General features: G+C 35.4%; 12 protein-coding genes and 1 long non-coding RNA gene across 27 annotated transcripts in view; 6 read left to right on the top strand and 7 right to left on the bottom strand.

Moving 5' to 3' along the window:
- The first annotated feature begins 317 nt into the window (after nt 1-317).
- Nucleotides 318-18,563, top strand: LOC143368615 (U2 snRNP-associated SURP motif-containing protein). Of its 2 annotated transcripts, XM_076811529.1 has the most exons (20): nt 318-673; nt 890-929; nt 1,021-1,137; nt 2,599-2,695; nt 2,871-3,185; nt 3,872-3,936; nt 5,520-5,685; nt 5,901-6,064; nt 9,134-9,193; nt 10,764-10,807; nt 10,926-11,030; nt 11,851-12,078; nt 12,186-12,428; nt 12,506-12,692; nt 12,771-12,957; nt 13,748-13,878; nt 13,965-14,053; nt 15,795-15,954; nt 16,028-16,179; nt 17,895-18,563. In XM_076811529.1, the coding sequence occupies exons 2-20, from the start codon at nt 906-908 to the stop codon at nt 18,172-18,174; spliced, it is 2,814 nt and encodes a 937-aa protein (XP_076667644.1). In that variant the 5' UTR covers nt 318-673; nt 890-905; the 3' UTR covers nt 18,175-18,563. The 2 variants fall into 2 exon arrangements, with proteins under 2 accessions (XP_076667644.1, XP_076667645.1); XM_076811530.1 differs by lacking the exon at nt 9,134-9,193.
- A 2,251-nt stretch (nt 18,564-20,814) lies between these two features.
- Nucleotides 20,815-26,848, bottom strand: LOC143368626 (uncharacterized). Its single transcript, XM_076811558.1, has 7 exons — nt 26,594-26,848; nt 24,827-25,024; nt 24,296-24,742; nt 23,917-24,215; nt 22,782-22,866; nt 22,496-22,570; nt 20,815-21,766 (listed from the first exon to the last, which is right to left on the bottom strand). The coding sequence occupies exons 1-7, from the start codon at nt 26,643-26,645 to the stop codon at nt 21,231-21,233; spliced, it is 1,692 nt and encodes a 563-aa protein (XP_076667673.1). The 5' UTR covers nt 26,646-26,848; the 3' UTR covers nt 20,815-21,230.
- On the top strand, nt 21,758-26,077 carry LOC143368638 (uncharacterized). Its single transcript, XR_013085270.1, has 2 exons — nt 21,758-22,941; nt 23,646-26,077. It is a non-coding gene; the product is annotated as an uncharacterized LOC143368638 (long non-coding RNA).
- Nucleotides 26,849-28,785: 1,937 nt separating the features above from the next.
- Rasgap1 (Ras GTPase activating protein 1) lies at nt 28,786-44,561 on the bottom strand. 6 transcript variants are annotated; one of them, XM_076809553.1, is made up of 16 exons: nt 44,433-44,561; nt 43,276-43,396; nt 40,720-40,989; nt 40,433-40,589; nt 38,923-39,110; nt 37,785-38,120; nt 37,495-37,696; nt 37,205-37,423; nt 37,015-37,139; nt 36,802-36,933; nt 33,638-33,679; nt 33,443-33,549; nt 33,127-33,370; nt 32,720-33,061; nt 31,925-32,170; nt 28,786-29,554 (listed from the first exon to the last, which is right to left on the bottom strand). In XM_076809553.1, exons 1-16 carry the CDS (start codon nt 44,485-44,487, stop codon nt 29,491-29,493), a joined length of 2,850 nt encoding a protein of 949 aa, XP_076665668.1. In that variant the 5' UTR covers nt 44,488-44,561; the 3' UTR covers nt 28,786-29,490. The 6 variants fall into 6 exon arrangements, with proteins under 6 accessions (XP_076665668.1, XP_076665666.1, XP_076665667.1 ...); XM_076809555.1 differs by lacking the exon at nt 28,786-29,554 and adding an exon at nt 31,659-31,838 and having other exon boundaries at nt 31,955-32,170; XM_076809554.1 differs by lacking the exon at nt 28,786-29,554 and adding an exon at nt 31,659-31,838.
- A 7,375-nt stretch (nt 44,562-51,936) lies between these two features.
- LOC143367676 (cyclin-dependent kinase 20) lies at nt 51,937-56,267 on the top strand. 2 transcript variants are annotated; one of them, XM_076809750.1, is made up of 6 exons: nt 51,937-52,416; nt 52,682-52,888; nt 53,026-53,214; nt 54,176-54,412; nt 54,861-55,088; nt 55,154-56,267. In XM_076809750.1, exons 1-6 carry the CDS (start codon nt 52,402-52,404, stop codon nt 55,307-55,309), a joined length of 1,032 nt encoding a protein of 343 aa, XP_076665865.1. In that variant the 5' UTR covers nt 51,937-52,401; the 3' UTR covers nt 55,310-56,267. The 2 variants fall into 2 exon arrangements, with proteins under 2 accessions (XP_076665865.1, XP_076665866.1); XM_076809751.1 differs by lacking the exon at nt 51,937-52,416 and adding an exon at nt 52,460-52,602.
- Nucleotides 56,265-60,926, bottom strand: Mrpl37 (mitochondrial ribosomal protein L37). Its single transcript, XM_076809749.1, has 7 exons — nt 60,669-60,926; nt 59,986-60,171; nt 59,635-59,841; nt 59,081-59,200; nt 58,892-58,998; nt 56,806-56,988; nt 56,265-56,733 (listed from the first exon to the last, which is right to left on the bottom strand). The coding sequence occupies exons 2-7, from the start codon at nt 60,159-60,161 to the stop codon at nt 56,312-56,314; spliced, it is 1,215 nt and encodes a 404-aa protein (XP_076665864.1). The 5' UTR covers nt 60,162-60,171; nt 60,669-60,926; the 3' UTR covers nt 56,265-56,311.
- Nucleotides 60,927-62,568: 1,642 nt separating this feature from the next.
- Nucleotides 62,569-67,593, bottom strand: Pp4-19c (protein phosphatase 19C). The gene is made up of 6 exons (XM_076809744.1): nt 67,295-67,593; nt 66,083-66,252; nt 65,859-66,011; nt 64,325-64,576; nt 63,957-64,195; nt 62,569-63,468 (listed from the first exon to the last, which is right to left on the bottom strand). The coding sequence occupies exons 2-6, from the start codon at nt 66,230-66,232 to the stop codon at nt 63,339-63,341; spliced, it is 924 nt and encodes a 307-aa protein (XP_076665859.1). The 5' UTR covers nt 66,233-66,252; nt 67,295-67,593; the 3' UTR covers nt 62,569-63,338.
- Nucleotides 67,594-70,398: 2,805 nt separating this feature from the next.
- On the bottom strand, nt 70,399-75,114 carry LOC143367624 (SCY1-like protein 2). Its single transcript, XM_076809619.1, has 3 exons — nt 72,990-75,114; nt 72,264-72,645; nt 70,399-72,180 (listed from the first exon to the last, which is right to left on the bottom strand). The coding sequence occupies exons 1-3, from the start codon at nt 74,677-74,679 to the stop codon at nt 71,748-71,750; spliced, it is 2,505 nt and encodes an 834-aa protein (XP_076665734.1). The 5' UTR covers nt 74,680-75,114; the 3' UTR covers nt 70,399-71,747.
- A 1,266-nt stretch (nt 75,115-76,380) lies between these two features.
- Nucleotides 76,381-82,477, top strand: Rnasez (ribonuclease Z). Of its 2 annotated transcripts, XM_076809613.1 has the most exons (7): nt 76,381-76,648; nt 76,860-77,075; nt 77,274-77,991; nt 79,380-79,699; nt 79,796-80,194; nt 81,583-81,926; nt 82,012-82,477. In XM_076809613.1, the coding sequence occupies exons 2-7, from the start codon at nt 76,902-76,904 to the stop codon at nt 82,385-82,387; spliced, it is 2,331 nt and encodes a 776-aa protein (XP_076665728.1). In that variant the 5' UTR covers nt 76,381-76,648; nt 76,860-76,901; the 3' UTR covers nt 82,388-82,477. The 2 variants fall into 2 exon arrangements, with proteins under 2 accessions (XP_076665728.1, XP_076665729.1); XM_076809614.1 differs by lacking the exons at nt 76,381-76,648; nt 76,860-77,075 and adding an exon at nt 77,130-77,156.
- Nucleotides 82,478-83,776: 1,299 nt separating this feature from the next.
- On the bottom strand, nt 83,777-95,779 carry Singed (fascin domain-containing protein singed). Its single transcript, XM_076809738.1, has 8 exons — nt 95,590-95,779; nt 93,867-93,989; nt 93,124-93,367; nt 87,675-87,808; nt 87,160-87,446; nt 86,270-86,430; nt 85,534-86,001; nt 83,777-84,645 (listed from the first exon to the last, which is right to left on the bottom strand). The coding sequence occupies exons 2-8, from the start codon at nt 93,927-93,929 to the stop codon at nt 84,440-84,442; spliced, it is 1,563 nt and encodes a 520-aa protein (XP_076665853.1). The 5' UTR covers nt 93,930-93,989; nt 95,590-95,779; the 3' UTR covers nt 83,777-84,439.
- A 4,705-nt stretch (nt 95,780-100,484) lies between these two features.
- On the top strand, nt 100,485-108,293 carry Fuctb (alpha-(1,3)-fucosyltransferase 10). Of its 2 annotated transcripts, none has more exons than XM_076809532.1 (7): nt 100,485-100,643; nt 104,592-104,631; nt 104,755-104,879; nt 105,353-105,572; nt 105,748-105,937; nt 106,023-106,200; nt 107,678-108,293. In XM_076809532.1, the coding sequence occupies exons 1-7, from the start codon at nt 100,620-100,622 to the stop codon at nt 108,161-108,163; spliced, it is 1,263 nt and encodes a 420-aa protein (XP_076665647.1). In that variant the 5' UTR covers nt 100,485-100,619; the 3' UTR covers nt 108,164-108,293. The 2 variants fall into 2 exon arrangements, with proteins under 2 accessions (XP_076665647.1, XP_076665646.1); XM_076809531.1 differs by lacking the exon at nt 100,485-100,643 and adding an exon at nt 102,853-103,865.
- On the bottom strand, nt 103,881-114,550 carry Tbcd (tubulin folding cofactor D). 4 transcript variants are annotated; one of them, XR_013085056.1, is made up of 11 exons: nt 114,095-114,550; nt 112,344-114,018; nt 110,683-110,886; nt 110,372-110,536; nt 109,735-109,859; nt 109,297-109,650; nt 108,919-109,221; nt 108,520-108,840; nt 106,039-106,171; nt 105,889-105,949; nt 103,881-105,551 (listed from the first exon to the last, which is right to left on the bottom strand). XR_013085056.1 is itself a non-coding variant. In XM_076809530.1 (9 exons), exons 1-8 carry the CDS (start codon nt 114,434-114,436, stop codon nt 108,559-108,561), a joined length of 3,450 nt encoding a protein of 1,149 aa, XP_076665645.1. In that variant the 5' UTR covers nt 114,437-114,550; the 3' UTR covers nt 103,881-105,551; nt 108,520-108,558. The 4 variants fall into 4 exon arrangements, 1 of the variants encoding a protein (XP_076665645.1); XR_013085055.1 differs by having other exon boundaries at nt 106,039-106,165; nt 108,516-108,840; XR_013085057.1 differs by lacking the exon at nt 105,889-105,949 and having other exon boundaries at nt 106,039-106,165; nt 108,516-108,840.
- A 7,622-nt stretch (nt 114,551-122,172) lies between these two features.
- LOC143367710 (zinc finger protein 800) overlaps nt 122,173-125,665 on the top strand; it is an 11,150-nt gene continuing 7,657 nt past the window's right edge. The window contains exons 1-2 of one of the 3 annotated variants that reach the window (XM_076809822.1): nt 122,173-122,357; nt 124,717-125,151. In XM_076809822.1, coding sequence (XP_076665937.1) covers nt 124,759-125,151 — 393 coding nt within the window. In that variant the 5' untranslated portion in view covers nt 122,173-122,357; nt 124,717-124,758. Of the gene's footprint in view, nt 122,358-123,934; nt 124,403-124,716; nt 125,152-125,665 lie in introns of those variants that run through there. The other 2 variants (XM_076809820.1, XM_076809821.1) reach the window with 2 other exon arrangements.

Genomic DNA, 125,665 nt, shown 5'->3' on the forward strand with positions numbered 1-125,665 from the left:
TTTCCGGTAAGGATTTGAGTAAATCCATAGAAATCTTTATATTCATTTATTTAATTTTTTTACTATGATTTAATTGTTTAAAAATGCAACCTTCTCGTTTGTAACACATACATTAATAGTTCAACTTACTTAAGAAAAATTCTTTCTCTATTTTTTTATGCAAATTTTTTTGTACAGCTTCTTTAAGTAAAAGGCACCGTAAGCGGGACACGTACCCTAGACTTTTTTACCGTTGAGAAATTGTTTGGAAGTCCCAAAATATTTCTTGCATCCGGGCCCCTTTATAGACATGGCCGGCCCTGTACCTACCTCCCATTCATTCACCACAACAAGACTTTCCGTTTATTACTCTAATTCATTACCTTGTAAAATTGTTGCTTCTTAGTTACTTAAACGTACAAAATTGAAGTGTAGAATTATACTTATTGAATTAAAGACCGACCGGTGTCCATAAAATATACATTCGACGTAGGAACACTATCTTCATCTTTCCGTAATACATGGCCATTCAATGTCACCAAATTGTGAACTAAAAAGATACCTACTATATTTTTAATTATTTATTTCTTTAATGCAAAATGTGTTAAAACACAAGTATTTCTGAAAGTATTAAAATGTGTGTTTTATTTTGTCGGATAATAAACATTCTTGAAAACATCTTCTGAGGAGTACTGTATGTATGATCTTTTATTGCCTCGATTACGATTTTCAAGTCCTGCTATAACCAACGCAGTTTCTGCGTACATATTAAAAAAATTTCAAACACTGCCCATTAAATTCAATCAAAGCACCATCCAGAAACAATCCGATCTTCATACGTAATATAGTTTACTGTCGGAATCTTTTTATCCGGCAAAATTGCATTATTTATTTTACGTCTGTGTTTTAGGTTACATTTTCTACAGATGGCAGACAAAGCTATTATGAAGGTATAATTACATAAATTACTCTTACAATTCAACAGATTTCAATATTATTAAACGACCATTGCATTAAATAATAACTCTTTTAAATATGTAGCAAATTGCTGAACAAAAACTGAAAGCATTTTCTATCGGCACAATGGGTAAGAGACCATTAAGTAAAAAGGAATTAGAAGAACAACGTAAAAAGGAGCAAGAACAAGCTGCAGCTCAAGTACGTGATGTGTGATATATTAGAACAATATGTATATTAAAGTAACAATTATTGGTAATTATTTAGAAGTTTTCCATCCTCACTGATTTCAGTGATTTTTAGATATGTTATCAAGATCAAGATTCTGAACAACTTTTTCCTATACATGTTACCACCGCACGACCTTCATTTTCGAGATATTTGTGAAAAACTTCTGTTGATTTATTCCGATGCAACGCATTCCACTTTCCAACTATTCCCGGGTATTAGTATTGGTTGGGGCTAGATTATTGCGGGGGGCGTGTAAAGCATGATAGCAAACTGATGTGAGTTTAGAGCAGGGGTGTCGAACTAGCGGCTCGTGAGCCGCAGTGGCTGCTTCTCTTCGCCTGTTCTGTAGAGCCGTAGGAGAACGGCCCCTTCCACACCTACTTCACTGTGATGAATTTCTCCTCTGGGTGCCGCACTGTCTTCCTGTCGGGTCTCATGCAACGCCTGGAGAAAAATAAGTGGGGGAACCAACTGACCGGGGGCCCGACTCGTGCGGCTCTTGGAGTGGGGAAGTTCTACACTCCTGGTTTAAAGATTTGAACCAGAAACTTGCGGATGCCCGTCAACACCCCAACTCATATCGGTTCGCCACCATGCCTTACGCGCCCGCAGGTAGGCGCGCGCCCCTCGCGCTAATCTAGCCCCAACCAATACTAATACCCAGGACAAGTTGGAAAGTGGAATGCGTTGCGTCGGAATAAGTCGAAAGAAGTTTTTCGCAAATATCTCGGAAACGAAGGTCAGCTTCGTCATTTGTTTTGTCCCATGCTGGCGCATACGCTGCCACGGACGCGTACTGTAGGTAGGTATACGGCAGAATACATTGTGTAGTAGCCAGGGCCGTACCTAGCGGAGGTGCAGAAGGTGCCCCCGCACCTGGGCGGCCAAACTTAAGGGCGGCCGCGGGCCGTTTATTATATGTAAAGTTTTGACTAATAACAATAATAACCGAAACTCTTTTGCACGATACTGTTTAAAATTATGTATGTAGGATCACGGAAAAAAGGGAAAAGCCTCCAGACGGGACACGAACCCACGATTTCTAGATTTGCGCGCTGGCCAGCCGACTTCCCCCGGTCTTCGTTACTCCGTGTCCCTTTTTTTGCTATGGGGGTTCCTGATCCCACATGTATATATGGATATAAAAGTAAACACTGAATATCAATTTCTTAATTGAAAAATATTAAGTTAATAAGGGCGGCAATATTGTTTTTGCACCTGGGCGGCCAAAACCCAGGAACGGCCCTGGTAGTAGCAGCAGTTTTTCGCGAATATCTCGGAAACGAAGGTCGAGCGGCGGTAACATGTATAGGAAAAAGTTATTCAGAACCGTGTCCCCGACAACATATCCAAAAGTCATTGAAATCGGTGAGGATGGAAAACTTTTAAATAATTACCCAATTATTATATTCTTCTCTAATTTACGTATAGGCATTTGAAGAGTTTGTGGCCACTTTTCAAGAAACGCCCAGTAAAACAACCAGTAAAGTTTGGGTAAAAGCAGGTACTTACGATGCAGGGAAACGGCGTAAGTTTGCTTTCATCATCATATTATTATTATACATATACATTCAATAATAAGTATTTCTATTAAAAATTGGTAATATTATTATGCGAGATGAACAAATGCTACGTGCATTTACATCCTTCATAAAAATTAATTAACAATTTTGGAGTAAATGCAATGAATGTTTCTTAAATAGAAGAGGATACAAGAGAAAAGGGGAAACTTTATAAACCTCAGTCAAAAATCTCTGAGCTCGTCGATAATAGATCGTCGGCTGAACAAGCACAAGAATATGCGAGATTACTAGGATCCAATGAAAGAAAATTAGATAGATTGGGAAAGAAGAAAAAAGAAGGTGAAAAGAAAAAGAGCAATCTAGAGCTATTTAAAGAAGAATTAAAGCTCATACAAGAAGAGCGGGAAGAGAGACATAAATATAAAGGTGTGGTGAAAACTGTTATTTCCGCTCAATCAGAAGATCCAATGTTGGCAGCTTTGAAATGCGTCGAAGGTAAGTTGACATAGAATTACAATCCGAATGTTGCTTTTATTAAGCTATATACTCGTAATAGTACATCATAAATCGACGATGAAGCAGAATTTTCTTGAGTTGCAATGGTTAACCCCTTGGTTTACCGTTTAAATTCCGATCGCCGGCACCAAATCAGCACCAGCGGTGAGCCATTTCATGATTCGGCTCAGCATCCAAAGTTGTCAATCGCACACGTCTTAGCACCGTTACGCAGTTGCAACAAAGTAAATACATGTGTATGCGGCCAGGAATAACTGAGATGAAAAGACATCGGCGAAAAGTTGAGTCGTAGTATCTACTAACCACGAGCCTGACCCTTGGTGTTTACGTTTCGCCCGTGCCACGAGTCTCACCCGTGCTTTCCGTCTTTGGCCTGATCGAGATACCACGAGTCTCACTCGATGTTGTAAGCCAAGGGGTTAAATCTATCGTTTGCAACAATTTCTTTTTTTACCCTTAAAGTAACAATTTCAATCTACCGAAACTCCTGATAGGTGGTATATCCCCTTACCCTGACCCACGAAAGGCCAACTTGCATAACCTTGTTGATGATCCACGACTCCTAGCCCTGATTTATGAGGGTAAAACATACCCGTTTAATTTGTTTCCTTTGCTTCCTTTATAAATAGTTTATGCTACAAATATAAAAAGATTGTCTTTTATAGATGGATCATTTGACAATGGCGATCCTAATACAACAAACTTATATCTGGGAAATTTAAATCCAAAGGTACAAATAACTGAAGTTTAAATATATTAAGGTAAACCACTGTAAACAATCGGAAAAATCGATTTTTCCTTTTCCACATTTTCTGAAAGAAACACGTTTCAAGAATGCTCTCTCCAAAATTTATGAAGAAATTCGTAAAATTGACGGAGATATAGTATTTTCCGTGAAGCGGTGTCAAGCGCGACTGACAAGAGAACATCCCGCATCCGGAAATTAAAAAAATTCTGAAACATCATGAATATGTAGGGAGTTTCTCCCTGATTACAAACGCAATTTTTATTTGCTGCCCAAATTCACTCTAAGGGGGTGTAATTGACCCCTGAAAATCCGGTTATTTAGCCGCATTTTCGGGGGGTTAATTTCACCCCCTTCTATTTACTTGCGTTGTTCGGTTGAAATAAATTCCCGAAAACACCCTTACATTTCGGACCGTTACAGTGGTCTGCCCCCTTAATATGAAATTATAATACATATACAGGATGTCATCTAATGTTATAACCTTGAGTATCTTTTTCATTCTTTATCTGAGAAAAATCATTCGTATTGAAAGTACTCAGGTCTGGAACATGTTATACAACAGCAAGGAATTTCTTATTTTCTTTGCCTTTTATGTGAAAATGCGAAAGTAACCTAATTTTTTTATGTATATATCCTTATTTAGTAACAATTAAGTTTCACAAATCAGTTACATTCGTACTTTATCTATTTAATGCTTTATTCTTAGATTTGTTACACAAACTATAGAAGCACAGAGAAATAACTGCGTCTATTACATATTTTCTTACTGTATATTAAAAGATGGGATATTATTCTGAAAGGGACCGGTGGCCGATCGAGATAAGGTTTGGGGGAGGGGGTGTGGGCCCTAAATCTAAAATTGTAGCTTCCGAGCTATTAAATAGCTTATATTCCGATTTATTAGTTTCCGAAAAATTATTGTTAATGTTTTTTAATTTTTTTTAACGTTGGTGCAGGCCCCCCTACCCAGGAACCTTCCCATTTTGCCATTTTTTATTTTTGAAATTTTGTAATCACACTCTCATTTTTAGCATCGCCAAACTCATATCTGTTCGCTACCATGCTTTAAGCGCCCCCCGCACTAATCTAGCCCCGACCAATACTAATAAAAGAGAAATATTGTTAAGAGGGGGGACCGTGGTAAAGTGATTAAAAATAATCGGTAAGGTGTACCCTTTTATGCACAATTACCCATGTATCTTTTGAACGCATTAATTGGCGAAGCTAAAATTGTATACTTGGGATCTTTCCACACCCCTTGTAGTACCCACCAAGTTTCATCTCGATCGGCCACCGGCCCCTTTCGGAAGTACAGCCAAAATATTTTTGCATTACAGTAAACAAATAAAAAATTAATACATTATATTAATACATGACACATAAAAAAGTCAGTATAAAGAAAGGAAAACACTGAAGAATCGTCTAATGTAACATGATCTTTTCTACTGCAAAAATTTTCGTTAAATACAACATAAAAAAGATATTCAAAGTAATAACACTAGCTGGGACATCCTGTATGCGAGAACATTAATGGAAATAATTTATTTCATTACCACGTATGAAAGATTACAGAGCAACAACTAATGGAAATATTTGGGAAGTATGGACCTCTAGCTAGTATTAAAATTATGTGGCCCCGCAGTGATGAAGAGAAAGCTAGGCAAAGGAATTGTGGTTTTGTTGCTTTCATGAGTCGCAAAGATGGGGAACGGGCTTTAAAAAACCTGAATGGTAAGGAAACATTGCTTTAGAAATTGTAGAAAATACTTATTAAAACGAGCGTTTATAAATATTCACAAGTGTTATTCGTTTTCGTATTTCATTCTGTCATGAAAGATCAAGGTGTTATGTTTAAGTGGCAGTACAATAACAGATCAGGTCATTATGTTAAAACATTATTTCATTGTCATATTATGGAAATATTTCATCACAATATTATGAGATAGGTCGTGACATAATGCAGTATGAGATGAAGTTAGGTTGGGGGAAAAGTGTACCAATTCCGCCTTATCCTATTTATATTCCACCCGCTTTGATGGAGATTACACAACCACCACCCCCATCTGGTCTTCCATTTAATGCTCAACCACATCGTCGTGACAGGCACAAGGTATGTAGAATTAATCGTTCCACTGTCCGTGCTCCAAACGTGAGTCACGCTTGAGTGCCTTAACACGCTCAAATGGCCATGTGTGGTACACTATTCGTTTCCCACTAATTTTCTATAAGGAACTCGAATTGAGTTGTTCAATATAGATGTATCATCTTTAAAGATCCATGCACACATGTCAGCTCTATGGCAGTTCAGTGCCATCATTGTCAGTGGTAAGAAATATCGTTTCCCTGTTCTGAAATGGAGTAGTTCACACTTGTCCGTAACAGTGACGTGCTTTTCCTGAAGTTAACATTCGTTGGCCACGCTATTCTAGCTTTTTTTTACTGGCGCTCTTGAAATCGGCTGAATGGGATCTTTTACGATCCTGATGGATTCTCAGCTCCAAACTCTCAAACGATGCCCATCGAGGGTCCTAAACACTAGAGCAGACGTGCCCAGTTGGAAGCCACATACCTCCTTGCGTTCTGGGACTCGGGTTAGAACCGAACGCAAAGCTGTTAAGGTGCGATCCCACGGCGCGTGACTCGGCGAGGTCCATAGGCTCGTCAAATCTGATTAGCGAGCCTGAGTTGGCATGCCCTGAGCGTTTCGACGAACGCGGCCAGCCCAAGCTGATCACGGCCAGAAACTCGCCGAGCCACGCGCCGTGGGATCGCACCTTAACAGTTTTGCGCTCGGTTCTGACTCAGATTCCAGAACGCAAGGAGGTATTCGGCTCCCAACTGGGCACGTCTACGCTAGAGTCATATCGACAGACTATGGCTTCTAATGAAAATGACACCAAACATGATATAATTCTGATTATTTTTAATGATTGTAATGGAAACGAGTACTTGAATTCTCCGCGGACCCGACACGGAGCTGGTATGTGTGCATAGACCTTAAGGGGTAAGAATTTATTGTCATCCATATTTTTGTTGCTTTCAAAACTACTTCTTCCATCACCGTTAATGGTGGTATGATAATTCTCCAACATTTCAAACGAATCTTTGCATGTATGTTATTCTTTAATCATTCTGATATCATTCAATTAATACTAAATGTACGTATGTAGAAAATGGTTTCACCTTATAGTTAGCTTATACAATAACATACTTTACATACAGAGTGTCGTGTAACTGCTAGTACAAGCGGGAATAGGGTGATTCTACATGAGAAAATGAATGAAGAATGAAGAATAAAATTTGTTTCATGCGAGACTGTGTCCGAGAAAAATATTTACAAATACATATTTATCGAGTACGTGTATATTGTGTCTCGATTCAACGGATTTCACTGCAATTAGCTTCCTTTCAAAATCAATATTAGCTTAAAAATTATTCAATATGTTGTCCATTTTGCATACATAATTGCGCTCTTCACAATGTTTCAAATGATCCAGTAATGGTTTGCCTTACAAGATTTTACAAGATCCCAAAAATAAAAATTGAACTGTGAAATTCGTTGAGTCGAGGCAGAATCAAGTACACACGTATTCAACATATTTTCTAACAAGGGAACATCCTGAACCCGGAAATTCAAAAAATTCTGAAACTTCGTGAATATGTAGGGAATTTCCCCCTGATTACAACGCAATTTTTGTTTGCTGCCCAAATTCACTCTAAGGGGGTGTAATTGACCCCTGAAAATCCGGTTATTTTCCAATTTTCTGTTATAACCCGTGAATTGTAAAATAATTTTTTTAGCAAATGATAGATCTAATTAAAAGAAGTAACTTTTGTCTTGAAACTTTTTTTCTATCTCTTACATTTCCCGAGTTATAACATAAAATCGGAAAATAGCCGAATTTTCGGGGGTTAATTCCACCCCCTTCTAGTGCATTTGGGTAGCAAACAAAAATTGCGTTGCAATCAGGAGGAAATCCCCTACATATTCACAAAGTTTCAGAATTTTTTGAATTTTCGGGTTCGGGATCTTCCCCTGTGAGTATGAAAAGATTTTATTCTTTTTTTTTCTTTTCACTTTCTCATGTAGAATCATCAGTTTTCCGCTTGTACCACCAGTTACATGGCACCCGGTATATCGAATGCGACAATAGCACTAACAATAACATATAAAACTACACGGTAGTTTTCAAAATAAAAATTAAAATCTGCTAACCGTATTTCTAAACTGTTCTCATGGAAAACTCTATAACAATTAACTGAAAGATACATTTCCGTTACACCTTCGCCACCCTAAAAGGTCATTGGCACTTATATAAAAGCAAACATTAGCCATCCGTAAGATTTCATTCGTGATTGTGAGAAAAATGTTTCTCTTACTTCCACGGTTACAGAGATATTGAAGGTGGTAATTCTTATTGGTCTACCCCACATTTAGGTATAATTACTTAGTGTTCATATTTACCGAAAAAGGGTACAGTAGTAGTAGAGTCACTGATTTGAATCAATGTTTTTTGGTAACTCTGGAATGAAAATAAGCTAACGCTTATAAGGCTTGATTTTAGTTTCGTAACTACTGAATTTAAATTGAAATTATAAATCCAATTTGAAAAATCATATTTTACTTAATAATCGAACTAACCAAATAAACTATCTTTGAACTTAATTCTTAGGATCTTAATGCTCTTCTTTATGTCAGTTGAAAAATACATGCTCAAGTCAATAGATGTTATAGAATTAATGAACTAATTTGTTTCCATTAAAGCACGCAATATTTCTTTAGGTTTTCATTTTTTGTACTCTTAATTCATTAAATATTTTAATGCTTTCATTTTCCGCGCTGGACCTTACATTCCCTTGCACCGATGCTGTTTGTAAATAAGTGATAAGCAGTAATGTTTTATTACTACTTGCTACTCTAATAAAGGTACGCCGTTAGTTTACTAAATCTAGAATTTTATGTTTTTCTGCTGTAACAGATGTTAACTACCTCATTGGTATAAACATTTACACATTCGTTTAGTCATTTTCATTTTAGATTTACCAGAAAAGAGGCGGTTGTAATTACTGTTTCAAATTCCTATGATCTTTGCCTGATTATAAATTACGATGATTCATAACAAAGATTTCTACGAAACTCTTCCGTTTACGTAAAACTGTTTCTAAAATATGATCTCAGGTGCCCCGCATTCGCAATCTTCAGACTGCAGACCCTCAAGAAAAGGAAAACTTTGAAAAGGTAAAATTACTTTCCTTTATCAAAATGTTTTTAATTTCAACGTATATATCTTTGCAAAGATGTCCTATCTTAAAGTCAGTAATCTGAAGTAATTAATTGATACGTATAAACAGGGTGTCACAGAAATAGGTGGCCAAACTTTGTTCTCGTATTCGGCTCTTCTAAAGAATGAAGGGAGGTCACAAACATAGGTCCAGAATCTCCCCCTTTACAAAATATAAACACCTTCTGTTTATAACGGACTAACTTTACTGCTCGGCTTTGTCCAACATTTAGATTCTGATTTTATAAAAAAAAATTATTTATTAATTTTCCTAATGAAAATAGTCACCTTCATCTGGATTATAATGAGCTGGGACACATTTTGTGAACCCAGAATTTACCGTTCGAAAGTGTTTAGGCAACAGACAAAGACACAAATACTTTCTGTTTTATATATTAAGATTATTGCAAGAATGCTTAAAACTTAAAGAAATTTCTAGAAATGATTTCCTTCTGCATCAATACATGTTTCTGGGTCTATTTCAAATTTTGCCATATGAGGTAATAACTCGGTTTTTGAGTGTTTTCAAACTAACAATAGTACTGTCATAAACGAACATTTTATGAGGTCCCTATAAATAAAAACCCAAAGAGTTTAAATATATTCTGTATTCTGCCAATCCATCGATTGATCAAACTGCCATACGTCTGATAGCGATTCGTGTGAAACTCCAATGTAAAGCAGAAGTGTACGTATCTGGAGAAGGAAGAATTTTCGGATCTACGTTTATATGACCTTTTTTCATGCTTAGGAAAAGTGGAATACGAGACCAAGGTTTGGCCATTTATTTTGGTGACATCCTGTATATATGTATATCAGGGTTATTTGTCCTTATTTATCTTATGTAGAAAGACCATATATGCCGACCACCTGATGGGGACCACCTTATTGCTCTTTTTATCAGCTATAGCATTACAGTACGCAAAAATGTGGGTGAAAAATTGACCTATATGTAGAAACAAATACTTTCTTCTTTACACACTCTTTCGTATCACTAAAACCAATAGGAATATTGTAGGTCCTAATCTAAGGTGTATATAAACACACGCCCTGTATGTAAACACTAAAATTTTATTAACCATTTATTAGATAATGTTCCATCACTATATTTATATCACATTCAAGCCACATAATAACGACGGAATTTTAGCAATTTCTTTAAAAGTAATAACTGCAGTGTAAATATATTAAATCAATAAATACTCACATTTTAATTTCTCTAAATAACGTGCAACTTTGAAATTATAAAGGAGCATACTATAAACTTTATTCCATGAGTTAATGAGTTGGAAAATTCCAATGATAGTTATATATTAATATACATAATCGCCTCCAAATAAAATACGAAAATAAACCAAAAATGTGTATTGTACATAATATCTTATGATTAATACTTGAACATTGACTATAATCTGTGTTTAAAATTACAATACATTAAACTGGTGGTAATCACATTGGGGATGGATTAATTTGGACTGGAATATCCAATCAACTGTAATTGTTACACTATAATGGGAATTGTCATAGGTTTTGCAGAATGCAGTTGTGAAAGTTGTTATTCCAACAGAAAGGTATGTTTTGCTATCAACAATATAACATTCAAACTCAGATATATACGTATTTACATTTTAGAATACTATATAATTGTGGAATTTAAAAATATATCGTTTACGAAATTTTCTGCTGTAGGAACCTAGTTATGTTAATACATAGAATGGTAGAATTTGTGATTCGGGAAGGTCCCATGTTTGAAGCAATGATAATGAATCGGGAACTGAATAATCCAATGTTTAGGTTTGTATAATTTTAGTCGTAGTGAATCGTATTTAGGGGTTGTACCTAGTCAGGCGGCCGAAAAGAGGCGAATATTTGTGAATTTTTTTTGAAGAAGCGGAAGCATATATTTTTACAAAACTTTTTGCGCTTAAAAGAGCAACATTTAAAGAACATTTGGTAATTTTTTCGTGGAAAAATATTTACGTTTATAATAAAATAACAACCGACATCTGAAATGCCTTTTTAAAAATTTGATTTTGTGGTGAGCACTGCCATTCGGACCCAGATTATCTAAACTCAAAAAATAAAAAACATTTCGTTAGAATAATAATGTATCTTTCGATTAACGGAGGGAATTTCCAAAATATTAATTTAAAACAAAATGGTGGCTATTTAAAGTTGAAATCATGCTTTTTTCGCGGGATTTTTGCACGATTTCAACTTTAAATAGCCGCCATTTTGTTTTAAATTAATATTTCGGAAATTCCCACCGTTAATCGGAAGGTACATTAATATACTAACGAAATCTTTTTTGTTTTTTGACTTCAGATAATCTGGTTCCGAATGGCAGTGCTCGCCACAAAACCAAATTTTTAAAAAGGCTTCTTGTATGTCGGTTGTTATTTTATTATAAGCGTAAATATTTTTCTACGAAAAAATTACCAAATGTTCTTTAAATGTTGCTCTTTTAAGCGCAAAAAGTTTTGTAAAAATACATGCTTCCACTTCTTCAAAAAAAAATCACAAATATTCGCCTCTTTTCGGCTGCCTGACTAGGTACAACCCCTTAGTGATGCTATTTGTATTACAAGCTCGTATAACGATTTTCAAATTTCAGATTTTTATTTGAAAATTATTCCCCCGCGCACACATATTACCGATGGAAGTTATACTCTATATTACAAGGAGATGGGCAAAAGGAATGGCACACAGAAGATTTTAGAATGTTTAAGGGTGGAAGTGTATGGAGGCCACCGCCGATCAATCCGTGGACACAGGGAATGCCTGACGAATTGATTGAAATGGAAGAAAGACAAGAACCTAGAAGAGGTAGCTTGTCAAATAGGTAACGAAGAAAATATTTGAAAGCGAAGATCGATACCATCAAATGCTTTTCATTCATTCCATTGATTGATTTTGACTTTCTTTTTTATCAATGTCTCATGTAAATAGTCAGCGAGATCGATTAGAGGATTTATTGCGAAACATATCACCCGAAAGGATAAAAGTTGCAGAAGCAATGGTATTTTGTATAGAACATGCTGAAGCAGCGGAAGAGATTTGTGATTGTATTTCGGAATCACTTTCAATACTACAAACTCCTGTAAATAAGAAAATCGCCAGATTATATCTTATATCGGATATATTACATAATTGTGGCGTTAAAGTAAATAATGCTACTATTTATCGGAAAGCGTAAGTTGCTTTATTTTAAAGTGAAACATACACGTGTGATTAAAGCGATTAATATTAAATGATGCACTACGATATAGGTTTGAAACCCGACTATTAGACATATTTAATGAAGTTCATCAAGCCTATAAGCAGTTTGATAGTAGATTAAAAGCAGAAGGCTTTAAAGTTCGTGTAATGAGAATGTTTAGAGCATGGGAAGATTGGGCTGTATATCCACGTGATTTTCTAGTTAAATTGCAGAACACGTTTCTTGGACTTGTTTTGGTAAATTTAATCATTTAAGATTATAATATTTCACAATTCGGCTACAGAGAAGAAATTAGAAATAATTGTATTGTTTAGGTGGATGAACCTGAACCAGAAAATGACGAAGATATTGATGGAGCACCACTGTCAGATGTGGATGGAGATGGTACAGAAGATTTGGACGGAGTACCGCTAGACGGTGCTGCTCTTCTTAAAGGTGCTATGAAACACGGTCTAACTCCACAAACAACAACTAACTATGACGACATTGATGGTGTTCCTAGTAAGAATGTTTTAAAAATATTTCATGCATTTACGGCCATAAAACTGTCCAACAAAATTAAATTTTTTTCTGTTCTGTGACATTCAATAGCCGTTTTTTGTTATAGATTTTTGTGCGCTGAAAACGAATCCGCAAACCTTTTATCGCCACCACCCCTCAGTTTTTGAGAAATTGGATTTTGTAAAAAAAATGCAAATTTTCAACTTTGAACATTAGGGCTGTTCGAGTATTCGGAAAAAGCGAGTCGGGATATACTCGGTTCTTTCAAGCGCTCGGTTCGGATCGGAAACCGAGTCCTGGCTCGACTCGAATTTCGAGCTACTCGAATATTCGAATACTCGAACAGCTCTATTGAACATCGTTTGTGCTCAAACAATAATAGTTATTCGGTTGCATGGTCTGTCAAGTTATTCTATGAACTCTCGCGAACACCACGATCAAAGGGAAAAGGACACCCGAAATGCACTCACTTTGGCAGATACCTTTAAATTTATTTTCAAAACTAAGGGTCCAGGAGAAAATCTGACTACTCTACGCTATTTAAATGTTCATAATGCACCAATAACTTATATCGCTGTATTCGGGAGGGTTTATAGAATATTTTAACGCAACAAGCAACCGAATTACTATTACTGTTTCGACACAAAAGATGTTCAAAGTTAAAAATTTGCAGCTTTTTTTTTCAAAATCGAATTTCTCAAAAACTGGCTATTGAATCTTACAGACCAAAATGGCTGTTGGATAGTGTAACTTTGCAGTGTATTCAAATTTTGTACATTTATGCTTTCAGTGGATGAAGATATTGATGGTGTACCTATGGACGAAGAAGATTCTTTAAATATGCGAAATAAAGATGATAAAAAGGCATCGATTCCAGCAGGTTTTGTGCCATCGCGTTGGGAAACGGTTGACCCTGATCAGGTTGAGACAATTGCTTAAGCTTACTATTATTTTGCGTACATACTTTTCTATTTCTTTATTTTATAAAATAAATCCTTTGACCTTAGGTTGAAGCGCAGGCTATGACAACCAGTAAATGGGAAGAATTAGGCCAGAATGATGATTCAAATTCTCAGGATACTAGTATGGATTCCAGGTAGCGTATGAACAATTATAGTATACCCTTTATTTGGAGAATTTTCCATTCTCTGAGAACGGAACGCGGAAGCCACAGTTCGGTTTAATCGTAATCCGTATTAGCAAGTCGCACAACTTAAGTTCTACGTTTTGAGATTGATCAAACTTTGCATAGCGGTATAGCATTCAATATCATCGAAACATACCTTTTTTATGGCTGCCAATATTTATGTTTAAGTGGCGAAAACAGCTCTCAACGTTGGGGGTGGAAGATCTGGTTCGCTAAATTTCTTAAGAAGATATGAAAATAGGCAAAAATGTCAACTATGAAATGTGTTCGCTTTTCTCTAAAAATCATAGGTGGCACCAATATAATTCTAGAGAATCATTTTTGTATAAATATTTGAGCAATGGTGTACTTTTTTGCTCACAATTGTCGATTTTATCTGTTTAAATGCCGCGAATCAACGCTGAAAACCGGTGGAAAAATACCAGGCGGGGCGATCGGATTTGTCTTGCAAGGGAAGATCCCGAACCCGAAAATTCAAAAAATTATAAAAATTGTGAATATGTAGGGGATTTACTAGAAGGGGGTGAAATTAACCCCTGAAAATTCGGCTATTTTCCGATTTTATGTTATAACTCGCGAAATGTAAGAGATAGAAAAAAGTTCCAAGACAAAAGTTACTTCTTTCAATTAGATCTATCATTTGGTAAGAAAATTATTTTACAGTTCGCGAGTTATAGCACAAATTCAGAAAATAACTTTAGAGTGAATTTTAGAGTGAATTTGGGCAGTAAACAAAAATTGCGTGATAATCGGGAGAAAATTCCCTACATATTCGCAAAGTTTCAGATTTTTTTAAATTTCCGGGTTCGGGATGTTCCCTTGTTAGTTTGTGTAGAAAAGGGCTAAGCAGAACAATCGCGATGTATCAAGTTTGAGAACTGCTTCCACCCCATAAACACGAACATGGGCAATTTTAAAATTACCTTTGTGTTCTAGATTTTCATTAAATATTATATCTAACTTCGTTGAATAAGTACTATTATTATTACGCGAAGTGTGAGCAGCAGGAAAATAAATGTATAAATTTTATTTACTTTTTGCAATATAAATATGATGTTTCGAATCTTTTTGTTTCTTTGAATCTGTTATAGCATTAATTACCTTTTTTCCTGTGGCTCCAATTACACGTGCGGTGTGTTTGTGAAATGTTATTTTTCTATTTTTAAATTCAATACTTCGACTTTCTACGTTATCATAAACTAATATTTTTGATAATTCTTCGAGGAGTAGGTTTCGCCGTAATTTTACTGAAGTGCGTTTTTATATCATTTAATCTTGACCCACTTTAATTTATCTTAAGATGTTATGCTACTCGTTAAAAAATTGTTCTTAAGTCGACGTGATGCGTGCAATACTCGGTGAACGGCTTGTGACAATTCATCGCTTATCGGTTTCGCGTTCTAAAAGCGTTCGACTGAGTGAAATTATTAATCGTAATGAGAAAAATAGGTGCCAGTGTCGATGCATTACATTATAACCGTCTATATCCGGCCTAAGACGATCATGATACTGCCCCCGATGTACTTACACAGTGCACCATTCGTTACAATACCGCTTTAAAGCATGCAGGTGTCCAGTAATCCTCTTTTCTTCGGGCGAGAGTTAAATATTACAATGAGAATAAATAAATAATGTTTGTGGAGTATTAATTATTACATTTAGTTAATTGCAATAATATATGATGTTATAGTGGCAGAGATTATAACGAAGAAAGAAGAACTAGACTACGTGAAATCGAAGTTAAAATAATGCAATATCAAGATGAATTGGAAAGCGGTAGGAGAACATTAAAATCCGGTATGACGATACAAGGACAAGTGGAACATTATAGAAAAAAACTCATAAGAAAGGTAATTTACTTTCCCTAGTACTGTTCCAAATTTTTCACAACTTACTCTATGAAACAAGACATTCTTATTGCAGAGCGAAAGGGAAATGAAAGACGTAAAAAGTGAGGAACGTGACGATGACAGGCGTAGAGAAAAAAAACGAAGTACAACTCCAGAGTCTCCAAATCATTACAGAGATCGAAGACGAACTTCGTCAAGCCCATCGTCTAAAAGCACTAGATATAGGTGAATATTTTTCTAAATTCTATATACAGTAACAGGAAAAACTATCCATAGATACACTTCTAAGTTTTTCAAGCAACAATATCTTTATACAAAACTGAAGTTAAAAATTATGCCCATCGGACTGTATCTAAAAGGTTCAATCTCTAGTAAATATGCAGGCTGTTTCGTAGCCAATAGTATAAGCAGAGAAATAGTGATTTTACGTGAAGAAATACGTAAAAAATGTGCAATAAAATTTTTCTGCAACTCGCTTTGTCTTCAAGAAATCTGAATTTGGATTTCGACCGGGTACGCATGCACCGAAGTCGTTTTATGGAATATTCTGAGGGAAAGGGAACGCGTTTTGTAGGCCTTCAGGCGGGATTTCCTAGTCGCGATCGGTCGCGGCGGCTGGCGGCGGTCCCACTAGTTACAATATTTAAGTATTCGAATACTATTCGAATACTATTCGAATATTTAGGTATTCGAATCCTATTCGAATATTTAGGTATTCGAATACTATTCGAATATTTAGGTATTCGAATACTATTCGAATATTTAGGTATTCGAATACTATTCGAATATTTAGGTATTCGAATACTGATGTATTCAAATAGTATGGTGTGAATTATAAATCAATTTCTTTAGGTTCATTTGTCAGGGTGAAATCTTGTAAGCTAATTTTGACCCACTTCACACCATACTATTCGAACTCATCAGTATTCGAATAGCATTCGAAAAATAACATTCGAATAGTATTCGAATACATTTGAATACTCAAATATTCGAAGTTTATTCGTAGCATTAGAATACTTGTAAAATATTTGAATATTAAATTATTCGAATAGTCCCAGCCCCAGTTAGAATCCACCATTTCCCCGAAAAAAAATTATGGAAGTCCCGTAAAAATAACATACCTAAAAAATTACAATTTTTTTAAAAAAAAACGCGACTTCTCAATCATTCGTCGGAGTTTTCGTCGACATCTTCAACACATCTGTGGTATGAAATTTGGAGGGATGAGTCTAGACGTCGAATGGTGACGAATTCTATAAATTATTTCGGACCAATACCCAATTTTTATAAACTACTAAAATCAGTACGTACCTAGCAGTTGGAAACGTTTAGAATGAAGTGTCTTAAGTAGTTCCGAATAGTGATTGCCTCATAAGCGGGAGGCCTGGGTTTGATTCCCGTCACGGTTACAATTTTTTTCCAATACCTATAAACGTCTTGATAAGTTCTTTTAAAGAGTTACATTGGACCTAATACAGACCTGATGAAGACGTCTCTTGTACGTCTTAAAGACGCGTGTGTGCGAATCAAGTATACATTGTTATGTATTTCCTGTAATTTTAATCCGATACTTATACATTTTACATTAATACTGATACTTTGTGAGAACAATAAATTCAATACACAATATAGGAACAAAAAATAAAACAATAAATTTTCTTACATTTCGTGATCCAAATACATGTTACTAAGATATTTAATATAATATATAATATCCTAAGTAACATATTTAATATAAAAGAAATGTTGAAATTTTCTTTAACAAATCAAGTTATCAAAAATTAACTTCTGTTATCGTATACATCTACTCAAAGGAAGGTAAATGCATTGGGAAAAAATTCTGGAAAAACAATTCACAGTCTATGGCTACACAGGCATATTTTTGAATGTTAGCATTAATATAGCTAGCATCCCAATAATTTTGGACCATGTATTTTTAGATCGCGCAGTAGATCACCACGTGGTAAACGCAGGTCACGGTCACCATATAAAAAGCGAGTACCAGTGACACCGTCACCGCCCCGTATTCGTCGTACGCCATCGCCTTCATTTTCGTCTAGACTGTCTCGTAGATCGCCGGGCAATGAACGAAACGACAGAAAAAGAAGAGCTAGATCACCGTCATTGTCACCTCCGCCTCCTCCACGTGCTTCGAAGCATAGAGCTAATAGTCCGCCTTCGCCATCTCCACGCAAACATAGGCATAAGCATAAATATTAAGTTATTGTAAGTTACATTTTTTATATTGTTAATAAAACAATTCATTTTTTAGTTATGTAATATGTAAAAGTTCGTAAAATTACAGAATGATAGTCCCTAATAAAAGGTTAGTTAAGGCATTGCTAATTATATATTCAATATTGTGAAATATTTTTATCTGATTTTAAATATTCAGATAGTTTTTCTCCTATGACTACCTTTAAACTGATTTATTTTATATGCATAATTATTTGTATTCGCGATAGTACGACAATTGTGTGAATGTGAAATATGATGATAGGATTTTTAATGATTGTACGAACTCTATTTATAAGTGTAAATTTTTGTGTATCTTCAGTATGTACGCGCATTAAGGGTTATTAAAAATATGTACAGATACAGAGAAAGAAGAGTCTCCTTATTTTCAGGAGTGTACGGATCGCCCCGAGGCTCGGGATTTCGAACGACACGAGAGTGTCGAGATCTCGCCCGATCCCGCCCAAATTTTTCCAACCACCCGTAATCTCGGGTATCCGCGCGCCCCTACTTATTTTCAATACGACCAAAATATTTGAGAATGGAATTACTTGCAATAGTAAATGCCAATCAGAATCAGAGGATTCTTTTATATTTAAGAATTTGCTAATAAATCGCTCTGTAGAAAAGTCCTGCTATTTATATTGTTTTATTTTCTAAACTAAATTCTGTTAAATCAACGTAACGTTTTTATACATCATGTGCCTATATCAATATTGTAGTTATGGAACAACGACATTAAATAAAATGCTATAATTAAGTTTAAAAAAATTTCCTAAACTACTCTATATTATGATTTACCATTTGTTACTTTACTCGCGGTGTGCGGAGCTAAATAACGTATATTCTTTTACATTAAGGCGTTTACTGTATGAGCTCGTAAATACATGTCAGAATCAATAATATCATGATCCACATACAAGTCAAGAGACTGAATTTCGTTTGCCATCGTTTCGTTCCGTTCTTAAATTAGATTAACAATTTTTTAGATAATGTAAAAGATCCATCGGAATTTTTACAAAATTTGTTGGATGGTCGAAATATTCTAGTCTGTTAATATTTATATAAATATAGTTTATATATTATAATTATTAAATATGAGTAAATATATCTTGGAAAAAATAATCCTTTAGCAAAATGCTATCATGCACATAATGTCGCAACAAAATGAAAGGATATACTATACATCATTATTTCGTTTCATACAGGAATAAATAAAATCTTTACATATTTGTACATACACTCATAGTATTGAACAGATGCTGTATATTAAAATAAGGTTTTCATTACAAGAGATATCACTAGAAAAAAGTGAAACGTATTATTATCAATAGCAGCAAGAAATATGAAGCAAGAGAAGGGTATAAACTATATATAGTAGTCCCTAAAAAGAAATGAAAAATATTGAATTTTTATAATACGGTGAAAGATATTGCAATGAGATAAATATTTAGAAAATCATTTTCATTTATCAAAATTATTTTGAAAAGTATGACTGACCTTTGTATGTACATGTAGCCTAAACATTTTCCTTTCGAGTCAAAATATTTTCAGCATCTGATACATTCAAATCACACATTTCTGCGTCGCTCTTGCTCCCCATAATATTACCTTTTGTCGTGATTGCAAATTCTGCTACTGTATCTACAGATGCTGTAATAATTTGCCCAAAACAAGTCACATGCAATTAGAAACATTCACATTATTATGCATTTAATTTACGTGGCTATAAATGAAGTACAGGGTGTCCCATTTGAAGTTTCGCGCGCAATTATCTCCTAAGCTTTTCGTGGTTGAAAAAAAAAATGTTTCAAGTAAAACTTACTTTGTTTCGGGGGGGATCTTGTAGTGGTCACAAAACTTATCTAGGTGGACGTGCCTTCGAGATTTCAAGGTGACCTTTGTTTTTTTAAATGGAACTACTGTATGTTTTCATTCACATGGATTTGTAAACATATACTATGTTGGCGTTCCAAGGTCATTCAAGGTCATTTATTGCCATTCAAAACTGATATCTTCGGCATTCGAAGTGATGACCTCGGAATCTATCCCTAAAAAATAATTGCACCCTTTCCAATGTTGCAAAAGTAATTTGTTGGCAAGCACCCCTAATACGATTTTTCATATTATTAGAGATAGTGGGTTTTTCTAGATAAACTCGATCTTTTATGAAACCCCAGAAGTAAAAGTCTACAGGTATCAAATCCAGAGATCTTGGTGGGAAGGGTATTCTGCTTCCTCTTCTATCATCATTTCGAATACCGAAGATAAGGAACAATTTCCTGACGTTCAACGAAGGTAAATTTTGAACGGCAATAGATGACCTTGGAATACCAACATATTATAATGAATTCGTCATGGAACGGGCTACATTTCGGATTCCATTTAAAAAAACCAAGGTAATCTTGAAATTTCGAAAGCACGTGCCCCTATATAGATAAGATTTGTGACCATCACAAGATGTCCCCCTCGAAACACAGTAAGTTTTACTTTGAAACATTTTTTTCAATAACGAATAGTTCAAGAGATAATTGCGTGCGAAACTTGAAATGGGACACCCTACATATACAAATGTAACTTTGAATAACGAAAGGATCCAAAGATTGCTTATTTTAATGAAAAATATTTCATTTCTTTATATATTCGTGTCTTGAACTTTATTTCATTAAATATTTGCCTGAGGTATATAACTCCTCAATGAGACCATGCGCGATTAAATACTCAATAACAGATCCTCCATGCTCGTTAAATATTACGAAATTATTGTATAATCGATATTAGTGATACCTTGTATACACATATATGTCATTTTTTAATTAATTAGTTTACATTCCTTGACTTTCTTGTAAGACAATGAAAACAAGAGAAATTATCATAATTGGCATATACTATTATATATTAAAATAACAAAAATGAAGAAACAACTACTCGACATAGTAAGTGAATAAATCAGAAAATAAATACCACAGAATGTTAAAATTTGTTCGTAAGCTTTATGCGTATGCTTCTCAGATCAATTGTGCATACGATTCTATAAAATATTAATTACGTTTCCATTTTGTTACTTTACTAATGTCTGTTCCCTTCTCTTGTTTGTTTTTTTCTTCACTATCTTGCATAGTTTGTAATTTTCCATATTTAGCTTCGAGTCTAGTCATCAGTTCAGTGTCATCGAAATCTTCAATGTCGTCTTCTCCCTGCTCCTCTTCTTGCCCTTGAGCCATTTTCTTCTGCCCCTTAGTTTCCCGTTCAACATTTACATCTACTTCGTCTTCACTTTCATTCTCTTCTTCCTCATTTACTTCCTCTTCCTCCATCTCCTCCTCCTCCACATCCTCCTCCTCCTCCTCCTCGTCCTTCTCCTGATCACCCTCCTCTTCATCGTCCTCATCCTCGTCCTCCTCCTCCTCCTCCTCGTTTTCATCCTCTTCCTCCTCCTGCTCGTCCTCTTCTCCTTTCGTGTCTTTGTCGTACTTCTCGGCTTTAAACGTCCTTTCTCTTTCCGCAGTTACTTTCTCTTCCCTGTCTCTTTTCTCAGACGAAATTACTTTAGATTGACTTTGAACAAAGGTAACTTCTAAACATCAAAGAAAGTATACCATTAATCAGTAATACTTGTGTTTGTTTCAATAATCATGAGCAATGAGTTCTACAAAGTATAATGTAAATTATATTTTATAATATCCTAGCTTCTGTAAATGTATGAATGCGAATTCTTTTCTTCGCTATCTTAGAAATATTTCCGTATTTCGTTTTCTCGAAATATTATTCTTTTCGCAATACACGTAACATAATAATGTAAATCTTTTTTTGTGGAATAAACAGTTTCACTAACTATATGTATTTGCATCTCATCAACATTGAAAATAATTTAAATACTCATTATCCGCGATACTTTCATTTTCTCCGCGAAAGTAGTTTTTTAAAAATATATTCTCAGGGCCTGGTCTTTGTCTCTTGAAACATGTTCGCGTTTTGCTCGAAATCATTTGCTCGATTGGAAGGAATGAAAATATTGTGTTATATGAAAAATAGAGATTGTACTTTTATTAGAATAATTGTAACAAATTAACACCAGTATACATATTATTTATCATATTTATGAAATGCAGTGATTAACACATATAGTAACGCTAGGCGTGATTTAATGCTAGATTACTAATTGTAATGATAGAGTTAATTTAATTAACGACTTTGCGATTCTCCTGTTTAGGCAATGAGAAGAGAAAGGGGATTTTTACTTGTCGCTTAAATGCGCAATGGTTATGATATTATATTTTTAAAACATAAGTATCACAACATTTACCATTGTTCCATCGTTTCACAAGGACAAAATGTGCAGCAACGACAAGTGCCACACCGACTCCAAACTTCATCGCCACTGCAATCATTAGACATTATTTCTCATTGATACTTTAAAGCCATAGCGAAATCTCAGAAATATTCGGTACCATGATGATTTATTACACTCGTGACTTTTCACGCTGAGATTTGTCTGACGATACAAGAGCATGGAGGATCACCGAACTCAATTTATGTTGTAGAAGTATTGGATAAATCAGATTTATTTTGTACATTCAGATTTCACTCACCGCTAGCAGATTCTTCTTCAACTTCTTCGGCTTCCGGCGTTTTATCTATTTCACTAATATATTCTTCAGGTTCTACAATTTCTACCTAATGCAAAAATCATCATGTGATGTGGCTGTTACTTAAAATACACATTTTAGAGACATAAAACTGAAACTATACGTTATAATTGAAACGAATATCAAGGGGAGGTTCCGGTCTAAAAATCGATTTTTTTTATTTCATTTTTCGAATGTTCAACCTTTTAGGAATACGTGTTTAAAAGGATTTGTTGAAATTCGTAAATTTCCCGAAGTTATAGTTTAATTTAAAACTTTAAACGCGTTTTTCTCGAAACAGAGTTCTCAAAACCGTGAGACCTGTATCTCCAAAAGTTATTATCCGATTCGACTGAAACTTTTTTTATTTCAAAGAATATACTTCTGGCTAGGGGGGATAACAGAAAAAAATACAAAAAATTGAAAATTCATAATTTTCTAAGGCGTTGAAAGGATGAAAACTGTAAAAAAGTGATTTCAAAATTCAAGTGTCGTTGTTTTCTAAAAAAAATGTTACTCTTGTAATTTGTTCTGGTTTTCCCTCTAGCTAGAAGTATATTCTTCAATATAAGAAAAGTTTCAATCGGATAGGATAATAACTTTCAAAGATGCAGGTCCCACCGGTTTGTATCAATTTTTTGACGCCTTGACTTTAACGACTCCCCAGTGCCGTCTGCAATGATAAATTACAAAACCAAAAATATATTTCAATAATGTAAGACATCCTTAATACAATGCAAAAAGTCCCATTAAATTAAATATAGTAGTTTTCCTTTAATTAATTCCTAAAGATCACCTATTTTTGGGGGGGGGGCTCTAGACCGGAAGGTCCCCTTAAGAAATAACTCCACTAATAATAATTATTCCAGCAAAACAAGCTAATTTCTTATTTCGAAACAAATTAAAATAACTTTCTAAAATTCCAAGTCGTTTGTCCTTATATGTTTAACAGAACTGAGAATATTCAAGAAATTATTATAAACGATTGGTTGTTTGCAAAGAAGAAATAACTTAATGCCGGGAAAGAATTTCATCAGAATTTCTTTAATTACTGTTCTCACATGTAATTATGTTTAATACGTAATTATACTAGCCTTACCTCTTCTAAAGGTTCTACATTGTCATCGTGAATTTCGTTAATACCAGGAATGTCTAAAAATCTTTCAAATACTTCTTCGTGCGTCGGTGTAATTAACATATCGTGAAATTGATTATCTTTTCCGTATAACATATTTTCTTTACTTTTCTCTTTACTAATACCATAAATCTCTTCTAATACATCAGTATCGTCTAAGTTCTGCGAACTAATATTTTCATCTTCCTGCATATCTTTCTCTTGCTCTTTATCTTCGTATTCTTCGTATTCTCTACGATGGTCTAACTCAACGCTGATATATTCTGTTAGAATTAAAGTGTATATAATATTATCTTCAGTTTACAGTTCCTTCTATTACAACGCTTTGCAACTTAATTAATACCTTCCTTGTCCTCAGAAACTGTGTTTTCTTCGTCTGATTCATTTTCAGTTGCTGTTACCTCCTCCTCTTCTTCTAGTGTATTTTCTTCTTCTTCTTCATTTGTATTTTCTTCTTCTTCTTCTTCTTCATTTGTATTTTCTTCTTCTTCTTCATGTGTATTTTCTTCCTCCTCCCCTTCTCCTTCTTCTTCTTCTTCTTCCTCTTCTTCTACTTCATCCGTATTTTCTTCTTCCCCTTCGTCTCCTTGTTCAATCTCTTCTTCTTCATTAGATGCTTCCGAAGATTCTATTTTTCTATCATAATTATCTTCCTTCTCATCTGTGCCTGCCTCCTCACTTTTGTCATGTTCTTCCTCATCGTGCGATTCTTCCTCGTGCAGGGATAGCGAGTCGTCCACCCACCCATCAAAAATAAAGGCCCATCGGGATGTTTCTAACGGTGTGCTGACTTACAATATCAAATCTTTTGTATAAGAAGTTTATACTGACCACAATGACGCCTTCGTTAGAAATATAGTTTAAATGTACTTACTATCTGTGGTACCTCTGTGCTCAAAGATAATTATACCAATTATGCCAACAAGAACTGCCAGCAGAACGAAGAATATAATTCGTGCGCACCAATGCCCACCTGTGCTGCTTTCTTTGTAAACATGTATAGTTACATTGTCTGCTGCACTCTCGCTTGAATTTGCCAAAGGAGGTGGAGGTGTGCTGCTATCTTCTTCGTCTGAGTATAATACAAAAAATTCGGTGAAAATAATTTCTTAACGAGTACAAAGGTATTACTCAATGTTAAGGGAATGTGTGTTCTACACAATCAAATTGTGTGGATTATCTACGTCCATGTGTCGCGTGTGTGTGGATGTATGCTATGGTGTATGTGATGTAACTTTGTGTACTATACTAATGGCTTTTTCTTTCACAAAGTAACGATCTACTTGACACAACATACTTTTGTGTTGGTTTAATCTAACTTAATTATACTTAAGTAAAAGTAAGTTGAAAATTCAATATTATTTTTTTTACTATTTTCGTAATCGACCTGTGAATATATAACATGTTCTGTATTTATGCGTGACAACGCTAGGAAAATATATAAATTAAAATATTTCCACTGGAAGTTGATAAATGGAAAAGGATGCAAATAAATATTTGAACGACACTATTCTTGCAATTTATTCGTATACATTCCCGTAAATACCATGTGTGAATGTGTAGCATTCGTATTTTCGCAGTAAAAAGTTTAAGTTAGATAACCTTTTTGTCATATGTTTATTATAGATCTCCGACGGACTTGATTCAATTGTTACATCGTTTCCTTGCGAATCAATTAAAATGCTGAATATAACTTTTGCGCTAATAGAATCGTGATATTTAAGAAAAATACGTGAAATATATAAATAAATTGGCGGAAAATGTTTTTGGATTGGGCATTACATGTTGGTCTATTTTTGAAAGCCAAAAGCTAGGCTCATCAAGCTCCTAAGACCCTGCATTTTCTAATTTGAGCAACTTTGCCAAATATGCTCCAAAATAACTGATATTTCACACTTCAAGTAGCACAATTGTTTCGTAAAAATAGTAGGTATTAAGTAAAAAAATGTATTCCTGTTTTAATAAATAATATGAAAGGCAGTTTTTAAGTATGACATATTTATTCTATTATTGGACATATGAACTTAAAGTGAAAAAATGTGTAATGGTATTATATTTCGAAGTAAAAATAAAAGCGGAAGAGCTCGTAATTGTAGAAAAATAAAATATTTTTAATAATACAGTATATGGATTAGTATATTAGTTACATAATAACACAAACCTTTCAAAACAAATTTTGTGACACTCAAGATTGATTTTTGGGAAATACACTCGTTCCAGTGCCACGAAAAGGATATTAGAAAATAGCAGGTAACGAAAATGTCATTGAATAAATTTTGTAAGTATAATATGTTGGTGAAAGTTAATGAAATTAAGAATTATAAAGTGTACTTACATATAAATAAATATTAAATGTTAGTTATATAATATTTAACCATTAGAATTTATAAAATTGGTAACCACAGTCGGCAGGGAATCGATTATTTAAATACGAAAGTTCAACAATGATTGTATGTTACCTTAATGTAGATTAGTTTCAAAGATGGAAAAGGTCAGTATTTATTTTTTATTAATTTAAAACATATAACGCAGATCACCGGGGATAAAAATAAGAAAGTAAACACTGTTAAAAATATTTTACGAGTATACAAAAATCGAACTTATAATAATTCTCTCACACTTTCATTAGTCTATCTTTTACCCTTTTTACGTCTCTTCTCTTTTCGTTTTCTTGCTTGTACGTCGCCAGACATCTTCCGCAAAAAAATGTATTTTGCGCTTTTTACGAACAACTGGACACGGGAATTAAATTTTTTAAAACGCTCAACACCGTACCGCGTCTGCAATTATTTGATTTGATCTTGACAAGTGTTGATATAATGTGAAAATCCCTAGTAACTTAAATTGGACATATCCTCGCCCAAGGCTTTCAATGTTTCCTAAATTTCTGAGAATCTCGATTAAAGTGTTTAATATATATCTATTCAAATTTGGACTTTGCAAAACTTCAATGATTCTGAAACCAAGAAATACAATAATTAGTTGTAAATGAACGAGTATTACGATGAAATAATAATAATAACAGTCCTTGCTAAAGTGCAATAGAGCTCAAGAATTACTAGTTAGGAACATAGGAGAGTATGAATTCCTCTATTAGTAACTTGCACGAAACTTTACTACCAAGAGTATATACTATATATATTACTGCATTACTAAATACGCAAGTTTTAACTTTTCAGAATAGAAGATTTATGAAGCGTTGAATAATGTTTTGTTCAAGGGAAAATATTTTTTTATACGACACTCGATCCATAATCATGATTTTATTAATGTTTGGAGACATGAAATTACAAAAGTGAATATATTATGAACATATATTGCAAATTGTACAAAACACAGAACATTGAAATATATAGCAATAGTTGATTAATTTTTAATATCAATAAGTAACTCATAAGACAACTAATTAACAACAGTTTGTAACATTTAATAGACTACGAAGCACAGGCACAGAAAAAAGAAAAATGAATACCAAAGTAGCTTATAATGAACACAATAAAAAAAGTGCAAAACTGTAACTATAATACGTGATTATTGGAACAAATTTAATAATTAAATACTACCATTTAGTAACAGAATTAGCATATATGTGCAACTACAAACAGTTCGCAAAAAACGGGGGGGGGGGATTTTTTCTTAGAATAAAACGTTTCACAGGAAGGTTTATGTACAAACTTTTCCTTCTATTTGCTAACAATACATTATGTACTGTATATATAAATAAATTTTGGGGCTTGGATATGTGGAATTCATATAAATTAGAATGTGTACATATCATCGACTATTTTACATATAAAAATAAATTTTTTTATTTTTGCCACAATTTGTCTCTACGAATACAAAATTCATTTCAGGCGTTAATATGAATTATAGTTATAGCGCCTTTTTATAAGATGACACTTTACAAGCCCTTTGTAATGTATCAACTTATATCAGTTGCATAATATTTCTATTTATTACAATTACTGTGCCCCGATGGAAAGAAGTCAGTCGAGAAACTCTTGGGTCCGAATAGTGTATCCCTATTGGCCGGCGCGGCAACGTCGACGAATACGAAGCAAGCAAACGGGACACGGGCGGCGGGAGCCAATGAGAACGAAGAACCCCTCTTGCCTCTGTGACATTTCAACAGACTTCTTTCCATCGGTATTTTCTTATAAATGTCAACAATTTCTGACATTCTATATTCTCTTAAAATAATGTTAGTATTTGTTGCTTTTTGTAAAATTTTATTGCATGCCAGTAATTGCAGGTCGATATTTATGCAATTTACTTATCTTGTTAATGTTTCGAATAATTCTCCTTAATCTCTTTCTGAAGCTTATATCGAGAGAGTTAATAAGAAATTTGTTTGTAATCTTACCCGTAAAAGCGTGAAGGTAAGTAATTGTGTACACTGTATAAATAAAAAATATGCAAATTGTATAATACTTATAACACATCATAAACTATATACATTTATTCGGTAATTTGGAAAAATATTTTAGTACGGCTTGGTCTCGTTAGACATATACAACTTTCGTTTTCAAGATACATAATTATCTATTAACATACGTGATACTGAAACATTACTGTAATATTACATATTTTATTGAAAATAAATATTACATGATACTTTCAGAATTTAATATATATATATATATGCTGTGTGTTTATATTCTAAAAATTCTATTACTATTAATGCTTAACTTAACGTTATATATTTTGCAGATCACTTTTATTTCCTAACAATTTGGTAAGGATATTTACTATTGTTATTTTATTTCCGTGAAGTTGTGTAAGACATATTTCAATCGTCTGAGGTAAAGAGACTATTAATGCAAGGACAATATACTATGATTTAAAAAAAATATTTTATTAAATAAACGACAAACATTATTGAGTTCGTATTCGCTCGCGGAGAGATTGCTCATATTGTACGTATCTATATGACCATTGAGTACAGCTTTAAATGTAATGTTATGTATTTATAAACGACAAAGTTTTTTTTCTCTAAACGTCAATTATGAGTTTCATGAGTTCGTAGGACTAATTATATAAAATTATCACAATTATGTGTATCAATGGATATTTCTTGTAATAATGAATTATTAAAAGTTTACAACATTTGACGAACAGAATAGAGTTTAAATATAGTCAATGTTCAAATAACAGTCTTATTTGTAGTAATAAAATAACTTCTGCGCTACAACATTTTCGATAAGTAATCGTAGATCTAATGTTATTGTAATCATTTACATTTTTAACTTCGTTAAATGTTCCAAGTATTAAAAGCGACTTATAATTAGATAACATAATACAAATTTATAGATATGTATTCCTATATACAAATTCGTCGCACAAAAAGTATAAGGCATCCACGTACACACGTAAACGCATTTACGAAAAAAAATTTAGACATTTCTTTAATCTGTAATCGCACTGATTTGGAGCAAAAATATTTCCGCAAAGATAAATGCACTAAAAGATCATGTTTTCGCCTCGCAAATAACTAAACACTTAAAATTATTTGTAAAAGAAGCAAGAGAAATTGAAAATTTAGAAAAGGTTCGCTTGAAAATTCCGCAGAATTTTAACAGATTGTACTGAATCATTGGAAAACCTAGAAAGTAGCTACATTTAAATATATTTATACTTCTTATACAATATTTGTCTTGTAAAAAATACTTTAAGATACAGAAAGAAATTTGAAAACCGTAAATTATAATAGCCTTCGTAAACACTCCTATGTACAAATTAAATTTTACTTAGTTTATTTGCATGACTGATATATTATATTTGAGCTGTTTGATTTTACTCTGTAAAAATAATCGCGACCAATTCTCTAATATTCGAGCACTACCATTAATATATATTATTTTTTGGTTGTGGTTTATAAGAATCTAAAAATGAGTGGCATATGAACAGTCCTGATCGTTAAAAATATATCGTTAAATACAAAATACTATAATTTGATGAAATCGTGAAGCATTAGTTTAATGAATATATTGTACATAAAAAGTGCAAGTGTCTTTATACATATTGATCATGATTCGAGTCTCTCAATAACGAGGTTGCAGACTTACAAGGGAAGATCCCGAACCCGGAAATTCAAAAAAATTCTGAAACTTTGTGAATATGTTGGGAATTTCCTACTGATTACAACCCAATTTTTGTTTGCTGCCCAAATTCGCTCTAAGGGGGTATATTTCACCCCTGAAAATCCGGATATTTTCCGATTTTGTGTTATAACTCGTGAACTGTAAAATAATTTGTTTACCAAATGCTAGATCTAATTAAAAGTAACTTTTGTCTTGAAACTTGTTTTCTATCTCTTGCAGTTTGCGACTTATAACAAAAAATCGGAAAATAGCCGAATTTTCAGGGGTTAATTTCACCCTTTTCGAGTAAATTTTGGCAGCAAACAAAAATTGCGTTGTGATCAGGAGGACATCCCCTACATATTCACAAAGTTTCAGAATTTTTTTAATCTTCGGGTTCGAGATCTTCCCTTGTTAGTTTATCGTTACACTCATGCACGCGTGCTTTCAATTTCTTACGATAAGATATAAATAAATAAATAGAGGAAATCTTTATTGTGACGAAATATATTATATGCAATATGATAAGTCAAGGAGTATATTCAACTATTTTCTGAAATATTATCCACAACAATTTATACGATGCAAAATATTAATATGATAAAGACACGTGCATATAAACGGGAATTATAACTCCTTATGAAAGGAGAGTCAACAGTATACGAAACAAATAATTTTACAGTATGTCTAGCTTAAGTGTAACTAAAAACTTGATAGTCATTGAAGATGCATACAAATTTGTCGATGTGAAAAATATTACACACCGAAATACAATAGCGGACTTTGAATCTCTTACTTTTAGTTTTCTAGTGCGTTCCAATATCTCTTTTTCCTTTCCACGAAGTCAGAAGGTATAAAATTATAACAGGGATTGAACTTCACATTCCGCCCCACTGTTTAATGTTCAATGCAATGTGAATTCATCTTGGAACATGTTTCATTGGTACGGTAAAGCAGAAGCCAGGGAATATCCTCTTGAAAAACCAAGAAGATATCACGCCTACTCAGTCGCTATTTTTCTTATGTAAAAAATTGTTTGCATCTTTAATAACTCTAAAAATAATGGATATACGTACCCTTAAACTAGATATACTGTAGATAATTGTGAAAAATACAATCCTATATTTGAATGAATGTAAGCGCTAAATTTCTTTTCGAATATGAAACGAAGATAATGCGAACGCATAAGGAAACTTTCTTTAAACGGTTAACTGGCACGGCTTTTTTTTACTATTCGTGCCCAAACTGGCAACATCGAAAAATTAAGTGAATCACACAAAATTTGGTATACCGGGGTTTTTTGAGTCGCTGAATCGATTCCAGGGGTTACTTTTTATTAGCGGCCATTTTGAGTGTGCCATATTGAATTTTACAATTTCAATGCCAAATTCAGATTCAGCGACCCCAAGAACCATTACATACCAAGTTTCATTCAAATCGTTTGAAAATCAAAAAAGTTATTCCATTTGATCATATATGATACATAAGCAGAATTGGCCAGATTGTTTTTTATCATAAATGATACATTGCCAGTAAACCGGTTAATGAATCGATAGGAAGGTATTATTCTTATCTGCAGATTTCAAATGAATTATTAGTTGGCATGTTCACTCAAAGAATTACAAGATATATCGTACGTGTTATCCCTCAATCTTGTCACAGTACAGTCACTTAATATCTTGGTGTGATCATAATTACTGAACTTTCTCGATAATGTACCAGACATATGAATCCCGTCAGACGCCAGTAAACTGCAGCTACCCAATCTTCTATTGTTCTCTAAATTTGCTTTTTTTTCGGTCTTGTCTGCTCTTAAGGTATTGTTTAAAGTATAGTCAAATTTTTTGAGATCATTTTGAATACTTCTTATGGTGTCAGTATTATTCTCATACCGTCGTAATAAATTGTTCTCGTTCTCGTACCTACGATGTATCGAATCGGGGTCTAAACAATTTCTAAATGTTTCGTTATATCGTTGATCTTCTATATGTCTAGAAAATCCACTGTCGTAACAGTGATCTGTTTCTATGTAATGTTGATTTAAGGTGTCTGCATCGTACACACGCTTTGTTAACTGATTCTCAAATCCAGCTCTGGCAGCTAAATGGAGGTAATTGTCATCGCCAATCGGAGCCTGCCTAAAATAAATAATAGTTGTCTAATTGCCCACAGTTAGGGTCGTTTTTCAAGTTAAAAAAAAAGTTATAGCTCGTTTTACTTCAGCCGCTTATGCACCTGTACATTCGCCCCGAATAAGCCATTTTCTCAAAATTTTGCTTCAACATACTGAATTCACCACCTTCAATTTCGAAAATCTGACTTTAAATTCAGAACAGGCGGCCAACAAGCCCACAGATACTGATCTTCGAAAAGCGCTGTATAATTCGCTAAATATAAAAGAACCAGCAACGAAATTCAAAATTTCGGCCGGACAGATCTATAGAGAATTTAATTGCGAAGAATTTAGAAAAAAATCGTCAAGTTTTCTGAAAAATTACGACCTGTAGGTTGATTTGAACAAAAAATGTTATTATGTACCACTGTGTGGCGAATTGGCACAGGTGAATACGCGGCTTTTCTAGAATCGCTTTGAATAGCGGCGGCAGAATGTCTTAAATTATGTTAGCATTGCAACTAGAAGCTATTTAATAGTCAGATGTAAAATTATTCTGTTCTACGAAACTTACTTGCTTCCATACTTAGTATCTCGCGCCAGTCTTCTAAAGTAGGCTCTGTGCTCGTGCTGCAGGGCGTATGCGGCTTCTTTTAGTGCGGTTAATGTTTTGAAACAGGAGGGCACATCTTCTATAGGAGATCCACCACCTGGTATAACGCACATATCACTAGCACCGTACACAGCTTGGCATTCGCATGCACTCATCAACGTTTCGAGCCTTGGCATGTTCGTAAATATTAGCGAATGTATTCTTTGTAAATCTCGATCTGGATCTAGAACCAATCGTAATCCAGCTTCTATACCTAACGACACCCCACTACACCCTGGAGCAACTTCGGCCACTGCTTTACAACTACAACCAATATTTATTAATGACCGAGAAACACAATTGCATTTAAACGATATTAAGTAACGTACCAAAGCCAATGCCCATTAATATACGCGCTTGGATGATACTTTTCTAAACGATTACTGTTCGTGCGGCAAATCTTCGTCAAAATGTCGATCCATTCTTTTTCCTCTACGCAATTACCAGCTTGAACGTACAACGCTCTTTGCGACTGAATGATTTGAAACATATTTTTCATTTTAAAGGAATCTTCTTGAAGCCTTTCGACGGCCAAAATTTCTTCAAGCGGTATTTTACACAAGGGCTCTTTACCTAAAACATATTTCGTCTTTAATACCTGTACTTTTCAAAATCAATGTGCTACTGGTGCGTACATATATTTACCTTTTGTCTTAGAATAAGAGAGGTCTAGCGTGGTAAGTCTAAAGTATCTTTGCTTGAAATTTTTACGACCAAATCGTTTTCTGCCTTGTGCTCGTTTAATCATCACTCTGGAAGTAAGCAATCGTTGTAAAACTATGTGGCTGTAAAAATGATGTGCCAACACGAATGTCGCGACCAATAATTATTCCTACTGACCTCTTATCACAATCGGTAGTATGCATGAAGAGAAAATATATTCTATTAGAAATACTTTCTATTAGTAATACTTGCTTATAAGTAGTATATAATTAGAGGTAACAGAATACGTTGGTAACGTTATGAAATCTTTTATAGCTTGATTCGTTAAAATTAGTAACAAACACGTAAGAGATATTACTTTTAATCTTCAGTGTACTCTCGCGAATATTCCGAAGTGTTCCAAGAAATAATATAGATTTCACATGGACATAGAACAGGCCTGCCCTTTAGGGCTAGGCTACACTGTAAGTCGTACGACAGTCGTGCGCAAATCCAACATTCTATCGTTGCTAATCATCCTTCTGGAGGGATTGCGAATTTCATTTCTATGTTTTGACAAGTAACATAGGGCCTTAACAAACTCAGAAGTTTCTCCTAAATTTGTACGCTCATTCTAAAGTGAACAAAGAATTTGTCTGAATATTTGTTTAATGTTTCGAACATAGTATAAAACTTTTCTTTTTGAAGTCTTTCACTGTATAATGGAATCCAGTATCTCCCGTTTTATTTGTTTCTTTCTTACGATTTTAAGTCGAATAGCAAGCGCACAAAACGCGACTAGGTAAACGTAATCCGTGTCTACTTCTCGTCAACGTCGCAGACCTACTGATTTTCAGAACGACACTTTTGCCGTTTGTGTGTCCACACCCATATACAATGCATTGACCACCGACAGACGGCCGACTTAAAAATCCGAAGCAGTCGCAGGTGCCCGCCGACTGAACGACCTGTCGTCTCTGGGGCCCTGGCATAAACGACACGACTGTCGTACGACTTACAGTCGTATGTGTAGCCTAGCCCTTAGGGCGCAAATACCTCCTCAAGTTCTGGGACCCGGGCAACAGCCGAGGGCTGAACTGTTACCTTGTTAACCGTTGCGTGGGTTTTGGGAGTACTGTAAGAGTGTGTGTGCGCCCACACGTGTGAGGCCCAGCTATACACACAGCGTTCCATATAAGAGCGTACCAACGCCCCTGCCGATTTGCGACCGATCTGCGCAGCTCCCACTGATCTGATACACGCGATTGGTCGTAGCACTTTCCCTGCCGGTTTACTACTAATCGACAGTGTATCCCTGCGCGAAACGAGTACGCTCTAATGTGGAAAGTGTAGACGCGTGGTACGAGCCAGTATGGACGCACGCACAGTCTTGCAGTCCTCCTGCAGCCCATGCTGTGGTTAGCAACGTAATAGTTCCGCGTTCGGCTGTTGCCCGGGTTTCATAACTTGAGGAGGTGTTTGCACCCTAAAGGGCAGGCCTGACGTAGAGCATGATAATTGAAAGGGAAAGAATTAGAATATGCTAATTTAATCAACATACATACCTAGTGAGGGGATCTAAAGCACTTTGTATCGCTTCGAACTTATGTATGAGGCATTGAGAGCAAAGGCGGACTAACCCATATTGAAAAAATAATAATTTTCCTATTTTATATGATTAGTACAGCTTATTGGGATACATTATTGTTATTAACTCAATGCCTTATATATGTATGACGAAAAGTTCGAATCATTTCGAACATGATTGGAAGGTTAAAATTCTTTAAAGTCTTCGGACGAATTCCACTTACGCCCAAATCGCCGGCGCCCACGACTGTAGGATTTTTCCGCTTTTGTAATAAAATGAATATCATAAATTATATGTTCCTGTTTTCGAGTCGTAATTTATAGTTAAAAACCTGTATTTTCCGATAATGCCTCTTTCGCAGATTTCTCTTCCATATTTCAAGAGACTTTCGTTAATTTTGGAATGTTAACCACGGGCGGCGCGGGCGATTTGGGTAAGTGGAATTCGCCCTTCATAGGTCTTGAATCTTGATCGTCTTGAAAGTCTTGATATGTTTGACGATCAATGTCTTCTAATTCTTTGGGCGAGTTTATCTTTTGTTTATATTCTAAGAAGATAAACTCTGCTTAAACATTATTTACACGCTCGAGCCGAGTATCCAATATATATATTCTATTACATTATACACAACACTATATTAACTTTAAATACGATTTCGTTATTGAATAAGTAATATGTATAAGCAATAAACTTATTTTTTCACAAATTTTATCTCAATCATTAGGAAACGATATTATGTTTTATTTCATTTCCTTTCTCTCATTCCCTGCATATCAACATCCGTAATATGTACTGCAAGCTATAATATATGCTGATACTACTTACAAGGGCAGATCCCGAACCCGGAAATTCAAAAAATTCTGAAACTTTGTGAATATGTAGGGAATATCCTCCTGATTATAATGTAACTTTTGTTTGCTACCCAAATTCACTCTAAGGGGCCGTCCTTAAATTACGTAAGGCTTTTTTTGGGGTGGGGGAGGGTCGTGAATTTCTTATGTTTTCTTACAGAAGGGGGAGAGGAGTCAAGTAGCGTCTTACGTAATATTTTTCAACCTAATTTTCAGTAAATACAAATTCTATCATTAATATTCCAGAAAAGTAGTTTCAGTTTAAATTTCAATGAATTATATAAACTTTTAACAGAATTTTAATAACTGAAAAAATTAAATATAAAAAATATTACGTAAGGAGGGAGTTGCAATATCAAATCTTACGAATTCTTATACTGGGAGAGGGAGGGAGTACGAAATCGCTAAAATTACTCTTACGTAATTTAAGGACGGCCACTAAGGGGGTGCAATTGACACCGGAAAAGACGGTTATTTTCCGATTTTGTGTTATAACTTGTGAACTGTAAAATATTTTTCTTACCAAATGATAGATCTAATTAAAAGAAGTAACTTTTGTGTTGAAACTTCCCTTCTATCTCTTACAGATTGCGAGTTACAAAATAAACTCGGAAAATAGCCGAATTTTCAAGGGTTAATTTCACCCCCTTCGAGAGAAATCCCCTACATATCCACAAAGTTTCAGAATGTTTTGAATTTTCGGGTTCGGGATCTTCCTTTATTCGACAAAGAATGACAGTAATCAAAAAGTTTGGAAGATATTGAATACTCATCAAGACAATCAAGACTTCCTAGACGATCAAGACTTTCAAGAGTTTTAGGTTTCGAATCATGTTCGAAGTGATTCGAATTTTTCGCCTGATACATATACGATACAGATTCGAAGCGATTCGAAGTGTTTGAGATCCCATCGCTATACATACCCCTCTTTTAGCACAACTGGCTGCTCTTGATGGGTACTTGGTCGTTGTTTTGCGGTACCGCTATTACTACTGGTGGATATCAGTTCCAAAAACTGTTTAACTGCCTGTATGTGCTTCTCCGTGTAAAATTCTCTACAATAATAACGCATGGATAATACATGAAATCTGTGCAATTATGAAGTAAACGCTGCTGTAATTTTTATCTCTGTATACCTATACACACACTCCATATATTCTTCTTTACAAACACTACCTGCTCCACCTCTACAACTTACTAAGTTTCCTAGGCTCTGAATTGTTTTCGAGATTAACGTTAACGTTCTATTAGTCTGCGTGTCCTAGAATACAAATGGTAATATAATTATTATAAATCAATGCTAGCTAATGATAAAGATTTTCTTACAATTTGCTCAGTAGTAATATCAAATAATCTTGGACCCAATATTGCAGGAGCAAAAAACCGTAGAAAAATAAATCCACTAATAACTGAATATCTCACTTCCTTATTTTGGGGGAAATGTGTTGTTGCAAGTTCTCTTAAGCACCAAAACATTTCACACATTAACGGCGGACACCGTACACCCGATGTCGTAATAGCAGTAAATACTCTTTCAACGTATTCCTGTTAAATTGCAGGGTATACAAATTAGTGTTCGCGCGAAATTAAAAAGTTTCCCCTCTAATTTTACGTACCTTTAGATTCGCTAGATTAGTTTGGATCGTATTTGCATCCTTCACTCTTGTTGGATCTATTTCACATGGCTTCTTTTCTAGAAACACTTGCTCCATAGCCGGTCTAAGAGTACTGTGCAAATAATGAAGGCCCGCTAATCTCATACCTTCGTCCATCATTTTACTTACTAAGGTGTTACCGCGAAATATTGTTGTCGGATCACTAGTGAAGAATTTTTATTAAATCCCACGCTACTCAGACAAATAATATATTCATTACAAACGAAACTATAAGCGATGTATTTACTCACGTTAATTTAGAAATTTCATGACTAGCTAAAGCACGCATTACAGAAACCAATTGTCCATGATGTACTAATACTCTAACCAACGGCTGCGCAGCTTCCATTTTGCTCGCCACAATTTCTCCCAAAATATAAACAGCGGAAGATGTTACTGGCTGAATATTTACACTTTGTAACAATAAATTCCTAAGTCTATCATACATCGCAGACGGAAAAACATGGTCTGCTGTGTAATGTATTTTTAATCGTAAAGATCCTAAAACTGGAAGGGCACCGGATGGTGTAGAATTGCTTGGAATTTTGCTTGGTCGATGCTTTGTTGCTCTAGGCTGCAGAAAGTACCTACCGACAGAAAGAACAATGTAGAAGTTAACGTAATTCCAATTTAATGGTATTCTATAAACCGTTGTGCCTGGCAGAGGATGATTAACATAATGTTGCGCCGGGGCGTTTCCTCGTTGGCCACCTCGACGCAAAGTAGTAGAGAATAGTTACACGGGCGTACACACTGCACACACTATATATCCGTATACAGGGCAACAGCCAGCGGCGGATTTAAGAAAAAAGGCGCAGGTGGCAAAAGTTTTGAGGAGTCCATTTTTCGGGGCAATGAAGAGGAAGTAGTTTACTAAAAACGGGCTAAGTATAATAGTACAGAAAAAAATATAGGCCTGTGCATGGCCTGCTGGTGCTCGCAGAGGAAGAGAAAGGAAGGTCGGCCCCTTCATGAGGACGATCAGGAGGCCGACCAGAAGACGGTCTTGTAACGAACGCCATAGCGTTCGGGCGTACGGGTTGAGCTTGTACTAGAGATGGGCGTGATACCGCTAGTGATCGAACCGATACCAAATCAATACTATCGATACCAGCCCGGAAATTATGATGCGGTATCAAATAGTATCTACAAGACGTAGGTATCAGAAATATTGATACCCGTTTGATACTTCTATGAAAGTATCGATACTTATTTGATTGAAACGCCCCGGCGCAACAATATGTACTGTCGTTTGCAGAAAAGAAGGCGCCCGGACGCTAAGCGGGTCAATGCGAACAAAGTGGCCTCCTTGCCCCGCTTAGCGTCCGGGCGCCTTCTTTTCTGCAAACGACAGTAGTTACCCCAAGAATAAATGTAAACAGCTCGTACCACGCAGTTGTTGTACTAGTCGGTTGCTTTTGTAGACCTCTTAACGTAACTCTAACTTCCCCAAGAAAAGCTGGATGTTCTCCCATGCCAGGAGATGCATGCCATAAACCAACAACTACTTCACCTACTTCTCCGCTTTCAATAGAGTAATGAGACACATCCTTCTCTTTGGATTCTGTTATTTCTGGCTATGAATAGATAAAAAAATGGTTTAGAGACGTAGCAGATTCATACTATAAATGAGAAATTAGGGCTGTACTACGGTATGACCCAATCACTGGAATGAACCGAAATTTTGAGGAATTGGGCGAGAGGGGGAGAGAACCTCTAATATAAAATTTTAGCTGCGGGTATTTGTTAATTTCTGAGATATTAATAAAAAACTTTCGGCATAATACATTGAAATCTACCTATACAGACGTTACTAACACAACCATCTTCGACTGTTTCACAGCGGACGATACAGTGTACGGTATCGGCCTCAAAATGTATGTATAGGGATACGATAACAAAAACTAGACGCGAACGGTCTTCACCAAGCCAAGTGCAATTGTTGTCGAGGCCTTTGCTCTTTTGTCATGTACTTAGTTTCAATATTTATTACAATGCATTCCAATTTGCAACTTCTCCCGGATATTAAAGGCCCTCCAGACGCTGATGCATGTTGCAGTGAAACGTTGATAAAATTTCGGTTCATTCCGGTGGTTGGGTCATACCGTAGTATATCCGAAATTAGCGATGCAAGAGATATCCTATATAATAAGACGCTTAAGGTAGATGTTCGTTTGTTAGCAAAATCTTTCCAGAGTTTTTTTTCGTACTTCCCGATGACGTACAAGGTTCAGATTCGGCATGAAGTTTCCTCGGCACCCAAAGATGCCGCAAAAAATCCAAAACCTGGAAAATTCGATAATGGGTAGTCCCTGTGGCCTAAAACAGGTGTTATGTACAATGTGGTAGCCGCTACTGCATTGTATGTAGGCCCGCACGCGGGTACAGCTCGAGCACGAGCTGAAAGACGAAGCTAGACAAAGTACCATGCTTTCTATCTTTCGTCCTCTTTCGCTCGCGCACGAGTTCGCTCACTCTCGACCGAAGGATTCCAAGAAGTGAAGAGATACAAACGCGCGCTCAACGCAGGGTCGAAATGTGCCCTTTATTTGGGCCCTCATGGAGGCAAACGATAAAGCGGTGTTGTAAGAGTGTATATGCTCCACAAATTTCTTGCATTTTAGAGAATTATTTCGTTTCTAGGGCGGAGGGAGGGGTCTCAAATGTCGCCGGCCAGTGAATCTGGGCATACACGTGACTCAGGCCCCTCCAAATTCCCTTTAGGAGACTAATTAGACAGGTAACCTTCTGGTACCCCAAAAGTTGCAAAATTTCGTATTTCGCAGTGAAAATTGTTTCTAGGGGGGTTTCCAAGAAAAATTGTGGTTATCTTAGGCGCCTTATTATATAGGATAGTAATGCCTGGCGAAGACAGGCTAGAAAACTAGTAATTAATCACCTCGAAGACAAATGTTTCATTAAAATATGGCGACACCGTTTTCTTTTTAATTTTCGTGCGTTTCGATATTTGTTTACCATTACTATAGATGACTGTAATAGTTGCGAATGGGTCGCAGCCACCATTTTTAATAGTTAATTCGCTACATTCTATCACTCTGCAAAAATAATTGCGATTAATGACGAAGCAACTTATCTCATTCCGAACGTAATTCTAAAAGTAAGATTTCATAAGGATAGCTGTAGATTTGTAATATTTGTCTAGTAACTTTGTGCAAAGTAATTTACCTCACTGTAAGTTTAGATTGAGCATGTCCAATTTGAGGTTGGAGAGCAAGCTCCAGATGTGCTTTACCTTGAACTTCAGAGTCGGCATCGACTGGTCTTAAAGGGAACCAATGCTCCTTATTATGATACGTCGCTAAATCTTCCCTCTTTATTGCTACTTTGCCCAGAATTTTATCCTGCTTTAAATGCCTATCTCGATCATAGACGTAAATGCCGAGATAGCGAAATTTCCTAGGTACCTCGAATTGAAATTCTTCTCCGAAAAACGGGCTGTGTTAAAGAAATAATCATTATAAACATCTCCTCGGAGTAGCGAGAACAGAAAGGTTGAAACTAGGGATGGGATCAAGTTCAATATGTACTCATGAATCCGAGTCAATTCCAATACAAAAGTTTCACTTCATGGGATTCGAATACTACTCATAAGAGCTGGCGCTTCATTCAATATACTTCAAAAGTACCTGGGTTATAGAAGCCGGTTTCGAACCTCAGAGAAAGTACCGGAAGGGATTCGAGAATGTACTTCTAAGTTCCTCGACGTTTGAAAGCATCGAATCTCGTCAAAGTAATATTCGAACCCTGGGAGACAAATATCTACATAGCTGAGAATAATTGCCCAAAGGATATTTTTCCTTCGAAATATCTTGTTGAAGCTGCAGTCGCAGAAGCTGTCACCGAATACAATGAAGGATGAACTAAAAAAATATTACATTCATTCAGGGACAACGAAATGCAAATGAGCGAACAATCAGTGAAAATTGTTCAACACCGTCACAAAAAACGAGTTCTCAGGTATAAGGATAAAGCCTCAGCAAGATACAATCTTGCAAGAAAAATGATACGAACTACATAATCACGAAGAGAACAGGCATGGCAAGAAGAAGAAGAAGAAGGTCCAATGTACGAAGCAGGAGCGTTGTAGTCACAACGCCAAAACAAAAAACTTTATAACTCGGACAAAAATGAAGTTTTCGAGCTAAAATATTTTTTGCAGCCTTTGTATACAATACTACAGAGATAAGGGTATGGATTATGCATTCGAATAATTCTTTCGAAATTTTTTTTCTTAAATTTTGAAGAAAAAAAATTGTCGCTGTATTAACTCTTATGTAATTCTTATCAGCGTAAGAAATAATATGGAAATACATATTTTCAAATTTTTATCTGTAAAATAACTGGTAGTTCATCTTCACCTGAGTCACACCCTTTAAGCATGCGGCATCTTCTACTAATAGCTAGTAAAGGATGCCGAATGCTTAAGCATTTGCTTAAGAATAAGTAGCGACTGAGAATACCGCCCTAAGTCTGCCCTAGGGCAGTCGGTGCGCCCGCGAGCTCGACCGTGGTACGCTCGCTCCCCACTCCACGGAATAAGGTCTCGTGGTGGGGAACTCTATAACTGCAAAGGCCACATTTTGTTTTCTCCAAGGAAAATATGGTATTGTCTCGAGCTTCCCATTGTTGTCCCAACACGATCACCGGAAAGGCCCAGTTTATGCTTTTATGACACCCCCGACAGCTAAACGATCGCTTCGCCGCGACTGACATACACAGCTCCGTCACTGCGTGCGTCAGCGATCTCAGGTGCTGAGTTAAAATTGACTCAGGCACAGGATACGCAGGATACGGAGGGTTAATTGAGATTTGAAAAATGTTTAAACTTTTGTATGCAATAATAATAATTTTGTTCAATGTTATAATGATAGTAGTAAGAAGGGTTTAAAATAGGTTGTCGCTGGCGAACACGATTCTGGCTGTCGTAGTCATCGGAAACAAGCGTAAAATTTTTCTTAATCTATACGAGTGTGGTTGCCATGTGTGTATTAATTATTTGCAAAAATCCAATTTCGCAACACGGAAAACTAACAAATGCTTTTCCAAACAATTAATGCTTTCGTTTGAAATACAACCATTTCTGCGCCTTTCAATATTATTCATTCAACATAAACTAAAGTTCATACGATAACCACGCTCGTATAGATTAAGAAAAATTACATGTTTTTTGTTCCAAACGATTGCGACTGCCAAAATCATGCTCGCCAGCAACAAACTTTTTTTTCAAACCCCTCTTACTACTACCTTTATAACTTTCAACCAAATTACTATTGTTGCGTACAAAAATTTGAACACGCTTCTCAAATTTCAATTAATTAAAGTACAAATTTTGGAATTATAATGCTCGATACTTTTCTTTCAAAAATTCCCCAAAATGTGCCTTATTTTCGGAGCGTCAAACTCTGGAAACCCCTGCGGTAGCTCGCGACGCTCCGCTCCCCACTCCGTTGGCGGACTCGCTTGTCCTCGAACAAGCTCGGAGCTCGAGCCCGGACTTGGGGTTCCTGTGCATGCCTGTTACAGAGAGTTCGAACCTTTCTCGCCAAGGGTCTAGTCTACTTGAAAGTAGTGCTTTCTTTTCCGAAGTACCCGTGAACTGTTCAAAACTGTACAGTCAGATTCGAACCTACTTCCAATGTACTTGATCCCATCGCTAGTTGAAACAGTAAAAGTCGTTGGGTAAGTATTAAGTTCCAGAGCAGAAATATAAATGCAGCTTACTTGAGGGTTCTCTCCATTGTTGTCGTTCTAAAGATTTCTTCCTGATCGAGAGACAGTGCGCAGTACACATCTCTCGCGCCCGGAGATCCATGGCTTCTACTCTGCAAATTCTTTACCTCACCTAAACACCATTAAGCGAACAGTTCTTACACCTTCGAGGCTGAGAAACATAAATGCAGTGGGTGTGCTTTTGACCGAAAAATTTCGGAACTTTGAAGTTTCCACAAATGACTTTCAGTACTAATGTAATTCCTCAAGGGTGGCTTAAAATTCGATAAATTAAGAAACGAAGAAAACTACTGGTAAAGTCATGGAGTAATAATAATAACAACAGCTGATTCCAGTATTTATATAATTCGGAAATAGTAATCGTGAAATTTATTTACAATGGTAGAGTTAAATTAACAAGAATTATATTACGTGGATAAGAACAAGAAATATTGTTCCGCAAATTTCGGATTGTGAGAACGTACATGTATGTTACGATAGAGTAAAGTAGTTCGTCAGTAATGAGGAAGATGAATTGTTTAAGTGCCGTTTTCATGCAAAAGACTTAACACTGAGTTACAGATATTTCTTCAATCTCTGCTGTCATAACGTTCGTAAAACCATGTCGCAAGGAAAATCGCACTCGACGATATCTTCGAAATCGAAGTAGTTAGTAAAAACGAAAAAGTTAGGGTAGTAACGAACGTTATGTGCGTTAAGTAGCACTGGCGTGTAATTCTTACGTTAACGAATATAGGTAATAGTGTTTAGTGCTGGCTATCGGGACGTATGTACGTATTCTGCGTAGGGACAAACGATGCGTGGGAGTCGAGAATGTACGCGTACGCGTTCATAATCACTAAAATTTGGGAGAAATACTAGTAGCACACTATGACTGTACAACTGATTTGTCGGCTACGCAGATGGAATTCTAAGGCGAGCCGCAAGTTTATGTGAGAGAGGGGCCAGCGATGCTTTTCGGTTAGGTAGTAAAGCTGAATAATTGTAGAAGTCAAATTAGGTGACATCCCGAACGAACAGTAGCATGCGTGCACGAATAGTATATCGGGGCTTTTGGAGGAAGAGAATTCTTGTGATTTTTCGCACATCGTATAGCTCGCTCGATTTTCACATTGTTGTTGAACTATAGTTTTAACAAGTTTGCATACCGATTTTAATCTTTAGTCTTTCTTCAACGCGAACTAGGCGCGTCTCCTCAGCCATGTTACCTCCATGACACTACTGAGTGAGTACATGAACAGAATGCAGGCGGTTCGTTCATTCTGTGAATGGATCCAAGCAGGACCGTATTGTACTGTCCGCGCACCCGTTCTATTTTAACGTAATGAATTAAAAATATTCAGAATTCATTGCCAAACGGAGTAATCGCGTATTAGTTTTAATTGATATCTGGGGACCGGAGAGAAAGTATTCAGTTTGAAGATATTTAGTACTCGCTCGCACCGTTATTATTTATTTAAGTCCAATTAACAGAATTGTTTTTCTTCGCTGGGGTAGTAGAAGTAGGGTGATAACGTAGTTGATCTTATTTATGTACGTAATATTGATATACGTGTACGATGTACTCCGTATATTATGCAGGGCACTGCGGCGCAGCTAGAAAAGTAAAATAAATAAATAAATAGGAAATTTTTAATATAATTTTTTCTAGCCTCATTTTCGAAAAAAAAAATCAATTTTGGAACCGCGTCTGGTACGCGTACACCTGAATAATAGACATTGGTAAAATGCGGTACTAAATAGCACGCTATCCGCCAACTACAGATGAAATGAAATCTTATGCAAATATAAACCGAAATTGTAGTAGTTAAAAATAATTGTTAGTCAAATTATAAGCATACAAACTCAATGGATTTTCAAAATCAATCTTCTCGAACACAAAGCCTCATTAACAGAAAAGTTATTTCGTATAAAAAAAGTCATTCTATCAATTCTTAATCGATTCAAAATCAATTTTCTCAAATTCTAAACCTCGAATAAATATATTTCTGAAATAGAATCACTATTTTTCCAGAATTCTACCTAAATACGTTTGTATACTAAATACGTTTGAATTGCAATTTGCAGCGTTATTTTATAGTAGATAGACAACAATCGTTTACAAATGTAATTAATTAAAAAAAGTGTACGTATTTTACGTAAAAGCCTTAATCGCGATATACAATCTTTAAATAACTAGTTACCCAATTCAACTAAATACGCTCGACGTAAATCCTGCGGGTATGTATATTGCAAAAATAAAATTTAAAGAACAATCGAGTAACTTCAAAAACTTAAAAAAAAAAAAACACCAAGTACATGAAATCCAATAAATCACAAAAGGTGGAAGATAACAATAATTACAAAATAAAAAAAAATGATGTGAAATCAAAATGAGCTGCATGTACATAAAGGTGCTTTCACATGGAACATGAATTTTTTACTTTATCATACCCGGATAGTTTACTTTGTTGAAATAATACTCCTATCAATAATAAAATCGAATCGTTGTAAAATACACGTTTACGATATACACCACGCCTATTATGTTATTATTGTTACATAATAAATATTTATATGAAATATGGTATTATTTTCATGAAAAAGAAATAATTAACGAATCGAATGGCTTAGAGAAGGGAAGCTAGTGTGTCAACGTTTTATAGGTGGCTTCAGGGTAGGAAAACAATACCACCCTCAGGATAATGAGAGAACCTCGTTATATTATCTTAATATATAAATCAGAAAGCTACTATACGTTTGTGAATAAACTTTGGGATCACGAAAAGTGCCTCGGCTCATTATATCTGACTAATCCAGATGAATGTGATCATTTTCACCAAAAAAAAAAAAAAAATTTTTTTTTTATAAAATCAGAATCTAAATTTCGGGCGAAGCCGAGTAGTGAAGCTAGTAATATATAAATGCTACTGGCATAGCAATATTCAAGTACGAGATTGCCATGTGCTCGGTGTCCGGTATGAAAAACCATTATCCGGATAAAGTCGATATTTACACAGGGCAAAACCCCCATTGGTACATTCCCTTTCCTTTTCATCAGACTACTTTTGCGACCGGTGCCTATATTCTGTTCTTATCCGAATGTGTTAAGTTTGTCTGCTTGTCGTGGAATCAGAGCAAACTTCTATGTTGGAACATATTAGTTAACTACACTCGTATAAGTGGTGAGCCACTTCCTCATGGCGCAATGGCCCGCTTCCTCTCCTCTTCGCTTCTCTTTGCTCCTCACTCTTTGTACAGCTCCACTAACCACACAGCCTTCCTCTTCGCTCTCTTTCTCACTCCACCGTCGCTTCCCTTCGCAGTGTCCTCCTTTTTCTCTGCTATCTGCCCAGTTTTCACTGTACCGCTATAACAAAATTTAAAAAAAAACATCAAGCCTCGAAGTTCGAGCTTAAAAGCATAAAGCAACAATTTTTCAAACAAGTTTCAAATAAAAAATTTGCGAACTGCAAAATATTCGCAATAATCCTAGTAGTAGATTCTACCTATTTCTTTGGGACCGTTGCGTCGATAAAATCGATGTAATTGGGTCGGGTGAACCACGTGACTTTATTTGTCAAGGGGACCGTCCGGTCTAAAAATCGATTTTTTTTATTTTTATTTTTTTATTTTATTTTTCGAATGTTCGACATTTTAAGACACGTGTTTAAAGGATTTTCTGAAATTCGTAAAATTCACGAAGTTATAGGCACTTGAGTAGCGGCAAATGCGTGGGTAAAACCCGGCCACGCGGCGCCCACGTAAAACTTTAAACGCGTTTTTCTCGATCCATGATTTTTCCGAACGGTAGACAGCGTAACAACAGAAATTAAACTGCGAAATATTCGCAACTATCCAAGTGGTAGATTCTACCTATTTATATGGGTCCGTTGTGTCGATAAAATCGATGTAATTGTGTCGGGTGAACCACGTGACTTTATTTGTGAAGGGGACCGTCCGGTCTAAAAATCGATTTTTTTTTTATTTATTTTTTTATTTTATTTTTATAATGTTCGACATTTTAAGACACGTGTTTAAAGGATTTTCTGAAATTCGTAAAATTCACGAAGTTATAGGCACTTGAGTAGCGGCAAATGCGTGGGTAAAACCCGGCCACGCGGCGCCCACGTAAAACTTTAAACGCGTTTTTCTCGATCCATGATTTTTCCGAACGGTAGACACCGTAACAATAGGAATTATTAACCGATTTAAAAAAACTTGGTGGCATTTTCTTTGTAATTGAATTCACTATCGCAGCACCCTCTATTAATCAATTTTAGAGGTTATAATTCTTTGTTATTAACATTTTCAGGCGCAGAATTACCCCCTTCTTCGCAAGTGTTTCGTTCAAATGTGTGCCAAACGTCGCCATTTTGTTTTATTTGCCTTAAAGGCGGATGCCATAGTTACTGAACTAACCTATAAGAATAATAACCTATAAGTTTTCTTTATTTCAGACAATCCTACGTCGAGTTCTACTGTCTACCGTTTACGGCTCTTTTGTTGCAGCAGTGCACTTGAGCGCCGCGTAAAATTAGAACCATTATAGGAAAATGAAAAAAAAAAGTTTTTATATCCTTGAAGAAGGAATAAAGAAAAACCATAACATTTTTTTTTACTGCAAGTTGTATACTTTTTTGAGAAAAAAATCCCAAAGATATGAAGTTTCTTCTATTTTGGACAACTTTGTTCTGGGGGGCTTACACCTTTATCAGTTTTCTTTAAATACAAAAAATATTCTAAATTCTTCAGTTGGCTGCAAGTTTGCAAGGCAGAAATGTGCTCATTCCCATTTTTTTTTTCAACGTGTTCTACATCGGGCAATTTGTTTTCCCGTCCACTGTAAGCATGTCGTATTAAGAACATATAGTTCCTTTTAAAAATCTGCACATACAAAAAAATGTGGCACCAGCAGTTTATAAGTTCTTTGGGATGAAATTATCCACGGCAGAAAAATTAAAAAATGAAGTTATGTGGTCCATCTTGTATAATCTGATAACATGATTATTATAATTATTATATATAAAATTCAAACATTTTTGGAGGTTTAATATTTTCTAACAATACTGATCGTAGCTACAAATATATTTGGAAAAATGATTTCTTTTATGTATATATTACAACAACAAGGATTAACTAATTACTTTTAGTGTATAACAAGCGAATGTGAAATTAAATTACAGTCATATGAACATTGTAGGATTTTTCTTGTTTTCATCGATGGGAGTAATTTTATTATTCTATTAATTATAAGCAATATTAATTACCTACATAATTACAATGGCAATTACAGTATAATAGTTTATATTTTTGATTCGTTGATTTTTTTATTCATAATTGTTTATTTTAGCTGGTGAATAAGAAGAAGGGAAGCTTTCATATTTTGATTTGAAAGTAATTCATGCCAAGAGGGTTGCCTAGCATAGGTCCCAATCAGGGCCGGCGTGAACTTTTGCGAGGCCGGGTCCCAAAATTGCGCGAGACCAAAAAAGCGCATTTATATTGTGCTTCTAAATTTTATAATAATAAATATCTGTGCATAGGGCCCCGCAAAATTTACGCTTAACTTTTCGTGGACAGCGAGGCCTTTTAAAGAAATTTTATAATAATAAATATCTACGCATAGAGCCCCGCAAAATTTACGATAAGCTTCTCGTGGACCGCGGGGCCTTTTAAAGCGCGGGGCCTTTTCAACCGCGGGGCCCGGGGGAACGCGGTGAACCCGCCTCGCGTCGGCCCTGCTCTCAATAAAGCATTACCACATAATTTAGAGTTTTGTGAAACTTTCACCAAGTTTCTTAATGTACATACATATGTGCGTGTACATAAAGGCTTTTCTCAACTAAGAACAATAGCCCTAATAACCAATTACATAGGAAATAGAGCTAACGACTTCCAGAAAAGTAAAACCTGAGAAATTCTTAGCGACTTCGTATACAATTATCCACTTTAATATTCGAACAATACAGCATTTCTGTAATTATTGCTCTATATGTATATTACAACCACTTATTCTAAAAATTTAATTAGATAGCACACGACGTCTTAAAGACGTCCATTTTACGTCTGTTTTTGATCTGAACGTTTCACCACCTTATTAGGACGTCTTTAAGTCATCTATCTTCAAAAGTCTGTGTGAAATTTTAAGGAATGAGTACACAGGTGGAAAAATGATGTTCTGTAAAATATTTGGCGTCACTGCCCATTTTTCATAAAAAATTAATAATAGTTTTATACGTAGAAATTAAAAGTGTTCACAAGAAAGATTGTTGGGTAGTTGCGAATAGTGGTTGGTCCGTAAGCCGGGTTACAGGGTTAACGGGTAAAATTATGTACTTTTTAAAAAAATTTTACCCTTTTTAGTGCTGAGGATCTAAATTTTTTTTTTTTTTTGGGTGCTGCGATTCTGTTTTGTATGATTCCTGTGCGTGTGTGTCTTGATAACAGAATGAACTACAGTGGATATAGTGGAAACAATGGATTGTACCCTTTAAATTTTTTATTGTGTCGCAGAAAACGCTTTTAAAAAAAATCGAATTTAATGTGAACTAAATTTAATAAAATTTAGCTCCTCCAAAAAAAATTTAACTTAAAAAAAAACGAATTTAATGTCAACTAAAATTAATAAAATTTAGCTCCTCCAAAAAAATTAACTAAAAAAAAACGGAATTTAATGTCAACTAAATTTAATAAAATTTAGCTCCCCCAAAAAAATTTTAACATAAAAAAACGAATTTAATGTCAACTAAAATTAATAAAATTTAGCTCCTCCAAAAAAATTTTAACTTAAAAAAAACGAATTTAATGTCAACTAAAATTAATAAAATTTAGCTCCTCCAAAAAAATTAACTTAAAAAAAATGGAATTTAATGTCAACTGAATTTCATAAAAAATGATGTCGATTGTCGTAAATTTCGTTGCGGCTTCTCTGAGGTAAGTGACCCCGTGCAGCAGTGATTTTGACAACCACTGCCCAACCCCCCACCCGACATGTCCCGCGTGCGCCGCTGCACGCGGGTTGCCTGCTGTTAGGCATAACTTTAAACGCTTATAATCAACAAACGAAGCCTCAATCGCAATATCAGTGTTCTTGATTTTCGTCTTATTTTGGAGTGTAGAATCACTCCTTAAGGGCACTCCCCCGTCAAATCATCAAAAATATTTTTTTGCATTTTTTCATCCCACGTTTCAAGAACGACCAGGTAAAATTTTAGAACGGAATTCCTAGCGGTACCGATTTTACAGGCAGTTCAGGGGGATCAACAGTGTGACGGCCTTAAAAATAGGTGTTTCTTGAAGATGAATTGTGACACAGGTATAATTTGATAGAATTGTGAATTTTCTTTCAATTTATTTAATTGATTTAAAAAAGGAATCAATTTCTGTTTTAATCGAATAAACGTATGGAAAATAGGGCGCTCACGGGAAAGTTCCCGTCACTAGACGAATGCGCTCGGCATCAAACTTTATTTGCATGAACTGCGCCTGCGTCAGTCACGCACACATTACCACCGCTCCTGTAGGTGTTTCCCCCTCCATCACTGCGGCCCCATCGCTCCTAATCTGTAAGTACGTATTATATAGTGACTTATCCACTACTGAAATTTAAGTAATGCATTATTCCACGATAAATCGATTATTTTTTTGCGGTCGATATCTGGGATTTTTATGAAACCGAAATATGATGTAGTCCACGTGATATTAGGAGAGGTTTAAGTCATCACTTTGATGCTTTCGAATTTGTTTAAAAAATACAGATCGTTAAATTTTCCCATTTTTGCTCATTTTCGCGAATATGGGATCTAGAAATGAATTTTTATCTCCGAAACTATATCTTACACGAATTTCGTTTTTCTTTCATTTTAAATCGGAAGGGTTGGTCTTCCTGAAAAAAATTCACTTTCGGTCTGAAAAGTCATTTTTGCAGCATGAAAATTATAAACTTTTTACTGTTTACATATCCCTTACATAACCTAATTTTAAACATTCAAAAATACGTCCGGATTGTTAGAAGCTTTTGTCTGTAAAACAATAGTTCCCCCAGGTTGGAAACTCTCAATTTGCCATCACATATGTTGAAGACCACGGTGCGCTTCGTTACAGGTAACCGGTCCATGCGTGTGGCTGCTACCGGCGGGTGGACAGCATAGTGCTCCTACTTTGTTTTATTATTGAAATGTCTTCAAAAATGACATCGACAAGTCTCATAACCAGTGGCGGATTTAACAGGGCGCCTAATGAGCAGTAGCCACCTGGGCCTCTGCGCAGAAGGCCCCCTAGGTCCCCATCTCCAAGAAAAATTATGACTGGGTATAGGTAGTCAAATGTTACATTTTTTTTCAAACTACTATACTTAGCCCGTTTTTAGTAAACTGCTTCTTAATTTTTCCAGAAAAAATGGGCCCCTCAGAACGTATGCCACCTGTGCTTTTTTTCTTAAATCCGCCACTGCTCATAACCTTCGCAATGATTTCATTTATAGCCCCAGGACAGATTTACTGGCCCGCATTTGGCCAATAACAGTTTTCCCATAATACATAATGAGATCTATGAATGTCAGTATGCCATTTATTTTATTATTATAAATGAAATAAAAGTGTCATTAAATTCTTATGACTTTCTTAAAGTTCAAATGGCGGGGGTTCAACTATACAGTCACGGTGTAATCTGTGACTGCAGTTAATACAATTTCGCCACGAACGAAACAAGTAAATAAAGTAGGAGACTAGTGTAATAACGAAAAGGACGGAAACAAATGTTAATTGGGGAAATGGGGGTTAGCATGATGTAAGGACATCCTTACATCATGAGGGTTAGGAAGACTGAATACAGAAATAAGTAATGTTTCTTCTTGTATTTCATTCGTAGAAGTCTCCATAAAAAATGTATCACGTTTAGTAAAAACGTGTAGTTAGGACAAAGAAATCCTTTACTTTATGTTAACAATAGAAAAGTATACATAACCAAAGCAATGAAAAATAAATTTTGACAGTAATGTTTCCTCGCGAGATAGAAGTGTTCTGGTTAAATAGGTGGAAATTATACTACACATAACTACACACAATAATTTCATGCGCATCGCCTCCAGTCGACCGGCGCCGGCGCTTAGGAAAGCGTACCTTCCTTTCCCACCATATGCCCGTAACTATGGTAACAGCCCTAATAACAAACGAACAATATATAGTAAATCAAACTCGGAAAGAAGAGTACTTTATTATTTTCCTTCAGTTCAATCTATTGACGTCGTATTTCGACAAATAACTATTAACTTTTGTCTTAGGAAACTTTTATTGAACAATACATTTATTCTTGCTTACATCTACTTGATATTATTGTGTAATAAAATACGTATATAATTAACACGACTTATTAGCTAAATGGTAAAAATAATAAAGCTTCATTTCTTACTATTTAGCAAAATATTTTAGAAACGAATATGGACAGATATTTAATAACTGGAAAAATCGGAGAAGGAGCACACGGAATAGTTTTAGAAGCACACGATGTGGTGGCTGAAAAACATGTAGCTTTAAAAAAATTACTCTTGAAAAATATTAAAAATGGCATATCTACATCGATTACGCGTGAAATAAAAATTTTACAGCAACTAAAACATTGTAATGTATGCTTATTTCAATCACTATTTTATATTATCTGCTACTCTCGCAAAAATGAAAAAAAAAATCAATGCATTTACAAAATTCAAAGTTGTAGATGATACAAAAATAAATTACATACGAGGAAATTATTTCGTCACAGGTAGTGGAATTATTGGATGCTTTCCCCATTGGATTAGACTTTATAATGGTTTTTGACTATATGCCAACAGGTTTATGGGAAATAATCAAAGATAATGAAATATGTTTAACATCAGTTCAAGTGAAATTATATATGAAAATGATTTTGGAAGGTATTGCATATATACATGGGAAAAATATAATACACAGGGTATGAAAATTTAAGAGTTATTTGAAAGCTTTTATAAATTTGAGGCACGAATAATTATATCTACTGAACTTCAATTAAACATGTATTTAATTCGAAATAGGGTACAGAAAATTTGCCCCTATTTTCAATTTGTTCTGTTTGTTTTACAGTTTATTTATTGTTGATAACTATTCAATGTTGCTATAAACGGACTAATTATTTTTTTGTAATATTCGCAACTACCACTTAATTATTTATTTCGTATTCCATTTATTTTTAAAACAAATCCGAATTGTAGTAAATAGGTTGATTTTTTGCCTTTCGGCCTCAAAATGGGTTTTGTGTGTAAGCGTTTCTGGGACTGTTAACTCAAGATTGTGCTTTCGTTTTGACTTCTTCCTTCATCATGTTCTTCTTTTCTTCTCCTTTTTTCCAGAATCATACGCATCCACTCCGCTCCTTCTTCTTCTCCCTTTAGTATCCCACGATCACGTTGAATTTTCTCTTCTCAGCTCCTTGCAGTCTAGTAGCAAGTGACCCAGCATCTCTCTAGCCCCATTACACACTCTGCATACTGTCTCTTTCTCTTCATTCCAGTACTTGCTTCCCCACTCTTCGTTCCCACATCTGAACCTTGCAATCATGCTTTGGTCTCTGCCTCTGTAGTTTCCGTTTAAGTAATTTGCTCTCTGGTTATCCCTGAATTCTGTGTAATGTGCGTTGTATCTGCCTCCTAGTATTCCGTCGCATTGCCATTGAACCTGCTCTGCCCTGTCTCTTTTCGCTAGTTCCTCAGCAAACTCTCTTCCTCTCCTTCTTTCTATTTCCATTTCTTGGATATCCAAAATAAATCTGAATATATAAGTTTTTTTACCCACTTTGTGCATGCCCGCAAGCCTACACTTAGACCAATACTGTTCCAATCCACATGTAGGTCAATGACAGTAAATATGTCACTTTTCCTTTTATAATATTCTTTTAGGATTTGAAACCTGCTAATTTATTAATTAATGAAAAAGGAATTTTGAAGATTGCTGATTTTGGTCTGGGAAGATTAATATGGAAAGATATGTTAAGACCATACTCGCATCAAATAGCTACAAGATGGTATAGAGCACCTGAATTATTATATGGGGCAAGGTATTATACATTAGCTGTTGATATGTGGTCTGTTGGGTGTATTTTCGGCGAACTACTCAACAAATCGCCACTGTTTGCAGTAAGATTCCGGATATCAATATCTCTTACAAGGAGAGGACACCATGAGGCACCCTTCGATTTTGATGAGAAAATATGTCGAAAATAAGTAAATAGGTGTCCGAGCGTTTCTGCCAATGGGCCTTAATAATAGAAATATTTACATGTAAATTATTAAAAATTTAGGGTTTTAGTGGGTAAAAATCCCACACTACCCTGGCGCCCGCGGAAGATTCCCTTCTGGAGGCGTCGGGATCCCCTTTTGAACATGTCTTCTTCCGAATAATTTCCATGTAAATATCTCTATTATTAAGGCCCATTGGCAGAAACGCTCGGACACCTATTTACTTATTTTCGACATAGATTCATCGTGCCAAGGCTCATCAAAATCGATGGGTGCCTCATGGTGTCCTCCCCTTGTTAGTATTATTTGTAAAAAGTAAAATTTCTCCAAAGATACGAACTTACAGGGAGAAACTGATATCAAACAATTAGCTATAGTACTAAAATATTTGGGATCACCCACGCCAGAAACATGGCCGGAGTTAAGTACATTGCCTGATTTTAACAAAATCACATTCCCATATCAAAAAGGGATAACATGGGACTGCATCATTGAGGATGCTGAGCCTGAAGCTATTGATCTAATTAGTAAAATTCTTATATACAATTCATCTAATAGATTGGCAGCTAGTGAAGTGGGTAACAAAATAATCACCACAACTGAAATTAATGACCGTAACTGATATATTTTTCATTTCAGGCGTTACGTCACTTATATTTTCACACCAAGCCGTACCCTTGTACAGAAAATTTGATAAAACCATCGAGCAGTCATCGCAGTCAAATAAGACAGAAAGAAATTGATATAAATATACCAGTTACCCTACTTTTTGAAAAATTATTAACCATTGCTTAGTTTATGTATCTTAATATATAAAGCAGAAAGCTTCTATATGTTTGTGTGTTGGAACTCTGGGATCACGAAATGTGCCTCAGCTCATTATGCCTGACGAATCCAGCGGAATGTGACCATTTTCACACGAAAAAAATAATTTTTTTTTTTATAAAATCAGAATCTAAATTTTGAGCGAAGCCGAGTAGTAAAGCTAGTAACTGTATAAGTAGTAAATTAGTAAGTTACATAAATACAGCATTTATTCGTTAAGAGCACATGACATTGAGGGCATGGGGAAAGCTCATAGCGCGTGCTGACTTGTCGCTACTATCTTGCTAAAGGCGAGAACAAGTCACAGGGACTGAAGACAAGCATACGATAATCGTCAAACGATACGAAATAGACGAAATATGACACTCTAACTCAGTCCGTCTTTTCAGCTCCTGACACACTATACTTCGCATACTCCGCCCCCCATGTGAGACTATGCGTATTTTCTTTATATGTACACCGCTTATTCCCTGAGAGCTCGCCTCAACGATTCAAATTATGCTTTAAACATTTCTGGTATCTCTAAAAAGAAAGGAGATATTTAGGTGGCCTTCTTCAAGTGGTACACCCTGCATGTTCCAACCTCAGAGGTGAACTCCGAAGAGGTGAAGTTAGGTCCCGGATCGAACAGAATATCCCGTGTATTTTTCTTAGTAATGCCCTTATTATTAGCTGCTCAATATTCGGTGGTCAAACACGGAGTGAAACAATGTATCATACCTCGTCTGTTTCGTACGATTTCTCGCTTGCGTTCCCGTTTGCAAGGCGGGAGTCAAGCAGAAATAGTGGAGATCGCAACGCGTTTATAATGCAAAGACCAAAACGAGCTCATAGCGAAACAATACTGTATTGAGAACAATGCAGTAATCAAGTACTTCTGTATCTTTAAAAGTATGTTGAGGGCAATCATTAAAAGAGTATTCAGTTATTTTTTTGGTATTAATTATTTATTAATCGTAATATTCCTGTTACTTATGTATTCTTATAAAATGCATGAAATACTTTAAAAACTTCATTATTATACCCTTCAAGGTATGGTCTCCCGTTTTCATATTCAGCTTTTCGATATAATTTCATGGATGGCGAAGACCACCAGAAGTTTCTGTTCCCCTCTGCATTATCAATAGTTAAGGAGTTAAGCTGGTACACAGAGAAATGAAAACTCTGCCCATCGGACTGAATACATTGCACAACAACAGGTTCTGGTAATTCTTTCACATTCCTTCCAAACCTTTGTCGAGCACAAGCCATAGCTGCAGTAAATGATTTTATCAAGGAACGCGCGTGAATTTGACTTTCAGTAACTGGCAATTCTGTTAAATTCTTAACTTCTTCTGGATCATAATTTACCAATATAGTGTGAGCATTCATTAACGCAGATCTCACGTTGATTGCTAGAAAATAAATTATCACATATATTAAATTTTCAAACCGCGCTCGATATATTATGTCAAAATTGAACTTACGATACATATCCTCAGTTTTGTAAGTATTTGTTTGGGATAAACCAATAGTATGATGTAATGGATACAAAATGGGCATATCGAGGTTATTATATGCATTTGCATCTGCTATCGCAGTTAAAGGCTTTAAAGATGTCACCATGAACTCCATTTTCAGGAAAAACTGTAGAAGATCCGATTCTTTATCTAAAATTAAAGAAAACTCCGTTTTTACTAACATGTACTACACGGGGTGATTGTAGAAACTGGAATACGCTTCTTTTCTAGGCAATGATACAAAAAAATTGCTAGAAAGAAATTTTCAATAGAGCTACAATGTGTCCTAGTCGCTAGATTCATCTTTTATAGCAGGGTTTCTCAAACTATGGTGCGCGTACTACTAGTGGTACGTGGAAGCCTTCCAGGCAGTGTGCGAATGCTTTTCGATTACATTTTGTGTGTGATGAATCAATCAAGCCCATAGCACGTTTCTTTTACACGTTTTAACATTGCTGAAGCGTGGCATACGCATGCTGCACGCAGTATTCCCAATTTTAATTGGTGATACGTCACTGCCCTTGTAGATGTTGAGTGGCACGCAAAAAATAAAGCTTGAGAACCCCTGCTCTAGATATTGATGTTAGCAAATAAAAAAAGTGTAAAATATTTAAAAAAAAAAAATACAAATATCCAAGTCTCATTGAAATTGGATATTCTCCCGTCACAAGTGTTCTTTGTTACTTTAGAACGACAATTATTAAAATACGAAAGTGACTTTAACTCAAACACAAAAGAAGACAGAACAAACGTTTATATGAACTTTTTTTATTGCTTCGCCATTTCTGTGCTTATTTTTTTGTGACATTGTTTAAAGGTTCGGGCACACATATCAATTCCGTGACGGCAGGGCCAGTGGTAAAAAATATCGTTTCCCTATTTTGAAATGGAGGGTTTCATAATCCAGATCTTAAAACGATTGATATCACAAAATACTTGATTGTGATTAATGAGATATACTCTTATCCACGTCGATTATGTAGAAAAAGTTCTACGTCTGCCGGACTCTTGGCACATAGTGGTTAATGCTTAGTGTATCGTGACCTTTACCACTTCTTATACGGCCGTGCTGATCCCTTTTTAATAGAAGTATTTAATAGAAGAACTACATGTATTCTTAAATTTTGTTGCTGCATTTACTATAAAATAAACTATTTATAACGCAATTCGCATTTTTTCAAAAACGAATAAACGTCCGGTGATTTATAGACAGTAATGTACATAACGCACGATAAGACACCTGAAATGATCACATCAAGTAACATATAAGTTTCATATTGCGTGAGAAAATATTTTGTACAAAGGCTACTCATTGTCAAGAGGGAAATATTCTTAATCGCTTTTTTTTTCATTTTATTAATTTGGCGAACTTTTTAGCTGCATAAATTGTTTGTACCAAAATTCTAGTTTATCTCTCCTAAACCTAATAATTAACGAAAAATAGATAATGGAAATGATGTTCATTAATATCAATACAATGGTTCAATTATTTTAGAAGTCATGAGTACAATAGGGTGGACAACGTAACTCAATAAATTCAAATTATTATTTTTTAACGCACCTTGGTTTAAAGCAGAGTATTTTTTAAGCCGAATATTTTTTTAACTTTGTACTTTTTATGTTAAAGTACAGTGTTTTACGAATCAAACAAAATTTATGAAATATCTTCCAATCCTTATTAAAGTTCTTTAAAAAATTGTAACAAAAACTCAGTCTTCATATTTTCGCAACTAGCGCCTCTGTGGTAAATTTTACCCAGTAGCGCCTCCCGCCGAGTTAAAAGTTATTCGAGATGGTGATGGTAAATCTCTCGTCCTATATACGGTGTGTGTTACTAAATAATGATATACAGCCACTCACAGGTTCGTTCACGTAAATATAATATTGTGAAAAATGCTGTCAATTTTATGCTTTTATGTGCGTCAAGTTCCTCTAATTCCAACATACAAAATAAAGCAATCAACGCAATTTGGATTTGTAAATGTGATAGTACTACGCGAAGAACTTTGCGAGTCACTGTACGTGCAATGATAATTTCTCTTTAGTGACATACCTATACACATAGACAGTACCCCGTCATGCACGACTGATCGATTTTGTGCAACGCTTAGTCCAGATAATGATTCACATAGTTGTAAAAACTTTCGCGACAAGTTACGCCTACAATAAGTTCCTGATTTTAAAACAGAGACGTAAAATTAAAGGGATACAGAACAAACAGAATTAAACAATTTGAACTTACATTTTTCTTGTACTTGTTACACCATATACTCTAGGAAATACCCAACTAGGTCTATTAGGATCTTTCAGCTTCGGTAATTTTACTTGTTGTGCATCATATATGTTGGACGTACAAATCATTCTAAAAAAATAAACGAATGATTTAATAATTTAACAAATATACTACTACATTCAAACCCAAACACTTTAAGGGGACTAGGCAGTCAGAAACTCGATTTTTTTGTTATATTTTTAACATCATTATACCAATAGCCGATTTCTATGAAGAAAATGAGCAAGGCCAAATCGATCGGTTAAATATTTTCCGAGTCACGTTGTCTGCAAATTGCAAAACTTGTTGTTTTGTGAAAAACGCATTTAAAGGTTTCTGGTAAACCTGCGTTATCCGCTGCTCCGTGGCAAAACTTGCTATAGCGGCTTTAATTTTTCGATTTTTATTCTGTGCCTTTGGAAGCACATTTTTGTGAGGTTCAACTATTGATTTATGTAAAAAAAAAATCGATTTTTTTTTTGACCTGCTACACGAGGCTCCACCCTTAACAATAATTAATATACCTTTTTAATAAATCGTCTACATGTTCTGGGATATCAGTTGCCATGTTTCTTATTTTTTCAGGAAGCTCATCGTCAACCTTTAACGTGTTCGTTAATAAACATGCTTGTGATATACCTCCTTGAAGAACATCGTGATCTTTATATGTTAAGCAGCTTTTCTCCTTCCAATCAGGGTGCATAGCATCACACATGCCAGGTATTTCTAATCTGATATTAAAATAGAAGAACATGTTAATTCAATTAAATTGTTTTAATATATATTTTTAATTTCTGTTCATTTAATATATGTCGAAATATTAATAGAATATAATTGAGTTTAAACATTATATTAAGTAAAATTAGCAACATTACTTAGAAAATTGTTTTGGCGGTTTTACTACTTCTAGTGCATCTTGTACCGTGAAACCCATAGATGTTAAAACTTCTTTTGCATTCGTTACTGTTATAGATCTATCTCTTTGCGTCTGCCAGAGAGACCGCACTGCTCTACCTATATGTTGTTTACGCAACAATTGTGTAAACTTCATTCTGATTTATCTGAAAAGATTAATTGTAAATCTACATTTTGAAAAATAATTAAAACGAATTTTTGTTAGCTTTTAAAATAGTTTTGTATTATTCCGTTCGTATTAATTTTAAACTTTAGAATTAATTTTGATTTTTCATTAACCTCTTACCGCACTCGCCCGAGTTAAGTCGGGTTTAAGAAAACGATTTTTTTCCGCGCGCCCGAGTTAACTCGTGAGACCAACAACAACATAAAACAAAATTTGTTGTTTTTTTTTGTTCAAGATTTGTTAATGTTCTTTTGTATTTTAAGAAAATACAGAATATAAAAATTGGGGGGAAAACGACCGCTTTTGAATTTTTAATTGGTGCGTTAAGAGGTTAATAATATTCTGAGGATAAATACTGCATCTATGTTTTAGACAAAAAGCTACGTATTGGTATTTTTTTAACAGTAAATTTCAGAATATTATTACTTTTGTTCACTTAACAGGTCCTATTTAAATAGAAAAAATGTGAAAACTTACGTTAATAATATTTGTATAGAACAGTTACAAAACTTTTACTTTTTGTGATTCAGTCCACCGTTCATTACACAAAATCAATAAGCGTTACATAAACGGCAGTACACAGCAGTACACGGTACTATTAGCGTTTTTGTAGTGAGTTGAAATTAATCTTTGAAGTAGGAGAAACGAAAACGCAAAGTATTTTCTGTTGTCGTTTCAGACTTAGTGGTTAGATTCATAACGTGTCACAGCGTGAGTTTGTCCAGGTTTAGCTGGGAGTAGTGATACGCGATACTTATCGATAACTGCATATATCGATATTTGCCTATCAAAATATCGATATTTCAACTTAGAGCATTTATATCCGATTTCTTCACTAGAGGTGGAGAACTATCGATAGCCGACACTATCGAAATCACTATCGATAGTCTTGTATAATTATCGATATTTTCGATAGTTCTTAATGTGAGCCAAAAAGGCCATTCTGTGCTGCATTGTGCGCATTAACGCCATTATATGTATTACATATTGTATTTTCCAATATAATGATTCAGTTAATTGATTCTATTCCTAATCATTCCTTTCATCGATTCTTTTATGGTATATACATTTAAAACACCAATAATTCCATATATCGATAATTTGTTTGCACCCTCCACGAGTCACTTTTGCCCTTAAAGCATATAAACATCGAGGAAGCATGCAATGGGCGAAAATGTAGACGGCGATAGAAAGAGAAAGATATACATTGGAGACACCCTGTCCCTTTCTAGCGCCAGGGGCGGCAGTAATAGCAATTTTAAAGTTCTTTCAGCTGTGAAAAATGTTATTCCTAGTCTATTATCACCTCATGTGAGCTCATGTGCTATCACTTATGTCGCAATGTCATAACTTAGTCCTGTGTTTGGTTTCTTTTGATAGTCCATATTTTACGTGTTATTTCTGAAACCGGCCAATAACATAATCGTTGTGTTTTTGCAAACAATAAAAACTTTTATAAATAAAGATAGACAAGGGGCGGTATTCTCAGTCGTTGGTTATTCTTAAGATCGTCTTAAGCATGCAGCATCCTTTACTAGTCTAGTAGGACTAGTAGAAGCTTCTAGATGCCGCATGCTTAAGACGATCTTAGTCTTAAGCAACGACTGAAAATACCGCCGAAGGTTTCTCATACAGGTTATCGGCAGCTACTTTCAGTTCGTGGCCTATTATGTTACATACCTGTCCCGTCCCCATTTTCACTATATTTACAATCCAAATAATCATTCCATCCTTCGCATGAAACAATTATTTCTATTATCATGACAATGTATATAATATCCATTAGTTTCCAATTGTTTGTATATGTACTGCTTCAGACTTATAGTTAGAAAAAGTCTTGCCAATTGCTGCAATAGCTTGTCAGATTTTCTTATTAAATTCTTCAAAGTTCCTAAAAAATATTTCAAAAGAAAATACGCTGAAGTTGTCCACAACTCGAAATTTTCTAACGTCATTACACGAATGGAGTAAGTTGTGGACGTCCCTGAAGCGCCTTCTATGGCGCGAAAGCGATGTCAAGACACCGCCTAGCGATCCCCAAGGAGAAAACGGAACGAAGAAGAAGCAAGTTGTGGACATTGTGCGAAATAAATTGTTTCTCATATAATACATCTAAATCTTCAACGAAGTATTTCAATAAATCCTCAGCATATTTAAAAAATTGTTAGTAAATATTTTTCGGCACATGGAAGTATTTTTGCGAAATCGGCGCCAACCTCAATTCTACCCGTAGATAAATCATATACTCTTATTTATCTAATTCTATCTTCACCTATAGAATGACAATGAAATAGAATCGGCTAGGATAAGAATAGGCGAGATACGAAACTTACATATGGAAGGAAGTATAACCACGTGAGTCATAAGACTTACACTACATTTGAAATTTTATTTTATTTCCGAGATTGTAGAAAAATCACAAAAATGTCGCCACGTTTTTAATATGCGATTCTGATATTCATTGATGCATAATTTTAAATTATTTTCGTATTGTCGCTATTTCGCGTGAATAGGGGTTGATATTACTGTATAACCTTTTAATTACGTATGTACAATTTTACTTGTTTCTCGATATGCAAAAGTCATAATTATAAATATATTATGTCATACATAACAGTGTATATAACAGTACAGTAATGATTCAAATATATAAGTGTATCAAGTGTATCAAATTTAGGGGGAAATTGTAATTTAAATTTATAATAAATTCCGACTCCTTTACGTTTCTTACGTTTAAACGAGACCGAGGATTTCCGTTACTATAATTTTCTCCTCGAATCAATGCGAGCGTAACATTTAATTAGGCATTAAGAATAAAATTATTTAATGTGTAGTGAAAGGTTAAATGTTAATCAGTTTTATTACTACTAACAGAAATGTAATATTGAAAAACATGTGTTCGTAATATTTATTATATCAAATTAGTATTTTCAATACCGTTAGCAGTCCATTGGCAGTATGTAATTACAAACTGATCAACTTTGTCATTTGTGTATCGTATTTTCGTAAACGAGCTGCTTCCTTCTTTATGTAACATGCTTGCACGTGCCTAGGTATGTAGCATGCGATCATTTGAAATGACTTCTTTTTTTAAAAAATATTTGGGGACGTTTTGGTTTATACAGCTATTTTTAATGGAAATTTTGTTTATAAAAAGTAATCAGCCTGAGGCTTTTTACTGGGTATTCCTCGACTTTCTTGTGGCGCTGCCTCAAATATTGTGAAATCTCGTTGAAGGTGTTCATTTAATTCTAATATTGCAGCTACGTTTCCACACCTGTTGCAAGAAATACCTCGTTAGTATCGATTTATACATGACATAACATTCTTTTCATTCATTGCAGTTAATGTGAAAAAGTACAATAATACTAATTTCATCGATAATTAATAGGAATTAGCCCGACTGTTTCACCCTTTGTGGTCACACGGGGTGTATCAATTCGAACGTAGCACATTTACGTGTTCCAAATGGGATTTACCGCGGAAAAAAATATCGCTCTTTCCCCACAACTTCTTCTTGAACTACAAATTTTATATCAAAATTTAGATTTCTAGAAAAATACCATTAGAGTTTGACTGTGTGAATATTACGAATGTATGTACAATTATCACTCAAAAATTAAAAGATTCAAAACCTTACGAAAGTAGTAACTCAGGAATGACGCTGGGGTACAGTGAATCCCATGTGAGCAATTTGTGATTATAAGGTGTGACCACGGAGGGTTAAAATTTGTGTAGCCTTTAAATTTTAAATAATCTGTATACCTGTAGCAATAATTAGGTGCGGACCAAACTGTCAGAACAGTCTCATTAAAATGCCATTTGTACCCTTCCATAACTAACTGATGTGCCCTGCATATCATATCAATATCATTTGTGGAATTAAACTGTGCTACAACGTCGCTGCCAAAGAGGTAACCGGCTCCACGCGGTGAAACTCCCCAACCCTGAGTATCCTCGGGATCTGACCAAAGTAAATCGCACATTGGCCCATCATGTGGAACCTACAAACAAATTGTTCCCGGCTTTAGTACTTCCTATTCTATGGGAGCTGCGTTTGTTTCTACGAAATGTGCATGGGAAGTGATCTCATTATTTCGATAGGAACAGTGCGAAACATATTTTTCATTTACTTCTTGCTTTCTGTCTATAGTTCTTATTTGATCGAGAGTTTGTATACTAGGAGATAACCCTCCATGAACACAGAATATTTTTCCATCGATTATAGCAGAGAGGGACAAATAATCAAATATCTCTGTGCAATATCGCCAAACTGTAATACTGCCGTATTTACGTAGGCATTCATCATAAAACCCATAGACTTGCGTAATTTGTCGAGACTCATGATTCCCTCTTATTAGTGTAATCCTATCGGGGTAACGAACCTGTAATTACAATTATATTCGTAAAAGTAACTATGCTTATAAAGTTACGAAACTTTATTAACCGCTTCGTTCCCTCGGACGTGTTATGTCGCGACGCAATACCGTTCGTGCGATGCCACAGACGTGTAAACACGCGTCTTCTGTTTTTGCTCCGCGGTCACTTAGCTTGCCACAGAAGACGCGCGTTTACTCGTCTGTGGCATCGCATGAACGGTATTGCTTCGCGACATAACACCTCCGAGGGAACGAAGCGGTTAAAAGTATGGGCTGTACTTCCGAAAGGGATCGGTGGCCGGTCGAGATGAAGCTTGGTGGGTATTGCGAGGGGCGTGGAAAGACCCCGAATATAAAATTCTAGCTTCGGCAATTAATGCGTTCAAAAGATAGAGAGGTAACTGTGCATAAAAGGGTACAGTAATCGCCCGTTATGAGTCCGTCGAACGGGGCTGGCGGCGGACTCATAGTGGGTTGCGGACATGGTTCCGCGCGGCCACTGGCTGTGTCGACCCTTTCGTTTCCTCTCGCTCGTTGTCCGGTTCTCTCACTCTCATCCGCAGGCTTCCAAGAAATGGTGGGGATAGTCGCCGGACTCTCAACGGGCGGAAAAAACGAACTCATAACGGGCGAATACTGTATACCTTACCGATTTCTTTTATTCACTTTACCACGTCCCCCCCTCTTAAAAATATTTCTGTTGACTTATACCGACAGAACGCATTCCACTTTCCAACTTGTCCCGGGTATTAGTATTGGTTGGGGCTAAATCAGCGCGGGGGGCGCGCGCCCGCTCGCGGGCGCGTAAAGCATGTTAGCGAACCGATGTGAGTTTGGCGATGCTAAAAATCAGACCGGGGTTACAAAATTTCAAAAATAAAAAATGGGGGACGGGATGGCTCCCGGGTAGAGGGGCCTGCAAAAAAAAATTAATTTTTTATTAATATTTCGGAAACTAATAAATACCCGAAGCTACAATTTTAGATTTAGGGTATACCACCCCTTCCCCACCCCTCCTCCCAAACCTCATCTCGATCGGCCAGCGGTCCCTTTCGGAATAATATCCAAAGTATGAATTAAAAGATCGCAATGATTTTCTTACGTTAAAGGACGTCGCGCATTTTGGCTTACCGCGGCGATACGAAGAGAAAAGTTCATAAACAATTACGCAGCGACAATTAATTACTATTAATTTCTTCGATTCGCCGCGTTTCGCCAAAATGCGCGACGGCCTTAATTGCCACTATTTTATAAAGCTGTTATATTATTATAATATTCGTTTAATTACTTTTAACGCCAGCAGTAGAAGGAATGTTTCAACACTGTAGAACCCTCTATCAACAAAATCGCCCATGAACAGATAATTTGTTTCAGGAACATCTCCGCCAACTTTAAATAATTCTTTCAGGTCATAAAATTGACCATGAATATCTCCACATACCTGAAACATTGAATAAGTCTCGTAAATTATGATCGTCATAATTCCCTTCTATCGCGTTTCTAAAAACATACAGTAACTGGGGAATCGACTCTTTGCACGTTACTTTCTTCGATGAGAATTTCGCGCGCCTTCGCGCAAAGAGCTTTGACTTCGGCTTCTTTGATAATTTCGCATTTCTTCAGCTGTTCTATCTGCCGATCCAAGTCACTGGAATCAGCCATCTTACGGGGTATTACCTTCGCTGAAAATTACGTCCATTATATCGTTGTCCGCTTTCAGGCGAGCGTCAGTAGATAATATGATATACTTAAATCGTTCGTTAATCGTTAAAAACAAGGACTAAAATTAAAATATGTCTACATAGTTACAAATCTGTTTATTACTGATTACATAATATTGTTACATTTTATTAATTCATAATTAAATGCATAATTCTGGAAACATTTATTTTACGTTTAAGGGCGAACTGTAAAAAGTTTTGAAACCAATTACAGCCTGAAGCATCTTGCTAATATACAGGTATTGAACTTTTTGGAGAATATTAAATATTTTTAGACACATATTTTATAAATTTTTCACTAACGACAATAATAAAAATTAACGAGTAATTCTGAATAAAATTTTATGTTCCGCCTCGATAAACTTGTGTATTAAATACAAAATAAACTTTCATCGGTAAATTGGCTGAAATATGAGTATCTAATGAAAGGTTTAGAAAAATATTCTATTTATAAGATAATAATAACTAATGTTGCATATAAAACTAATGATATAATAAGCTGAAGAAACATCGATAAAGGAGCTTAGATTTATATTTATGAAACGGTTAGATTATCAACACCAAGCATTTTTAGTGCATCAGCTGATTGAAAATTAGATAAGTAACTTGATAAAAAATCAGTGGCAACTGCATCATGCTATTAATTTTATTTAACTCTTAGTACAACTAAGAAATTACAACATTTAACTGCAAAAATATAATACAGTAAATAGATGTTATCTGAAAAATAATTGTAAATCATATACTTCGAAAAATTTACGCGTGGAGATATCTGATACCTTCATTGTTTAAAAAATGTCTTTAATATCCGTCTTACAGATATTTTCTTTAAGTTCGAGATTTTCGAGAAATTACGCTTCAAAAAGTTATGGATACTAATCAATTAGAAACGTAAATAAGAATAATTCTTCTTATGGTAACGTGGTAGATAAGAAATTAACGGGACTGTATCCTATATAACTATATAATATACTAATAAATAATATGTAAAAGATAAACGTACCTGATTGAGTTAAAAAGTCGATGAAACAAAACGTCGAGGATTCTTTTGCTCAATGAATAAAATGCATTTAAATAACACACGTGCAAATAAAATTCGTGTCGTTTATTTCATATATATTAAAACATTAACGATTGGTTACAAACAATCAAAGAATTCGTTTCAACGAGCGTTGAACATCACAATATAACTGACATTACAACCCAGAGAAGCCGAGAATAAAAATTCGAGTGGGCTGCCGTGGATTAATGTAAACCGAGGTAAGTAATTTAACCGCATTTTGTTGGTTCTACGCAGTTCTACCCTAGATTCAACGGGACACTGCCGAACACAAAACTTCTCAACCCCACTCCTGCCCCCCGGGACACGCTGTGGAAACCGACATTCCTATCTATGACACGAGGGTCCGTGGCATGAACCTGAAGGACAGTCCATTAAGGTCTACGCACACATATCAGTTCCGTGTCAGAAGAGGGGCGTAGAGGGTCTCTTCTTCTTACCACTGGCACGACGGAACGGTACTGACACGAAACTGACAAGTGTGTTTAGACCTTTAGGGCGGTATTCTCAGTCGCTACTTATTCTTAAGCAAATGCTTAAGCATGCGGCATAACCTAGTAGCTAATAAAGGATGCCGAATGCTTAAGCATTTGCTTAAGAATAAGTAGCGACTGAGAATACCGCCCTTAGGACTACGATGCCAGATCGGGGACGGGTTCCCTCGAGAATTTCCCCCACCTCGCGTACACTACGCCGGTGCTGCGTGTCCGTGAGCTCGGCGCTTCGGTGTCCAACTCACGGACACGCTGCTCCGGCGTAGTGTCAGGGGGGCCAAGCTTCCCTCTTACGAAAGTTGAAGCAGAGTTTGTAGCGCCTCCTACCAATGAGGTGCGTACTAAACTGTGAATGTGTGAATTGGTGTGAATCGGGACGTATGTGTATGTGTATACGTGTAATGCACCGTTTACGTTAAAACCTGTCCACGGATCGTCGCGCCAGCGACACGTATGCAGCAGATAGAAGGATAAACATTGAAATTGAATATTTCTTCTTTTCTTAGAAAAAGAAAATATATTCAATTTCTTTGTATATCCTTCTATCTGCTGCATACGCGTCACTGACGCGACAATCCATGGTCAGACAGCCTTAGAAAGGGTAAACCAGGGGGACCAAGCCGTCTTTGTTTGGCTGAAGTTTTCCCGTTTAGTTAGCACCGCATTGGTAGGAGGCGCTACAAACTCTGCTTCAACTTTCGTAAGAGGGAAGCTTGGCCCCCCTGGGGTAAACCAGGGAAAGTGAGGACACTTCCTCGTGTCTGCGCCAAACATTTCTAAATGACGACGGTCGTCATGGTAACATTTCACCAACGTCGAAAGGTTGGTGTCGTGCTCACTGATACACGTAGGTATGTGTGTGTGATGTACCTAGCGCCTCCTACCAATGCGGTGCTAACTAAACGGGAAAACTTCAGCCAAACAAAGACGGCTTGGTCCCCCTGCGTAGTGTGCGCGAGGTGGGGGAAATTCTCGAGGGAACCCGTCCTCGATCTGGCATCACTGCCTTAGGATGCATAAGCTTGACTTAGGGTGTGTTTCAATTCACGCATACTACGCATAGACTGCAGGCAATGGTGATTGAACCTGATTGGAGTATTCGAATTCGAACAACTACGCATGCGCACATTATGTGCATTGGCTGTCTATGGCTTGATTTTCTGTAGTTGCTGCACGCATCATGCGCTAGAAGTTGGAGGATTCTAGGGAATTCTATGAATTAGGTTATGCAGTCTATTCACTCACTACATGAACCACCAATCACCATTGCCTGCAGTCTATGCGCAGTATGCGTGAATTGAAACACACCCTTAGGGACGCTGGGGGTTAAAGTGAAAGACGGAAGGGGAATCGACCTCTTTCAGCCGCCATATAAGTGTGGGGGATATCCGATTAGATAGACTACGTGACTAATCGAGGAAATTAGGAAAACGTCCGTTAGGTCGGGGAACAGAATATTTTATGAATTTATACAGAAAATGTAACAGAAACCTTAGCAACTAATGAACAGAAGAACAATTAATTATAAACATTAATAACTCACTTCATTCATTCGATAAATTATAAAGTCGCGCGCAAACAGGCATACCACAACACAAACACGAAACCCCACATAAGGGACGACTGGTGGTGCCATCTGTGCTGTGATCTTGATTGTTTTAACTTGCGAAAATTTGCTTACTGTGAGCGTTATTCTTGATCTTAATTGAATTATTTTTTAAGTACTTCAATATAGCTTGTGTTACGGTCAAAGCGTGCTAATTCAGCGAATATATACATTCATAAATAGTAATTGTACTATTGTATGCACACACTGATTTGATTGGCTAAAGTATTCACATATACATTATACTTGTTAACTAAAGTGAAGAAATATTCGTTAATTTAAATTGATCAAGAACGATTACATTTGTTCAAAATATACAACTGAGATTCTATAAGAACAGTGAGGGCGGTATTCTGCGACAAAATCCAAGTCATGAAGAGTTGCAAGTGCAGATTGCCGTTTACACTAAATGAGCACGAATTTTGTCGAAGTGAGGGGCGAACGAGCATTCGTTCGTTTGGTCTAAACGCACCTTTATGTGACGTCTAAGCAGGGGGTTTTCCCGGCACGGCAAATAACGTAAAATTTCAAAACCTGGAAAATTCGAAAATGGTACTACGTGTGGCCTAAAACAGGTATTATGTTTATTTTATGAACCTTAAGGGTTTTAAGCACTGCTGGACTACTAAGTCTTAGTAAGTTTCTTTTTCTTTCTTTGCAAATAACATGACATGGCCTAAGACAAGACAGGTAGTACCTACTGCGAATATCAGAAAAGTACCCGAAAGTTGGAAAATCGGCATTTCGTAGGGAAAATTGTTTCTAGGGAGGTTTCCAAAAAATTGTGCTTATCTCAGGGGATCATATTATACATATAGGATAATAATGCCTGACGAAGACAGGCTGAAAAAGTAGTATATAGGTATACTACTAATTCAGACCTAAAGATGGCTGCCGCGCTCTACCGCCGACAATACTTGGGATGATCAAAAAAAGAAATAGTATAATTTATAACAAACTTTTCAAAATGTTTATTTCAAGAAATAGCATAGGTATTTAACAAAATTTGAAAAGCAGTACTCTGATAATCCAAATGGAATGTAATAGCACGTTTTTCACAGTTGTATAATTTTAGACTAGCATAACTGCAAATTATTCATGTTTTACGATTATTTAGTTAGTTCAAAATGTATTTCATAAATGTAAAGAATAAACATATATAACCAAAAGTATACATTTACCGATAAATATTACAATATATACCTCCTTATACATATATGTATACGTATATAATTTTTTCGAATTTATCAAATGTTCTAATTAAGTAACTCACATGCACACATAAAAATGGATTCCACGCTCAGAGCTTATGCAATGCTCGATTGTAGGAATTTCCATTTTATCCTAATGTGTGTTAAGTTATTATTAGATATGTATCTCATGTATCGGTAAATGTTTGCGTACAATAAATATTATTACCTTGCTTCTAAAATTTTGTAAGCCACTTGAGTTCTGTTTGAATTTACAGAAACACTGAAAATTTTCTAACTTCAATGTACTATAACATAATACAAAAGAATTAAATAAAATTTTACTGTAAACAGAACATTTGTCATACAATGTACAAATTTTTATATTCAAGTATTTTCATAAATGTTTTAAATATTTACGAAGCTGTACTCAAAACATGAAACGCATTTTAATAAATAAATGTCACGATTAAGCAAACACATCAAATATAATGTATAATTTTAGAAATAAGATAACAATGTGGGTTAATCCATTCGTCCTATGTTTATGACTTTCCGCGGTGTCTTAACGTGGGTCCAAACTAAACGCGCGGCGCAGAACCACGCAAAACCGTGTAAAACCGCGCAAGATCGTACGCGTTCGATGAACGTTGGCACACTAACTAAAAATTAAACATTCTCAGATATTCTACAAAAATTTTAAACAATTTTAACAATTCGTTGCCTGTGTAAATTCTTCTACTTCCTTATAGCGATGTAACCCAGTAACGTCGTATGCGCGTTTTTCTCTGCTTTTTCTTTAATAAATGGTAGATTATAACGAATGCAGCACTTGCGATTTTGATACGCTCGTCACGATTCATAACCGAACACTTTGCGCACTGGGGAACAACTACGAACATGAACGAAGCCGCTGCGCGCAGTTTTGAGCCGCGCGTTTGGTGTGGACCCACCTTTACATATCGTTAGCTTCGTAACGAAAACGTATTAAGTAAAAGACAGTAAAGTATGTATGTTATTTTTTTTCCATTATAATAAACACTAGTCGTCATCCTTACATTACTTACTAATAAATATTATCCAACGAACCTGTGCTATTAAAATCATTAACTAAGCAAATCCATTATATCTTGAGCAGGTGTGTTTTCAACCTTCTGGCTCGAATTAGAATTTAAATTCGAATGAAATTCTAATTGATTAGTTGCAAAATTTCCTTGATTTACAGGGTAATTAATAGTGTTTTGAGGAATAGTTGGACTCCACATGGGTTGATTGGAATTCCAAGTGTTACTTTGCTGACTTAACGGTACACTCATCATCCCTTGTGGATTGAAGTACTGTTGCTGATTCGAATTTGAAGATGTCCAAGAACAATCAGACTTTGAATTTGACATTGAGAGATTTAACTGATCCAAATTCGTTTTTAATAAAGTATCGGTTAAATCTTTTACTGGAGGTTTCGTTGGCTGCTGAACAGTTCTTGGCATCAATGGTGGCTGAGATTGTAGTCTTTGATGCACTTCTTGCTGTTGAATTAATCTGCAAATTAAGAGATTTAATGAAATATAGCAAATCTATTTTATCACACTGACAAATCAATAACAGTAATTAATCTTACTAACCGAAATTTATCTTCCATTGTCAATCCATTTTCAATTTGTAGAGACCTCAAATTTGTATTTACAGTTGGCGGAGGAATTGTAGGAACTATATTTACAGCATCGGTAGTTGAATTCAGTTTTCTGAAAATGTTGGAAGCTTGCGAAAGCTCTTGATCGAGTTGCTCAGTCTCATGGCGCATTGCATCTAATTGTTTCAAAGCTTCTTTATGTTCTGCAGTCACGCGATTTATCATTTCAGTCACAAGATTCGAAAGAATTTCGTACTGCGACAGACTAAAATTCTGTTCGATACATAACGGTAACAGAAACGGCAGAATCTTTGTCGCTAATATTTCTTTATTTGCCCCTAGTTTACTGTGACTCAGTAATATTCGATAAATTCCTAATAAAAAGATGAATAAATACATATTATTAGCACAATTTAGGGTCATCCCATGCGAAATCGGATACCTTTCGGAGTAACATTTCAGATTTATAATTTTTCAACAGTTATAATTTTTTGAAAAAAAATTAACACTATATTTCAAAGAGCTGTAAGATCCACAATTTTTGACATTTTGAAAAATCCGTCGAGATATGTTTATATATCCCTAAAGACTACAACATATCCAAGTTTCATCTAAATCCGAAATGTTACTCCGAAAAGCGTCCGATTTCGCATGGAATGATCCTTTAATTATCTCTACTTCTCTAACACTGAACAAATGTTTTAACAGAGTATAGTACCTATAATGGCCATAAGAATTGCAGGTTCACCAGAGTGCGGAACTTCTTGTAGGAAAGGTAACACTTGATCAAGTACCAACCATCTATCAAAGTTAGGTAACATTTTCGCAAGACACAACAAACAATTGACCCTTACTCCAAGACTCTTACTGTTGCTCCCTTTCCCATGCAAACAGATCTTCTTCATTCTCGGCAAAATAGCGTTTTTAATCACCGGCCCTTCGATCATTGTTATAATGTTAGGTAAAGCTGACAGGCACAACTCTTGCAATTGCTCCCACTCAGATTCTAGAGCGCGTAGCAGCATTGGGACTATATCTGTCTTTATTACCTCCGTAGTACACAGCTTTAACAATAAATCAGCATGTTGCATTAACACAAGACTAATCTGCGGCGGATCGTCTAACGTTAAAACAGGTTTAATATTAGGCAGAATATATTCTCTAAACTCTTCCACGGAGCTAGTTTCCATAGCGTACAATACGCTTGGTAAAACGAAAGGAATCATCGGAGGATTAATTAATTCTTTATACAAAGCTGGAAGGACTCTATGCAATATAACTCTGTGCGGTAGTTGCTTCAAAAGCTGCGGCAGTCCTTTGTAGAATTGCGACTTTTGTAAATTATCCCATTGGAAAATCTTATCCAAATAGTTCAAAGTTTTCACCCCTATATCTGTGAAGTAATCAATCTTTACGAACTGATGAGCGTCCGGCCTTAATTCAGGATTATGATTTAACATCAGTTTAACAGTATCCCTGAGAGTCTCTGGAACAGGGAGGAGTTTAGAAACAACGATCGATCCATTAAAGCTCTCGAGAAACTTCTTGCATTTCGAGAAGTCGTTGTTCGATTCGTGAAGAGGTACGTTCGCCGAGGAATGTAATGCATACGCCAGCATTCCTAAAGAAAAAATGTCGCCGGCTGTGCCGATGCTACTCGCCAGAATGGTTTCTGGCGCTTGGTAGTCCAAATTTGGTTGCGCAGCTGGCGAAATCGACGCATTGTATTCCGTGTACAACCACAAAGGTTGTTTGCCCTCTACGCTTTGGTTCAAAGCACAGAAATCGAAGCCAAAGATTTTCCACGCTCCGTGACTGTTAATGACGATAGATTCTGGACATAAGTTTCTGTGTAATAATTTAACGTCTCCGTGTAAAAACGCGAGACCTTCTCCGAGCTGTAACAGCCCATACTTGATTTCAACGTCGTGTAGCTTGTACTCTTTCAAGAGCAGCGGCAACGGTTGCGGTAGATTATCGTGATTCCCCAAAGCATTAGCTAGACTAGCTAACACGGGTTCAGTCGCGAACGCCAGACTGTCTCTGGATTCCTCCAACGGATGCTGGACAGTTAAAATTTGTGGGTGGCGTAATTTTGTTATTTGGGCGATGCCTCTTCTGAGAGTCTCTAAAATTACTTCCCTGTCGTTTCGGGGAAATCTGTCGAGCATGCGTTTCTCGAATACGAAAATTGCTGCTTCTTGTTTCGTGGACTTTTTGTAGCCACTGTAAATCTTCCAGAGTAATCCTGGGCCTGCGCTCGCTATGTGCGCGTTTACTTCGAATTCTCGGGTGACTGGATTACCCGGAAGGACGTTTGACAACTGAGATAAACCGTAAGCAGTGTTTTGAACGGTATTAGAAATTGTGTTGCTGACGGTGTTCCGTAATTTTGTCAACACATCCATCTTGGTTTACTAGGTATTTTACGGTTTGCTTTACAAATACTTTGTTTTACTAGTTTCGGTGTTGCTACGCGATCTACGCCAATGAATTCTTCATTTTAATTAACAATTCTAGAATTTCCGAATCCTTCTCGATGTATACTTTATTTCGATATTTGATAACCTTGCTTTTGGTCGACGAATTTCATTGCACATTTAATGCATCATTTTGACACTTGGGCATGTAGTATTTATCGACTTGTATTGTGTACTGTCATACAGAAAATAATTTTTTCGCAAATCCATCACAGGATAATTTCATTATTCGCTGATTAACTGTATTCACTTGCGACACTTCGCGACACTTCTAAACCCAGCGAAAAGTGAAAGGTTTTGGATGAATGTGTCGATAATGAGTCAACCTCACTTTCCACGAAAGTTGATATCAGTTCTGTTAGTTTTCAACAGGGTGTAATAGACAGGTGTTCCGACTCTGTACCTTTTACCACAGCGATTTTGTGCCGATTTCTGTTTAGTTCCCCTAGCTGCCGCGAAAGGTGTTGTGACTTACAAGGGAACATCCCGAACCCGGGAATTCAAAAAATTCTGAAACTGTGAATATGTAGGGAATTTCCTCCCGATTACAACGCAATTTTTGTTTGCTGCCCAAATTCACTCTAAGGGAGTGTAATTCACCCCTAAAAACCCGGTTATTTTCCGATTTTGTGTTATTACTCGTGAACTACAAAATATTTGTTTTACCAAATGATAGATCTAATTAAAAGACGTAACTTTTGTCGTGAAACTTTTTCCCTATCACTTACAGTTCGCGAGTTATAACACAAAATCGGGAAATAGCCGAAATTTAAGGGGTTAATTTCACCCCCCTCGATTGAATTTGGGCAGCAAACAAAAATCTTCCCTTGTTAGAAGTGTTGCTAGTGATCCTCTAGGTAGTGATTGGAAAATGTGTTCCGCGTTTTCTATTGGTCGACACAATTGGGGTATAAACCGGAAGTAGAGAGAGCAAGAAACTGTAAAAAAGAAAGAGAGAAATACTGATAGAAAGAGACAGAAGTACTGACAGAAAGAGAGAGAGAAATACTGTTAGAAAGAGATAGATATGGTTTAGGTTATGTTATTTCCGGATTTGCTCCAAAATGGCTGCGGTTATTGGGAAATACTTTGAGAGCGCCATCTACTAAAGTAAGCTCTGTAATCGGGTGAATTGCGTTACAGGACTGGTGTCGCACAAGTATTGAAACAGTGCAATAATGTTTTTGTCATTAAATAGTCTGTTAAATTTTACAAAATCGATCATCAAACAGTCGAAATTCCCAATACTGCCAATTAATTTTCGCCACCAGATTGCGTAGCGGAAATAAGAAAATGCCAATACCGATCACTCCCTAGAGGATCACTAGGGCCGGTCTTCATAGTCACTACTTATTCTTAAGCAAACGCTTAAGTATGCGACATCCTTTACTAGCTACTAGGTTAGTAGCGGAAGCCGCATGCTTAAGCATTTGCTTAATAATAAGTAGCGACTGAGAATACCGCCCGTAGTGTGTTATGAAACATTAATATGTAACTACCCACTTCATACATTCCACAAATGAAATATTCGCGCGCACACACCATTCACACATGCGCACTCATGCAAAACCGCAGTGCACGCGCTAGTGGCGCCTCCTGCGCCGAGCTTGCGGCATCCTCCCCATTGTGTGAGTGTACGAACACAATATGATTTGAGTAACGTGTTCGTTCGCATTTGCACAATTTCAAAAACACTACACAATGAGATAGTTACTAAATAACGTTAACCTATTTTAGTATAGTAAAGCATTCGAAGAAACAGTTTTGCAATTTAGTTAGAATGTAATTTTCTAATAAAACAGACAGAACGTTTGCACTAAATAGGTGCATGCAAGTGCGTATATTTATATGCATCGCATAGAGAGGACACGTGCATTTACCCATGAAAATTTCCATTGTAATTAATTATATCTTTATTACATCGTAATCACACATAGACAAAGATATTTTACGATCACCGAGTTTCTCCGACTTTCGTCGAACTCGTTTCATAAAACAATGAAGTTATAGCTGGAGAATAATTACTTTTCCAGCGGAATGTGGAATAAATAACACAAAACAACATGTATCTAATTTTTAAACAGTTAAGAAGCTCTCTTTCTTTACAGCGACAGTAGAGCGAAAGTTGCCTATTAGCAGCTAATTCGGTAATGCTTCGATTGCCTCTATGTGTGTACAATCACCTCGCCAGTATCTTCTACAAAAGAATTAATTTCTTCTCCAAAATGTCGAAGGGTATGCCGCAAATGTATAACATGATAGCAATGCGTCAGAAGAAAAAGTTGAAAATGTTGCAAACCAATAATTCTGGCGTAACATTACAAGTAATGCAAAACAAATGGAAATAGTTAAACAAAACGCTTATCGTCATCTTAGCGCTTAGCTAGCGAGGGATGCGAATACATGTAAGTGTTCCAAGGGCAACGAGCATCCTGCTAGCTGAGCGTTAACATGATCGAGCTTGTATTCGAATTTCATGAGATTAGTAACACGTGGATTACAACTGATATTTTTAAAAATAGGTCCTCGGAAGTGGCGCTCCTGGATCACCGGTCTGTGTATTTATGACGACTGACCATTCTAATTACATGTTTAATTGCGGAGAAGGATCCCAACGACTGAGCCAGGAATATCATTGCAAACTCTCCAAGTTGGATCATGTATTTCTAACTAGGACATCTTGGAAAAATATCGGGGGACTCCCAGGTATACTTTTAACGATACAAGAGGCAGGTGTATCTGAAATAAATATTCACAGCGCAGATGGGATCAGTGATCTTCTGGATACAGTTAAAAAATTTGTTTTCCTGCCCAACTTGAATATTTCTTACCAGCCCATTAATGAATCCGAACCATACAGAGACCATATAACGAGTGTCTGGTATGTTCCTATAATGAAGACTGCGAAAAGCATCGACGAAAGCTCTGCGAAATTGGTCGGCGATAAGCAATACTCCCTGAACGTAAATGGGAAAAGGGGTTTAGACACAGAGGACACAGAAGAGGGCTTCGTAAGAGGAGAAAAGAAATTAAAGACCATTACGGACGTAACGTGTTTTATTTGTGAAATTAATCCGAGACACGGGAAACTGTTGTTGGATAAGTGTATAGAATCTGGTATAGAACGTGGTCCACTTTTAAAGTTATTAAAAGAAGGATTAGATGTTACGAAAGAGGATGGAACAATCGTTTTTAGTAAAGATGTTTGCTTGCCACTTGGTCCAAAGGTCGTCTTTATAGGTATGTTTAAATATGTTCGCCAGTAAACAGATCTTTAAGGGGTCTTAATTATTATGAGTACCGCTATCGCAGGTGCTGGAATTAGCCACGTAAGTCAAAATTGAACAAAATTGCGCGCATTCAAACTTCAAGTAAGAATGGAAAATTTCGAAACTTGAAGTTCGAATGTGCGCAATTTTGAACTCCAGATAACATTGAAAAAACACAATTAAAAGTGTATTTAAAAAATTCTTCCGTATACATTACAAGTAGCTTAATAAATAAAAAAATTGACATTGTTATTCATTGTATTCACTGAAAAAAAGAAGCCTGAATGTTGCCGAATTTTGCAGCGTGATTACCAGAATGACCCCTTAATTGAAAATTATTTCCACACCACTTTCTAACTCTATGTTCAGAACTTGACATTTTTTTATCAGTTTATAGATTATTCTTGCAAATAAATAAAATCTCTTTTTCAGAAAGTAAATACTTTCTCGCCTCAAATATTTCTCTTATTTCCAGTATTTACAAAAATATTTTTTTGCTAAAGAGATACATGACTTCATTTGGGTCAGTGTATGATTAAATTACTCTTTTTTTGTGTACAAGTGTCATGAAAGAAATGAAGATTGCCATAAGGGCGTATACCCGTTTGCACCCTCGGAAAATGTGTACATTTCGTGGATTTTTTTACAAGTCAACGGCTTGATGAAGATTTCCCGTTTTTTTAGTATTATGAACTACTTAAAAAAAAAAGTTTCAGTTAAAAAACTATTGTTTTTCGAAAGTTATGCATACATATCCGAAAGTCTCCCTATTTTAGACTGCTAAACGGTGGGCCTGAAAACAGCTGTATGTCGTGTCTGAAATTAAAAACAATAAGATCTTCTTATAAAGTATGTCAATAGCTATCATCTAACGGGGCCGATTTTGAAATTTTTGAAAAATAAAGAAATGGTGAGAGATCAAAGGTAAAGTTACATTTTTCTAAGAGAAAATACCAACTCTTTCTTTTTAAATAATAAACGGGGAATCGGAATAAAAAAAAAGCCCTCGTTGGACGATGTGGAATCTTATTACGATCCTGCATGCAAAATTGGAAGTGAATTAGTTGAACGTAGCACGAGTTTTTAGGCCCACCGTTTAGCCGTCTAAAATCGAGAGACTTTCGGATATGTATGCATAACTTCCGAAAAACAATAGTTTTTTAACTGAAACTTTTTTTTTAAGTAGTTCATAATACCATATAAAGATGGTAAAAAAACGGGAAATCTTCATCAAGCGGTTGCCTTGTAAAAAAATCCACAAATTCTACACATTTAACGAGAGTTCAAACGGGCATACCCCCTTAATATGGCGTAATTTTTTGTAAACTCTTTTAACATCTTTGTTTATTTTACTTTCAGTTGTAGAATGTCCTACAAACGATTACTTGGATTCCACTGTAAATCACTCTGCCTTTTTAAAGTATCAAGACGCATCGTCGAGGGAAGAAGACGAGGAAGTTCATTGCATATTTCATTTTACTCCCGAAAATGTTCTGAACGACGCACGATACCAAGATTGGATGAAAAAGTTTTCGCAGAACACGCAGCACATAATTTTAAATAGCAATAACTCTAGCATAGCTAGCGAAGCTGTCTATAAGAATCAGTATCTGTTGCACATGTTGCATCCCGAGATCTTTCCTTTGCTAAGCGAAGACTTCCTCCCCGATGACGAAGAAGTAAGGCACCTATGAATAAGAAATAATAAGAAATGGTATGAATTATGGTAATTCGTTACGAGTCTCGTGAATGTAAGTAGTGCGTACTTATTTCAGGCGAAGAATGATAATATCCATCGTGCGAAAACGATGTTAACATTAAAATTACATCCGGCATTGGAGAATATTACCGTGCCGAAGATTTGCCCGCAGCCAGAAACATATATCGACGAAGTTTCGAAGATTCCCGGTTTTCTGGATACCTTGGCAGAGTTAAAAACAAATATTGACCGAATAACAACGGAACATAGTTTGAAAAACAGCTGTGAGTATCCACGGATTCTTATGATAGGCACCGGTTCCAGCACGCCGAACAAAATTAGAAATACAAGCGGTATTCTTCTGAGGCTTGACGAAAGCAATAGCATTATATTGGATTGCGGGGAGGGCACTCTGGATCAGCTCGTTAGATTCTATGGAAATTCAGAGATTGGCAACATTTTATGTACTATTAAGGTATGCTAATAGTATAATTGAAGGGCCGGGTGCAATAAGGGGACTAGCGCTCGAAAATGGGAAAAATTATTGTCCAAACGCTAAGAAATATTGGAAAATTAAATGTTGTTAAACTGTATTTTTAAAAATATAGTGTCGTAAAGCTCGTCACGGCACACATTTTTTCTATTTACAGTTTGTTTATCCAATCATTACTATTCGAGCTAAAAATTATAAACAAAAAAATTTTCGTCGTCCAAAATCATTATTTCTTTAAACATAAATTGCGATAACTTAAGTAAATATTAACGGATCGTTATGAAACTTAAAACGTAACTTCAGAAAACTCTAGCGAAGCCGTAAAATGTATGCACAAAACCCTTATGTTAACAAATGTAATAATATTTAATTAAAAAGTAATACTGGACACAACCCATGTTTTTCAACGTTCGCCGTTAAAAAGTATCGAGGCAATTTTGAGGTACATATAACTTGCAGCTACAAAGTTTTTCCTTAGTATACAAGGAAGATTTTCACCAATTTTCACACTGATTAATAAATAATTGTAGAAGGTATGAGGATATATATAAATCTCGCGCGCCACCAACAGTCAGCGGCCGCGTATAATACGCTACTTACAAGGGAACATCCCGAACCCGGAAATTCAAAAAATTCTGAAACTTCATGAATATGTAGGGAATTTCCCCCTGATTACAACGCAATTTTTATTTGCTGCCCAAATGCACTCTAAAAGGGGTGCAACTGACCCCTGAAAATTCGGTTATTTTCCGATTTTCTGCTATAACCCGTGAACTGTAAAATATTTTTTTTACCAAATGCTAGATCTAATTAAAAGAAGTAACTTATGTCTTGAAACTTTTTTTCTATCTCTTACAGTTCCCGAGTTATAACACGATTTTTCAGGGGCTAATTTCACCCCCTTCGAGTGAATTTGGGCAGCGAACAAAAATGGAATTTTTTTAATTTTCGGGTCCGGGATCTTCCCTTGTTAGTAGTCTTAGCACTCGCGTTGACTGTTGGTTTTCTGAAGTTACGTTTTAAGTTTCATAACGATCCGTTCATATTTACTCAAGTTATCGCAATTTATGTTTAAAGAAATAATGATTTTGGAGAAAGAAATAAAATTTTTTGTTTATAATTTTTAGCTCGAATAGTAATGATTGGATAAACAAACTGCAAATAGAAAAAATGTGTGTCGCGACGAGCTTTGCAGCACTATATTTTTTCAAATTCAGTTTAACAACATTTAATTTTCCAATCTTTCTTAGCGTTTGGACAATTATTTTTCCCACTTTCGAGCGCTAGTCCCTTATTGCATCCGACCCTTCAATTACTGTAATGAGAATTATGTTACACGTAAATTTCAAGATTAATGTTTCTTTCCTCAGGCTATTTATGTATCGCATATGCACGCGGACCACCATTTAGGCATCATTGGTTTGCTGCAGAAAAGAGGGAAATTTACAAACGATCGGGTATTTTTATTAGCGCCGAACGAGATTGCAGCGTGGTTGAGCTTTTATCATAATGAGATGGAACCTATTTCACATTTATATTCCTTATTGAACAATTTCGATTTCTACCTCAACAATCACAAATTATCGAAATCCTTTGAAAGTATATTTTATAATATACTGAATATTAAAGAAATAAATACCGTATTTGTTACGCACTGTAAACATTCGTACGGTGTCGCCGTTACTCTGAACGATGGAAAGAAGATAGTTTACAGGTAAGTCTCGCATATTTGATATCTGTAGAAAGAATCTGAATAAAATTAATAAAGTAAATAATTTTTTGCAATATCCGTATTTCAGCGGTGACACTATGCCTTGTAAAAATCTGATAAGTTTAGGTAAAGATTGTGATTTGTTGATTCACGAGGCAACGATGGAGGACAAACTTAAAAACTTAGCTTTACGGAAATTTCACTCAACAACGTCCGAAGCAATAAACGCTGGGAAATCGATGAACGCAAAATTCATATTACTGACGCATTTTAGCCAGCGTTATTCAAAGATCCCTATACTCCCAGAAGAGGAAACGAATGTCGGGCTGGCTTACGATAATATGGACATTAAGCTGTCGCATTTACCACTGTTGCCGCTTTTCTACCCGTGTTTGAAGCTAATGTTTAACGAATATTACAAAACCTTGGAAAAGCGAAGTAACAAACATCTGCTAACAGTTTGAGAATCTTGTATCGGCTGAAAGATATTGTGTTGATCATAAAGAAATTTAATTTATTTAAATAGAATGAAATATACTTTTTACATTGTAAAATTGTCTCGTCACTTTTTAGATCCAATCACGCGAGGCGATTAGGCACCTCGATACGCGCGCTATTAGCACAAAGGTGTTACGGTACGAATAATTAATACAACGCATTTTTTTTTTTTTTTTTTTGAGAGCAGAATTTATTGCTTACATAATACATTTAGTTTATCCCGCTTTCCTCAATACGATAAATAACGTAAATTACGGATAATTTTCTTGACATATCGATCCTAGTATTAATCTTGTTTGTGTATAAAAAATAGAGAGCAGGTAATAAAGTATCATATAAAAGGTAAAAAAGCAGATCCAAAAATAATTTGCCCCTTCTTGTCGAATCGGAACGCCGGCGCGTTTCGAGAACATCGAAGGCTCGACAGAAAAGGGCAAACTTTGTCTATTTATAAGTTAATTGATAAGTTTTACGTCTATAAAGTCGGTACTCAATAATACGAAATTCATGCTTCCAATGGTTCCTAAGCGGGTTACGATGTATAGTTCCTTCATAAAAATAGCTGTAAAAATGTCTCGACTATTACACAGCTCGCGGAATGTTGAATGTTATGTAGAAAAAGCGTGGTCTGAAATTACGTAGATTAATTCGATTATTGCATCGATTTGTTTTTTAGAGGCATGTACACTAGATAGCAGGTTTACACTAACCACGCATTTGTGCGCTCGTGTTTGGTAGTATGTATATATTTATATCTGAGTAATGTAAAAGTAAATACGTTTACGTTATGGAATGATTATTTTCTTTAACTGAATTGTTGTTTCGTCCGTTGCCGTGCCGCGCAAGTGTGCTGTCTAGTGTATAAACGGCTTTACATAAATTCAAACATCAAGAACACTAATTAATATTAACGCGGAGACTAGAAAACTGATTCGTTTTAACGGCTGGCGCAAACGGTTGGCCAGGTCCTTAATACTTTTTGTTCTACTTTCCTTTCCAAACATAAATAATTCACCAAGTCCTAGTATCGCCCAACTAAATTATCGGATTATAAGGAATATAAAGATTGTTGTACGCAAACAATGATTTACGTATCTGACGGCTATTGTAATGAGTCCTCGTTATCATATATATAAATATATATATATATTTATATATATATATTTATATATATATATTTATATATATATATATATGTATATATTTATATATATATATGTTTATATATATATATTTATATATATATATATGTATATATTTATATATATATATATATATATATGTATATCTCAATTAATAGTAGAGTACTGCTGAAAAGTTACAAAAACCTTTGTAACATAAAATAACGCCCGAAATTCAACGAAATGTATCGTTAACGTTTATGTGCATTCTGCCGATTGGGCAAGAGTTAAGCCTTGAAAAATAAATAACATTGCAGATAGACGGTTAACTTGAGAGAAAAAAAAACGATAAGAAATAATTCAATTACGTTATTGTTAAAAGATTAAAATCGATGTCGAGTCTTTCTGTTAAATCAAGGAACGACGTAATAACCGCTAACTACTCTGCAAACATGCGAATGATCAGTCTTATACGATATTACTTGAGTGGAGTTAAGTCATTAGTTAGTAGTAAAAGTTTAAAAAAAAATCGTAGAAAAGTCAATTCGACAATGTACTCCTAATTAAGTACTCGATAGGAGTTCTTCCTGTACTTATAAATATGATAGATTACATTCGAAGCTATAAAAAGGGGGCAGTGGATTTTAGCTGCGTTCTTTTCAACCCTCAGTCCATTACTTCCTCCACTCAACATTGTTGTTAAGTAATTTCTTTTCTTTCGTTCCTCATAGTTGCACGGGAAAAGAAAGAAAAGCCTTTATCGGATCTTCGGTTCATTAAATCACTTGAGTCCCATGCTTATGTTTACCGCCATCCTTTTCTTTAGCCGAATTCAACCGTTGCATTACGAAGAGAAAGTTGAAAAGAGCACAGCTAATTGCGTGATCATCCAGTTGATTAGAATTCCCATTTTGTTGCAGAGTCGAAGTCTGTTTCTCCAAGACGCAATGCCCCATTCTTCCCTGCTGCAAGATATCTTCCATCGGTGTGCTTAATACAAATACGAGACGGCTCTCGCAATTCCAAGTAGAAACCATCGGAAGGTACGTCAGAGTCCACATTTACTCCTTCACTGTCTGCATGCCAATACTTGCCATTTTGACCTGAAATGTACAATTACATAAAAGTAATGTATAAACACTAGGGTGGCACTTATTTTCGAATTTTCTTCGGCGCACCCTCCAGAAAAGTTTTTTTCCCTCAAATTTTTGAAAGTTTAAATGCCTCTAGAACACTTTATATTTATGAAGGCGAACAAAAAAAATGAAATTTTTATTTTCGAGGACTATTTTTTAAACATTTAAAGGGGGCCATATACCGAAATATGCGAAAAAGATAACAAAAAATATCTTATTTTCAGTGTTTGATATGTCATGAATATTTCCTATTTTCGATATTTTTGCGAATTTCGGTCCCAAATTTTCAGGAAACATTCATAACATATCAAACACTGAAAATAAGATTTTTTCCCGCATATTTCAGTATATGCCCCCCCCTTAAATGTTTAAAAAATAGTCCTCGAAAATAAAAATTTCATTTTTTTTGTTCGCCTTCATAAATAAAAAGTGTTCTAGAAGCATTTAATCTTTCAAAAATTTGAGGGAAAAAACTTTTCTATTTAGTTTTTCGGACTTTCTTCGAAAACCGTTTGTCGCACAAGAAAAAGTAATACAACATAAAAGATGCTCCTTGTCCGGATCTACAACTTCTGTTTGACATATTTTTTTATTTAATCAATAACCTGCAGGATATTATATAAAATCGACTTCACGAGCTGTTAAATAATGATATAAATGTTTAAGGGCCCAGGGGCACTCTTTCCCGTTATCCGATCGAGCTCAAACTTTACACTGATTTTTTTAAAATTATTTGTAACTATTCTGGAGGGTGCCCCGAAGAAAATCTTGAAAAAAAATTTACCTAGACTAAATAAGAGCCACCCTAATAAACACAAAGCAACTGAGGAAGAATTAATTGACAAAAAATGTTACCTTTAAATCTAACGATTCCGCGCTCGCATCTCTCCACTCTGATAGTTTCGTAGATGGCTTTATTACATTCTAGTTTCGAGCTGGACGAACTTTTAGGCCCTACGAATCCTTGTTCACAGCGCAAAACTAGAACAGGCCTGTTCATCAAGTAGAAGTAGTATTTACTGGCCTCCGAGTCCAATCCGAGGACTGAGTCAGCGTTAGCGTAGAGGTGCCCGGAGCGCTTGGTTGCCAAGAATTTGCCATTGTTAGCTTGTAAAACAACTGTACCATCTGATGATTGAATCAGATTAAACAGAGCATTGGAGGAGCGCTTATGCTCCGAAGCTTGAATTCCTCCTCCAGCTTCAAGGCTCCAATAACGATCTTGCATGGTACGCACGTACCACCTTCTAGTTACACGATCGAACTCCAGTTGGAAAGTTTCGTGTCCAGAGATTTCATCCTGATTGGCTGTCACATCAACTCCTGGAATAATTGATAACGTTACTATGCGAATACACTTTTTTTAAATACTTATTTTTTATGATGCCTAAACAGTAAAGAAATGAAATATGACTGAAAATTAAGAGCTCGTATAATTATACCATACATTTTGTGAAATAACTTGAGATTAAGTACTTGCACAGAGAAAATTGAATTTATTGAGTTTTAGCAATATGTAAATTCTGTTATAACAATTGATGTTTTAAAGGGTTTTAGGACTGCTAGTAGGATCTATGCAAACAAATAATACCTTGTTTCACGGACACATATCGTTGATTTAAGGCAGCAACAAAGGAGGCTTGTGGCAGTGATTCTTCTAAGGAGAATAATTCATCACGCGTGACTGTTGTTGATCTCGACTTTAGGACTGCCTTACTTCCAATAGGTGCCAAATATGCTCCGTGCAAATCTCTTTAATTAATTAGAATTTTAGTCGCTTACTTCCATTATCATTAGGGATTACGTTCATTTGAAATATTTTCTAGCCGATGTGTTTGCCACAATAATTAGGGGATCGATTAATGAAATAAACAACACTTAATGACACATATTTAATATTTTAGAAACTGATTATTATGTGAGATGATTTGCCTGTGGTAATAAATCGAAATATCTTCATTGTAGAATGCTTTACAACGATAGGGAAAGAGTAACAAAAGAATTTGCAGAGGCAAATCTGATAACTGAGACGAATTCCTTTAAAATCATAGTTCAAGAAATGTTAATGTTATCGTTGTATATAGATAAATGTAATAATTTCATGATAATGTTGCGAGCATCAAGTGTACTGGAGTACATTGCCAACAAGAGCCTACCCCCTTAATAATAGTAGAGATATTGTGAATATTGTGTTCTGATAATAAATTGTCACCTTAGCCAACGAGGAGACGCTTCGGCGCTTTGTCATAACAATAATACTGTGTAGTTGAAGATAAACTAAATTGAGTTTACCAAAGTAAAAGATTATAACAAACAAACTGCGTGTATATATTATTTCTTATTGTTAGATTATACGCAGAAATGAAAGTTCGAATAGTTAGCCGAGGCATTGAATTATCCCAAACACATTAACTTGAATGAAATACGTTCTACGTAAATTGCACGTAATACGCAATCAAAATGAACGCCAGTGGGTCTAACCTGAGGGCAAGTAATCCAGCATGGAACTCAGCCGCATAGAGGCAATCTCGTGTACAAGAGTCCAAAAGTTTTCCGTCACGTGCCAGATACTTATTGTTGCAAGTATGGAGAGCATAATGTCCACCTTCGGATTTAGTATGCTCTTGATCATCTTCTATAGAGCCAGGACGAAATTCTAAGGTAAAAAGTGTATCCTCTCCCCAGGGAACGGGTGCATCCACATGAATTTCATCTTGCGTTGCACTTAGATGAGCGAAACGTTTTCTTCCAGCAGATTTTAGATTTACCTAAAAATAAACAGATTTCTTTTTTTACACTCCTCCCTGGAAGTTTCTACAAATCCCCTTCATTAGCAAACAAAGGAAATCGAACCCTTATAGACAATTTATATCTGTAAATACATATGCAAATCAGAATAGTGATATAATATAATATTAGTAGTTAATATTTATAATTGCGTGGAGAAGTAACAAGCTTTGGATTTCTCATTTCTTGATGTATGAAGTATTATTCACCTGAGGTCTAGCTGCAAGGTGCACAAGCCAGTATTCAGCTTCACCTGGTGCTTTAGCCATGCATTTAAGTTCGTCTTGGCTCGAACCCAAAAAATATCCTCTTTGAATATTCTTCAAAGCCCATCTTCCACTTCCTAAGTTAAAAAAAAAAAACAGAATTAAATAACTGCAAATTATTTATAAAGCATTAATTATTACGTTACTTATAATATAAAGCAGAAAGGGTATCGTATGTTTGTGTGTTTGTCTGTCGCCTAAAAAATTTCGAACGGTAAACTCTGGGGTCGCGAAATGTACCTCAGCTCATTATGCCTAGCTAATCCAGATGAATGTGATTATTTTCACAAAATAAATAAATAAATAAATAAAAATTTTTTATTAAATCAGAATCTAAATTTCGGGCGAAGCCGAGTAGCAAAACTAGTATATAATATTATTAGTCTGATCATTAAGATCTTCCTCGATATTATTACTGTCAACAAAAAGCAATGGGATAAAAGTCGTAGAAGGAAAATATGAAGTTTAAAATGGTTTTAAACACTTCAGAAGATAAGAGCATTATCTACATATATAAATAGAACTGATACTTAACAAGGCATGTGAAAAAATACTCATCATAAATTATAATTTCAGACGCAACGGTAGAAATAAATTATAAGTTAACTTTATATTTAAATATTTTATAAAGGATTAAAAAATATAACATTAATTCTGTATAAGATGCATTAAAATCATCTCCTAATGTACATACACCATCTACCTATAACTGAAGCTTGAGAAATGCGTTCAAGAGAGTGCCAAATATTGCCTAGTTAAGGGTTTACGCCACCCTAAGACGTTCAAAACAGCTCCAAATTAGACAAACTTTTTTTTCGTGATATTTTTTATGTTTAGGACATGAATTAATGAATATATTGTATAACATTCTACAGAGATATTAAAAAATGGCTGAGTTATGTATTGTCCCGCGAAGCTCCTCCGCGGGAACGGTTTATTTAAATTATGACGTCCAGGTTCGTCTGAAATTAGAAAGACCATGATTTTATTGTTCATTGATAAAATATCTAAAATGTAGCATACGATTTTTTTGACGCGATATCCCATTTTGTTTATAATAAATGTTTCACCTTCGCCTTGTTAGGTAAAAAATAAATATTAATTTTCATCTTGCCCTCTTTACTGTTATACGTGCTATTCAAGTCTAACTTTTCTTTGACTTCTTCTTTGGCTTCTTTTTTGGCTTCGTCTTTGGCTTCTTCTTTGGCTTCTTCTTTGGCTTCTTCTTTGGCTTCTTCTTTGGCTTCTTCTTTGGCTTCTTATTTGACTTCTTATTTGACTTCTTATTTGACTTCTTATTTGACTTCTTCTTTGACTTCTTCTTTGACTTCTTTGACTTCTTATTTGACTTCTTCTTTGACTTCTTCTTTGACTTCTTCTTTGACTTCTTCTTTGACTTCTTCTTTGACTTCTTCTTTGACTTCTTCTTTTTCTTTTTCCTCTTTCTCGCTTTCGCATATGTTTTCTTTTGTAAAGTGTACTGTACAATAAAGAATTATTTTTTTTTATTATTATTATTATTATATATATTATTTGTACCTACAATAAATATTTTTTCAAATCGGTATGCTACATCCTAGAAATTTTATTGAATCAATGAACAAGCTTACAGTGGACGCATATTCAATTCTTAACGTGATATCACTTTACCACGTACTGTACAATTAATTTTGTAAATATTATTCAATTTCATCAAGAACATAATTTGATAGTTAAGTGATTCAAATTCAGGAATATATGTTGAATTTGATTGAATCTATTACTGAAACTTTGTATAAACCTTGTACAGGATATTAAATGCAATTTGGGTAGACTATAGGTTTAAAACAGTAGGACATAGAAAAAAATTTCGTTACACAAATTTAAATGGTTTTGAATGGTGTACCACGTGGTGTACCTACCTGCCTGCTTCGGTGGTGCAGGAGTTTAAAGATTTCAAGATCACCTTTACTTTTTGAAATAGAACTATATATTTCTTTTATACATTAATTAGTGTGCTAATTTATTCTCTATACCGAAGTGGTAGGTACATGTATTGAGGAATGATTGGTTGAGAAAATATTTTAACTGCAATTTTGCGATATAGCACATATTTGGACCTATGCTTCTATGTTTCTTCTGCATATCTTTGTTTGCTTGTAAGCATCAGTAACTTTTCAGTATCTGGAAGCTTTTAATGCTTTGTGCTTAGGACTTTTATTTATTTATTTTAAGCGATACAAGATTATGTCATTTATAAAACATATGTGCAGAATAGCTAGGTGGCTGGCTATTTGAGCATGTTTTGTAATTTAAGTAGTGCATTAAATAAAGAAATTGTCCGAATTGCAAATCTTATTTCAAAAATACCTGTACAACCTTTTTCATGAAAGAGAATTTAACGGTTTAATGTTTTCAATAAGTATAACACTTTATTAGTAAACACGAGCAAAGATATACATACAGAAGAAATGTGGAGGCGTAAATGCAAATATTATATTGTAAAATTGAAATTAAAATGTCTTTTAAATGAACCATTTTTCGACATAAGTACCTTGTAATTTTTTAATATGTTGAAAGTGTACAATAGAGTAATTAATTTCGTATACTGCAGAATTTTTTAACATCCCTATACGAAGGGAATAACAATTTTAAAAAAAAAATCAGCAAGGACCGATTTTTTGTGATTAAAAGAAAAGAAAAACGAAATCTATACGTTTAATGAATCGGAGATAAAAATTCATTTGTGAAGTCAGTTTTCGTAAAAATCGGCAAAAATTGTCAACTTTGGGGACGTATATGCTTTAAACAATTACGAAACTGGAAGGATGATTACTTAAACCCCGCTTAATTTCATATGACCTATAATATATTTCCATCTCATCAGAATCCCTGACATCGAAGGACAAAAGTGATCAAGTTGGTATAAGCCGAGGCAGAATGAACATACAAGTGTTGAACGTTGGTGAAGTTCACAGACTTGCAACACTTGCATGCTCATTCTGCCTCGGCTTGCCTCGTTCGTGTTCGTGCCTCAAGTTTGTACCCGGACTAATATCCCATGCATTTTCCGAAAGATTTTTCAATATCATTGCTTCTTAGAATTTAAAATAAATACTACCACGGATAGTCACATTCATATAGATGAAGAATCTCTTTTCCATTTTGTGTTTCGGATAACCCTTACACTACTTTTCGTTAATGCCAGGGCCACCCAATTATTTTTCAATGCTCTCTCTCTCTGTATTTGCCATGTTTTTTTCACTGTCACACAAAAGTTCAGAACAATAGTTCAAGATACAATAAAACAGCTTGCCAAATCTCAAATTAATTTGTCGAACCGTTTGTGTACAAAAAATTTACAAAGAATTACCTATTTTTCGACCCAACAAGGCGCAATCCCCTAGACCAGACATGAATACCTAGATGCTCTACGGATGCCCACCAGATGCCCGTGGGCAAATAACGACGTAGATGATAAGTGGGGACCAGCTTAAGTATATAGTGGGAGCGCACCGCGTAACTATACAGAAGGGGGTCCCAAAATTGAGGGACAATCCTGAACATACAATATCCTGATGCAAAAAGACATCGAAAAGTCCTTTACCGTTTTGGGATCCGGCGCTTCGTTCTCGAGATATTAACAGTTAAATATTGGCGGTTCAAGTTCCGGGGCGTGTGAGCGGTCACTCCTCCGCGCTCAGCTGTTTCGGCTTTAAACTACGCGCCCCGGAACTTGGACCGCCAATATTCAACTGTTAATATCTCGAGAACGAAACGTCGGATCCCAAAACGGTAAAGGACTTTTCGATGTCTTTTTGCATCAGTCATATTGCACGCTCAACATTGTTCCACAATTTTGGGACACCCTGTATAAAACATGAAAGGGCTGTATCGGTGGCCCGTGCCCTACGAACCGCCATGCTAGAGCACTAAAGAGGTGAGTATGTGCATCCGCCATATTGGGTCCTCTGGAGAGAGAAGATTAATGAGTACGCGCCTTTTTGAGTATTGTCAAATTCGCTTTATAAACAAAATATACGTTGTTGACATTGATGCATGGCAGCACGACTCATTATTAGAGTATTTTATTACATTTAAGTTTATATTTGGTTTATAAAGCGGATTTGACAATACTCAAAAAGGCGGGTACTCAATAATCTTCTCTCTCCAGAGGACCCAATATGGCGGATGCACACACTCATCTCTTTAGTGAACCGCCATGGCCAATCGTGGCTAGGAAATCGCACCTTTAAGGCGGCCGGCGACGGTCCCACTAGTGCAGGCCTGCCCTTTGCGGTGCAAATACCTCCTTAAGTTCTGGGACCCGGGCAACAGCCGAGCGCGGGACTGTTACGTTGCTAACCACAGCATGGGCTGCGGGAGAACGTCATGAGTGTGCGGCTGTCCATGCAGGCTCGTACACTAGGCGCCAGAATCGGCTTCCCTTCGGAAATTTGGCAACGTTGCATATCACTAGGCATAACTCAGCGGTTCTAGTGACATGTAACGTTGCCAAATTTCCGAAGGGAAGCCGATTCTGGCGCCTAGTGTACATGGACGCACACTCATGCAGTTTTCTCACAGCTCTCGCAACGGGTAGCTTTGGAACAGTTACGCGCCCGACTGTTGCCCGGGTCCCAGAACTTCAGGAGGTATTTGCACCGTAAAGGGCAGGCCTGCACTAGTGCAAGGGAGATGTACACTAGGCGCCAGAATCGGCTTCCCTTCGGAAATTTGGCAACGTTACATGTCACTAGAACCGCTGAGTTATGCCTAGTGACATGCAACGTTGCCAAATTTCCGAAGAAAAGCCGTATCTGTTTTTCCCTTGCACTAGTGGGACCGGTGCCGGCCACAGTCGCCGGCCGCACATTAGAACGGCAGCCTTTAGGCACGCGACACTCTCACGGCTCGAGCCGTTCCCCACTCCTCCACTACTGCTCGTGACGTCTCTATTTGCCCGCGGCTGCGGTCGCCGCTTCCTGGCAGGCACCCATGCCCGCCAAGCAGCCAATTATGCATGCACACAAACTTATATGTTGTTTAAAAATTTAGAGCTCCGTACATTTATTCCTTAACATTTAATTGCGTTAGCGTTAAATCTTCAGCGTAGCTGTTAGAATTTTTTTAGAGAAAAAGAAGTTTAAATGTATATGATTTTTGTAAAATTAAACTTTTATCAAATGATAATAAAATTTATAGTGACAAACAAATTTTTCTATGCCAAATTCACACTCAACTTTTTCCAATAACTTTTGCAATTCATAGCTATAAACCTACAGAAAATATTATTAATTATGTATAAGTCATACGTGTACACTGCACCATAGTACACAAGAATATAACACTAACATGCATGCTATTTCATAAAGTAAACAAAATTGAACTTGAAGAGAAAGTTTTTAAATACCCTCAGAAGCCAATTGAATTTGAAAGGCGCAGCCAGGATCGCTAGGATCCTCCGCTTCACAGGTAACATTTCCAAATTGATCCACTGCCAAATAGCGGTCTAAATGAGACCGAAGGAAAACTTGCTGTTCACTGCCTTCTAGAGTCCACAATTGCTTCTTCTTTAAACTGGAGCCATTTGCATTGATTTTAAATCCAAAGGTTTCAGCTGTAAGGTACTTAAATTTTCCATTTATTAATCCGACCTGGAAATAATCAAATAAGTATTTTATAAAATAGATTCCACAACTTGGGTATATAGTTAAATTGAAATAATGATATATATTCAGAGAATATAAAGTATTTACGGTTATTAATTGGATTAATTCATTTGTGCAAATATTGCTATTTAAGTCTCCTTCAATAAACCCATTAAAATCAGTAACTCTAATTATGCTACATTCCAGTGTCTGCCAACCGTTTTTAGTCGCGATTCCCTGCGAACCTGCGGCTCCCTCCCCATATAAGGTGAGATTAATTTAATAAGGTAAAGAAAACACATTAAAAATAGGCATTTCAGAATATAATTCTAACTTAATAATGATAAAAAAAAACTATGGCAATCCCCCAGAAAACACTTCGCGACCCAAAGGTTGAGAATCACTGCTACATTTAATTGAATATTTTCAAATAATTCTAAACCGATGTATGGATAAATGAAGATTCTTTGCGAAGGAGTATAATTTTTAAGTAATTCAACATTACCGTCCATCCCGCTTTCTCGTTTGCATTTTCGGCGCCGACATTTTCAGAACCGTTCGTCTGCATCGTTTACTTGGATCGATTGACGTTCGGACGCACGTGTGGTAAGAATCCTACAAATTGTTTCTGTAATAGCAGTCAAATGGAAATTAGACATTAGAATCAATGCAGGATTTATTATACGAGTGCAGTGTTTGTAATTTTCGTAAATTAGAAATTTATTAAAATACTTCAAATTATTCTCGTAATTTACCAGAACAACAATTACTTACGAACACACTGTATTCCAGGTTATATATTCGTAACAATAATCGATTATTTGAGATCGTTGATTTTAAAATTGAATATAACAAATTTTAGCTATATAAATTAAGTTATCAACGGAAGAAATTTCTTTTGTATAATTATTCCTCCGAAATATATACTCACGATAGGAAGAAATTGTAAATTTTCATGTAGATAATGTTTGAATAATTTTTACATTAAGCAATTCAACGTTCGAATAACTACTCTTATTAAATCTTTTCCAACCCACTGCATCGCAGATAATTATATGGACTAGTAAGAAAAGGTTTTAGCTTCTTCCACGGTCAGGGTCAGGGTCCCATGGAGATATGAGCCTGACCTACCCAGAAAGATATTTAGTCAACGCGGCCTTCCTTAACTTTGAATATCGCTATTTTTATCCCGAAATATTTTTCTCTCCCATGGGATATTTTATTTTCAACTCTCAACTCAGTGACTCATTTCTACGTGGCTTCTGTCTGGGTGGGGCCAGCTCATCCAACGGAAAGAAGATAAAAGGACTTTTGATAATAAACACAGAACTCGATCCATTTCCCTTCGTTACTGGCGTTGTTCTTAAAAATACTACTATCTCACGCTCTTCCAATCCAATTATTGCATACTCGAAGCCGTAAGATGTCTAACCGTGTTGAGATTTTTCAAGCACGGAATAAAGAATAAAATGCAGACTCGAATAAAATTTATCACGCCCTCTATCGTTTTATTTGTGCTGATTAAATAAGAAACTCTGAAAATATCAATTTATTGGCACTTGCAATAACACAGCTACGCGCAATTGCTTTGGAAAACTTTATTCAAGTAAAAATAGAAATAAAAAATAGAAATGGAAATAAAAATACAATGTGTAAAGCTGCGTAGTTATTCATCCCGGAAATCCGTAAAATCAATAATACGATAGGAAAGCTAGGGCACTGACAGGAGCTTCTGAAACGAAGCTCCTGACAATCGGTTTTAAAATACGTACTTTCGAATCGCCTTAAAAAGCGTAAAGTGCGACTCGATCGATAACGCCTAGGATTCGAAATATAAGCATAAAATGTGGAATAATTGGATTCCGGCAGCAATTAATTAAATAAAATGATATTAAATTTCAGGACATTAAGCGGCACTTGATTAATTCTGCCTTGAAATTTTCGACAATATCGCGGATAGTTGAAATTTAAAAGGCACTGCGTACCGATTAATGCGATATTATTGTGCAGTGTAATATTCTCTTTGTAATCGTAAGATCGGAAAGACGGCCGCCGTCCGGAGAGCAGAAGCTGGTAGTAAATCAATAATAGTAACGTGCGTCTATGCATTTGTATTTCAAGTTCACGAGTTCAACCAATAGGTACACGTATAGCATATATTAAAGAGGAAATGCTGGAAATCTCCGCGGTCTCTGCGCTCCTGTTGCCAAGCAAATCTATAAACTCACCGGTCAAAGGGGCAGAAAAGAAGATAGAAGTGTGCACACTTTGTCGTGGTGAAACACGGAGAACGAGACAGGAGAGAGGTACGCAAGGAAGTACCAGTCACGAGCAACAAATTACGTTCGTCACAACAAAGATACCCGGCGACTGACTTGACTCGCTTGTCCTCTCCCGATTGTGTTAAGGATCCCACAGGACTTCCGGCGCATGCGCAACGTCTGATCCCACCATAGAATCAGGACTGTGCATAGAACAGAAGATCTGCAACCGTTGTTACAGCAGTTCCACGTCTCTTTATTGTAATAATTAACACCTTCAACCGCGTAACCAACAGAACGATTTCGTGTACTAAAATTGAACTGTAACCAGGTCCACGATAAACTTATTGAATATCATTTGGCAAGCAGAATTGTCTGGGGAAATGGAGGGAAGAAGCACAGGAGTATTTCTCGATAGTATACGTACGGCCCTGTGAAATTCTGTCAGGATATCGCGCGCGTGCGCCGTTTTAATAAGGGGCTCGTGAAAGATAGGGATAGGGGATACCGAAAGAGGGAACGGTGGGGAACAGACATACATCGAACTGTCGACTTTCCGGAGGGCCGCGGCCGTGAACTGCAGATCGACGACCCTACTTCTGTGATCGTCGTTTCCCCAATGGCCCGATCTTTTTGGTTTCCCATATTTTTATCATTTATTCCTTGAAATACAGTCGTGCATATTGCGCGCTTATTTCCTGGCCATCTGTTGCGTAAATTTGAGAATACATGTAACAATATTTTCAATCAAAAATGGGTAGTTAAAGTGAATATTGTGAGATTAGTACCTAAATATACAATGTAGTACCTGGATCTATTAAATCTTTAAGGAAAACTCGAGCACGACAAATTCTTTGAAAAGATGACACGAACGTGTGGAACAAAAATTTAGAGAACCTCGGAATACTCAGACAAATTTTATTTATTCTAGGTTAGACGAATATAATAACGCACTTGAGTATCTTTGTGGAAAAAACTTATTATAACTTTAATGTAAGTGGCAACATTATTATTTGAAATAATCAAAATGAAGATTTCAGTGGAATAATATGTGGAGATCTTTCTTAAATAATTTGCATATAATTCTCTGAGTTTTGCCTAAAATTAAAATTATACTTTTATTGGTTCAGCATTGTGTTGTATAAAAGGTACATATTTTTTTGTTTTTCATCGATTTAATGTTTAGTACTTACACACTTCTGTAATTAGCAATTTAATCTTTCCGCTACAGGCAGTTTACAGTTAAACGGTATACAGTTATTTCGTCCTCTTTATGTTGCTATACACAGAGTTTCTGTGATGGTAATTAACTTTTTTTCCAAGGAACATTTGAGAGTTTACTAAATCAAAATAGTAAACGGTACATGCCCCGTCCTGAATCGAAGTAATCGCAATCGCCGCAAATATTTCGAGTAATTAGCAAATGAACGGTACAATACATTTTTCGTTACGTGTCTTGTCCCCTTGTTCTCCCTGCCTATTGTCCCCTTCCTATTGTGCTGATGTCGCTTCAATGCGAGCGATGTCTGGCGCGAATGCACCTCTTTCAAAGAAATCAGCTTCCGAGAAAGGGTATTTTAAAAACGTAAGTATTTCGCTGCGTAATCGAAATTTTTTTCTACCGGCGATGCATTTCTAATTTTCCTTCAGCAGGTGGACGCTCAAATCCTCATTACTCCCATGATGCTTTGCAACGTTGGAATTCGCTTGGTTATAAAATCTCTATGCACCTTCCTGATCAGCTTAGATATTTCTGTTTTGAAAAAAAAAATATATATCTGAAAAGCAGTCATCTGTTTTGAGAAGATTAATTTCAAGGCTACATCTTCCAAAATCTCAAGGTCATCTACGTTCTTTTCCTCAAGCAGGATTTAGTGACCTACGATATGACCTTCAAATGACCTTGGACACGAAAATTTATTTTTAAATCAATCCCAACATTCCTTGTAAACCAAGAACACATTTTACTAACAAAAGTATCTTCTGTATTCATTTAAATTTGTTTTATAAATTATTCCATGCCCTTTTTTGAAATAACGCTGCCAAATTTTCAAACAACAAATTAAAATATCAGCGTTCAGGATTTGAACACCACGACTTTAGACGTACTATCAGATCAAAAAGAAAATGTTTCGTTCATGCAGAATCTATTCCAAGCTTTTGGGAACGTTGACACTGGTTTAAAAATAAATTTTCGCATCCAACGAGTGATTTAAAGGCCACATTATTTATCGTAGGTCGTTGAATTTATTTCTCGGTACCAATGATATATACCCATCGCCACAATTTCCAAGAATTTCATTTCTATTCAACAAAATATAGATGACCTTGAAATCTCGAAAGATGCGACCTTCAAGCAAATGACTCGCTAATTATAATTCTGGCTTCTGTTAAACAAACTTCTTCTCGAGTTATATTTGTATATCAACCCTCGGTTGTCACACCAACTTGTTCGAACGTCGTTGCCACACTGGGTCAATTTCACCCGGCCAATTTTCAATCAGTTGTTATTTAAAAACTATTTGTTAAATTAAGTCTCAAAAATTCTGAGACAAAGTTTGAACATTGTAGAATATATGCCCATCGTTGAAAATTGACATTTAAAGTGTCATCGTGCTTAAAAAAAAATTTGATGCAATAAGGGTTTCGACAAAAATTTTTTGCTTAAAAAATTGCAGGGTCAATTTGACCCAGTGTGGTGAAAAATGATCGAGTTAAATGGAGCATTCTGTAAAGTATTTTCAAGCTATGAATAATGATCAGTCGCTACTTAAAATAAAAAAATTGAAAAGTGCATTGCGACGATAACAATAGCATGAATATTATTAATAAAAATTTTGATTGGTATAAAACACTGTCCAACACGATTTTTGTTCCGCAATATCCACTGGGTAATTTTTGTACAGTTTTTCGCCCTGAACACGAATCCGCAAACCGTTTGTCGCCATCACCCTCAGTTTTTGAGAAATTCGATTTTGAAAAAAATTGCAAAATTTCAAATTTGAACATCCTTTGTGTCGAATTATTTGTTGCGTCAAATTATTCTATGAACCCTCCCGAATACAACGATACAAGTTATTATTACAATATGAACATTTAAATATGTTTAAACAAACGATCAAAAGTACTCCCGAAATGCACTCATTTCTGAATATATTTTTCAATTTATTTCCGAAAATAAAGGTCTAGGAGAAAATCTGACTATTCCACGCGATGCAGCGGACATTTTTCCTTCGGAAAGCGTCAACAGAAGTGGTAAGACACTTTTTGTTTTCAATACAGAAGCGAAATAGTTTGGCAAAACGTGCGGCGTCGACAGTGGTACTCAACGGCGGCGCGCGATGCACTGCCGCTCACGCAATCGCTTAACGCGCGTGACTACCACTGTCGACGCCGCACGTTTTGCCAAACTATTTCGCTTCTGTATTGAAAACAAAACGTGACTTAGCACTTCTGTTAGTGGTTTCCGAAAGGAAATTTTCTGCTGCATCGCGTGGAGTAGTCAAATTTTCTCCAACACCCTTAGTTTTTAAAATATATAGCAAGATATCTGCAAAAATTGGTGCATTTCGGGTGTACTTTTCCCTTTGATCGCGAGGGTTCATAGAATAATTTGACGGAACCACCAACCGAATAACTATTACCGTTTCAACGGAAAAAATGTTCAAAGTTGAAAATTTGCAGTTTTTTTGAAAATCGAATTTCTCAAAAACTGAGAAATAAAAAACTATGAGTAACGGCTACTGAACGTTACAGAACAGAAAAAAGTTAAATTTTGTTGGACAGTGTAATACCATCGTTGCTCAACAGAGATGTATTAAAAAGACACAGAAAAAGTGTTGGCCACGTGCAACAATGGATCAAGGACGTGTAATTATTGAAACATAATTCGAATTAATCGGACAGCCAGAATTTAATCCGATTTCGTTCAGGAAGCCTGAGACTTTAGAGCGTGTCTAACGAGAGGCTCACACTAATTTGGTTTTTCCTCGCAAATCGCGGACGCAGAACAATTCTAAATTTCTATCTGTACATTCGCAATTAAGTTTCGAACTTTTATCCGCGTGCTTTACTTCTTGCGAAATAACAGAACAGTGTTATACGCTAATAATTGCGTTTTACTGTAAATCCAAATCGTTATCTTGGCTGAAAAGTAATTCCCCCGCCTTGAAATAACTTAGCTAAAATAATCACGATTTCGTACGAAAGAAGATGCAGTAAATGTAGAAAAAGCGTACTATTTTGTAGCACAGTTATCTCAGTAAATACTAAGCCGCGTGTGTTAACAGAAATATTTTAAATATGTCTAGCGTGAATGTCCCAATTTCTGTTCATTTCGTATTTTTCTTATTATTATATGCGTTACGTTTGTGCTATAGTTGCAAAAAAATAATTCCAAATTATCTAAACATTCACGCGAGTGTTGCACGAGCTTGGGGCAATACATACATCGCTACTTTTCACGAGCAGAAATACGGTCATTTAGAGCATTATATATTTAATTACACGTTACTAACAGTTAAACATCTCGAAATATCGTTCTTAAATAGTTTTTGAGTCGGTTGATTTATTATTAAAGAATTAATCAATTACTCTGCAAATTTTCATCACAAACAAACTTTGTACACGTTCTTTATGACGACTAACCTCTTAAATGAGCAGAAATTGGGACATTCACCTTAGCTGTTATAAATTATGTTGAGGTGTGAAAATATACATATGTACTCGGCTCTCAGCCTTGATCAGGAATAAAAATCTGTTTCGCGATAACCTAGATGCATCTAGCAACGTCGTCGTTAGAGAAACTGTAACTGCCGGAGAGAATAGAAGAGCAAGCGGAGGAAAAGAGACGCAATGGCGGAGTTCGTTGACCGTCAAAGAGAAGTCAGGAGCGTGACTGTAACCGTGGCTGTGATCGTAATCCTGATCGCAACCGTGATCGTAACCATGACCGACTTGCGTCTATAGATCCTTAGAAAGTTGTGTGTGTATGTTACATGTGCACAGGAAGCATTAACGCTGTATGTATAGAAATATGAAAAAAAAAATATATATATTACACAAATGCATACAAAAGCCTACAGGACTGATAAATTTGAGGATAACAAATATATTAGATGTAAAATCGTTATATACCGTAAACTGGGGGAACATTGGCAGGGTTTTGAAACATTTTGTTATATAATGTAAAAATTAACACGTTTACATTTGCTTTAAGTATCCTATCATAACATTGCATCTTTCGTGGTTGTACTACAAGTGTCAAAATGCATAAAAATTTTTCGTCCCTTTCCTTCTTTGATAGATGTTGAAAACGTTACCGTACCGGGGTAACATTGGCACATCGTGTAGATAGCATTAACGGGTTAAGTTTTACTAATCTGATGTCAGTAAGGTACATTGACACTTAAATTTGTTTATGCGGTTTTATTTTTTACATCTTAACTAAAATCTCTGGTAACATTGGCGCATCATGTAAATAGCATTAACAGGTTAAGTTTTACTAATCTGACGTAAGCCAATGTAATCCCGGCGTATGCCAATGTTACCCCGTGCTGCCAATTTTCCCCAGTTTACGGTATACATGCCAGTTGTTATTTTACAATATTGTTTTGGGGGAGAGCGACATTTAGGGCAGTATTCTCAGTCGCTACTTATTCTTAAGCAAATACCAGCGGCCGTAGCCGTGATGGAAACACCGGTTCTCGTTAGATCACCGAAGTTAAGCATCACGGGGCGGTGTACTGGGGAAAGATGGGTGACCACCTTTCTTCCGGTGCGCTGCTGCTGCTGGGACCCGAAGGAGAAAAAGGAGTGAACAAAAAAATTGGGACTATAATAATAGAGTAGTTCGTTGGGCAATATAAGCAAAAAAATAAGCTTGAACGCCATCCTGCTTAAAACACAGGAAAACAATAAAAACAACTTAAGCAAATACTGCTTAAGCATGCGGCATCCTCTACTAACCTAGTAAGCTAGTACAGGATGCCGAATGCTTAAGCATTTGCTTAAGAATAAGTAGCGACTGAGAATACCGTCCTTAAATTAAGTAATATAAAAATAATGTTATCTTAAACAATATTAAATTTCTCTATGTAAAGAGAAAATTCAATATTGGTGTACGACATTGAATTTGCTGCTGTAAAAAATTCACTTACATACAACTCGAAATCGATCAAGTAGCTTGAAAAATTCAATACAAAAATTTTACAATACAAACATCATTATTTGATAAACTAATACAAAACATTTTATGAGCATTTCTAGCGTCATTAAGGGGAGGTTCCGGTCTAAAAATCGATTATTTTTATTTCATTTTTGGAATGTTCAACCTTTTAAGAATGCGTGTTTAAAAGGATTTTTTTGAAATTCGTAAAATTCCCGAAGTTATAAGCATTTGAATAGCGGCAAATGCATGGGTAACACCCGGCCACTCGGCGCTCACGTAAAACTTTATTAAACACGTTTTTCTCGAAACAGTGTTCTACAAATCGGTGGAACCAATATCTCAAAAAGTTATTATCCGATTCGACCGAAGCTTTTTTTATTTTGAAGAATATACTTATGCGTAGTGGAGAAACCACTAACATTTGAAATTTTTTGAAAATTTGTAATTTTTAAAGGCCTTGAAATGACGAAAAATATAGAGAAAAAGTAATTTCAAACTTCAAGTGTCGTTATTTTCTCAAAAAATATTTTTTTTCGTAATTTTTTCTGGTAAGTCTACTAGCGAGTATCGTGCCTTTTAATAATCTGGCATTGTTCTTTATTTCAGACCAATGGTTTAGTTACTACAGGTTCCACCGTTTATGATGAATTTTTTGACCCCTCGAGTTCAACGACTCCTCAGTGCCGTCTACAATGATTAATTATAAAAAAATATATATATTTCTACAGTTTAAGATATCCTTAATACAATGCAAAAAGTCCCATTAAATTATATGTAGTAGTTTTCCTTTAATTAATTCCTAAAGGTCACCTATTTTTATGCGCTCTAGACCGGAACATCCCCTTAAAGAAATAGATATATGTATACCTTTATACATAGATTGTATATATGTATGTACTCGCTTCAGTACAGTTATAAGTTATAATGCACAGAAATGGCCACAAAAGAAATTATAACTGCGGTTTATGAGAGTTTTTGTAATATATATTGTACACAGGATGTCAGGCTACTATCAATATAGATATGTGTATGATTCGTGTTTGACGACTATGTATCTACTGTACTGCAAATACGGTTTAAGTCTAGAGTGCCAATATTTAAACCGCGTATAATTTGAAAAACATATTTTTACGTTGCGTTTGCGTCCAGACAAATCCTCAGATTAATTGCCAAATAGTTTCAGGAAATGAACTGGTTTTTACCACGTAAAAAATAAGCGTACAAACATAATTTGCTTTCCGTAATATTATAAACAATTAATATTGTGTGGTGATGAATTAAGTAGATAAATAATTATTATTAAAGAATACTTGAATAATACGTGCCATGCCTATTTGCTATGGGACACTTTTTCAATGATTTCTTTTATTCTTTATTTTGCTTTTAATTACGAAGAATAGTAGGAAATTTATATAACAGTGTCATTAACCGTTTTCAAGTATATGAAAATGATTTAACTTTCCTCCCGTATAAAAATGTACGATAGTATGTGTGTAACATAACCTCAAAAGTTTCTAACTAAACTGTATACAAAGTTCGATCTGTTATTTTTTCAAAATTTTAATGTTAAAATTGAGGATTCATAAAAAATTTTATTCAATAACTTAAGGTTCTTATTGATCGTAGTATGCAATTAAGAAAAGTATCAACATAAAATCGCAACTAAGATAATATACACAACTGACCATTCAGTCAATTTACAACGTTATATATTTATACTTATAGTAAAATAAAATTATAAAAAAAATTATTATTTAAATATCGTCTGCTTCACCTCGTTAGCTTATTAGTTTTTTTATCTTAAACACTTCTATTATTGTATTGCACTCTTCACATAATAATAATAATTATGCAGTAGCACGAAATATTAACATTAAATCATTCAAGAATATTTGATATTAATCGGCAAATATTTGATTAAACATAAAATGTACATGTAATAAAAATCAACCTTTTATTGAACATTGAAATCACCCAATAATTGAAGAATGCTAAGATGTTATACCACAATCGAAAATTATATTCTGTACTTGTTACAATTGCTACATTAACTGCGAGTATAATAATTTATCAGGTATATTTTACAATATAAAATATATCACAGCTTTATTGTATAATTACATATACGAGTAAATGTCATGTAATATTAAATAGCAGCACTTAAGAATAATTCCATTACATGCAAATGGCAGATTTGGATAAGTCCATGTAAAATATATTATCTTCCAAATATGTTACAGTTGCTTATCAGCAGATAATAAAATACTTAACTTTAATTGAATGATTCGGTTTTCTATCATAAATTTTAATTCAACAATAATACACTATTGGCGTAATATTACATTATTTCTAATTTCATTTTGTTAAAATATATAGAGAAGATAATAAATAATAGCGATACTATTATTATCGTTATCATTATCGTTAATGGTAACCTCGTTTCTCTCGATTCGGAATTTTTGTTTCTAATTTTTTTTAATACAAGAAATAGAATGTTATAGTAAGTATTATTAAACGAAAGGAAAAAGTACAACGCTTTAACAGCAGATTACTATTAATTATAAGATCACTGAAAATAACAGATGAAAAACAAATCGGCTTAAATCCGAACTTGAAGACGAAACTATTATTAATAAATTCACCATGATTGGGATACAAAATCGTAATTAGCGTCGATAAATTTTCTAATGTTGATTAAAACCAGAGATGGGCAAAAAATTATTTTAAATAAAAATTTCGTACACAAATTTTTATTTAAAATAATTCTTTGCCGATCTCTGATTTGAATATTAATTTACAGGTGTATTTAATTCAATTCAATAGCGAACTATATTATTCAGGTATGTAAAATTCATGACGGAGTAGACAATATATTTAATATATTTTCAAAAATATTCGTGTAAAATAAATGCGGAAAAGCGAAATGAATATTGATAATCACTTTTCATTAATATCCTGTTCAGCAGACGAGACGCCTGTGGTTTTATGGTGGACGCCTTTTGGAAACGAAGGGAAACTCCGAGAATGTGGGAATTATCGTTGTTACTTCACGAGTAATCGAACTTTTCAGTATCATCGAAAAATAAGTGTAACGTTATAAATTTTCTATATTATTTCTATCGATAAGGGCTTAATTACTTTCGCAATTTTCATTTAAGTTTACTCGATCTCTCGCTACGAATATGGCTTTGAATTAATAATATCGAGGAGAAATCAGTCGATTTATTATTGCAAAATCTATTTAGGCATAGGGTGGATGTACCAGTAAACGAACACGTACCAGTGAATGGACATTTCATATTAAAATGAGTAAAACAAGTTATTAAAATAAGCAACTAATTAATTAGAGACTTCTTTTAATTCCTTGCTTCATATCCAAAGAATTTTTGCAGCACGTGCAATCAATCGAGCTGCGAACATAATTTTATAAAAGTGTTCATTCATTAGCCTTAAGTGTTCATTTATTGGTGCGTTCACCCTACGTTGTTTACATTTCTTCCAAGTGGTAAGTTGAAATTCACCTGCTATTAAAAACGTAACTGTACTTTCTAAAAAATTCAGGCTCTCCTTTTCTACGGTAGTAGTTTTCAAATTGACGATTTACCAAAGTGGAAATCCGACGGTGTTCCGTGGGGTTTAATTCACGAAGAATCTCCGAGGAATAATCCTATTCTTGTCCAGCAGGAAGCTCTAAATCTTTTTACATATTCTTCTACATTTAGCAGATTTAGCGACGTGCCTCTCACTTTGGTCGATCTGCCTGGAATCACAGAATTATTAGGCAAGTACGGTAAACCTTAACACGTTAAAATTGCTACAAAGAATAATCTTTCCTTCCATTTCGTACATTCTTTCTACAATTAAATTACGCGATGATACAAAAATTATAAACTGTTCAAGAGTACCGCGAAGGCAAGTGTTTATCCAAGGAACTAATTTTTATTTAAATTTCACAGGTACAGAATATTTCGTCTCAACCAAAGAAAAAACTAAATTGATGTACACGAAGGATCTGGCACCATTGCTTTACATACAATCTGACTGCGATACCGCGAGTAATAGAGATGTCTATGTAACAGAATTAATGAAGTACATACGTGTAGATTCGTACGGCGCATGTTTGAATAATGCTGAGTTCGATAAAAGGTTGAATTGTTTCTACAGGTTTAAAAAGAAAATCGATTGTATTGATCATATTAATCCTGTGCATAATGCAATTATTGTAATGTAGGCTAAAGGAGAATTACCTCGAGGCATTAAACAGGGAGGATTTTCTCTCTTTCGCTGGCAATTATAAGTTTACAATAGCTTTTGAAAATGCAGTCTGTCACGATTATATCACCGAAAAATTATGGAGGCCTCTTATCGTTGGATCTGTACCTATATATTATGGATCACCATCGTTCAAAGTATTACAATTAGATTAGCATGGAGTTGATACACTACCGCGTTTAATTCATTATCTCGGTTCTTTGTTTGTTTTTTTTTAAAGATTCGAAAGTATACAATGTACATATTATGTAAGATGAATTTCATAAATCGATTATTTCCAGTGGTTCGCGATTCAATCAAACATATTTAGACTCTTTTGTAAATTTAAGGTAAATATTATTTTGCAATTATTGGTTTGCCGAATTATTATCAATTTCTGTTAAAATATGTATCGACGTAGATTTATAAATCCACTCTGTGAAGCGGAGGTTGATTTTCAAAGTAAGTAAATTGTAATCTTTACGATACCAAATTACTTGGGGTAAATGAAACTTATTATTTGATAATTAATAATGGAAATAGTCGGACTGTACAGGTTGTACGATTCATCCTATATAAATTGTACCATACATAATATGATTTGGATATTATTCCGAAAGGGACCGGTGTGGCCGATCAAGATCAGGTGTGGGCGGAGGGGTGGACCCTAAATTAAAGTGACCAGCATTTGAGCCCTTTGTCCCGTATTGAAAAGTGTCCCGGATTCAGAGATGGGCAAAATTTTTATTTAAATAAAATTTTGAATAACGACTAAAAGTTAAAAAAAAATTATCCGTTAACCCGAGTTAATTTCATTCCACACATGACGAATAATTTTTTTTAACTTTTCTTCGTTATTCGAAATTTTATTTAAATAAATTTTTGCCCAACTCTGCCCCGATTGGACATGTGACCTTTTACATTTTCGCAGTGGCATAAAGTCACTCTTTCCTCTACTTTTTTTTGTTGTGAAAAAAGAAATATTTTTTATTTCGTTTCAATGTATCACTTTATAATCAAAAGAACGTATTTTTAAATATATTGTAGATGCTTTAATAAACTACGGAAAAGATCTCTTCACGGATCTGTTAACCTTTTTTTTTTGCTTGCTTGCTTGTCCCGCATTGGAACAGAAAATATCTGGTCACTTTACCCTAAACCTAAATTTGTAGCTTCGGGTATTTATTAGTTTCCGAAATATTAATAAAAAATTATTCATTTTTTTTGGACATTGGCTACCCGGGAACCCTCCCGTCCTCCCATTTTTTATTTTTGAAATTTTATAACCACAGTCTCATTTTTAGCATCGCCAAATTCAAATCTAGCCCCAACCAATACTAATACCCGGGACAAGTTGCAAAATTGGAATGCATTGTGTCGGTATAAGTCAACAGAAATATTGTTAAGAGTGATTAAAAAAAATCGTTAAGCTGTACCCTTGTAGACAAATTACCCCTGTATCTTTTGAACGCATTAACTGCCGAAGCTAAAATATTATATTTGGGGTCTTTCCACACTCCTCGCAATACCCACCAAATTTCATCTCGCTCGGCCTCCGGCTCCTTTCAGAAGTACAGCCTATGATTTTATTATGAGCAGTTTATATACTTTAACAGCTCTTTAAACTTCTTTCAGGATTGGCTTCCAAATGACATGTCTGCAATTTCAGTACTTGATTTTAAAGATCCAAGAACTCTAGCCACCTTTTTACTTGATCTGTCTAGAAACGAAACTGCGTATGATAAATATTTATCACATAAATTGGTCGACAATTATGAAATAGCTAACCGAAGATTAAAGGAAACATTAGAACAGAAACAGAACTGGCTTCGGAATGGATTTGGCAACTACGTGGACGAATTTGAATGTCTCGTTTGCGAAGACGTGCAGAAAGCAAATAAGCAAGAAATAAAAATTGTTGATAGGAAACATTACGATTGCCCGCTGCCAAAAAATCCTCTAACAAGCGAGACTGATCGTGATAACTGGTGGACAAAGAAATGGCTTCTAGAGAAATGTGGTGCAAAACTATTAGCTCATTACTTGAAAAATAATCTTACAATTAATAGAGAAAAATTTGAGGACGATAAGATTAAATTACACGACGAAAAGAAATGTTAAATTCCTAATATCTTTATACCTAGTTTGATTTCTTATTAATATTCGAATTTCGACGCATATGCGATCGATACTTTTATATCGAGATCATACATTTTGGAATCTTCGAAAATTTTCCAAACTTTCATTCTCATTTGAAAAAGTGATATAAAGATTAGAAAAGAATTTTCTTACTTTAGTAACTACTTTTATATTAATTTACATACTTCTATCGTATATTTGTATAAACTTGTATTATTCTACTGTACTTTCCTATTTTACCAAACAGAAATAATGCGAATAAAATAACAGTAAATCCTCAAAATAAAATTAGTAGTTATACGATCGAGTAAGTTTTTTTTATTCAAGATTTCACTTACCAATTTTTACATAAAGCGATACAGAATGCTAGACGACGTTCAGTTCGCAACCTTAGTTTGCAAAATGGGTGCAGGTACTTTCATCAGCTCGCAAAGATCGTTTCTTATTGGTCGAAGTTCGGAAACTGATCTCTCCCAATCAGTGACATTCAATTCGGTCAAAATTTTCAGCAAATCTTCTTCAGGAAGATCCATGTCTTCTCCGTAAAGAGTCAGAGCTTCGTACGTTTTTATCGCGGCCACCTTCCGCATGCACTTGTATTTATGACATAGAAAGATGCTTAGTTGGCAGAATGATCTCTTTGCGATTGGTCCACGAACCTGAGCAAAGTACGAATTATCATTACCGTAAAACCATACCACCATTTCCTTATATTGAATATAATAACGTGGAAATACCTGCAGGAGCTGGCAGAAAACGTTAATACTGCTTATTAGTAACTTCGTATTATTTGTGTTTTTTATTTCCTGCTTGAGTAACATTAAAATCCGTTCGGCGATGCCATTTTCGAAATCATCGAGAATAATTTGGATGCAACCGGAACTAAGTAAACGATCCAAAAATGCCAGAATCGACGTGATCATTCTTTCGTTCCTGTGGCTTTCTTCGAAAATATTCAAAATTTTATAGCACAAATTTCTGAGACCCTGCTCCTCTATTTCTTGCAAGTAAGAAAATAAAGAAACGCTAGAATGCTTCACCTGCGAGGAAAAGGAATTGAGAATCCCGTATTAAAAATAGGATATTAAAATGGAGAAGCTCTGATCCGTAATTACCAGGGATTCGCTTAAACCTCCGACGCTGAATATAATCCCTCGTAAAAGATTCATCGTGTAAGGGGGATAAGACAACATTTTAATAAATCGAGGAAAAGTAGCAGATTCCATTCGCCATTCTATAGTTTCTTTACATTCGTTGTAAGGGAATATGCTTTTCAATTCCGCGTGGTATGGAATGTTTGGTAGGGGTGGATTGCTATGAATGAGCGCACTGAAAACAGTCCCCGCTTGTGCTCGGATCCCGTCAATTCTCTCCACAGCTTGCTGGGCAATTCCTCCAATTACATTTGCCATTAGATCTTCGCTCAGCACAGATACCAAGTTCGCTTGGAACACTAAGTTTGTTAGCGTCTAGAATTATTTAAAGAATGTTATCTTCCATGAATCTGAACGATGTATTAAAAGTCATTAAATTGTAAAAAAAATTATAATTACGTGTAAACCAGTCATTGCTGACTCTCGTACCCAAGCTCCTATATCCCCGCGACTATCTATTGTATACTCCTTTAACGCCAATAAATAGCAGTCGTACAAATTATGCACGAACACTTGCCACTTGTCTACAAAATGTGAAACAATTATTCGAATCAGATTAGAATATTATTTTTGGTAATTACTTCGAAATAATTATATTTCATGTGGTTATAGCGCTTTCAGCACTAGACATGGCAGTAATAATTAATTTGAGATAAACTGACTTTTTCAGGATTATGAAGTTACTTTATAACGTTGTTTTTTAAATGAAACATTCTCACTTTTTAACGTTAATTGTCACGAAAAACCCGATATTTTGCAGGGGAAAAACGTAACTTTCAATTCGATATATTTGCTACGATGATGAAAGAATAAAAGTGGAAAAAAGAAGTAAATGAAAGGGCGCAAGAAAAAATTAATAAAATCATGGAATTTCGAGAAACAAAGTAACCCATTTCCTTCGGAAAGAACGATACTGCCAAAAGTTATATAAATTTGTATTTTTAATACAAGTCTATCGGTATTTAGAAACGAAATAGATTGGAAGATTCGGGTTCGTAATTAAGTGTAGAATAAAATTTCTTAAGTAAAGCCAAACCTGTTTCTTTCACTCCCAAAGTTTGGCACACCATTATTAATGCATGAATAGCTTCTTTTCTACTCTCGGCCCATTTTAGTGTACTCTCCGAGATTTCAGTGCATTTCATAAGAGCCTTTATCACATCGTGTACTCTTTCACGAATTACAAATAAAGGGAAATATCCTAGAAAATACAATTAATGGTAAAAAATGATTATTTAACTTTAATTAAGTTTAAACTTTCGTAACACAATAATGCGATATAGTAACATCGTTAATAATTTGAACCTTTATGATCAGAAAGGGATATTTTAGTGCTTCTTGCTTTACCTATAGCTTGCGCGAAACCTATCCGAGCAACTTGATTACTGGAGTTTAGATTATCAAGATAACGATTAATTACAGTAGCACGATCGTTACTATCCATATTAGTATAGTATTTTAGAAAGAATTCTGTGTGTGCTTCTGCAGCTTTTGTTCTTACTGCAGATACTTCATGACCTAAACATTCTTCTAAAAGATTCTGCCAGTCACCTGCAAAAATTATTTTTCACTGTAATAACTAGTTGTTGTTTTTACGCATCATACAGTTCAATTCGTACAATTTGTACGAATATTAAAAATCGTAAAAATAGTGGAGAAATAATTTTGTAAATTGAACGATTTACATTTACAATCGCTTTTAGAAAATTTATAACTGCAACGATTAAAACTTTGATTGCATTCTTAAGGGGTCATTCTGGTAATCACGCCGCAAAATTCGGCAACATTCAGGCTTTTTTAACAGACTTTAAAAAGAAAGAGGTTCTCAGTTCGATGTGTTTGTATGTATGATGTTTGTCCGCGAATTTCTCCGTAACTACTGGACCGATTTCGGCGAAAATTATTGCATTTAGTTTATCTTCAACCAACTTAGACCATGCAGAAAGAATTATCAAAATCGGTTCAGTAGTTTTGAAGTTACACCAAAAATCAGAAATCTGGTTCATCAACAGACTTCATTATTATTATTACGAGCAAATCTTTTTGTAGGCCTACTCATATTTTTTTTTAAATATAGTTATATAACTTAAGTAACTAAAAAGTACAAATAAATTTTTTTAGAAAAATTAAAACCGTCTTCAAAAAAATAAAAAATCATTTTTTTCCTTATTTATTCTACGACTCAATATTTTTAAGTCGGCGCCAGATTTGCACAGTGCAAATGATGAGGCGCTGGCATAAAAATATTGAGAGTCATAGATTAAATAAGGAAAAAAATTATTTTTTACTTTATCGTATATTTTTTATTTTTTTGAAGACAGTTTTAATTTTTCTAATTTTTTTATTTTCTCAGCGAACACAATGAATAACAATGTCAAACTTTTCTTTCATTTATTAAGCTACTTGTAATGTATACGGAACAATTTTTTAAATACACTTTTAATTGTGTTTTTTCAATGTTGTCTGGAGTACAAAATCGTGCCTTTGAAAAAAACGGCGGGTGTGATTTTAGCTCACAGACTCATCTGAAACAAAAAAAACCAAGCTGATTCTTAATCATTATGAGTACCGCTATCGCAGGTGCCAGAATTAGCCACGTAAGTAAAAATTTAACAAAATTGCGCGCATTCAAACTTCAAGTAAAAATGGAAAATTTCGAAACTTGAAGTTTGAATGCGCGCAATTTTGTTAAATTTTTACTTACGTGGCTAATTCCGGCACCTGCGATAGCGGTACTCAAAATGATTAAGAATCAGCTTGGTTTTTTGTTTCAGATACATTACAAGTAGCTTAATAAATAAAAAAAAAGTTTGACATTGTTATTCATCGTATTCACTGAGAAAAAAAGCCAGAATTTTACGGCGCGATTACCAGAATGACCCCTTAATGTCGTTTTATGCATTTTTTAGAGAAATGTGAACGTTCGTGAATGTAGTTCGATATTTTAAACGAGATCTCAGCACATTTGTTAAAAAGAGATTAATACTACATCAATTCTATTAACTTACAAATAATGTCCGTGGAAATTGGAAGATGGACAACGGAGCATTTCTTTACGAGCACTGCGCAAGCTTGCTTCATTAATTCACCTCCCAGACCTTTGAACTGCCCCCTTTTCCGAAAAGTATTTACTATATTTCTTACATTATCCATGACCGTAGCGTCAATTATATTTTCAATTCTTTCGTTATAACAGTTGTGCAGTGCTTCTAAAATTTCTGCGATCGCTAATACCGCGCCGTGTCTAATATTTAAATCGATAGAATTCAGCATATCTAATAAATTCGGTAGAACTGTATCCTTAATGTATTTCGGATCGGCCGGTGTTAGATTAAAGAGTGTTTTAGCTGAAAGTTCTCTAATCGCTGTATCCCAGTGCGTGACTTTCCTGGTAACCAAGTGGTCGATAAGAGGTTTCTTATACTCTTCGTACTGAGCGATTTGCGTGGCGATCTTCAAATACACATGGTTCCTGACCCCGACTTCGAAGTAATCAGCGATAGTCAGTATTTCTATTCCATGCGGGAAGTTCCCTTGTCTACCCACGTTTTCTTGAAACGCAGCAGAGGCGGCTCTTCTACAATTGATTTCTCTATCGAAGCAGGTAACGACCACCAGCATAGCCGCGATGTCTCTCACGTACGGTTGAAAAATATCAGGATCGTACGCTCTAGGGAATGCCCAGCAGATATAACAAGCGGCGTCTCTGATTAAATATCCAATCGACCCATAAGCTCTCGGCTCGTCGAATACCAAGGCCTGAAGGACCACTGGTATCACGTCTTTTAGACGATGAGGCAAAAGGAGGCCGCGCCTTCCTAATTCCGCTAACGCCAGGCATCCGCCGTGCCAAGCGGAATCTGATTCTCTGCCGCTGAAAAGATTCAGCACAAATCCTACTACATCGTCCGCTAAATCCATCGGTAGCCTCGCCGTTATTCTCCCCATCCCTTTCGCGGCGGACCATCGTATCGTAATTGCTTTGTCCCTAAGGCTTTGTATAAGCTGTTCGATGATATCCTCTATCGCCGGAGGAATGTCCGGATCGTCGTGATTAGCCGGAACATCTTTAATCTCGTCCGAACTCTCCGTGGCGTTAACATTCCTTGTTAACAGACATATAGGTCTACTGGTTCTTTGATATCTCCACGGTGCCAGTTTCGTCCCTAGCAGCGCCAAACCAATCCTCTGTACGACTTTTACTCCAAACTTTCTGATAAGATCCGCGGGATTATCGTTTAAACGAAACTGCAGAACCTGCTCCAATATTATCTGCGTGTACGGCTTGACGTCTTCTCTCGCGCTGTGCTTCAATATCGACGCTATGACTGCCAAAGGCCCGTGCCTTAAAGGATCGTCCTCCACGCATCGTAAGCACCACATTATCATCTCTTCCAGGTACAGTTTCTTGACGTCCGATCTCGTCAAGAAATTGGCGATCAGGAAAACAGCGGCTACGGCGCAGGCGTCTTTCGATAAGCAGAACAATTTGCATACTCTCAAGATCCTAACTATTATCGAATGTTCGACGTCGACGTCCGAGGCTTCCAGGCGCGAAAGCGGGAATGGTATTTTAGATATTATAGAAAGCCAAATCAGGAGGACGTATCGAGTCTCCCATGTTTCTACGTCGTTCGGATCCTGTTTCTCTAGCATTCGCAGGACGGGGAGGAGGTCTGCTACCTGCGTCGCATCGTAAGTACATATGTGAGAATAGATGTATAATATGCTTTGTAAGAGAGTCAATGTGTTTGTATACCTCGTGAGGAAGATGCGTGACAATTTTCTTGTACGTCTTAACGGACATAACGATGAATATGTATTTGAATGTGTTATGCCGTACAGTTTCCGTAGAATTCTCATCTCTGATGATATGAATTAATGGCTGTAATATATCGTCCAAATAAGGGTCCAGCAGCTGCCTCTGATCCTGGTATTGCGATAGTATGAAATTAAATCGGTCCCGATTCTTCTCGACAAGGCTTGCCGAGAGATTAACGTTCCTCAGCTCCGCGATTAGAAAAGTCACTTCGTCGATTTCCTTAAAAGCACTGAACCCGCAACCAACTATCTCCGGATCTGGACAATCATTTAGCACCATCTTTCTCTCGTAGCTCTTTGCCGTTATTCCTGAAAACTGCTGTCATCAATTAAAGTCCAGCCATAAGTACTTAAGTTCGCCTACAAAAGCAGAAAAATATGATGAACAAATCCGTCCGATCAAGGAGGCGAGGAAACCGGCTACCAGCGGTAGCCGGTTTAGAGTGGGGGCGGCTACCCGCGTCTACGCATGCGCTCGATGACGTCACGACCGGAACCAATCATCGCCAAGATGAAAATCGCTGGAAAATTCGCCGACACCAGCGCCACCGTTAAGCCAAGTCCATAGACATATATTTACGGAGCAGAAGCTGGGACTACCGGCGAGGGGAATGGTCGGCTTGGAGGGGAAAAGGCAGAAGTCAGATACAGGCTCGTCGGGTTAGCTTCGGAAGCATTCGGCATGCATATTCACTGCGTTACCCGATTTGCCTGCATCGCTCCCCTTACCGCGAATCTTACACCCCCCTCAGCTTACGCTCCGTCTATTGTTGCGAGTTGCGATTCTCGCTCTAGCGGCGTTTAGCGCAGGCTCTTGGAGCGCGAAGTTCGAACTTTAAAGAGCTAAGGATGAAGTTCATTAAATTTGAAATTTGTCTTCGCCTCCTTCCTTATCGCTCGAAAACAATGTATTTATTTGCAAAGAGGAACGAACGTACGAAGAAGCCTGTTTCTTCACCTCGCAATTCATCACCGACGTTGTAAAAGCACGGACGTGTTACAATAAAGCCCAAACTTTGATCAATCTTTAAATATCTTTGTTCGTTTCTTAATAGTTCTGGTTAATATGCAATAATTAAATTCAGTTCAGTTCAATAATCTTTATTTGGTTCAAAGTTATTCGTTACTAGTTGTCTTGTTCAATCAATTTCGCACGATTCGCGAGCAGAACCCTTTTGGATTCCACGGACACCGGACCACATTGAAATTCCCTTAAACAATCAGAATTCCCAGTTGGCTCCGCTACACTATATATGTCTATGGCCAAGTCAGGCCGCGGCCAACCAGTGTCGACAACCGATTCCCCGGCGACGCTGATTGGCCGCGGCCTCACTTGGCTTTAACGCCACTTGACTTGGCTTGGCGCTGAGGTCGGCGAATTTTTCAGTGATTTTCATCTTGGCGTTGATTGGTTCGATGGTCGTGACGTCATCGAGCGCATGCGTGGACGTGGGTAGCCGTCCCCACTCTAAACCGGCTACCGCTGGTAGCCCGGGTAGCCGGTTTCCTAGCTACTCTGTGTCTGATTTCACGAAAAACGATGCTAATAGATAGCGGCACGAGCGCATGCGCGGCTGCACAATAATGTTTTTAATTACAGTTGCGCATATTACTAAATATTTGTTTTCTATGATTTCTGTAGCTTTGAAATCTTATCAACCGCAAAGATTTCGCAAATATTTCCTGTAAATAATTGCAGTATTTTACTTGAAATAGCTTTGTAAATTCGAAGCGATTGTGAGGTTTAAAGAAAATGATGAACAGAATATTCGAAGGTGCCTTTATGACGCGCGGAACTATGGACAATATTTCACGAGAATATTTCTATTTTATTGTTAATCAAGCATAAATAGAAACAAATTTATATTATTAAAATATCACTGATTTTTTTTTACATTTACTATTTTTATTCTAAAACACTCGAACAACACAACGCAATATATATACATTAATTCGCTTGTAAAATTTATTTTCAATACGATATACATGTAGAATTAGGTATGTTTCTACTTCACTGATCAAAAGTTTTGTATACACAGAACTGCATCATGCTTAACATGCTAATGTCTGCAGTTGTTTCAGCTCTATAGTTTATTAGAATCTAATATTATTTCACGTACAATGTTGTAAGTTTATTATTTGCTGCATGGCAATCTTAAGATAAAACATTCATGGAAGACCTACATATTCAGACATCATCACTCAGAACTTATAATTTTACAATCATTCGAACCTTTGGCCATACTCATGTGACTTAATTAAAAACGTCTACAGGGTGAGTTAATAGGAACGGAATACCCGAATTTCTTTGTTATTTCGAAAAATACAAGAAAAATTATACAACAGAGTTTAGATAGTTTCAAAAGATAATAATAAATGAACACAATTGTTTTCTGTCAAAATGATCGTTTTCCGAGTTAAGAAGGCCATTAATATTTTTCTTCACAGAAGTCTATATGCAGTACTTTCACTCATTAATTGTAAGGAATTAATTAATGTAGAAAGCTTTCTCAGGAAATGATTAAAAACGTATTCTGATATCTTAATACTTTTACCATACTTTAATAATACATTTGGACTAATGCGAATAAAGTAACTTTAAGTTTTCAATTTTTATATTGTTTATTTTTACATTCCTAAATTCAATGCCACTTCAATATCGTATTGTGCACATGTACTTTTGATGTTACCTTAATGTTGGTTACAATAATGTGCAATGTTTAAAGAGACATAGTTTTATGAAGAAAGAAAACATCAACGTGAAGTACTTTCACCGCACTTTTTAGTTTTTAAAATATTTTATTCAGTATTCCCTACTTACGCTCTTTATTTTCATAGCTTATCTTCCTAAGGAACTCCAATTTCATTTAAATTGCTGCTTTTGTTTATTTTCGATTGAGAATACTTAAATCTTAAAGTTGACGGAATACTCGTCAATTTTTAAATTTTGAGTCTGAAAGTTTTTTCACTATTTTCTCATGAAACTGCAGGATTATTATTTTATTATTTGTATATAATACATATACAATTACTTATCCTAGTATATAGTGACGTACCTAATATCTTGTGATATGGTAAAGAATTTTTGACGGGCGTTGTAACTAATAAATTCTGCATTTCTCAATATCTTCGAACATCTCTGTCTATACCACTATAATCGTTGTAGCATACACTTTCAGATTTTTTAGAAAATTATATAGCACATATCGGTGGCTTAGTGCACACAAATTATATGTCCACTTTTAGCGTTTTTGAGAAAAACAGGTTCGAACCTTCAATGGTACTTTATAATTAAATACCCTGATAACCATCTGTCTCCAGTCTGACATCAGATTGGCAGCAGGGTCTGGCTCTGGCATGAGAGCGCAAAGTCTGACGTCAGAACCGTAGCAGACGGCAGAATCTGCTGTGGATCTGCTGCTGATCTGACATCAGGCTCTGCACTTCAGAACGCAGCCATCTGCGGACACAGACGACTACGGTTCTGATGTCAGATTCTGTTGCCCAGATCTGGCTATCAGGGTAAATTTTGCATTATTGTATTATCATATATATATATATATATATATGTAATATAGGCATCACTGGAAATATGTAATTAGTAGTATAAGTTAGAATCTGCAAAATTATAAATAATAATTCGATAATAATACTTCGAAGATGGACTTCCTATATGTAACCATGTACCAAGGAGGACATACTATATATACTGAATGATATTGTATAAAAATAAATAAAAGGAATAATAACTGGAAATAACCTCACTTAAACCAATATTATGTTTATTTTGAAAGTAACAGGAATAAAAAAGTAATTATTCGTTTTCATTTTCGCAGTTGTCATTTTCGTAGTTTTCATTTTTGTCAATGTCCATGGGGATTGGAATCACATCACGTTGTGATTTTGCTGATGGTATGCTATTGATAAATGCCTGTAGTATTCAGGAATAATTCTGTTGTTTAAAAGATACAGAAGATCTTATTTCTTCGCGATAGATATAGGAAGTCTTTTTTGAAATTTTTTATTTAACGTCACATTCTTCCAAGAATATTTTCGTCCAGGTTTTGAAGATTGTGCAATATTAAATTGCTGGAAATCTTCATCCGAAATGTTGCATTTATATTGGACAATTAATGGTTTACATTTTTCAAACCGCATCCACTTGATTTTTAGTTATTCGACTTTTTCTTTATTTTGATTTATTATAGTATTCGGCATAATACGTTGTGCCAGATCATGGAAATCAAGAAAGTCACTATGCACAAGTATTGTTCGTCCTCTGGCATAGACATACAACATATGTGCACCCAGCATAATAGATTCAGAGACATACAATAAACAAAAATATTATTTTTGACACATTTATAAAAAAGATAAAAATCCGATTTTTATACAGCATAAAGAAACAGTCAAGAATTATTTGTTGCATATAAAAGCTCAAATTTCATAAAAAGTGAACATACAATATGTGTGCACTAAGCCATCGATATGAGCCGTTTAATTGATAACCAAACTCAGACAATTTTTCCCCATTTAGAAAACATAAGTTTTCGGATAACAATTTTCAGAAACATAACAATAGAAGATGATACTTTTATTCTTATTTTGAAAAGGTATAATGGATGAATAAGACTTATGATAACACGTCTTAAAAGAAAAACTACATTTCAAATAAAACTGGAAAATTTCGAAACTTGAAGTTTGAACGCGCGCAATTTTGTTAAATTTTGACTTACGTGGCTAATTCTGGCACCTGCGATAGCGGTACTCATAATGATTAAGAATCAGCTTGATGTTTTTATTTCAGATCAGTCTGTGAGCTTAAATCACTCCCGCCAGGGAGGTACTTCTTTTCGAAGGCGCGATTTTGAACTCCAGATAACATTGAAAAACCAAAATTAAAAGCGTATTTAAAAATTGTTCCGTATACATTAAAAGTAGCTTAATAAATGAAAAAAAAGTTTGACATTGTTATTCATTGTATTCCTTGAGAAAAAAAAGCCTGAATGTTGCCGAATTTTGCGGCGTGTTTACCAGAAGGACCCCTTAAGAACCATTATTGCACTAAATTGTGTTATCGTAAAAATTATTTTCTACGAAGCATCGAACATCTACAAACTATTGTATATTTTATTTAAGTTACTTGGACCAAGCTTTAAAAAAATGGAACGTAGAAATAATTTCATTACCCAAATTTAAATGGCTTTTATTTCCGGAGGTGTATGCATTTTAGTGATTTCAAAATCACCTGTACTTTTTAAACAGAACCATATATTTTTTATACACCAAGCATTCTCTATAAAAAAGTATTAGGTACTTGCATTGAGAAAAGATAGGTTGAGAAAGTATTTTAACTGTAATTTTGCAACTTAGTAAGTACATTTTTGCATCTAACTACTTCATTGTACTTGCAAGCATCAGTAACTTTTCTGTATCCAGAAGTTTCTTTATTCATTCATTTAAAGGCTGGAACAGACATGTCCAGTACTTTAGCCGAGTAGCGAGTAGTTTAGTAATTTACCATTGTTTTACTAAACTACGACTAAATTTTGGTGTCCAAACACGGTAGATTACTAAATTACTCGCCTAAATTACTGGACGTATCTGAACCAGCTTTTAGCGCCACGAGATTATGTTATTTACAAAATCGAAAAACGTAAAAAAAAAATAAAAAGGATGGAGAATTAAATAGTTTGTTAAATAAAGAAATCGACTGAATTACGAATCTCATTTAAAAGTACCTGTACTCTTGCTTTCATCAAAGAGAAAATAAGCTTTTGGTTTGGGGTTTTTCGTATCCCATATTAGATTAAGGGTGTATTGGACCTATCTTCAAAATGGTACCAAGTTGATGAAAATTTGTGAGATTGTTCTTTCTAATCTTCCTGATGTTCTCCAGAAATTTTAAACGAATTCTCTAAATGGTTGCTGAGTTATAACGATTTTAATTTTCACTGATTTTACACGTACTCTTATGGAAAGAGGCGACCTTTACAGATAAAACAGCTGAAAAAATGTTGAAGAAATTGTACCAATGTATTCAATTTTTTTTCACATGTAGCGTACGGGTAGATGAAAATATCTGCCAAGTTTCAATTGTTTTCACTACACCGTTTTAAAGAAATAAATTATAACTTGAGAAAATTGTGAATTTTATTCGGGTCATTTTCACTGCCAAAAGTTTAGCAAATAATGCTTGAGAAAGCATTTGTAAAGTGAAAAATACCTTCGTAGGAGTAAAACTAAGACTCCAACTGTCGTTAGAGTTCCTTGCATCTAGATTTACTATGCATAACACGAAGATATTCAAGTATTTCAAGTTTCATATACTTTTGTCTAATATTGTACTTCCGATACATCCTTAAAATATCAGACGAACTGATGCTTACAAACATGACGAAGTTACTACAGTAGGGAAGACTGGGGATGGTTTGGACACGGGGTAACATTGGACACTTTCACAATTGCCTCCATAGTGTCATGACTATTGCAAATGTTTATTTAATTTGTGCCTAGTTTCCCTATTTACACACTGCATACAAAACATATGCGCAAACTAAACAATCAGTTGCAATAATCAGGACACTATGCAGGCAATTGTAAGAGTTCAATGTTACCCCGTGTCCAAGCTATTCCCGGTCTCCCCTAAACACGAGCAAAGGTTTACAGAAGAACTGTAGAAGTGTAGATGCAAAATTACAGTTAAAATATCTTTCAAGCCACTTACTTGTTTATAGAAAAAAGGAAGCACTACTTATTCTATTCAAAAAATGAAGGCAACCCTGAAATCTCTGAAGCAGACAAGTTTACCATTCAATGCACCATTCAAAACCACACAAATTTGCCTAACCGAATGTTTTCTTTACTTTCTATGGTTTTAAAGCTACGCTTGACTCAGTTGCGTGGGACATTCTGTACGTGCAAGAGGAAGCTGCTTATTTGTTGCTGGATTCATCATTTGCTATAATTTCACTGAGCTTTGAAGCTTGGAAAAATTGTTTGCTGAATCGGAAGAATGAACTTAAGCAAATCTAGAACTAATAATATGGAAGATATATATATATATATATATTACACATATTTTATATATTGTTATTTACTTTGCGTATCGATACGCTCTTGTTATGTTTGCAATACCAATTTTTGCACTCTTTCAGAAGTCCTCAGTTTATTTTGAACTCCGTGAAAGCTATACTTTAGTCATTGCTGCAAGTTGCTACATTGCTTATCAAAGGTAAGTGCCTTGTAGGGTAAACCAACTAGTGAATGACCGAATTGTTGAATCTGTGGACCTTTGAGATTAATACTGGAATATATATATATAACAACAAAACAACTGTTGAAATTGCATTTAAATTTATTTTTCTTGAAATTAGATTTAAAATTATTTTTCTTGAAATTGGATTTAAATCTATTTTTCTTGAAATTGCATTTAAATTTATTTTTCTTAAAATTGCATTTAAATTTATTTTTCTTAAAATTGCATTTAAATTTATTTTTCTTGAAATTGCATTTAAATTTATTCTTCTTGAAATTGCATTTAAATTTATTTTTCTTGAAATTTCTATAAAAATAATTACCCACTCTTATCGTAATTAAAAAAAAAAATTATAAAATGCAAAACGTGTAGAAGCCCAGTAAATGACCGCATACCTTTAATAAGAATTGTACTTATTAATGTTTGCTTAATACGCGTAACTAAAAATAAAGGATATTAAAAGTGCAACTACACTCCATTTATAAACATATAATTATGTTTAAATTTATAATTGACATTTCTTTGCCTAATGGTCATTCACTGGTATGCGGTCAATTACTGGTTGGTTGACTCTACTTCTGATTATTAAGTCTGCGAAAATTTATAAAAAAAATTTTACAGATATGAAACAACAGATTGAGAGACCCACTTGATTGGACCTCTTTATTTCTAGAATTTCTCATTACAAATTAAGTTCAGATATTACCTAAAGATAAGTGTGAAATGAAGTGAAGAGCTCCATTATGCTGGCACTACATGTGCAGCTTTTATCAAAATAGATAATTGCTGGTTACTTTGAAAGGATTAATATATATAATCAAGTCTGCCTGTCATACACAGTGGTGCATAGAGTTTGGGGAAGAAGGCAACAGTTGTTTCCTCTCTGAATATGCAAGTGAACATATATTTAGAAGCCTGCACCTTTAACCAGTTAATTTAGAAGGTTATTGTGGCTAAGTTTTTCGTTTCAATTATCTCTTTCTTCAAAACTAACAAAATCCCTACTGTCCCAAACCTGTCTTTAATTATTAACGAATCAACTTATTTTAGTAAGTGCAAAGAACAGATGATTATACCTTTTTGTGATACTGTAAATTTTTCAGTACGGTATATAAAAATTCTAGCACACCTGGTCCTTCTATTAGTATTCTTTAAGAATCTTATACCGCTCTGTTATCTTCAGAAACTCTTTGTTCCAAGTAATATTAAAGGTAAATGCGGGACTCGCTGTATTTACTCAAGCCTTCGCTGTTATAAGACCAAGATGTGCGTCGAGTTCTTATATGCATTCTAAGACCTTGCTTCTGTTTAAATATGCTGCCTTCATAATTCGTTCAGCTTAAAATAATGAAAAATAATGAAAAAAGTGTTCTACCATCAGCTCTTTTTTAAATATGAAAAAAGTGACGATAAGGTTCGATAGAACAATGGTTTTTCAGGGAGTAACGATGATATAATCTGTGACAATGAGAATAATAACACGAGACGTGGAAAAGATATGTAAATAATTTTGTTTGTTTATTTTACGTGTTTCTTAATTTTTTCAAAAATATACAGTTAATAAAAAAAGTATGTGGAAGCTTTTTAAAATTGCATAAGTTTTTTAGAATTGGTCCAAACGACGTGTGTTTTTTTGAGGTGCTAGAAGGATTAGTTTGCTAAGTAACGTGATTCGTCGTTTTGAAAAAAATCGCGAAATTCCCGAAATTCGCGATTTTCGACCTTATTAAACGTTAACCGATTTTTATGAAATTTTAGGCATGTATATAACTTACTTCAATCTACAAACGGTTTTTTTTTAATTTTCATTACAGGCTCGTATAAAAAAGTTGAAAAATCGACCTTTACTGTTTTTTTCGCTATTCCGACCAGTTGCAATTTTTTTCAAAACGACGAAACACGTCACTTAGCAGACTAATACTTCTAGCTCCTCAAAAAAAAATCATGTCGTTTGGACCAATTTTAAAAAAGTTATGCGATTTTAAAAAGCGTCCAAATACTTTTTTTACTAACTGTACCTATTTGCTAAAATCGTATATTTGCAGAATTTTATTTCAACTTTCCATTATAGATCATTATCAAAAGAATCAGCATTCTTCGTTGATTTAAATGCACATGTATGTATAACAATCGTGATAAAGGTGACTGCATCCAAAATAAACATTGTAATTATTTCGACTATATTACTAAGAAATCTGAAAATTCAAAGCGGGCAAATAATGAGCGGGATAAAACGTAGCGAAGGTATAATTTATAGTAGGCATAAGTAAATTTTATTTATCGTATACATAGATTTCACAAACGGGATGTATTACAATTTATTACTTAAATGTATACGCGCAGTTTTATTCGCTGATCTAGATTAACTTTTTTCGCTGCTACTGTTTGATATTTTATTAAACAATTATACATTTACATTGCTTTCGTGTTACGTTGCATTTAAAGCAGTTATTAGAAGCAGTGTTTACTGTAATAATTGCCATCCCACCCTCGCTCTTAATTAAAAAAAAGTAATCTTATGTAATGACAAATAAGTGTATACGGAAAGCTTAAAACTTATTCTACAAATTCGAGTGACATAACCTCTCGCATTTCCAACTTATTCGTTCCGCAGACTTATCAGATTATCTTTTTAAACTGCTTGAATATTTAAATCCATACTGAAATGTATTCAATGGTACAAGAAAGTTTAAGTAATTGTTAAGAATGTTTATCCACAAGTAGAATGTGCTGCCCGCGGTACCGTTTCATCGGAACGGTAGAGCGAAGAACTTCTAGGTTTCGGAAAAATGGAGGCCGTAGCTCGATCAAGATCGCGAATCTGTCTGGCTCAATAAGAATTGAATCGCGTGACCCTCTCGTGAGAGAATTAATTTCTAATATATGTTTTCGATTCTTGGTACCTTGTTTTCTCCATAACACCGAAATCTAGGAAGTGGAAAGCGATCTTTACGCCGTAAAATGCAGGAGAGACGGTACACCTCAATTGTACGCTTTTCTCATTTCAATTAAAAATTTACCATTCCTAATGAACCTTTACGCATTCGACACATTCCACGATACTTCGTGCTGCATTTTAATTATATTCTCTAAAATAATTTTCCGATCCGGCGGATATCATTTTCAGTTAAATTGTTGTAATCGCTCTAATTTGTTTCTCCCCTGAAACATTTAGTTCCTTTATTATTCCTTGCAACTCGTTATTATTCCGCGGGACTTATTAATCCATTTTGTTCCTTACCTTCCGCTTCGTATCGGCTGTGCACGACTTACATAATTTTATGGATCGTTAACTGTTTCAGGTCTAGCAAGGTAACACGTTAGATGAGCGACGCTTGTAAAAAATGAAATCATTGAAAGCGAAGGTGAATACGAAAAAGCCTTACAGCAAATTTGGAAAAGTTAAATTGCCTTCGAAAGAAGCCAGCCCTGTCGACCCAGATTTGTCGCAACTGCGCCAGCCGATAGACACCAGCGTCTCGACGCTGTATCGTGCGAGCAAGATTCTAGAGGATGGCAGCGACGAAGTTAAATCTATCCTGGCGTACGAATGCGACTTGGTGTACGAGTGTCGTGTATGCCGGAGTCTTTTCAGAAGCCTGGTTAATTTCATTTCTCACAAGAGGACCTACTGCAAAGAGAAATTCGACGTCACGTACGCCAGGAATTCTTTCAACGATTACGACAGTATACGTTCCAGCTTGCATCTTCGAAATTATGAACACGCTGAGCGAGAAGTACTTAAAAACAAGTAGTCTTATGTAATTTACGAATTAACACATTCATGTTGATGTATCTGCAGCTTCTACGCCGCAGATGAAAATACTCGTGCAATTGAAAAGTTGGTAAACATGTGAGGAAGGAAGTTGAGAATTTCGAATTAAATTTTTCAATATAAGCTTTCATTTTTGAGAGAAATAGCTGCGTGTGTTTGTTGGTACACTCGGCTGTGTTACTGTGCAACACGTTTCAATGTATATTGCTATTTATACTTGTATTTCTTGGGTTTCCTAACAACAATTGTGTAATAGGACAGGGTGCTCAGTAGGGTGGCTCTTATTTGCTCTTGGTAAAATTGTTTTTCATGATTTTCTTCGGGGCACCCTCCAGAATAGCAACAAATAATTAAAAAAAAGTATGTGCAAAGTTTGAGCTCGATCGGATAACGGGAAAGGGTACCCCTGAGACGTTAAACATTTAAATCAGTATTTAACAGCTCGCGAAGTCGATTTTATATAATATCCTCCAAGT

The sequence above is a fragment of the Andrena cerasifolii genome, chromosome 4 (assembly GCF_050908995.1).
Source record: "Andrena cerasifolii isolate SP2316 chromosome 4, iyAndCera1_principal, whole genome shotgun sequence".
NCBI classification, from domain to species: Eukaryota; Metazoa; Arthropoda; class Insecta; order Hymenoptera; family Andrenidae; genus Andrena; species Andrena cerasifolii.

Excerpts from the sequence above, each read along its gene's own strand:
- LOC143368615 (XM_076811529.1), top strand. The coding sequence starts at position 906 with ATGGCAGACAAAGCTATTATGAAG. Across the intron at positions 11,031-11,850 it reads CTGAATAATCCAATGTTTAG|ATTTTTATTTGAAAATTATT; the intron begins GTTTGTATAATT and ends TTCAAATTTCAG. Across the intron at positions 16,180-17,894 it reads TCTAAAAGCACTAGATATAG|ATCGCGCAGTAGATCACCAC; the intron begins GTGAATATTTTT and ends ATGTATTTTTAG.
- LOC143368626 (XM_076811558.1), bottom strand. The coding sequence starts at position 26,645 with ATGTCTGGCGACGTACAAGCAAGAAAACGAAAAGAGAAGAGACGTAAA. Across the intron at positions 24,743-24,826 it reads GCACAGAGGTACCACAGATA|TCAGCACACCGTTAGAAACA; the intron begins GTAAGTACATTT and ends TGATATTGTAAG. Across the intron at positions 21,767-22,495 it reads TGTGAAACGATGGAACAATG|AAGTTACCTTTGTTCAAAGT; the intron begins GTAAATGTTGTG and ends TTTGATGTTTAG.
- Rasgap1 (XM_076809551.1), bottom strand. The coding sequence starts at position 44,487 with ATGGCTGAGGAGACGCGCCTAGTTCGCGTTGAAGAAAGACTAAAGATT. Across the intron at positions 39,111-40,432 it reads ATGAAACATTTGTCTTCGAG|CCAGAAATAACAGAATCCAA; the intron begins GTGATTAATTAC and ends ATCTATTCATAG. Across the intron at positions 38,121-38,922 it reads ACTAGTACAACAACTGCGTG|GTACTTTCTGCAGCCTAGAG; the intron begins GTACGAGCTGTT and ends TTCTGTCGGTAG.
- LOC143367676 (XM_076809750.1), top strand. Across the intron at positions 53,215-54,175 it reads GGAAAAATATAATACACAGG|GATTTGAAACCTGCTAATTT; the intron begins GTATGAAAATTT and ends ATATTCTTTTAG. Across the intron at positions 55,089-55,153 it reads ATAGATTGGCAGCTAGTGAA|GCGTTACGTCACTTATATTT; the intron begins GTGGGTAACAAA and ends TTTTCATTTCAG.
- Mrpl37 (XM_076809749.1), bottom strand. The coding sequence starts at position 60,161 with ATGAAGTTTACACAATTGTTGCGTAAACAACATATAGGTAGAGCAGTG. Across the intron at positions 59,842-59,985 it reads CCGCCAAAACAATTTTCTAA|ATTAGAAATACCTGGCATGT; the intron begins GTAATGTTGCTA and ends TTTTAATATCAG. Across the intron at positions 56,734-56,805 it reads CAAAACTGAGGATATGTATC|CAATCAACGTGAGATCTGCG; the intron begins GTAAGTTCAATT and ends TTTATTTTCTAG.
- Pp4-19c (XM_076809744.1), bottom strand. The coding sequence starts at position 66,232 with ATGGCTGATTCCAGTGACTTGGATCGGCAGATAGAACAGCTGAAGAAA. Across the intron at positions 64,196-64,324 it reads CTATAGACAGAAAGCAAGAA|GTTCCACATGATGGGCCAAT; the intron begins GTAAATGAAAAA and ends ATTTGTTTGTAG. Across the intron at positions 63,469-63,956 it reads GCACCTAATTATTGCTACAG|GTGTGGAAACGTAGCTGCAA; the intron begins GTATACAGATTA and ends TTCTTGCAACAG.
- LOC143367624 (XM_076809619.1), bottom strand. The coding sequence starts at position 74,679 with ATGGATGTGTTGACAAAATTACGGAACACCGTCAGCAACACAATTTCT. Across the intron at positions 72,646-72,989 it reads AATTCTTATGGCCATTATAG|GAATTTATCGAATATTACTG; the intron begins GTACTATACTCT and ends TCTTTTTATTAG. Across the intron at positions 72,181-72,263 it reads ACAATGGAAGATAAATTTCG|ATTAATTCAACAGCAAGAAG; the intron begins GTTAGTAAGATT and ends CTTAATTTGCAG.
- Rnasez (XM_076809613.1), top strand. The coding sequence starts at position 76,902 with ATGCTTCGATTGCCTCTATGTGTGTACAATCACCTCGCCAGTATCTTC. Across the intron at positions 80,195-81,582 it reads ACATTTTATGTACTATTAAG|GCTATTTATGTATCGCATAT; the intron begins GTATGCTAATAG and ends TTCTTTCCTCAG. Across the intron at positions 81,927-82,011 it reads GGAAAGAAGATAGTTTACAG|CGGTGACACTATGCCTTGTA; the intron begins GTAAGTCTCGCA and ends TCCGTATTTCAG.
- Singed (XM_076809738.1), bottom strand. The coding sequence starts at position 93,929 with ATGCAGACGAACGGTTCTGAAAATGTCGGCGCCGAAAATGCAAACGAG. Across the intron at positions 93,368-93,866 it reads ACGAGAAAGCGGGATGGACG|GTCGGATTAATAAATGGAAA; the intron begins GTAATGTTGAAT and ends GATTATTTCCAG. Across the intron at positions 86,002-86,269 it reads ATATGTGTCCGTGAAACAAG|GAGTTGATGTGACAGCCAAT; the intron begins GTATTATTTGTT and ends CAATTATTCCAG.
- Fuctb (XM_076809531.1), top strand. The coding sequence starts at position 103,788 with ATGTTATACCACAATCGAAAATTATATTCTGTACTTGTTACAATTGCT. Across the intron at positions 103,866-104,591 it reads CGAGTATAATAATTTATCAG|GTGTATTTAATTCAATTCAA; the intron begins GTATATTTTACA and ends ATTAATTTACAG. Across the intron at positions 104,632-104,754 it reads TAGCGAACTATATTATTCAG|CAGACGAGACGCCTGTGGTT; the intron begins GTATGTAAAATT and ends TATCCTGTTCAG.
- Tbcd (XM_076809530.1), bottom strand. The coding sequence starts at position 114,436 with ATGGTGCTAAATGATTGTCCAGATCCGGAGATAGTTGGTTGCGGGTTC. Across the intron at positions 114,019-114,094 it reads TCACGCATCTTCCTCACGAG|GTAGCAGACCTCCTCCCCGT; the intron begins GTATACAAACAC and ends GATGCGACGCAG. Across the intron at positions 108,841-108,918 it reads TTTTCTGCCAGCTCCTGCAG|GTTCGTGGACCAATCGCAAA; the intron begins GTATTTCCACGT and ends TACTTTGCTCAG.